The sequence below is a fragment of the Chrysemys picta genome, chromosome 3 (genome assembly GCF_011386835.1).
Source record: "Chrysemys picta bellii isolate R12L10 chromosome 3, ASM1138683v2, whole genome shotgun sequence".
NCBI classification, from domain to species: domain Eukaryota; kingdom Metazoa; phylum Chordata; order Testudines; family Emydidae; genus Chrysemys; species Chrysemys picta.
The window spans coordinates 89048141-89192319 of record NC_088793.1 but is presented as its reverse complement, the minus strand read 5'-3'; the positions used below and the strand labels follow the sequence as shown (position 1 = coordinate 89192319).

The 144179-nt window shown below is 41.6% G+C and overlaps 1 long non-coding RNA gene across 1 annotated transcript; it reads right to left on the bottom strand.

Moving 5' to 3' along the window:
* Nucleotides 1-34427: 34427 nt before the first annotated feature.
* On the bottom strand, nt 34428-97550 carry LOC112060205 (uncharacterized). Its single transcript, XR_002889516.3, has 3 exons — nt 97477-97550; nt 39019-39162; nt 34428-37240 (listed from the first exon to the last, which is right to left on the bottom strand). It is a non-coding gene; the product is annotated as an uncharacterized LOC112060205 (long non-coding RNA).
* Nucleotides 97551-144179: the final 46629 nt, after the last annotated feature.

Below are 144179 nucleotides of genomic sequence, written 5' to 3'. Positions count from 1 at the left end.
TCTCGCTTTTATAACTGGCATTCTTTTCAGTGATACAGCATATATCATACATACGAATGACTGGCTGCCATTAAAAAGGCAGCATTTACAACAGCTACCAGACATTCATATGAGATACCAAATTTCTTATTCAAAGTACATAAAAAAACGGTTACCTCCAATATTGGCATGGTAATTGTTGGCAATTTTTGATTTGCTTTTTTATAATGATACTGTATATATTTTTAATTGCAGATATTATGTGGCCACATATTTTTGGTTTATAGGGTCCTTGAATGAGTATAGTAGTGAGTTGACATGATATTATAAATGGGTTATAATAATGAGAAATATTATAATCCAAACTTTTTACAAGTAAAGTCAGCTGCAGAACTGCATAAATGGATTCTAAAACATTAATGAATTCCACAGGCAGTCTACAGTGCCTTTACAAAGACTGAGTGGGAAGTTAATGTAATTAGGTATGATGCAATATTATATATAAAAGGAGATTAATATTTAGATAAATCAAAAAACCTAAAGTGGAGGAACTAATTACGTAATTAGAACTGACTGTGACACACATGCTACAGACCAAAGCTGCAAAGAGTAGTTTAAGTAGAATCCGAATATAGGAAAAGAAAATTTAAAAAATCCTCATTGGAATTGTGTCTCTCAGGTTTACTGTAATAAAAATATCGGTGCTTCCTCTGTGTTAACCCCATTTACTGACAAAGTAGAATGCAGCTTTCTTCCAAATACTCAAAACTAAAATGTTTGTATTTATTTTTGTTAAACTTGTGAAAAAGAGCTGTCTCACAATTTACAAATCAGGTTTGTCAGCTGGTAGCAAACAAGTAACTATGATTAGCTGCTATAGAGACAACATATAAATGTCAGCTTTTCTGAAAGGTGATGTGAAACTTTTCAGTCTTCAGGTTCTCTCAGAAAATAGTGCTATATGAAGTGCCAACTGTCATATGAAATCATAATCTGGGGCCACTATATGTTCAAAATGAGAACACCACTGCTGTGATCAAAATACCTTCTGTGAATTAAAATTACATAATACTAAGGTCCAAATTCTCGGAGTCTACATGCAGCTACCATTGACTTCAATGGAAGCTGGACAAATATATCGGTGGGCAGATTTTGAGCCTATTGCTGGACACTGCCACTGATTTTAGCTGAACTCCTGATGTCACAGTGGGCATAAGAACAACCCAAAATATTTTCACTCTTCATTGACTTGATGTCAATGGATTTGCAAAAGTATAATTATTGGCAGAATTTTGCCCAGTAAGTCTAGCTCACTTGTAGCCAGTTATTCAGTCATTTCTCTTGAAGCACTGGTATATTATATTAATCTGTCAAATACATTAACCAAGACCCAGTCCTGCAATTTTTGAGTACTCCTAACTTCCACTGTAAGGTTTAAGTTTTTGCTTTTGTTTCTTAAAAAAAATAAACAGACTTGCTGATCATTTAATATTTGGTAAAAGGTGTAAGATCACCAAATAAAAGAAATTCAATTCTGCTCCTGATATAAAGAATTCAAAATAACTTCAGTGATACCATTAAATCTTTGAATAGTTTTTGTAAAAGTTAAAGTAGATGCACAATACATGATGGAAAGTCTGCTTGTCTCCTAGGGTGCTGTGGATAATGTTTTATAGAATTTACAGTGTTTGGACAGAAAATTTTGAATGCGAAATTATATTCTTCAGTGCTCGGATTTTACTTCTTTCCTGTGTTTATTCAGTGGTTATTTCAACATTGCACTTGAAAATAACTCTGAAGCAGTATATCATCTTAGCAAAATACAATACTTCACTGGTACAAGGATGGGTGGGAAATTATTCAATAATCTATTCACAACATTTAAGACAATCTTCTCTGTAGTTTCCTAGCAACTGTGCTAAGGTTTATGGGGCTTCACTAAGTCACTGCTCAAGATGGCTTGCTGAGAAGGGGAGCAAGGGAGTTCTTCCCACTCCTGCTGCATTGTTGCACAGGGAGATTCATTCACAACTTCCAGAACATCTTTCATGTTTGGGATAATGTGTATGGGATGTTATTTTTTCTCTCTCTGTTGTTTGGTGGTATAAGAGGAATTCTGTTTGCTATCCTTTGAAAATTATTGCAGATATTTTGATGGGAATTTGCAAAGCCATGTGCAGAAAAGCAGTTATGTATACATCAAATATTGTTCTTTTAGATGTGTTATACTCATAAAACATTCCACTGTGGGTGTATGTGCACCCAATTTACTCAAGTCAGACACTTTTGCCAGTCATATCGGTAGGCAGCACATGCATCTCTTGCTTTCCTCAGGCACCAAATCAAGGATATAAAGGGGCCTGGTCACCACCTCCCTCTCACTTCCTTCATACTCCCAATAAGCTAACCAAAGCAGCAGGGAAGGTGGGAGGCTCATGGAATATATATATGCACAACACATCTCGAAGAACAACAAAGTAAGTAACTATTTTTCTGCTTCAGGCGATTGGCCACCTATACATTCCACTGCAGGTGACTCACCAGCTATTTCTATACAGGTGGAGGGACTTTAGACCTCTTGAAGAGAGATTTCCAAAAGCTGGCATCATCCTGGGAAGCCTGAGTAATAGTATAGTGTCTGGAGAAGATATGTACCAAAGACCACGTTGCAATCTTACAAATGTCCACTATCAGAACGATGCTCAAGAAGGCTGACAAAGTGGAATGAACTGTAGTGGACTGGGTTGTTATCCTCAGTGGAGGAGAGACCTTTGCTAGATCATAACAGAGTTTGATGCAGTCCAAAACCCAATGTGAAATATGCTGGGCTATAACAGATTGCCCTTTAATACTCTCAGTGCAGTCAACAGTCTGGGAGAGAATCTGTGTGGTCCAGGTCAAAATACCAGAGCCCACTGAACATCCATGGATGGAAGTTTCTCTTCAGCCTTAGAAGAATGAGTCTTTGGGAAGAATATAGGAAGATGAATAGGCTGGTTGAGATGGAATGCGGAAACCAATTTTGGCATAAAATTAAGGGGGGTGGGTAGAATCCTGTGAAACGAGGGTCTACTAGAAATTCTTGGAACTCTGACAACATCCTCACAGAGGTAATTGCTACTAGAAATGCTGTTTTCATTTAAATTAGTAGGAGAGGTGTTGTTGCCAAAGATGCAAAGAGGGAACCTAGTAAACAAGAAAACACCAAATTCAGGTTCCATGAAGGTACTAGATAATGTGTTGGGGGGTTACATATGGGCATGACCTTTCAAACCATCTAGAAACCAAAGGCTGTGAAAATAATAAATAATAATAATATTATTAATAATAAAAACTACTGTGGGAGTACTGCAGAAATGGCTGCTAAATGGACTCTCACTGAACTGATAGAAAGACCAGAGGATTTCAGGTTTAATAGGTAGTATGGTAAGTGTATAATCTCTGTACAGTATGGTGATCACTGATAAAATTCTGTCCAGATGAGAACATCTTCCATTGGCTCCATATGTAGTTCTGGTGGAATCCTTTCTGCTGCTCACTAGAATGGTTTGGACCTCTTGGGAGCAGGCTCTTTCTTTGCTGCTCAGCCAGAGATCAACCATGGCTTGATGAGAAGAGATTGTAGGTTGTGTGCACTGTTTTGCCTTGGTTTTGAGGATAGAGATATAGGCAGTTGAATGAGAAGTCGATGTAGGTCCATGCACAAATACTGCCTTGCCCGGGCAGGTGCTATGAGGGTTATGGTTACCTTATCCCTCTTTAGTTTCCTTGGAACCAAAGAGACAAAAGGGAATGTAAACAGAAAATAGGTTGACCAAGGAGGAAGAAAGGCATCCATATGGAACCTGGGCTGCAACTTTCTCTGGAACAGAGCCCCTTGCATTTGTTGTTTAGGTTGGTTCAGAAGAATTCTATTATCGATTATCCCCGCTGATGAAAGATCTGCTACAGAATGTCCCTCTTTATTGACCACTCATGATGGTCTATGACAAGTCGGCAACCTTCAGCACACGGCCCATCAGGGTAATCTGCTGGCAGGCCACAAGATGTTTTGTTTACGTTGACTGTCTGCAGGCATAGCCCCCCTCAGCTCCCAGTGGCCACTGTTCGCTGTTCCCAGGAGCTGTGGAGGGCCGTGCCTGTGGACAGTCAACATAAACAAAACATCTTGTGGCCTGCCAGCGTATTACTGTATCAACAGGTTATATCTTAGAGAAATATTTATTGTTAGCAGTGGTGTAATTCTATTTACAAGATGAGTGTATCAATCAGTTAAATATTTTCTCTCTGACTGGAATTATTCCAAAGAATCATTATTAAGTGCAGAGCTACTGCTTGCAGTATATACCTATGCAAGTGAACCAAAACATTGCATGATTCCAAAATCTTATTTAGCCCTTTCTTTCTCTCTTCCTTGTTTACTCTTCACCTTCTGTTCTTACTTGTAACTTAATCTTCTCTTTTTAGTTTACCCATATCCCTTTCTACTTCATAAGAGTTCAATCCCCAATCTTTTTCAGTTCAACCACCTTGGCAAATATTTGTGAAGCCCCTTGCTACATGTATGTCCTCAATTTTACCCACTGCCATTCTCTCTTCCCCCCCCCATCATTTAATTTAATTCCATTTTGCTACTTTTCACTTATAAATTCTGCTCAGTTGCTTGTCTTCTGATTCCAGTTCAATGCAGTTAATTTCTCTTCTTTTTTAGGTCAACCCCAAATACCTGAGAGTAAACTGAAATTGGTGAGATCTCAAATGACAAAGAAATGCATTTTTCATTAGCAATAAACTAGGATGGGAAATGGAAATGAGAGTTTGGGGTTGAACTATTAACTAGGAATGAGTTGGATGGAATGATGAGTTGAATGGATAGCAAAGGGGGACAAATGCATGAACTGGGAGTGGGAGAAAGATTACACTAAATTACAAAAGGGAAATAAGATTAAGTAAGAAAAAAGGAAAAATACACTGGGCACAAAGAAATAAGGTAGTAAGGAAGAAACCTACAGGTAGCAGAAAGGAAGAGGGGACTAAACTAGGCTAGATGGCAAAGGAATGAACAATAAATAGAGTAAGAGGAAACTGAACAAGCTAAATTTAAAGAGAAATCCAAATGGAAAGTAAAACAAGTTTTAACAATTGTAACTGGGAAATGCACATGATGAAGACAGTTCTAGGACTATATTATTTACATGGTTATGATGAAAAAAGCTGAAAAGGACATTGCATTAAGGTATTGGTGTTACTCTGACTTATTTAAGTGTTGTTGCAGTGATGTAGGATTGGTGATGTAAGATTAGTTTTTAATTTGGAGGTCATGATGGATCCCCTGCTGTCACTGGATTCTCAGGAAGCAGCAGTTGTCATAGGGGCTTCTTATCACCTGCACTTAGCAAAGAGATTGTGCCTTTTACCTCTGAATACAGAACTCACTATGGGTCTCCATGTCTCTGTTGCCTCAAATGGAGATTATTGCAATATGCTCTATATGGGGCTGCACCTTCAAACTACTTAGAAACTGTAGACAGTGTAGAACATCCCAGCCCACTTGTTAAGTGGAGTTTCATACAGAGAGCTGTTTGTTTTGACCTTTTAAACCCTTTTTAAAATGATGTGGGACCCAGATAGTCAAGAAGCTGCCTCTTCCCCCCCTCCCGTGTTTCCTTGACAGCTGAAGTCACTGGAGGTGCTCGAGCTAAAATCCCCTTCATGGTACAAACAAACAGGAGGAGACTGGTGGCAGAGTGTTCCCTGTATGAGGTTGTAGTGAGTCGGTGTGGCTCCCCTCCTGCCCGGAAGAGGGAGCCCACGTGCAGGCACCAGAGTGGGTGGGACCACCACCGCCTGTCCCCGCCCCCCGGAAGTCAAGGGGCGGGACAGGAAGTATAAAGGCCGGCCGCCAGAGCTCAGTCGGCGGCCAGCCACCACGGGGAGCAGACGTGCGGCCGGGAGCTCCCGGCCAGGAGACCGTCGAAGACCGAGGCCTGGACCCTAGCTGGCCTGAGCTACCCCGGGCCCGCTACGAGGAGGAGCCGCCGGAGCCCGTTCACGCCCGCCACTGGGAGAATCCCTGGGAACCGCACCCCACTAACCCTGAGGGTGAGACTGGACCCGAACCCCTTCGCCCCTGCTGCTATCCAGAGGAGCCGCCTGAGGACCATTGGCCGGACTTCCTGGCAGAGCTACCGGACTTGCCGCCGAGCCCGGGCAGAGAGGAGCCCATGCAGATGGACTGGCCCGATCCCGACGCGACGAACGAGGTAGGCTTTGAGGGGGATCATGGAAGCAGCCCGGGGGTAGCCGACCCCGGTCCGGCTGTAACCGAGTGTGAGCCTATGTGAGTGTGTTGCGGTCTGGATACCCCACTGACCAGCAGCGGCAGCAACCGCTGCTAGGGCCCCGGGCTGGAACGCAGTGGAGTAGGTGGGCCTGCGTTCCCCCCTGCCACCCTCCGCACGGGTGGCAGGCTTCCCCCTCACCCAACGCTCGGCTACGGAAGCCTAGGCGTGCCTTACCTGAACTGTTTATCCGCTCAGCCCCTGCAAACAAGGGCCTGAGCCTAACTGTGTTTGCCCCGCCCTGATCCAGGGCCTGGGCTTTAAACTATTTGCTCGCTCAGCCCCTGCAAACAAGGGCCTGAGCCTCACTGTGTTTGCCCCGCCCTGATCCAGGGCCTGGGCTCTGAACTGTCTGCTCGCTCAGCCCCTGCAAACAAGGGCCTGAGCCTAACTGTGTTTGCCCCGCCCTGATCCAGGGCCTGGGCTTTGAACTATTTGCTCGCTCAGCCCCTGCAAACAAGGGCCTGAGCCTCACTGTGTTTGCCCCGCCCTGATCCAGGGCCTGGGCTCTGAACTGTCTGCTCGTTCAGCCCCTGCAAACAAGGGCCTAAGCCTAACTGTGTTTGCCCCGCCCTGATCCAGGGCCTGGGCTCCTGAACTGCTTGCTCGCTCAGCCCCCTGCAGTCAAGGGCCTGAGCTTTAACTGTGGTTGCGCCGACTCTGCACCAAAGAGCCGGAGTTCGGGACTAACTGACTGCTTGTTCCCACAGTAGTGAGTCGGTGTGGCTCCCCTCCTGCCCGGAAGGGTCGAGCCCCGGCTAGGACCTACTACAGAGGTCTTTGACTTTGGATCAAGCTTTCTGACTTGATCCATCAGAGACTAGATTTGATACCTCAGGAAATGCTATGAGATCGACCTGTCCTGGAACATTAGAGAGGTACTGGGGGTGGGGGGTGCTGTTGAGGGAAAAATTATGTTAGGATTTGAAATGTGTGTTTAGAGCTGGGCACTGGCCAGAGGTGTCTTGGTATGAATAGAAATGTCTGAGATTATGAAGGAAAGTGGTATGTTGTGAAGAATGAAGATATTCATCTGTGAAGTGTTTGACCTTGCAGCATTTTCAGCATTCAGCATCCAAAGCATTCAATGGGTGATCTGTATAAATCAAATATAAATAAAGACATAGTTTCTAGGATAGTTCTAATATGAAGTGGATGTGCTGGACAATATAAAAAACATATGCATGACTTGTCAGTTGCTTCCCAAGTAAATATACTTTTTGTTAAAACAATTTTCAGAGGGAGTAAGAATCTCACCATTGTTCAATTATACTTTTCAACACTTGACGTGGAAAGAAGTTTTTATTGTTTGGTTAACTGTTTAGACATCAAAAGAGCATGATTCCTCATGCATGATGATAATGTGTCCACCAGAGACTGTCAATGGAAGAAAGTAGTAAAAGCAGACCAAGCTTAGGTGATCACCTCTCTGACAAAAGAGCACACAGAGAGAAATGAGACAGCTTACTGATGTCCCTGTGGAATGAAAGAAGAGAAATGTTCTTGACAATGGAGGCCATGGGATTTTTCTTTGTCAATGAAAGTGACATCAACTGACAGTCAGCAGCCTTGAGTAAGTGGCATGAATGAAAATTGTATTGTAGGGTAAATAAGCCATGGGAAGGAATGCTTTGCACAGATTGGGAGGATAATTTTAAGAAGTTTAATTTCAAATTAATTGGATGGATTACTTGATGATTACCTATTCTAGTCATTCCCTCTGAAGCATCTGGCATTGGCCACTGTCAGAAGACAGGATACTGGGCTAGACAGACCTTTGGTCTGACCCAGTATTACTGTTCTTATGTTATTATGTAAATGGAATAGTAGCTTTTAATGTCCCTTCCTAAGGATTCATGGCCTTCCATTTTGCAGGCTAGATGAAGGGAGGTAGAGATGCGACACATCACGCAACTTTATTCCCCGAAAATGGGAATGAAATAAAATTTTTTTTATTGCCTTACATTTTGTCTGATTGTTTATATGGCTTTTTGTTACTTGAAAATATGCTCGGAGTCAATGGAAAAAACCAAAACCATACTTGTTTGTGAATTTATTTATGAATACTTAGTACTAGCCTCAGCTTCAGCGTTAATAATTTTCATACGATTAATATTAGCGGCACTTTGCTACGACCATCATGCTACTGACGGAACAGAACTCGGGTATTTCCCTGTGAACATATTTGCACTACAACATAAAAGGGAATTCTATTTCAAAAGGCAAAAAATCAATTTTATTTATTAGCAACAAGTACTATAAAGTTGTCAGGCAAAGAAATATTTATTCTGCAAGTTTGAATAACATACCATGTAGCTTCCTTGGAAAACCATGGCTTTATAAAGAGAACAAACTGATTCCAAAAATAGATGGAGATGCCCTATAATTTTTACTGCTAAGGAAGGAAGAGGTGGTTTTGAGATGAAATTACTGGACTGGGACTCAGGAGATCTCTGTTCTATCCCCAGTACTGTCTCAGGCACTTAGTTTAATTTCTCTGTGGCTCATTCCACACATCTACAAGTGCAAAACTTCTCTATCTCACAAGGTTGTTGTGAGAATACATTAATTAGTGATTGTAAGGTGCTGAGAATCTATAGTGATGTGGGTTATATAAGTGCTTACATAGTTATTATGGTCAAAAGCTATAATGACTGTATTAACTTTTCAACATTTTAATGGATTTTATGAGCTTTCATTAACAATTGAACATATTAATATACATATAAATTACACACACACACACACACACACACAAATAAACTTAAGGTTCAAAGTTGTGAACTGGCAAGAATTGTCTGGCCAATTATTCAATTTCACGTTGACCCCAAAATATTGTAAATTTAACACTAATAGTTTTGGTCAAAAGAAATTTGGCAGGGCTAGAGTCATAAGGGTTGTGATAGGGTGTTTGGAGGGACAGACAGCCTAGCAGTTAGCGCACCTGACTTCTAGCCCCTGGCTTTTCTGACTGGGCAGCAAAGGTGCCTGGTTTCTGACCTTAGTGTGGGAATCTTCTGGTCTTCCCTCACATAAGGGCCTCAGCCCTTAACGGGGTGTGGTAGGAAGACCCGGGCCCTCTCTCTACACCAAGTTCCAGTCCTGAGCCCTGTGGGAAGCAACATTGACAGGGTCCCCAAGCACAGAATCTATGTACGCTGCACTGGGTTACTTCCTACATCCCTTCAGTTTGAGGCATGGACCTTACAGTCCAAATAGTCTTTACTGGCTCACCTGGCGTAGCAGCCCCTTTTGGACTTTTGAGGCATCCTTCTGAGGTCTCAGGGCCTTCTGGGCAGGAGCAGATGTAAGGATGGAGACGGCTTAACCCCACAATGTTCTTAGTTAAATAGTAAAGTTCACTCACTGCTGGGTGCTCCTCAGTCTCCTCAACAGTGTCTAGGTAAGGGACACAGTGCTTCTCCCCTGGTGGCCGTCCTGACTGGCAGACTGTAGTTATGCTCCACTCCTGTAGAGAGACAGAGAAACCTCCTGCCTCTTCACCAGTCAGCCCTGCACTGAGCCAGGTTCTCTCCTTCTCTTCCCTCTCCAGGCCTGGCATTGGCAACCGGTATAGTTAAGCTCTGGAATAGGCTTCTAAAGGAGTTTGTGGAATCCCCTCATTGCAGGTTTTAAAAAACAAATTAGACAACCACCTGTCTAGGCTTGATCCAGAATCAGTGCAGGGGGCCGGACTAGATTACTTTTTGAGGTTCCTTTCAGCCATACATTTCTATGATCATATACTATTTTATCCACAGGACTCCAGCTTAATTCAATGCAGTGGACTCACTCAATAAGCAGCTATTCAATAATTTAATTTTTCTCATTGTTCATTGTGTGGGCTCACGTCTTTTTACTGCACATTATTCTGGTTTCTGAATTATTAATCTCCTCATAGGCTTTTCTATGGCACCCATCACTAAGGTATCTGAGTGCTTCAAAAACATGAAAGAGTATATTTTCACAATAGCCATGTGAGATGGGGAACAGATGCAACAAAATATCAAGGTTAAAATATCTACTAATTTGGGGTACCCAATTTGAGAAGCCCAGAACCTGATATTTCAGAGTACTGAGCATTATATAACACTTTATATGTTCAAAGAGCAACTTCCATTGACTTCATTGAGAGTGCTCATCACTTCTGCAAATCTGGCCTCAAGTTTGGGGATCCATAAAATAAGGAACTGACAATTAGTGGCCATCTATGAAAAGTTTGGTTTAAGCAACTTGCCCAACCTCATGGAGGAACTCTGTGGCAGAGGCAGGAATAGAATCCAATTCTCCAGGGCAATATTCAGCTGTTTTAAACATAAAACTGTTCTTTCTCTTCCTGTAATCCCCTGCCTCATTCATGACGCACCTTCCAATTTCACGTGTATAAACTTTACGAGCCTGTTGTGAAAAGTCTAAACTTAGGTCCCACATATCAAACTGTAGCCAACATACAGGAGAGCTCTAAGTTGAACATTTCAATTTTGTCTAGATTTTACTTTGGGCACATGAAATGGCTGTAAATCTTTAGCAAGTAGTGGACTTCAAAGCATCAGAGAGCAGTCACATAGCTATCATAATAGGTAATATATACAATAAGAACGATAAATCACAATGTCTATATGACCTCATGAAATCACTTTTACTTATATACAATAAATGTATGAGCAATAAATATGCACTTTTCCATATAACTCTTGCTTGGTATTGAATTATTTGCCAGCAAATTAAACCATATACTAACACATACATATAGTGAGATGTGGTTTAAACATGGGATGGGTAATGAATGAGTCAAACTCTGCAATTCACTACAGTAGCGCTGCATCAATTTAAATTAGCAGTAATTTTGGCTGTGCTTATTTTTTCATTCCACTGTTAATATTTCTCATACCACTGCTGGAATCCATCCAGCTCACATTTCCTGCTAGAACAGTTACACAACTTTTTAAAATCTTCCCTCAGCATTTGTCTAAACCCCAAATGTATTTGGTTATTCACTGTTTCTTTCATTAAGACAAACTTAAAACATCAGTTTCAAAGCTGAATTCTCCATTACTGATGGCATGAATTGGCCCACTGTTCCCATATTTGCCTGGAGGTGTGCATTACAGGCAGCATATTCATAAACAGAAGTCCTTACAGCAGGGCATAAGCACCACTGATGGCCTCTCTGGTTTCAGTTATGCAATATGAATTGGTTTGTAGAGTAATGTGACTAGAAAAATCTAATTTTCTGCCCATTTCCGGCTGAACTGAATTGTAAGCTTTTTTTTTTCCTGCTATGTGAAAGAGTGTAAAACCCTGCAGTCTGGCCCCTCCTCTTCAGCCTTCTCTCATCAGATGAACTGAGTTACCTGAACAAAGGTGAACTGAAGCCTGAAATTTACCAGCATGCTTACTTTAGACCACAAGAAATTGCATTAGATGCAATGTGGAAGGCTGAAGTATCAGGCTTCACTGCATAGCACTGCACAATACATCACACACAATGTATTAATGCACTGTGTAAAAAATAAGGATACAAGAAAAAAAAAGTGATCCAGTTTATATCAAGATTTATTCACTCTTAAATTGTCAAGTGCACACATCAACCCTGTCCTGCATTGCTGCAATACCATTTTAATACGTTTTAGTGCCGGGAAATGTCCCTCTGGCAGTGGAAAACTTCCAAACCAGTGCACAGTGACAAAGTGTTTCAGACAAATAAAAAACAATAAGTGGTTCCAGCAAATATACTGCCAAATGAATACATTTCCTACCACTGACCAGCATAGTCTCCTGACCCTCCAGTCAAAGAAATCCCAACTGAAATGCTGCGTTGCCTTTCTGTCTTCAAAAATCCATTGTCTCCTCAACAAAACATGAAATGCTTTGCAAAGCAGTTGCATCTGCCCTTGAAGATCCTAAACAAGAGGGTAGATCTGGAAAACTAAGTATTAAATTATGTATAAGAAGACAATGTTAGGCAAGTAGCTTATTTTTATTCACCATTTTATCTCTTTATTTCTATTAGGTGCCTTATGTTTGTAATATTCCAGGGACATAAAAATAAACACACTGATGAGGACAAGGCTTTGGAAGTTTTGCGTTACTCAACGAGATTATCTGGTTGACTTTGTATACAGAAGGATTCTCAGGAGGATGTTCCACTCTTTGCTCAAACTCCATTAACATAGTAAGAAAGAAATATTTGTTCATTTTGTAAAGTACAAAAATCTGATTTTTAAGACAAAGAGGTGAAGAATTGCCATTAACCTCTTTTTCCTCTGCAGATTACAGATAAATGCCCAGGGGTTAAGAACACACGGCACTTGTATAGCACTGTACAGGGCACAGCAGATGTATTTTTGCCAAGTGACTTAACATTCTGTTTAATGCATCGGTTACCCATGATTTCTTAATCTGAATTCAAAGAACCCTTCCTGAATAGCAGTGTGAATAATTCCCCCTCCTCCCCACACACACTTCCCCATGTGCACTAAACCAGAGTTTGTGGGCAGGGGCGAGAGGAAAAGAAAGTCACTGCTGCTGTGACAGCAAGTATAGGTTTCAGTCAAACAGGATAAGTGGATTTAGCAATTCTGAAGTAGTGTTTTGTAACTGCTCTTGGCTCTGGTACATCAGAAATGTGGACCTGCCCCTAACTTATGCACTCAGTAGCCTTGCTTTTAGGTATTGAAAATGCAGCTAGCATTTAAGCCATGTAGCTATTTGAACACATTGGGCCTGCTTCCCTTCTCACTTACAGCAGTGTAAATTGCACAGTAAAAGAGAGCCTCTGCTGTCAAGATTTCAGAATTTAACTAGAGAAAGCGAGGGGAAGGGAGAGAGAGGTATTATCCCCATTTTGCAGATGGGGAAGTAAGGCACAGATCAATTAAAAACAAGATTATATAAGAAGTCATTGGAAAAGCTGGGAATTCAACCCCAATTGCTAAAGTCCTAGTCCAATACCTTCACCAGAACATACTTCCACCAGTGCAGAGCTAGATCAAAACTTCCCCAGAATTCAACAGTGTTATTATCAGGGTTTGGGGTCTGGCCCACTTCTGAAATATCATATCTTTTCAAAGGTCACCTGCCTGAGCTATTTCAATACAGCTTTGAAAATATTTTTGGAAGTTTTGCTTTTACAACCTCCTAACCAACCAAACTATCTGCGTCTCTTGAATCTGTTGGGAGGGAGCAGCCTGTGACACTTATCAAGCTGGTGTTGGAGATGAGGACCAGTGATTAGAGCAGGGAGTTAGTAGCCAGGAATAGAGACCCAGAGTCAGAGGCCAGATGCCAGAGCCAAGGGTTAGCGCTGAAGTAAGGAATCCGAAAGGAGGGTCTGAGCCAAGTTACCTGGAGTGCAGCAAGGCAGGGGCAAGGCTGGAACTAGGCAGGAGCAGGACTGGAACTAGGCAGGAGCAAAGCTGGGAACAAGGAACACAGGAGCTATCACAGCCATGGGCAAATGCTTTGAGGAGCCACCAAACTGCTGCTGCTTCCGGGCTTAAGAGCTGGTCTGCTGACTCTTCCAACCAGTCAGGGGGTGAAGCCTGTCAGACAGCCCACTATAGGCCAGCTGTGTTCATTAGGTTGCCCACAGACTGGCTGTGCTCCAGGCCCTCTTCCTGATAGTTATTGTTTAGCACATGTCCCATCTGTTTCTTACCTGAGAGTCTGAAAACAAGAGTAGACTCAGCAAATGCTGCTGAATGTCAAACATGTATTGAAACTAAAATATTGAACACTCTGAGACCAGTTCAGGGAAGTGCTGAGTGACTTCTGCAAATAGCTGAGCATCCTCATTTCCCATCAAAATCAATGGGATTTGTGGATGCTCTGCACTATAGATGGACCAAAAAAAAAAAAAAAGGTGTGGGGGGATTCCAAAATTTGAAAAATTGTGACTAGCTCTATTTAGCACCTCATAGGCTCTAGAACTCTCATAGCAATTTAAAATTATTGGCTTTGATTCAACTCCAGTTTTATGTCAGTCTAGCTCCATGGACTTCAATGGAGTCACAGTAGAGTGAAACTTATGTAACACAGTAGTGAACCTGGCTCCTCCATTTCCCCACCCCCTTCTGTTTACTAAACTTCTCTACTAAGGTCAAGAGAAGTTTTGCCCTGGGGCCAGGATTTCACCCCCAGATTCCAATTAACTACTGCTTAAGAACAGCAGAATTGCACATTTACTTTTTGAAGTTAGAGTTGGGTCAGATTCTACCTAATTTTTTAAGAGGGAAAAAAAACCCAAAAAGCCAAACATACCTGAGGTTTTCTTTTAAAGAATATTATTTAAATCTTTATTTTTCTTTACAACAAAATCACCTTGGGCTGTGATCTCATTGGATCTCAGACTATGCAGACTTCAGCCAGGCTAGTACTTTGTCGAGAAACCTCTACGGAAAACCAAAGATGCTACAGGAATTTATTCTGGAAATAGCAACAGAGGGTCCTGTGGCACCTTTGAGACTAACAGAAGTATTGGGAGCATAAGCTTTCGTGGGTAAGAACCTCACTTCTTCAGATGCAAGATTCTTCTTGCATCTGAAGAAGTGAGGTTCTTACCCACGAAAGCTTATGCTCCCAATACTTCTGTTAGTCTCAAAGGTGCCACAGGACCCTCTGTTGCTTTTTACAGATTCAGACTAACACGGCTACCCCTCTGATACTTATTCTGGAAATGAACTTCCCTGCTGCATTTCAGTCACAACTGCAGGTGCCTCAAGAAGATATAAGCATTTTGGTTGAGATTTAAATGCCTAATTTTCACTGGGAATTGGGTGTCTGAATCCCCTAAGTGTCTTTGGAAAATATTAACATGACAAAACAACATTTAAAGAAGCAAAGCCTCAGGTGTATTGCCCTACATTTGATGCCAATTATTATACTATATTTCCATTTTTCCCACCATTTCCAGGGTTAAAACACCTCATTTGACACATAATTTCTGGAAATGAACGTGACAGGAGGCATTTTATTCCCTACTCAAAAATTTAGTAAAGTGTGTGTGTGTGTGTGTGTGTGTGAGAGAGAGAGAGAGAGACTATACTCAATTATGAGCTTGTGATTTTCTTGCAAAACGTTTATGAATGAATGCTTTTCTGCTTATCCCTTTTATACTTTCATAGAGAATGAACACAACACATTTTACAAAAAAAATTACATTCTGTCCTGATGCAAATACAGCAGATGGCATGATGGATACTGCACAGTGCTATCCCCATGGCATGCTTTGGACTTAACTATCTTGAGTAATTTTGCACTGACACTACTTTTGGCACATCTATTTCTGGAAAGGAAGGGGTATTTACCATAGAAAGCTAGAGAGGTCCAGGTAGAGTCATTGTTCATTTAATATGCTGATCTATAGCATTTGATGTGTTAATTGTGACTATTGCAAATGTTGAATGGAAGAAAATAGAAAGTAGTACAAACTCTGGCAAGTCAAGTGTAAAAGTATAATTAGGAAGGTCAAAAAAGAATTTGAAGTTTATCTAGTAGAAGACTCAAAAACTAACAGCATTTTTTTTAAGTACATAAGAATCAGGAAGCCTATCAAATAATCTGTGGATCCACTGGAAGGTTGTGGTACTAAAGGAGGATTCAAGGAAGATGAGGCCATTGCAGAAAAGCTACATGAATTCTCTGCATTGGTCTTCACTACAAAGGATGTAAAGGAGATTGCCACACCTGAGAAACTCTTTTTAGGTTTCTGAATCTGAGGAACTGTCCCTGATGGAGATGTCAATAGACAGATTAAACAGTAATAAGTCACCAGGGCCATACGGTATTCACCCAAGAGTTCTAAAGGAACTCAAATATGAAATTGCAGAACTACTAACTGTGATATTTAACATATCATTTAAATCCAGGTGACTGGAGGTTAGCAATATGACACTATTTTGGGGGCAATTACAGGACAGTAAGCCTAACTTCAATACCACACAAATTGGTTTAAATTATATTAAAGAACACCTATATGTCTGATAATTCTGAATACGATTTCTTGTAAAGAGAAATCACGCCTGACCAATCTCTTAGAATTCTTAGAGGACAAGAGTGATCCAGTGGATATAGTGTACTTGAACTTTCAGAAAGCCTTTGACAAAGTCCCTCACCATAGGCTCTTAAGGAAAGTAAGCAGTCATGGGATAAGAGGGAAGGTCCTCTCATGAATCAGCAACTGGCTAAAAAATAGGAAGCAAAGAGTAGGAATAAATGGTCAGTTTTCAGAATAGAGAGAGGTAAATAGTGGTGGCCCCCAGGAATCTGTAGTGGGACAGTGCAACATATTCATAAATGATCTGGAAAAAGGGGTAAACAGTGATGTGGTGAAATTTGTAGACAATACAAAATTACTCAAGATAGTTAAGTCCAAAGCAGACTGTGGAGAGTTACAAGGGATCTCACTAAACTGTGTGACTGAATAACAAAATGGCAGGTGAAATTCAGTGTTGATAAATACAAAGTAATGCACATTTGAAAATATACTCCCTACTATATATACAAAATGATGCAATCTAAATTAGCTGTTATCACTCAAGAAAAAGAGGTCATGGAGTCATTGTGGATAGTTTTCCGAAAACATCCACTCAATGTGCAGTGGCAGTCAAAAAAGCTAATAGAATGTTAGGAACCAATAGGAAAGGGGTAGATAACAAGACAGAAAATATCATAATGCCACTATATAAATGCATAGTATGCCTGCACCTTGAATAGTGCGTGCAATTCTGGTCACCCCATCTCAAAAAAGATATATTTGAATTGGAAAAGGCACAGAGAAGGGCAACAAAAATGATTAGGGGTATGGAACAGCTTCCACATGAGGAGAGATTAGAAAGACGGACTTTTCAGCTTGGAAAAGACTAAGGGCGCATATGATAGAGGTCTATCAAATCATAAATGGCATGGAGAAAGGGAATAAAGAAGTGTTATTTACTCCTTCACATAACACAAAAAACAAGGGTCATTCAATGACCTTAATAGGCAACAAGTTTAAAACAAATAAAAGGAAGTATTTCTTCACACAATGTACAGTCAACCTCTGGAACTCGTTGCCAGGAGATGATGTGAAGGCCAAAATTATAACTGGGTTCAAAAATGAATTAGAAAAATTTAAGGAGGATAGGTCCATCAATGGCTATTAGCCAAGACGGTTAGGGATGCAACCCCATGCTCTGGGTGTCTCTAGCCTCTGACTGCCAGACATTGGGATTGGATGACAGGAGCTGGATCACTCGATAATTGTCTGTTCTGTTCGTTCCCTGTGGGGCACCTGGCACTGGCCACTGCTGGAAGACAGGATACTGGGCAAGATGGGTCATTGGTCTGACCCAGCATAGCCATTATGTAGTTCTGCTAAAATTCCCCGATGTAACCGTAATATGCAATCCATAAAACCAAAATGTATTTTTAAACTGCACTGTCAACAGAGAATAATTATGTTTTCATCTGTGTAATTTTATGAATTTTATTAACATTTCTACATCCCATAGTAGGTAGGGCAGATAAATATCAAAGTTCAATCAAACGAAGCTAGTTTCATTATTCCATTTTAATAACTGCCTTGCCCATATGATTTTTCCTTTAAGTAACTGGTAGATACTTACCACTTTAACTCTCGTTTACCCAAGTTTGTTGCCTGGAAACATATTAGATTATCACCATATGTAAATGTTTGCCTATGTGTTTCATAGGCCCCAATTTTCAAAAGCATCCCTATTCCACAATGCACTTAAGCACATAAAGTCAATTGAGTTAATGGATGTGATTAAAGATACTCACGTGCTTAAGTGATTTCCTGAACAGAGTTGTATTTAAGCACATGCTAAAGTGCTCTCCTGAATCAGAGTCTTAGACAGTAAGTTTTCCAGGGTAGGAATTGAAGGAGGAAAGGGTAGTGGCCATATACATTAGTCCAGGAAAGGCATTCCATGAGTAGGGGCAGTCTGGAGGAGAGGACAAACATATCTATGGGACAACAGGAAGGTTGAACTAGTGTTGTTGATAGAGTTGATGGTTGGGACAGTGTGAAAGGACAAGAGTGCAACTTGTGAACTTTACCTTTGATATTATTGTAAACACAGTTGGCAGTGAATTCAGCACCTTACCTGCTATCCCAGCAAGAAAATGTCTTAGCTCTATGGCTGTAACATTTCCATTAGCAGTCATCTGCCCTCAGGAGGGAACCAGAAGGATATCCTAATGCCTGCATGGAACCACTCAAACTTTATAATGCAAACATTAGACACCAAGTCTATTTTTCTCCTACTTTCCCCAAAAACGTTTTAATAGAATTTTGTTGTTTTGTTTTCACATCAAATAGATTTCTATAGTCTCCTGTGCCACTTGCAATCCCCCAGGGAGACTCTCTCCTCCAGGTTTTGGTATGAGAGGAGGTGATCCCAGACTATTGTCTAGAAAACTCCATGCACAACGCTTAAAATCCTGGGGGAGGGGAGGATGATATGCTAATTTCAGCCATTCTGAATAAAAGGATACTAAAATAAATGAATGCTAAAAGCCCAGCCAAAGCTGTATAATGACCGTTCCTGTAAGTAGTGTGAGAACCAACAAAAATCCATGTATTCTATCTAAAATAATCCATCTCTATTGATCTTTTAACTTAATTTTCTCTGACTAAGAATCAATTTCGAAACCTAGTAAAGCACAACTTTGTTTGATGTTATTAGATCTTGTTAAGTTCTTCCCAGACTCAAGGTATTTAATTTACCCCTAATATATATTTTTTAAACTTCTTAGACTTTTCAGCACTGGCTGCAAACTAGAGAGAAGACAAATTGATTGTGATTTGTACTGCTCAGTATTGTATAGAGATCAGACTTGAAGATGACAGAGAGAATTAAATACAAGTCCTCCCTACAGTACAAAACCCTAGTGTCCTTTATAGACCTATTTGGTGTCGGTTAGTGTTGCTACAAGATTCTTGCAGAGTATGATAGTTGCTGCGTTAGACTTAGATGGATAGCATGTGGTTTAGAATTTAGTGCTCACTTTTTAGTGCTACAGATAACCCACCTAGAGTGCCAAATCCTTTAAACTTCCACTTCCTAGGTTTTTTTCCTGAGCAAGGATTGGTTCATTGGGTCATTTCAAAGATTCCAGAAATTCAGGTGAGCAATTGTCTGCAAAAGTGGAATTCCTACTCAGGAATAAGGATTTCTTTCTTTTTCTGAGACACTTTTTGTCGTTGTTAATAAATTAATTTAATCTTTTTTTCATTAATCTTTTTTTTTCAATATTGGAATATTTTTTTAATGGATCCCCTCTCCCCTCCCAAAAAAGAAGCAAGAAACCTAGCAAAACACACCCAAAGGACTGAGTGATTCTTGGGAATGTGCAAAGGAACAAAGAACATTTCCTCTGGAGGTTGTTAGTTTGGATCCAGGTCAGTTGTGGCCAAAAGTCATCATTATATGATGGATGTTTAACCTACGCAAAATGAGCCAGTAGTCTCAAAGCAGAGCCAAGTAATACTGAAAAACCTATGACAGTAATTGGCATCCCTGTAGACAGATTTAGAAGAGAAGCCAAAGATTGAATGAGCAAGGAAAGTGAACAACACTCACCAGTAGACGTGTCCCTCCAGTGCAAGTCTGAGAGCAGTATTGCAGGACTACTTGAGGAAGCTCACACTGCTGCTGTGTTTGTTCTGTGCATAAAGCAAGGAGTGTGAGTGCCAGTACTCTCAATTCAGCACTTTCTCAGACCCTAAATTTGTGAGAAAATTGTAAAAAAAATAAAAATAATCAGAAGAAATGGAACCTGGCTCTTTCTGGGAAAAGCAACACCAGAGCTCATCTCTTGTTCACAATGATTGGCTCAACCCTAGAGCTGGATAAAATAATCCCAGCCCTGGCATGAATTCAATAAATGTATACAACCTGATTAAAAGAAAAGCTCTCTCTCTCCTTAGATGCCCAGAAGCACTGAGTGGGTGTTAACACAGTTAATGCTTTTTCTGTGAAAACATTTAAACATAGTCACAGAAAGCTTCAGGTAAGCACCATATTTCGGACTAACTTCAGCCTTGTGCAGAGTGCCAGTAGGGGTATGTCTACACTGCAGCAAGGAGCAAGCCACCCAGCCTAGGTAGAGACACTCACACTAGGGTCCTTGAGCTAGCATGCTAAAAATAGCAGTGTGGACGTCACAGAGACATGGGCTAGAGCTCAGACTTTGAAGGTCAGGTTCGCTTAAGAGCCCAAGTTACCACCCAGGCTGCTAGGCACACTGCTATTTTAGCATGCAATCTTGAGCCCTGCTAGTGCGAGTCTGTCTGCGTTGTAATACTTCGGTCTCGTTTCCAGTGTTGGGTTTAGTGTGCGGGTGCGGGGGGGGGAGGGTATTGGTGGCCTGTGATGTACAGAAGATCAGACTTGATGATCTAGTGGTCCCTGCTGGTCTTAAACTCTTTGATTCTACCCAGGCTTGCTCCCAGCTGCATCGTAGACACATACTATAAGGCCTATGCTTTAGTGAGAAGTGACCAAACAAACATCTTACAACACTTTATCAACTGTTCACCTCATTCTTCAGAGCTTAGAACCAAACATCATATAGGACTCATAGAATCATAGAACTGCAAGGGACCTTGAGAGGTCATCTAGTCCAGTCCCCTGCACTCATGGCAGGACTAAGTGTTATCTAGACCATCCCTGACAGATGTTTGTTCAATCTGCTCTTAAAAATCCCCAATGATGGCAATTCCACCACCTCCCTAGGCAATTTATTCCAGTGCTTAACCACCCTGGCAGTTAGGAATTTTTTTCCTAATGTTCAAACTAAACCTCTCTTGCTGCAATGTAAGCCCATTTCTTCTTGTCCTATCGTCAGAAGTTAAGAAGAACAATTTTTCTCCCTTCTCCTTGTAACAACATTTTATGTACTTGAAAACTGTTATTTCCCATCTTAGTCTTCTCTTTTCCAGACTAAACAAACCCATTTTTTTCAATCTTCCCTCATAGATCATGCTTTCTAGACCTTTAATAATTTTTGTTGCTCTTCTCTGGACTTTCTCCAATTTGTCCACATCTTTCCTGAAATGTGGTGCCCTGAATTGGACACAAAACTTCAGCTGAGGCCTAATCAGCATGGAGTAGAGGGGAAGAATTACTTCTCATGTCTTGCTGACAACACTCAAGCTAATACATCCCAGAATGCTCTTTCTTTCTTTCTTTCTTTCTTTCTTTCTTTCTTTCTTTCTTTCTTTCTTTCTTTCTTTCTTTCTTTCTTTTTTTAAACAGTATTGCACTGTTCACTCATACTTAGATTGTGGTCCACTGTGATCTCTTTCCGCAGTACTCCTTCCTAGGCAGTCATTTCCCATTTTGTATGTGTGCAACTGATTGTTCCTTTCTAAGTGGAGTACTTTGCATTTGTCCTTATTGAATGTCATCCTATTTACTTCAGACCATTTCTCCAGATTGTCCAGATCGTTTTGAATTTTAATTCTATCCTTCAAAGCACTTGCAACCCCTCCCAGCTTGGTATTGTCCACAAACTTTATAAGTGTACTTTCTATGCCATTATCTAAATCATTGTTTTATAAAGTGGTAGTTCAGTTGCACTTGAATGTACTCCTTAAGCACCAAATCCCCAACGTACTGCATGTAAGTTTCCTCTTTTCACATGGACAAAAACAATGGCTAACAATGTACACAGAGTTCTTTTAAACCTAATTCTTTTTAGTTTCTTTAATCCCCCTTTAAACCTGCACAAAATCAACATATCACCACAAAGGGCTCATTACTCCTTATTCTTTTAAAACCATACTAACAGTGTCCAATAATTGTGCAATAAATCATAAAAGGCTTGATCCAAACCCCTCTGAAGTCAATAGGAGTCTTCCTATTGACTTCAATGGATTCTGGATCAGGCTCAAGTATTATCGTGTGTCTATAAGCCCAGAGGAGGTCATACTCGTCCTCCATTTACTAGTTTGCTTTCATTTTCTGGTACTTTTTGGCTCTAGAACTCTGATTATTTTCTTGAGACCTGTACACAATTATATTTGCCCTTTAACTACTGCTTTTGAGCTCAGATCTTGCCAGCACAGATGTTTTGTGATGGGATGTATGAAAATAATTATTATTTCAGGAATAAGATCTAAAAGCAGGTATTATCAGATGGTAATTGACTAAATCCAGTATTCTGACAGAAACCAGATACCACCTTACTAACTGATGAGAATTATCAAGTTAGGTCTTATCACTAGAGCTACTCATTTCAATAATTAACTTAGCAGAAGAGAAAGGTTAAGATAATGACAAAATACACTAAATGCAAGAAGCCTGGGAAACAAGCAGGGAGAACTGGAAGTCCTGGCACAGTCAAGGAACTATGATGTCATTGGAAAAACAGAGACTTGGTGGGATAACTCACATGGAGTACTGTCATGGATGGATATAAACTGTTCAGGAAGGACAGGCAGGGCAGAAAAGGTGGGGGAGTTGCGTTGTATGTAAGAGAGGAGTATGACTGCTCAGAACTCAGGTATGAAACTGCAGAAAAACCTGAGAGACTCTGGATTAAGTTTAGAAGTGTGAACAACAAGGGTGATGTCGTGGTGGGAGTCTGCTATAAACCACCAGACCAGGGGGATGAGGTGGACAAGGCTTTCTTCCGGCAACTAGCAGAAGTTACTAGATCGCAGGCCCTGGTTCTCATGGGAGACTTTAATCATCCTGATATCTGCTGGGAGAGCAATACAGCGGTACACAGACAATCCAGGAAGTTTTTGGAAAGTGTAGGACAATTTCCTGGTGCAAGTGCTGGAGGAACCAACTAGGGGCAGAACTCTTCTAGACCTGCTGCTCACAAACCGGGAAGAATTCGTAGGGGAAGCAAAAGTGGATGGGAACCTGGGAGGCAGTGACCATGAGATGGTTGAGTTCAGGATCCTGACACAAGGAAGAAAGGAGAGCAGCAGAATACGGACCCTGGACTTCAGAAAAGCAGACTTTGACTCCCTCAGGGAACTGATGGGCAGGATCCCCTGGGAGAATAACATGAGGGGGAAAGGAGTCCAGGAGAGCTGGCTGTATTTTAAAGAAGCCTTATTGAGGTTGCAGGAAAAAAACATCCCAATGTGTAGAAAGAACAGTAAATATGGCAGGCAACCAGCTTGGCTTAACAGTGAAATCCTTGCTGACCTTAAACGCAAAAAAGAAGCTTACAAGAAGTGGAAGATTGGACAAATGACCAGGGAGGAGTATAAAAATATTGCTCAGGCATGCAGGAGTGAAATCAGGAAGGCCAAATCATACTTGGAGTTGCAGCTAGCAAGAGATGTTAAAAGTAACAAGAAGGGTTTCTTCAGGTATGTTAGCAACAAGAACATAAGAACATAAGAACGGCCATACTGGGTCAGACCAAAGGTCCATCTAGCCCAGTATCCTGTCTACCGACAGTGGCCAATGCCAGGTGCCCCAGAGGGGGTGGACCAACAGGAAATGATCAAGTGATCTCTCTCCTGCCATCCATCTCCATCCTCTGACAAACAGAGACTAGAGACACCATTCCTTACCCATCCTGGCTAATAGCCATTAATGGACTTAACCACCATGAATTTATCCACTTCTCTTTTAAATGCTGTTATAGTCCTAGCCTTCACAACCTCCTCAGGTAAGGAGTTCCACAAGTTGACTGTGCGCTGCGTGAAGAAGAACTTCCTTGTATTTGTTTTAAACCTGCTGCCTATTAATTTCATTTGGTGACCCCTAGTTCTTGTATTATGGGAATAAGTAAATAACTTTTTCTTATTCACTTTCTCCACATCACTCATGATTTTATATACCTCTATCATATCCCCCCTTAGTCTCCTCTTTTCCAAGCTGAAGAGTCCTAGCCTCTTTAATTTCTCCTTATATGGGGCCCGTTCCAAACCCCTAATCATTTTAGTTGCCCTTTTCGGAACCTTTTCTAGTGCCAGTATATCTTTTTTTAGATGAGGAGACCACATCTGTATGCAGTATTCGAGATGTGGGCGTACCATCGAAGAAGAAAGTCAAGGAAAGTGTGGGCCTCTTACTGAATGAGGGAGGCAACCTAGTAACAGAGGATGTGGAAAAAGCTAATGTACTCAATGATTTTTTTGGCTCTGTCTTCACGAACAAGGTCAGCTGCACTGGGCAGCACAGTATGGGGCGAAGGTGACCAGCCCTCTGTGGAGAAAGAAGTGGTTCGGGATTATTTAGAAAAACTGGATGAGCACAAGTCCATGGGGTCAGATGCGCTGCATCCGAGGGTGCTAAAGGAGTTGGTGGATGTGATTGCAGAGCTATTGGCCATTATCTTTGAAAACTCATGGCGATCAGGGGAGATCCTGGATGACTGGAAAAAGGCTAATGTAGTGTCCATCTTTAAAAAAGGGAAGAAGGAGGATCCAGGGAACTACAGGCCAGTCAGCCTCACCTCAGTCCCTGGAAAAATCATGGAGCAGGTCCTCAAGGAATCAATTCTGAAGCTCTTAGAGGAGAGGAAAGTGATCAGGAACAGTCAGCATGGATTCACCAAGGGCAAGTCATGCCTGACTAACCTAACTGCCTTCTATGAGGAGATAACTGGGTCTGTGGATGAGAGGAAAGCAGTGGATGTGTTATTCCTTGACTTTAGTAAAGTTTTTGATACAGTCTCCCACAGTATTCTTGCCAGCAAGTTAAAGAAATATGGGCTGGATGAATGGACTATAAGGTGGATAGAAAGCTGGCTAGATCATCGGGCTCAACGGGTAGTGATCAACGGCTCCATGTCTAGTTGGCAGCCGGTTTCAAGTGGAGTGCCCCAGAGGTCGGTCCTGGGGCCGGTTTTGTTCAATATCTTCATTAATGATCTGGAGGAAGGCGTGGACTGCACTCTCAGCAAGTTTGCAGATGACACTAAACTGGAAGGAGTGGTAGATACGCTGGAGGGTAGGGACAGGATACAGAGGGACCTAGACAAATTAGAGGATTGGGCCAAAAGAAAGCTGATGAGGTTCAACAAGGACAAGTGCAGAGTCCTGCGCTTAGGATGGAAGAATCCCATGCATTGTTACAGACTAGGGACCAAATGGCTAGGAAGCATTTCTGCAGAAAAGGACCTAGGGGTTACAGTTGAGGAGAAGCTGTATATGAGTCAACACTGTGCCCTTGTTGCAAAGAAGGCTAATGGCATTTTGGGCTGTATAAGTAGGGGCATTGCCAGCAGATCAAGGGACATGATCATTCCCCTCTATTCGACATCGGTGAGGCCTCATCTGGAGTACTGTGTCCAGTTTTGGGCCCCACACTACAAGAAGGATGTGGAAAAATTGGAAAGAGTCCAGGGGAGGGCAACAAAAATTATTAGGGGGCTGGAGCACATGACTTATGAGGAGAGACTGAGGGAACTAGGATTATTTAGTCTGCAGAAGAGAAGAATGAGGGGGGATTTGATAGCTGCTTTCAACTACCTGAAAGGGGGTTCCAAAGACGATGGATCTAGACTTGTATCTGATGACAGAACAAGGAGCAATGGTCTCAAGTTGCAGTTGGGGAGGTTTAGGTTGGATATTAGGAAAAAAAAATTTACTAGGAGGGTGGTAAAGCACTGGAATGGGTTACCTAGGGAGGTGGTGGAATCTCCTTCCTTAGAGGTTTTTAAGGTCAGGCTTGACAAAGCCCTGGCTGGGATGATTTATTTGGGAATTGGTCCTGCTTTGAGCAGGGGGTTGGACTAGATGACCTCCTGAGGTCCCTTCCAAACCTGATATTCTATGATTCTAAGATAACTAACCCTATTGATGTCTCTGCGTGGGACATAGGGCCCTAACATAAAATGAAATAAACACGCTTGAGGCCCTGTTCTGTTCCTGTCTTGTCTAGTTAGATTGTAAGCTCTTCGGGGTAGAACCTCTCTGCTACTTTGTGTTTTTACAGTACCAAACACAATGGGTACCCATCCTTTGCAGGTTCTGAGGAATTGTTATAATAAATATAATCAATAAGAATCGTCCTGATCCCAATGAAATCAAAGTCAAAACTTCCATTGATTTCAACTGGAAAAGAATTGGGTTCTTAAAGAGTTCTCATTAAGGGAAACAGTGCATTCTTCATACCAAGTACAAACTTACACCTATCTGTCATGTGGGATGTGGGCCCCTCAACTGTAGTGTCTGAGCTTGCTAGAGAGGTGCTCGGAGCTCTCTCTTCCAAGCCACTCAACAGTATCAAAGCTGCTCAAAGGACACTATAGTGACAGCAGCTTTTGCATAGTACATTCACCCTGTACGTGGGATCGTCCAGTAGATTTGCAAAGTTGTGGATCCCTGGGCCCTACCCCCCCCCAACCCAGATACCCTATTTAGAACTAGGGAAGGAGCTCTTGTGAAGCAGAGCTCTGAAACATGCAAGAGATGCTGACCACATGTAAGGACTGCTGTCATTCTGCATTTCTTTCACACAAGGGAACCTCAGTGGTTCCTCTATCTTTAGGGCCGTCTATGTTTGCAAACAGGGGGAAGTATTTCCCACTCAATCTTATAGACATTACTGCTTGGAACAGTAGCAAAAGCATGGCATGGCAGGGGCCCTGTTTTAACATACAATTTCTTATGGGAAAAAATGGCATCTTTTACTAAATAGATGCCTAAAGTTTGGGAATTCACATTCTTCACCCACAGAGTCACAAATATGCCAGGCCTAGGGTTAACCAAAATATCTAAGGACAATGAAATGGTTAAAAAGGGGGAAGTAATAGCGCAGTAGAGAATTGATGAAGAAGAATGGAAACAAGTTTGATTATCTGACTTTAACAATGTTGTTGGAAAGGTAATGAAATCAAAATGTAACAAAAACACAACTTTAAATACATTTAATTTCCAGATTAAATATAGATAATGTAGCCTTCCTGAAAACTATTTCCTTGGGAAACTGAGAGAGTAGCACAATGCAGGGAAAACGTTTTATATATAAAAATATCCTTAGAGGTATGTATTATTAGGATAAAAATATATAGCTTAATCTTTCAGCTTACTAAAATGTAAACAATCTACTATTATTTCAGTTATTTTACCATTATTTTAGTTGCTATGCATTTTGAGAATAGTATTGAAAAATCTCTTTGTGATTAAAATAGCTCAGCAGATCATCTCTGTGTGATAACACGTATGTTGTACATCTTTGAAATACAAATCAATTATTTTCGACCTAACACTAGCCAGAGGCTGTACTACTAATTAACAAGTTGAACTAGAGGATCCCTCTGCTGCTGCTCATTAAAGAGTTCATTGCAACTGTTAAAAATCTCAAGATAACAGAACACTGCAAAATACAGAAGAAGGCAGATGTCCATATGACAATGATTATTCAGACTGTTGTATGAACATAGAATCATAGATTTTAAGGTCAGAAGGGACCATAATGATCGTCTAGTCTGACCTTCTGCACAACGCAGGCCACAGAATCTCACCCACCCACTCCTGTAACAAACCCCTAACCTATGTCTGAGCTATTGAAGTCCTCAAATCGTGCTTTAAAGACTTCAAGGTGCAGAGAATCCCCCAGCAAGTGACCTGTGCCCCACGCTGCAGAGGAAGGCAAAAAAAACCCCAGGGCCTCTGCCAATCTGCCCTGGAGGAAAATTCCTTCCCGACCCCAAATATAGTGATCAGCTAAACCCTGAGCATGTGGGCAAGACTCACCAGCCAGTCGCCCAGGAAAGAATTCTCTGTAGTAACTCAGATCCCATCCCATCTAACATCCCATCACAGACCATTGGGCATATTTACCGCTAATAGTCAAAGATCAATTTATTGCCAAAATTAGGCTATCCCATCATACAATATGAGATAGAAGTTTTACTGGCTCCAGACCACCTTACTGATTCATGGAAGCCTATTATTGTTTTTATAGGAGCTTAGTGTCTCACTGTATTAATTAAAAATTCAACGGTTCATTCATGAATTTCCTTCTCACAGATCTTCTGATACTCAGACATGGTACAAACAATTAATGGAAAAGGTACAAGGGTGGGAGCAGGCAGTATATCAGTCAATCAATAATGGAAGGCAAGAAAAAGGAAGCAGATATTAGGGACAGTTTTCCATGTGGAGATGGAGAAAGCATGATGGATGGTAGCCAGTAAGCTGTTCCAAACAGTGGTGGTCAGGAAATGTTTTCTTTTCCCCTAGGGAAATTTTTTGCTGAAAATGAAAAAAAAAAAAAATCAGCTTCAAAATCTGAAAACTATTTGGGTTTACAATTTGTGTTGAAATTTTTTTTCTAGAAAACAGACTTTCCATAAAAATATTGTTGTATGATTAAGGCTACGTTTTAGTCACGGATATTTTTAGTAGAAGTCATGGACAGGTCACAGGCAGTAAACAAAAATTCACAGCCTGTGACCTGTCCATGACTTGCTATATACCTCTAACTAAAACTTGGGCCAGAGGACCGTGGGTGCTCGGGGGGAGGAGGGGCAGGCCGGGGGACTGTGGGTGCTGGGGAGAGGGGTGGCCCGGGACCCCTGCTTGTGCTTGGGGGGCAGACCAGGACCCCTGCTGGTGCTGGGAAGGTGGCCAGGCAGCAGCAAGTGGCCCGGGACCTCTGCTGGTGCTGGGAGTAGGGCTGCATGGCGGCATGCATCACGGGAACCCCGCTGGTGCTGGGAGCAGGGCCGGCTCCAGCTTTTTTGCTGCCTCAAGGGACGAAGAGAGGAGAAAAAAAAAAGCCACGATCGGCGGCACTTCGGCGGCTGCTCTACCGCACCACTTCATTCTTTGGTGGCAATTCAGCGGCCGGTCCTTCCCTCCAAGAGGGACTGAGGGACCCGTCGCCAAATTGCCGCCAAAGACCCGGACGTGCCGCCCCTTTCCATTGGCCGCACCAAGCACCAGCTTGCTGCGCTGGTGCCTGGAGCCAGCCGTGGCTGGGAGGTGGGCTGGGCAGCAGCGTGCAGCCCAGGACCCCTGCTGGTGCTGAGACGGGGGCTGGGCAGCGGTGCACGGCAGGGGGGTGGCGGCGCACAGCCAGCACCTGCAGTCCCCCACCCTGTCCCCGAGCACTCGAGGTCCCCCGGCCCAACTTTGAGTTAGGGGTATATAGTAGAATTGAATACCTGTGACTAAAACATAGCCTTATTTTTAGTGTACTAGCTCAATGAGAACTAGCACAAGTATTTCTACCTGAGCTGGGAAGCACACCCATAGGTCCAAGTGTAAACATAGCCAAAGAGCTAGGTCTTCAGCTGATGTAAACTTACTTATGCCAGCTGGCAATCTGGCCTTTCCATGCCAGGAAATAAAAAGACATGATGACTACATTGAAAGCCTGTAGTTTTCTGCCTCCTTTATAAATTCCCACTCTTGAAGTAGAACTGTCAACAAAACTCAAAAATGAGATTGATGGAGGTAGATGGGACGCAGAGGATGATAATGTTTATGAGTGGGGACCACTATGTCAGGGGTTCTCAATCTGGGAGTTATAACCTCCCTTCCCTTCCCATATTTCTAACCAGAAGGTAGGAGTTTCAGCTAGACTGGGAAGGGATTCCAGGGGTTTCCTGGTATGGAAAAGGGGACTGTGGTATGGAAAAAGTTGAGAATCACTGCACTAAATAATGGAGGCACATGTGAAGGCAACAGTCCTAATTAATGCCAACCTTGCTGATGGCCCTTCCCCAGTCATCACCATCATAAAGAGCTTATATTTTAGAATGTGATGGGACATGCCCCCATCCCACTCACAGCCAACCTAAGGAGCATCCCTGCACTCAGGTAGTGCCAATTAGGTGCACCTGCAGAACATGTGCTGCCCGGAGAGGAGGAGTTTAAAATGGTGAAGCTGGCCATAGAGCAGGGGGAAAGTTTGCCCAAGGGTTGCTGGAGACTGCTAGGGAGCAAAGTAGCCAGGGGAGCCCAGCCCAAGGCTGTGACTAGCCTTCCCCCGGTCTCTTTTCTTAGGGCAGACAGAAACTGCAGCTGTGAGAAGGACTCTGGACATCTGCTCTCCATCAGTGACCTGAAGGAGGGTGTCTGAAGAGCAGCACCAGGGAGGTGCTGAGCCGGCAGACTCAGGCATTGTCTACACTGGCAAGTTTCTGTGCTGTAAAGCAGCTTTCTGTGTTGTAACTCCCAAGGTGTACACACTGCCAAGCCACGTAGTGCCCAGAAACTGTGCAGTTGCAGTGCTCTAAAAAAAACCAAACACCCCAACAAGAGGTGTACAGCTCTCTGCACCGGGGATCTGCCTCGGAGATCTCCATGAAACTCTCATGGAGATACTGGGCAATCCACTGCTGCAGGTTCTTTGGCAGAGCTGCTTTGTTTCTTGCCCCATTAAGGGTAACTTTCCTGCACCACTCTGCTGTCACTGGGGAAGAGGGGAACCATTGCTGCACACAAGTGAGCCGCATAAGGGCCAGGGCGGAAGCCGCAGTCTTGCAGAAAACCATCCCTTGATTCCCTGCTCACCCTCAGCAAGGAGATATCTTCCATAATGATCACATCCTGTGGAAAATGTGGGGACAGGAATGATTATAAGCCCCCGCCCCCCTACAGTGCTGGCTCTCCCCGAGAGCCACGTGCCCAGTGTACAGTACGGTCCTGGAACACTGATTTCCCCTGTTCCTGCGGTTACTCACCATTTTGGGGGTCTTCTGGCTCATGTGTGCTTGCCTGGGGTCAGCCAATTAGTGACAGGTGTGAGAGTACTGGCTGTGTTTTAAATCACTGAATCAGTGTTCTCTGTGTTGCAAACAATACTGCTTCTGTAAAATGTTGCATTTTGGCTTCACAGATATGATCTAGGGAGCCCAGCCTCCCTCTTTGTTATCGCCAGCCGAACAGCTGCACAGAATTAGAAAGTGGCCACGAAGAACTAAAGAGGACTTTATGTGTGATGTCATGATGCACTACGCAGCTGAAAAACAAGAATTGAAATAGTGGTGGGACAGCGAGAAGAGGGACCGAAAGGAGAATGCGGCATGCCAGAATGAAGCCACGTAGCAGCTCTGAAACGTTATGGAGCGCCAAGTGGACACGTTCCAGGTGATACTAGCACTGCAAACCAAGCAGCTCCATGCCCGCCCTCCCCTGCAGCCACCGTCACAAAACTCTTTCCCATACGCCCCCCAGACATGCCAACACACTCTTATCAACCTCTGGTTCCAGTCTGTACCCACAGCATTCCACGTCTCCCCATCGCAGTCCAGCCCTGCGGACTCCCATTACCCACTGCACTCAACACCCATCCCTCTGAGGTTTAGCCCTGCTGAAGTACAGTACCCGCTGCACTGTACTCCAAAGAAGATGGTTGGATATGATACCTGGACATACACAAATCTTTATCAGTCCTGGGACCGCACTTTCTCCTGGAACCCTCTCTTCCCCCATCCCCCACAGTGCTGATGCACTTTTTTTCATTTCACTCTCTCCTCCGGTTGTTGTTTTTTAATAAAAGGATTGTGTTGGTTTGAAAGCAATCTTTATTCCATTAATTGAAAGCAAACAAAGCCCTACAAAGCAACAGGCAATTTTCTTACACCTTCATAGTGCATTGTCTGCACTAATCACAATCACCTCCTAGCATTACAAGCACTGCACTCCCGAGCATAACAACAAATTTTAGTGGCTTTCAGCTTCAAATTGCTGCCTCAAGGCATCCCCTGATCCTTATGACCCCAAGCTGTGTAACTCTAATAGCCCTGGTCTCTGGCTGTTCAAACTCAGCTTCTAGTCGCTGAGCCTCAGCGGTCCAACTGTGAGTGAAGCTTTCACCCTTCCCTTTACAAATATTATGGAGCGTACAGCACGCGGCTATAAGCATAGGAATATTGTCATCGGCCAAGTCCAGCCTCCCATATAGGCAGTGCCAGCAGGCCTTTAAATGGCCAAAAGCACACTCAGTAGTCATTCTGCACTTACTCAGCCTATTGTTCAACTGCTCCTTGCAGCTCTCAAGGTGCCCCATGAATGGCTTCATAAGCCATGGCATTAAGGGGTAGGCGGGTCTCCCAGGATCACAATAGGCATTTTGACTTCCCTATGGTGATCTTCTGGTCCGGGAAGAAAGTCACTGCTTGGAGCTTCCTGAACAGGCCGGTGCCTGTGAGAAATACCCCTTCCAATTAATATACTCGGTGGCTAGGTGGTCTCGTGCCAGAATTGGAATATGTGTGCCATCTATCACCCCTCCACAGTTAGGGGAGCCCATTTGTGCAAAGCCATCCACAATGTCACACACGTTGCCCAGAGTCACGATCTTTCAGAGCAGGATGCGATTAATGGCCCTGCACACTTCCGTCAATACGAGTCCAACGGTCAACTTTCCCACTCCAAACTGGTCAGTGACTGATCAGTAGAGTCTGGAGTAGCCAGCTTCCACAGTGCAATCACCATGCGCTTCTCCAACGACAGGGCAGCTCTCATTCTCGTGTCCTTGTGCCGCAGGGCTGGGGTGAGCTCATCACACAGTCCCATGAACAGGGGCGGCTCCAGGCACCCGCGCACCAAGCGGGTGCCTGGGGTGGCAAGCTGCAGGGGGCGGCATGCCGGTAGCCATGAGGGCGGCAGTCAGGCTGCCTTCGGCGGCATGCATGTGGGAGGTCCACTGGTCCCGCAGTTTTGGCGGCAATTTGGCGGTGGGTACGCTGAAGGCGTGGGACCGGCAGACCTCCCACAGGCACGCCGCCAGACGCTGCCTGACTGCCGTGCTTGGGGCGGCAAAATACATAGAGCCGCCCCTGCCCATGAATGTGGCTTTCCTCATCTGAAAGTTCTGCAGCCACTGCTCGTCATCCCAGACGTGCATGACGATATGATCCCATATGAGTGCTTGTTTCCTGAGACCAAAAGCAGCATTCCATTGTGAATGCCACAAGCAATCTCATGTCGTAGCTACTACGTGTGGCAAGCTCAATGTCTCATTCCTCTTGCCTTTGTAGTTTAAGGACTAACTCCACTGCCACTCGTCACGTGTTAGTCAGAGCAAACAGCATATTGGTCAACAGTTCGGGATCCATTCCTGCAGCCCAAAGAGGCAGAGCGTGTTGTACACAAACCATTGAAAGATGGTGCCAAATGCAGATGGAAGCACAGGGATTGCTGGGATCATAGAATATCAGGGTTGGAAAGGACGTCAGGAGGTCATCTAGTCCAACCCCCTGCTCAAAGCAGGACCAATTCCCAACTAAATCATCCCACCCAGGGCTTTGTCAAGCCTGACCTTAAAAGTCTCTAAGGAAGGAGAGTCCACAACCTCCCTAGGTAACCCATTACAGTGCTTCAGCACCCTCCTAGTGAAAAAGTTATTCCTAATATCCAACCTAAACCTCCCCCACTGCAACTTGAGACCATTACTCCTTGTTCTGTCATCTGGTACCACTGAGAACTATGCGAAGCAATGCATCACAGGGCATTGGGACAGGACCCAGGATTCCCCGCGACCTCCTCCTCCTTCGCACAACTCTTAGTGGCAGAAGGGAAAGAGATGCTCTGTGAGATTAGAGCGCACCGCTCTGAATACTGCTGCAAGTGGCACAAGTGTGAACACGCTATTGCGCAGGCAGCTGACAGTGTGAACACACATCAGCAATTTCCCTTCAGCGCTTTCTGAGCAGCACTGTAACTGCCGGTGCTGTAACTCTGCCAGTGTAGACATACCCTCAGAAAGAACCCTGGGGTGAGCCCAACTTCTGCAGGGAACAATAAGCTTGCCTAGCAGTGGAGATTCACAAGGGGGCCCTGGGGCAAGGAACAGAGACCAGACTAGGAGCCTGCTAACTAGACACTACCCGTGTCAGAAGTAAATGTTCTCTGCTTACTCTAGCAGTTCAGACTCTACTATAGTCCCACTTGACTCCACACAAACAACAATCTTCTGCATCCTCAGAATCAATCTACCTAAAGCTTGTTGGGGTCATTTTTTCCAGTGTCTTGATGATCCATGAGGTCCTATTTGTGTTTACTGAAATATGAGAGTATCAGAGGGGTAGCCGTGTTAGTCTGAATCTGTAAAAAGCAACAGAGGGTCCTGTGGCACCGTTAAGACTAACAGAAGTATTGGGAGCATAAGCTTTCGTGGGTAAGAACCTAAGTGAGGTTCTTACCCACGAAAGCTTATGCTCCCAATACTTCTGTTAGTCTCAAAGGTGCCACAGGACCCTCTGTTGCTTTTTGAAATATGAGAGGTATTCTAGCCACCACAACAATGATGAGACATCTCCCATGCAAGCATCCAAATTAAATAATGGTCTCTGCTCCTTTAGATGATCTATCTCTTACTCCCATTGCTGACTGGCAACATTGTGGTAGTTATTACAATCATGTTAATTGATTTTCCAACAGAACAGCAGTGCAAATGCCATTGGTCATATGAAAGAGAAAATTACTTGGCAGCACAGTTTTTGGTGAAATACAGATACTAAATTCACACTCACTGTTGCTGTCCAGGAACTTCAACATTTACAAATAGGATTGAACTATGCCAGTTCCAATAAATCACTACTCCTGACAACTATGCTCCATTAATCAGTGAAATGTAAATTAATCTAATGGAGTTTGTTTTGATTTCTTCTAGTTTAAAATAAGAGTATGTACCACAGTGAATGATATACTCCATGCTATTTCAAGTGGAGAGACCTGAGATCATATGACTCTTGTTTCCAAATGATCATTGGGTGTATGCTACTCCCTAACCTGCATCAGCTCCACTCTTTGGTGCAGAAGGGGTACTAAGCCATAGTCTGCTATCATGTTATCATTCTCCACCCCCTTTGGAGAGACTAGACCTGCTGGTTCAGGTGATATCCTGAAATTTCTGTCATTTTGTATTGAAATCTGGCAAGATGGATTCACCAAGTTTAATCCCCATTTAACCTGACTCCTAGCCCTGATTTTGCTAGGAATCTGAGCAGGGGATTTGAATCTCACACACTCAAATGCCCATACTGAAATTCAGTGGGGTGAGGTTTTAATTTGAACTTCTGATTCTGAACCACCTCTAGTGATAATCAAATATATATGCAGTAAATATTTTACAGAAATAGAGATTACACCAACTTCCAGTAGCATGGCTAGTATCAGCAGCATTTGAAATGCTTATGTAAAAAAGAAAAAAAAATCAAAAACAAACGAAAAAGCAAGGCTGCTGTTTCAGCTTAGAATGTAAGGACTTGTTTCATCATACATTACTCCAGGTTTATATTGGTATAACTCCATTGATCTCAATGAGGTTACAATGGTGTAAAAGTGCAATAATACAGTGGTGATTCAGGTCCCTTTAGTGTATATTTTGTTGAGACAGGTTTCAAGAAGAACATTAGTTTAAAAAAGTCAAACCTTTGCAGCCAAAGAAAGACAGAGCCTTTGTTACCCTCTGCAAATTAAGAGATAAGATGCCACTTAGAGTACAGAATGAACTACAACTGCAAAGCCGGTATTATTATGCTGAATGTTTAGGAGTTCACTAGAATGTGTCAGGCATCAACACAAGTTCAATAAGCATCCAAACGAGAAAATATCTGTGTCACTGGTTATAAAATAAACAGAGATATAGCAAAAGCAGTCACTAGAGAAAACACTGAATGGAAAGTAAAAAGAATTTCACAAACACGTGTGGCAAGAAACCTATTGAACAAAACAAATGAACCTATTCCTTCAAAATACTGCTTTGAAACTACAGAACCATTCACAGTGAAAAATGGTGTGCAAAACAGTTGAAGTCTGATATAGAAAAACCGATACCTGAAATTATGTCTCTACACTTTCCATTGGCTTCAAACTCTAGAGAGAAAGTTCTAAAGAAATAAGACAGAGGCTTTGCTGTATCGAGCATCCACATACAAACAAAATCAGTTAAAACATCTAAATCTTTCTTGTTATACAATTTAGTCTTTGTATAAGAATTACATAAACACACTAGTATGCTATATTTGTTTAAACAATGTCATCCCTCTAGATTTAGATTAAAAAGTCATTCAGGCCCAGTTGCACTGGAGAACTCCAGTAAGTTTATTGGACCTACATCATGAGCCAGAAGAAGTTACATTGCACTGTTACAGTGGTTTTTCATTCATAGACCTCAAAGTAATTTTCAAGGGCAAACATGCATATTACTCCCACTTCACAGATGGGGTATTTGAGGCATAGACTTCAAAGATATTTAGGATCAATGGAAGTTAGGAGCCTAAATATCTTTGAGAATCTGGTTAGATGACTTGCCCATAGTTACAGAGTAAGTCAGTGGAGGCTTTACAGGACTGGGAGTCTGTTACTAATCAGTCTGCAGGTGCCACCTTGTAAATGCTAATTTGCTGTACTGTTCAGTGAAAGTACTTCTGTCATTGCATTCCATGGGAAAAGACTCCATGAGAAAAGTTATTAGATTTACATGTCTTAATAAAAAAGAAGCATTTCTTATGCTGGGAAGTAATTGGTCTTATTTCCTAAAAATGAATTCAACATTTATAATAAAGTGATTTTAATTATAGCAGCAATGACCCATTTTGATTAGAAGTTGGAGATCAGCTGTTTTTTATGATAAGTCTGAGCTCTGGAAGATGTATATTTTTCCACAATATTTAAGCAATTCCTCAAATAAGTTTGAGTCTTCAATTAGGAAAGAGGCACTTACACAGGCTAGGGGGAAAAGGCACTTACTCAGTGGTTTCAATTTTACTTTGCTAGACAATGATATAAACCGCAACACATTACAGAAGATAATGAGCTTCTAGCTTTCACCAAAACCTCATGAGCTTAAATCAGATCTTAGTGTCTCTACCCACATCTTAACTTTCCACTGGAAGTAAAGAAAATTGCTTAAAGACAAAGACAGATAGGCAGAGAGCTTTTAAAAATGGTCATAATACAGACACATATCATGCTGCAGGCTTTGATGTGCCTCTCAGAATACTAAAGTCTTGTCCAGCCCACTGTAGGTAGCAATCTGAAAAAAAAAAAAAAAAAGTTGCTATTATTAAGAACTAATGCATTGTGTCTGGGATTATATCATTATTCTGGGCTTTGAATGGATATTTACTATGTTTCTGTACCATTATCACAAATAAGGTATTGTGAAATGTTTTATATGAGAAACAAACAAAAAATCCTCAGATTTCATTTTATCTCCAGAAAAGGAAAACAATTTTCTATGTTTTCAGTTTCACTTGGTTTTTTTCCCCTTCAGTTTCCACCAGATGTTCTGCACTTTTTTGTGCACCGAGCAAAAACAAAGGCCCCAGTCCCGCAGTTTGTTCCATGTGAAGTCCAGTTAAAGTCAATGGGGCATCATACAGGCACAGGGATCTCTTCTGTCATTGCACTAAAATAAGATAGAGGTCAAAGATGTGTATCACCACCATGTGTCCATACGTCTGCATCCTCCCGAACAAATATTTTGAATTAGTATTTTAACAATATGGACCCAATTTGGCACTTTTTGGTCAAGCACAACCCCAAAAGGAAGGTGAAGGCGCTAGCTCAGAATACAGAAGATATGGGTTCCATTCCCTGCTCCACTACTAACTTCCTGTGTGACTTTCGGCATGGCGATTAGGGTAAAATTTTGAAAACCAGCTCAATCTAATTTTAAAAAGTGATTTAGACACTTAGGCACCAAAGTCCCACTGACTTTGAATGAGTCACTTTTGAAAATGGGACTTCAGCACTTTTGAAAATGATATCCTAAGTCTCACTGAAAGTAAATAAGAGTCAGGCTACTTGTGCCTATGTCATTTAGGGACATATCCTCAAACGTATTTTATGTGCCTTTTAGTATTTGGGCTTTAGGTGCTTTTGAAAATTTCACTTTTCATCTCATTGAGCTTCTGTTCCCCATCCATAAAATGGGGATAGCAGCACTTCCTACTTCCCAGGGGAGTTGTGAAGATAAATATATTAAAGATTGTGAGGTGCTCAGATACTACAGTACTGGGGACTCTACAGATACATTAGATACACTGACTTTAAGGGGATTTTGTTTAAGGAGTACAAGATAGAAATTCAGTTTTCGTGAGACATTTGTCAGTATAACAGATTTCTACAGACATGTTATGGTAAGCAAGCTGTCAATATTAACATGTAGTTACCTGATTCATTTGGTCCTATTGAAAATGGAATATTAGTTTGTGAGTGAGCTCATGCCACCCTAACACGTGGACAAAAATAGAGGCAGACAAGAGGCATATAGGAGCATCAAAAGTATTTTCCAATTCCTTTTCAGGAATATGCTGGTTAAAGGGGATATATTTTCAATTTAATCCAGACAGCTAAATTAACTGAAATGACCATGTACATTGAGTTTTAATGTGTAGTTTAATGTGAATCAACAGAAAAAGTAATGCACCTGATTTCTGTATTACCTGTCAAACACCACCACACACAGCACATTGTGCATTATACTCTAATTATACCTGAAACAAGGTATTTTTGTGTTATGCATCTCTGGGCGAGGGCTATGGAATGAATGCGATAGTGAGCTTCCAAGCACAGGCAGTTTAAATTTGGCCCTGTTCATTCCATTTACTCCACACACATCAATAAGATCAGAAAATTTGTGGACAAAGCTATAGAAAAAAAAAAGAGAATCAGAAGCAACCCAATGTGATGGCCCCAAGTCATTAAAAGCTGAGTACAGTGGTTTCTTCCTAATGTATCCTTCTTAAAGCGCAAACAATGTCTTTACATCACTTGCTGAGAGAATGCAGGTGTATGAAACAAACTTACCTGTCTTTGGAAAACACTTTAATGAGTGCCATTCAATGACATAGAAAAAGGAAAACATTCTCTCTGCCCCAAGGACCTTACAGACTAGATCAGACAAAATCATATGGAGTATGAAGAAGACCAAGCCTTCAATCCTGTGGGCCTCTGCAATCAAAAATAAAATGCATTAACACTATAATGGTGGTGTTAGCACAATCTTATTCAATCCACAGTGTAAGGGGGAAATTGTCACTAGATTCAAACACTGGTTTCTTTAACAAACATTTGTTAAAGCGCCACTTCTTTTTCCTTCATGAAAATACATTGCGTCTCCTAGAATATGAATGGCTTTCCAAATACATATGAGAGTAAAAAGGAAAGAATCAAGACTGATAATAGCAGCAACAGAAATAGCAGTAGTAACAGCATATTTAACTGTCTGTCTGCAAATAAAGCTAATGAAATCCCTCCTAATACACATTGGCAAAAGCGTAATAAATTAATGAAAACCTATAAAGAATCTCATCATACCATCACTGTATGTATAGGCAATGAAAGTAGGACAAGAAGCAATCAGATGAACTGTAGCAAGAGAGATTTAGGTTAAATGTTAGAAAAAAAAATTCTAACTCTAAGGATTGTTAACTACTAAAATAGTCTACAAAGGGAGACTGTGTAATCCCCATCATTGGAGGTTTCTAAGAACAGGTTAGACAAACGCCTTTCAGGGATGGTCTAGGTTTACTTGATCCTTCCTCAGTGTGGGGGATGGACTAGATGATCTTTCAAGGCACTTTCCAGCCCTACATTTCTGTGATTTTATATTGTACTGTACTTGGCTAAATTTTGTCCTCACACTTCATTAAATAGCTTGGCTTCCAGAGAGGATATTTCATTGTTTTCTGTAGTATAGGCTTACCACCTGTGATGGGGTGGACTAGGTCCTGAGGCCCCCTGCTGGAGGCCTTGTGGCTTTACCACATCCCTCCCCAGGAAAGGGCAGTAGCGGCTGTGAGGGAAGCAGCCAATCATGGCCCAGCAGTCTCATATAAGCGGTGAGGGGCCAGTTCCTTGCTTGAGCTGGAGGAGAGTGGATGGTACTCTGGGTTGGCTGTTGGGACTCCACCAAGATAAGACCCTGAGATAAGGGTGAAGAATGTGCTGGAGCCATGGGGAAGTGGCCCAGGGAATGCAGTTTATTTAAAGGGAGATGGCAGATGGCTGCTGTCTATAGGGTCCCTGGGCTGGAACCCAGAGTAGAGGGTGGGCCTGGCTCTCCCCTTCTCCAGCCACTGGGAAAATGGCCTTGACTTTGAGACACTCCAGAAGGGGAACTGAACTGTAGTGGCCCAGCTGAAAAGATGGGGCCAGAAAGGCCCTGAGAGGGTGAAGACCCTGCCTCCAGGGAAGGAGACCTGGGGCACTGCTCTATTCTAGATCAGGGACAAACAGAGAGACATCAGAGGGCACTGAGAGAGGCCTTGCTTGACTTGTACCCTGAAAGGGGTTTGCATTGCTTTTATCTCACAGGCAGACTGTGTATGACTTGGCCGGAGGGCTGAGTCACCGAAGACCCACCACAAACAGAGAGTGCAGGCACATGCACTTGACCAGGAGGTGCTTGTGAGAGGTGAGTGCGACCCCATTACACCATCCAACATTTCACTCTATTTGCACACAGGACTCAGAATGTAGACAAGGGCTTGTAATGGTCAAAATAAAGTGAACCCAAATTCCTAGCTTATGCAAAGAGCAACATTGGCATATCCAAATAACAGAAGAAGTAAATGTTGTTCTATTGCTTAAAGTAAAGATCTCCCATAATTTATTTTAATGCCAATTCCTTTTCATTAAGGTAGTTTTACATATTATTGGGTATGCAAGACAAAACAAAGAAAACATGTGTGATTGGTAGCCCTGAGTTGAACTCACTGATTGATGGCTAAAAAGGCAAAAGACTCACAATAACATCTGTTGCAAAAAGGCCCAAGGGTGGAAGCATAATGGGAATTTAATAGTTGCAAAGTCTCAGCCATGTGGTACTTTCCTCATGAGTTCACATGGATAGGTGTGGGCTGAATATTTTCACTGAAGAACTGAAATGTTTCAAGATAAATCAGATGAGGTGGCAAACCAACACAAACCAACAAATTGTTGTAGTTTGGTGGAAATTATCAGGTTACATAGATGGTAATAGAGTGGGAAAATATTAGTATTAAGCAGATCTGCTAACATCTGATGTTTTAAAAGAAAAAAAACCACACAGGTGCGTAGTGAAAGAGGATAAATGGACACAAGTCAGATATCAGGAATGGCAATATACAAAAACCTGTAGGAGAATACTTCAGCCTCCCTGGCCACACAATAGCAGATGTAAAGGTAGCCATCTTACAGCAAAAAAACTTCAGGACCAGACTCCAAAGAGAAACTGCTGAGCTCCAGTTCATTTGCAAATTTGACACCATCAGATCAGGATTAAACAAAGACTGTGAATGGCTTTCCAACTACAGAAGCAGTTTCACCTTCCTTGGTGTTCACACCTCAACTGCTAGCAGAGCACCTCACCTTCCCTGATTGAACTAACCTCATTATCTCCATACTGATTTATACATGCCTCTGGATATTTCCATTACTTGCATCTGAAGAAGTGAGGTTCTTACCCACGAAAGCTTATGCTCCCAATACTTCTGTTAGTCTTAACGGTGCCACAGGACCCTCTGTTGCTTTTTACAGATTCAGACTAACACGGCTACCCCTCTGATAATTGATAAGAATGGGTGACAGGCATATGGTGGAGGTGAGCAAGACCTGGCCAAATTATGCTCCAATTCAGACTGGTGTTGATCCAGTGGAACTCTATGAAGTATTGAGTTATTTGACAAATCAGCTCTCAACACAAGTGCTTTTGCCAATGTTCCAAACAATAATTTGGGTTGGTTTGTTTGTTTTTTAATGCAGTGCTACTAAAATAGCAAGCCTAGGACAATGTCATATGAGGGTAATTGCTTCCAAACACGAATAAATCAGCATTATTGGCAAACCCAGAAAATACTAATCCATAGTAATGGAGGAACTATGAATTCCTTCTCCAGGTGTCTCAGAGAAGCATATTAATGAACTGTCAAGTGGATAATATAAAAATATTGTACCTTATGTGCAGAATGTTATTGTTAAAGGATTTAGGCAGCAACAAGACCCCTTATAGAACAATGGAGACCAAAAAGAAGAGCTTGAAGAAAAGTTATTGTGATAGCCTGTATCACAGCTGATGACCAATTGGCAGACTCTCTCTAGAGAGACATAGAGCCAGAGGACAATGAATTGATTTTTCCAGGGTTAAAACCCAATTTCAACCACAGACAGCACATTTCGTATTTCTCCCTTACCACCACCCACTAGGCAGAAATCATTAACTTTCTCAGCCATGAACTTTCAGGTCTAACTGCAAACATTTTCCAGTATACGAGCTTTGCAACACTGCAGCCTCTCTTTCACTGGTTTAGTTACAGTCACAGTGAATGCACCACAGCACTGTAGAATAATGGGTTTTAGAAGAACAGAGCCTGAGGGTACATCTACACTACAGGGGGGAGTCGATTTAAGATACGCAAATTCAGCTACGTGAATAGCGTAGCTGAATTCGGCGTATCGCAGCCGACTTACCCTGTTGTGAGGACGGCGGCAAAATCGACTTCTGCGGCTTCCCGCCGGCGGCTCTTACTACCACCTCCCCTGGTGGAGTAAGAGCGCCGATTCGGGGATCGATTGTCGTGTCCCGATGGGACGCGATAAATCGATCCCCGAGAGGTCGATTTCTACCCGCCGATTCAGGCGGGTAGTATAGACCAGGCCTGAGAAGGCCACCTGGCAAGCAAATAACCTTGTCAGAGTACAAATGCAAAGGAAATTAAAGTCATGAGAGATTCTCTCCCTTCTTCTTCATGCTTAATACAAAAAGCCTTCTTGGTGCTTCCTGTAGGCCTACTCTTTTCCCATCCTGCATGGTGTTGATTGGCTTCCACCACCATTGAAGTCAGCTTTCAGGAAGTGGTCAGCATTTTCCAAGATCAAGCTCTGTCTTTTTAAATGAAAAGGCAGCCTGAGCTCATTTTCCAAGGCATGTGAAGATGTGCACCATCAGTTGCTCAGGGGTAGGTCAAACTATCAGTCTCTGAAATTCAAGCCTCAGTTCTCACTCCCTCACATAATCTCCAAGACCGATGAACCAATGTTACTGTAAAATGGCTTCTTTTTGAATATTACTCTTTTTTCATAAACTGCTTTTTGTTCCTGATCCTAGGAAAGTTTGACATTTTTCAGCTTCACAAAGGCCAAATTTTCCAAATGCAAGAGCTTAAGCTGCATCTGCAAAATCTGTGTATACATGTAGTGCATACAGACAACCTGCATCTGTAGTAAATTGTGTAATTACAAATGCAAATAGTACTTGCACATGCAATTACCAGATTGCCATGTGCATGTGAAGGCTCTGCAGGTGTAAATCATCTGTATTCTGAAGGTTTAGTATTATGGATTTGTTTTAAATGGACAAGAACAGTAAGACTGAAAAAAATCATGGAGGCAAGGAATTACAGCTGATGTTTGGCCTTTATTCAGAGCTGTGGGCAAACTACACATCATTCTAGAGGTACTAACAGCCAAACACCATGAGATGAGGTAAAATGAGATAAAGGTACAGTACCTGAGTCCTTCCCAGATTTTGTGTGATTAAGGCAGTCCCTCATTATTTGTAATAGCTTTTTGTATTGAGATTGTTGCTTACCACAGATGGACATTTTAATGAATAATTACATGATTAAAAGGTAACTTCAGTGCTGTATTTATTATTCATTAGCTAGCACTGTACTATTTGTTCATTAGTAGTCAGAAAGAACTATGCAGTAAATGGGTCCTAATCAATGGATGGAATTATAGCTAAATTAGTAACTTTATCAAAAGGATAACAGGCTTATGCTCTAACAACCATGCATTATGTGCAAGATACTGAATGTTCACCTGTGAGCTTTTAATTTCAGTAGAAGGTTTCTTGAACTATGTAATTAGCTCATTAATCACATACTCTCCTCTGAGAATCCCTCCTTGTACCTAGCCAGCTCCCCTTCTGTTTAGGGCAGAGTTGGGCAAACTACGGACCGGGGACTACATCCGGTCCACGGGACCCTCCTGCCTGGCCCCTGAGCTCCTGGCCCGGGAGGCTAGCCCCTGGCCCCTCCCCAACTGTTCCCCCTCCCCTGCAACCTCAGCTCACTGCACCGCCAGTGGCTCTCGCCGGGCAGCGCAGCCTGGGCCTGACCCAGTGCTCTGTGCTGCGCAGTGGCTTGGCTGGCTCCAGCTGAGCAGCACGGCTGCCTGTCCTAGTGCTCTGCGTGGCGTGGCTGTAGCGCCACCAGCCACTGATGCTCCAGGCAGTGTGGTAAGGGGGCAGGGAGCAGGGGAGGTTGGATAGAGGGCAGAGGAGTTCGGGATAGTGGTGGTCAGGGGGTGAGGGGTTTGGATGGGCTCAGGGCGGTCAGAGGGCAGGGAACAGGAGGGTTGAATGGGGGCAGGGGTCCCGGGGGGGCAGTCAGGAAGGAGAGGGGGGTTGGATAGGGCAGCAGGGTTTCAGGGGCAGCCAGGGAGAAGTGGGGGGTTGGATGGGGCAGGGGTCCCGGGGGGGCAGTCAAGAATGAGAGGAGGGCTTGGATGGGGCAGTGGGGGGCAGTCAGGGGCAGAGAATCCAGGGGCAGTCAGGGGACAGGGAGGGTCGATGGGGCAGGAGTCCCAGGGGGGATTGGATGGGTCAGGAGTCCCGGAGGAGCCTTCAGGGGGTGGGAAGCAGGAGGGGTTGGCCAGGGGGTGGGGGCTGGGCCGCGCCTGGTTGTTTGGGGAGGCACAGCCCTCCATACAATTTCAGAAACCCGATGTGGCCCTCAGGCCAAAAAGTTTGCCCGCCCTGGTGACTGCAGAGCTCCTCCCTACAGTCTCTCCTCCTCACCACTCCCAATTTCCTCTCTTTATAAACCTATCCCCAGCTGGTCTCCCAGCTGGGCTTCATCCACCATTAGGCCTTATCAGTCCCTGCCCTCCTACAGGTACAGCCCATAAGGTTAATTGGCCTGTTTTACTTCTTCACTCCATCACAGGCTCCTCAGGGCTAGACCCAAAAAGGAATTTAAACACCCTAACTGCCGCTTTAGGTACCTAAGTCCAAAATTTAGCTACTCAAAACTGCTGCTCAGCTGCCATCTAACCCTACAGAGATATAAATTTTGTAGGCACCCAAGTTTCTGCTGATAAAGTCCCCTAGGTTCCTAAAGATCTTCCAGCCACCTCAGTGCTAACACCTAACTTGCACCAAAAAGCCAATGTGGTCTTCAAACTAAGTCTCCTGCCTATCGCATCTGAGAGTCCCGATCCAGTAGGCATGCTCTGAGGTTGCCTAACTGATTGGGGTTCAACTCAAAACAGTGTTGCTGCTATTATAATATTTATCCCAGCTGTTAGAGCACACAGGCAGGATGTGGGAGACTCGGGCTCAAACCCCTTGCTGCCTGATGTGGATCAGGCATTTTAACCACCATTTCTCAGGAGAGTACCTAACCACTGGACTATGGTATATCCATAGTCCATATATACCCATATATGGGGAAGGAATCATTACTGTTGAAACTGTTCCACTTTGTACACTGCTATTGAATTGCAATGTAGACATTCATGCAATGGGACGCCACGAGGGGGGAAGATCCTTGAACCCAGGCTCCAGTCTGAGCCCCAAAGTCTACACTGCAATTAAGCAACCCCATAGCCCAAGCCCAGCAAGTACAAAACAGGCCAGCCCGGGATATTTAATTGCTATGTCGATGTCCAACTCATTTTTCAAAATGGGACTCATGTGCTTTTGTAAAATTTACCATAAGTGATTTGCCCAAGGTCAGAAGACTAAATTACTGGCAGAGCTAGAAATAGAACCCGGGGTCCTGAATCCCAGCCCTGCCTCTTCTCAACTTTCTGTTATCCTGAGGCCTATGGGTTTGGAGAATTCCTCACAGGCATGATCCTTCTCCTGCAAATATTTAAATATGTGTGTCACTTTACTCATAAGTAGAGCCAAATTATATATGTGTATAAGGTTCATCCATTTCAATTTTAAATGCATTTAGAGAATGGGCTTCTATCATTTTTCTAAAGAGAATGGCTACACCAAAAGGACTAATGGTAACTTTTTTCCACCATAAGTTTTTCCAATCACGATACTTGAAGCATGCTTATAATGGATCATGGAAATGAAAATCAAGAGAAAAAGGATCCCTTTTCCCCCCTCCTCTGCTTCCCCATAACCATCTTACTTCTCTCCTTTATCAGTAAGTTCCATCTGTCAGCATGAATGAATGCACTTGCGCATAGGAGAAACATATTACTTTATTTCTATTGTATTCATTATGAATATGCAGCAAGACTTCTCTGACATGATATGACATTTGGGAAACATGCAATAAATACAAATACAAATGAAGATGACTACTTAATCTGAAAAGACAAATACAGATACTGAATCCCACTTGTGTTTCTGCTTGACATTTAAGTGTGTTAGTGATGTGCAAATTTTTCACTATGCCAGAAAAATCTTCTGTTAAAGGTTTCTCAACATACAGAGAAAGCAGGGCAGTTTGTAAAGTCCACATTGCATAATCTATTTTAAGTGTGCAAGATCCCCATGAAACAATCAAACTGAAATAACCAAAGCAGCAGTTCACAAGCACTGTGACATATAATTCATGAATAATGATACAACATACTTTGGTCAGAGGCAGAAACTGGGTTTTAGGATGCATGATGAATTTGTTGACTCATTAAATGTGGGAAAATTAACAGGCTTAACAAACACAATATTATTTTAAATATTTTATACATATTTCCATATGTATCTACAAAATGCAGTAGGCTAATTCTCGCTTACACTAAGGCCACTTTACACTGCTCTGACTGTGCAGAGAACTTAAAGTGGATACAAATGTGAAATGTGTCAATGAGAATTAGTCCCAATGTCTCCCATGTCATGGATTCCCACTATCTAGTCAAGCAATATATGTAATGAGGTAAAAAAAAAAAAAAAGCTGAAGTATATGCAATTATGGCAGATGAGACCAGGGACTTCAGCAGGGGAACATAATGTATTGAATATAAACAACTTGGCTTCTATTAAATGGTTTTATGCTTCGTCTATGAAAAGTGATTAATTGTCCAGGCATCAGCATTTTAATTCAAACACACTCTGGTAAAGTCTTGACTCTCTTTGGGAAACCTTGCAGGTGTTGCCTTTAAGACACTAAGTTTTAAGACAGTGCATCTGATATAAGCAGCAGTTCTGGTGAAAGGATACAGAATATGCTTTTTTTTGCAGGGGACCCTTTTTTATTTTCACATATCTATCCTAATTTAATTCTTGTCTTGGCAGTAGACACCTCAAAGCCTACAGCAGTGGCAACAGGATTTTTCTTATCTATAGTCCCTGAAGGTTCTCTTGTCAACATGTGCGGGTAGTGCATTGTTCAGAAAAAAAATGCAGAAAGAGAAACATCTTTTAAAGGAAGCAGTAGAACTTAAAAGAATTGTTGCTGCATGATGTGTTTGCCAATGCAATGCTATTTACAGTTGGAATGTCAACATAGATTACATACTAGCCTTTCTTCAGAAACAGTTGTTTCCTCATAGACAAGACAAGAGTGTTTACTGTGGCTTTACATTCTCTAAAGATGTTTAAAATTTAAATGGATGAACCCAAGAAGCTTCAGAGTCTTTGGACCAGAGCCTCTATATCTCCTGCTCCCACCCATGAATGGTTAGGGGATGTCCCTGGGAGTACTGGAGCCATGGCAGCAAGGTTGCAGCAAGAGCATATAGGCCGAGCAAGTTCCTTGGGGATGCTCTAGTCAGTTGTAACCTAGAGCAGGCTTGAGTAGTCCCATTGATTTGAATGGGATTACTCATCTGTTTAAACTTAATCATGTGCTTAAGTGCTCTGGGTCTAAATTATATCAGGTAAATCCTGCTGATGAAAATACTACAACTACCTTTCTTGAAAAATTCAATCACTTTCCATTCCAGTCCCTGTAAAACCCAGAAATGCAAGAACTGAAAGATAATGGAAGAAAAAAATTAACTGGGTATTCCAGAGCCAGCCAAAAGATTCATTCACTTACTAGAAAAGGGCAAAAGTTTGAGGTTTTCCAGAACTATTTCTCCTATCCCTATTTAAAGTAGACTAGAGAATACATCATAAGGAACAGTTTTTCATATATAAGGAGATAAACCTGAAGACCTATACCTTGTGTTACAAGTAAATACCGTAACCTTTAATTTCCTGGCTTTTTCATACTTGTGTTTTGCAGGCTTTGCCTTCCCCCCTCCACCCTCTTAAGTAATAGTTATATAGATAATCTATGTTCCCTAGAATCCTTGCAAAGCTTCACAGATGCATTGCTGAAGCTGATTAGTCAATTTGCAAAGCCTAGGCAATAGACAATTTGCAAACTTCTCCAGGGTGGGAGACATTAGAAGTCAACAGCATACAAATGAGGTGTCAGACCCCTAAAGCAGCAGTGAATATCTTTAAAAAATATGTAGAACTGTCTCTGGGAGGCAATAGGTCAAGCTAATGTATACAACATTTGAAGGTTCTAGATTAAACAATTTCTGAGATGTGATGCCACAAAAAATAAGAATTTCTCTAATATGAAATACAACCATATCTCAGAAATGGTACAGCCAATTCACTGAAGGAAAGATGTGGTGGTATGGAGCTGGTTCTGTCTGTAATATGCCACTCTGGGATTCTCCAGCTTGCCCTTTTAGGGATGTTTTGCATTGTCCAAGCAGTGCAAAGCAGCCACAAGTGGGACAGCCTACACCTCTGCCTATATGCATTCTAACCAAGCTTCCATTAAAACATACTGTTTTCTATGCAAGTGCTGAATTAGTCTTAGGTGACTGCTTCAGTTGACTGACTCCTATTTCAAAGCCCTGCTCCTTCATTTCCCCCCTTCTTTCGATGCTGGTCACCTTCACTTGTCCCAAGTTCTTAAGATTTAAGTGATCACAGTGTCTGCAAACTCTGACAGTGCTCCAGAGTTCTCCTATCTCTTGAGCTCAGCAGGAATAAATCTCTGCTCCTGCTGAGCTGAATTATTACAACAGTGCGGGAATGAAGTACTTGTGAATTAGCATGGGGAGCATCAGAAGGAGATGGGGGATGATCATGAGAAAAGATGTGGCTCCTCAGGGAATAGAGAAACAGGACAGGAGATCCACTGAGGCAGCAAAGGATGCAGAGAATACAACTTACTACATAATATATATATATAGCTTTTCCTAATGAAAAATGACAATAGTCAAGCATCACTATACAGACATTCTTGTACCTGTTGATTACATACCGGTGCTACTGAAGCAACAACATCCATTGTGTAAAATGAGAGTTTGATGTTTGTCTTTTATTCTCAGTCTAGAAATGTTGTTGTTAATTTCTTTCCCCTGTGTTTTGGATTTCTATGAAAAATTTCAAACTGTCAAGTAATATTTCACTCAAATGCAAAACTTTGAATGTGAAGTAATGTTTACATCCCAGCATGAAAAAAAGCATATTTAACTTTTAGAGGTAAAACAACTACAGAAGAATTTATTGACCAAGTTACAAGGTATCTGAAAACTGGATTTATTTATTGGCTATAGACTGTAACCCCTTCTATGGGGCTATTATTATTATCCTATTATTGAAACACACAGAAAACCTAGTTGGGATTAGACCCACACTTTGTACAATGCCAGCAAACACAAGATGAAAGTTTCCCATCCTGATAACCATGCAATCTAAGTCAAGAACGTATGTAAGAACTGATGGAAGGGGAAGGGAGTAGGAAGGCAACAGTCATAGGAAAACTACCAACCAGCTCTATAATATTTGGATTAATTATCTTTCAGTGGTGGGTTTGTCTTTAGTAGCATACATTCCTGTGATTCTTTAATAATCATCTATTATCTGTAAAAGCCAGAGTCTCATTCTACCATGTGAAAACTCTTATGATTATTTTACCAGTTGTGGCATTTGAGAAACTGCCACATAAAAAGAAAAAAAATGGCATATGATTGCCAATCTGCATTAGATTTAAATAGTAGAAGGAATTTGACTGAGCAAACCATTTCATTTTTTATAGTTAGCAGTACGGAAACCAGGAACTCAGTTGGGCTGAAACTGCAGAAATGGCAAAGATACTTGATGGATCTGTTGTGGTTGCTGAAAATATGCTCCAGGAGGCAGCTGCTACAAAAAAATTTGTAGCTCTCAGAAAAGAAAGAAAAAGAAGAGGGGGGCAGGGAGACACTTACCCTATTGGCTTCAAGATGAGACTCTTTTGGTAATGACAGCTGTAGGAAATTGTAATATCAAGCTACACATCCCTTCCAATAACCCTGCCTACTGCTACATAAGTGCATTTCATAATTTTAGCCAACATGTTAGGGGAAATAGATCATTATTTTATAGTACTCACTGTGAATTGTCCAAGTCTATTCAACCATACAGATGGCAAAGCATGATCATCAGTGACAGCACTGCAACAAACAGTTTTTATTTTTCAAACCCATTTGAACAGCAGCAGACAATGGAGAGAGTAGATTGTTACACAGATGCTAAGTGAGGAACAAGATGTAAGTGTCTTAGTATTGCTGGGTCCATAGAATCTGCATATTCTCTCCCCTAGACAGTCTTCGTGGACCTTCGGTTTTTCCGTGAATTTGTTTCCCTTTTGCACCGAAGGGGAACATATGGATTTATACTAGTAAAAATCATTGTCATTTCCAGCCAAATATTAGAGTGGTTTGTATCATTATGACCACCAATATTTCATATTTAAATAAAGCTGCATTCTGTATACAGTTTAACTACATTGTTTTTTGGCAATGTGAGCTCTAAAGATATTGGGCCATTTCCAATCCCATTCTAAATCCAGAATAATTCCATTAAACTCTTTACTTCACTGGAGTTACTCTGGATTTTGACAGGTGTAACAAATATCAGAATTTTTCCCATTGGCTTAACCTTTTCAGTTAAGGAACTGTATCAGCAATAACAAAAGGGCAAAGGATCCAAATCCTACAGAATATATTTCAGATTAGTTATTACATGTTAGCAAGCACCGGATCTAGACCTGAAGGCTGAGTGCTCACTCAGTGCAGCAAGGAGCTGTCTGCCAGTCCCCAGCTGGTATTCTCTAAATATAGCAAGTGAAAGACTGTAGCCTTAAGAAAGCCCTATTCAACTAATATTCATTTCCATGACTACGGATGACACAAATATTTCATTTTGATTCAGTTGCTTGCATTAGATCATAAAAACATATGGACCTATATAGCTCTAAAGCCGCCGGAGAGGTCACTTGTGACAATCCTTTGAAATTAGCAAGTGTCTATATCTCCCTGCACCACAAAAGAAGAGAGAATATATTTAAGGAAAATCCTACAGTACATTTTAACCCTCCAGCTGTTGACAATGCCTATGACGTTCTTCCTTCCACATGTTTGTGACAAGCAAAGTCTGAAGGCTATAATAAGAACTGCTGTTTACTAGAAATATTATTTTATGAAAACTAATCTGTTGCCTATTTTAAATGGCATTCACTATAATCATACCCCTTTTCAGTCTACTGGCAATACCACTCCTATGTTTTGAAGAAAACATAATTATCATCAAATAAATAGGTATTAAGGAGATAAAACAAAAATGCTGTACATTAGCTTTGGCCAGTAATGTTTTCTCAGTCACAATTTATTCTTTTAATGAGCTTCATCCAATTCTCTGAGCATTGCTCTTCCTCACAACCAGGAGGGTCTATAGTTTAAGTACAATGTATTCTTTGTGTACCTTCATCCCTTCCATTCATTCCCAGCACAATAACCCATAGAGTGCACTCCAGAGACAGGTTATTATAACTCAGTAATTATCTTCTAAGCTTCATAATCATGCTATTTTGTTTATTTACAAGAATTCCTTAGGATAAGGGAAAAAAACACTGGTCATTGAGGAAGGGTAGCGAACAGTTAAAACATCGGTGTTACTCCTTAATGGGTTCCTGTAAGAAAATAAAATATCCATCCTAACGCTTTGTAGCTATAAGATTATTTGAATAATATTTTTTTCTGATGAGTGCTCTCTGTTTTACTGATGCTTCATGTAGTAGGCTAGCAGTGGTCCCTCCCACTCTGGCACAGTGGGAGGCCAGTCTACCTCACTATGTCAGTGGATGTCACCCATAAGGAATTAACAGAGCACTGATGAGTCTATGGTTCTGGCCTGCAGTCAGGGCTGAACCACAAAAAAGGCTCTGAGCCCAGGCCCTCAGGCAGGACAGGGCACCAAAGAGTCTGACTCTGGCCGGCAGTCAAGGCGGGGCAGCAAACAAGGGCTGTGGCCTGCAGTCAGGGCAGAGCAGCAAAAGGTCTATTGTCCTAGCTCTGGCAGATGGCCAATAAACGCAGGCCTCTTGGCCTAGAGAGCAGAGGCTGCCACCCCAGAGGTGGGGGGATAGGGGCACTCAGGACCCCCAAACTCCACCGTGACCCAGCCCAGGGCCCTAACAGTGGTGGAGTGCTCCACCACTGGTAGGGTTACCATACGTATTCTTTCTCCCGGACATGTCCGGCTTTTCGGCAGTCAACCCCCCGTCCGGGGAGAATTGCCAAAAAGCCGAACATTCTGGGAAAATGGCGGCTCTGCTCCTCCCCAACTCTTGGGCTCTGTTTAAGAGCCGGGCTGCCCGAGCGCTACCGGCTTCGGGCAGCCCCCGTGCCTCCAGACCCTGCGCCCCCAGCCGGGCACTTCCACTCCCGGGCTCCGGCGGCGCAGGGTCCGGAGGCACGGGGGCTGCCCGAAGCTGGTAGCGCTCGGGCAGCCCGGCTCTTAAACAGAGCCGAAGAGTTGGGGAGGAGCAGAGCCGCCGTGGCTGGAGGCTCTGCTCCTCTTTGGCTCTGTTTAAGAACCGGGCTGCCCGAGTGCTACCGGCTTCGGGCAGCCCCCGTGCCTCCGGACCCTGCGCTGCCGGAGCCCGGGAGGGGAAGTGCCCGGCTGGGGGTGCAGGGTCCGGAGGCATAGGGGCTGCCCAAAGCCCGAGCGCTACCGGCTTCACGGTTTGCCGGGCAGCCTCCAGACCCTGCGCCCCCGGCTGGGAGCTTCCCCTCCCAGGCTCCAGCTATGCTGGGGAAGCACCGGCCGGGGGCACAGGGTCTGGGGGCTGCCCGGCAAACCCTGAAGCCGGTAGCGCTGGGGCAGCCCTTTCCCCCTGGCTGGGAGTGGGAGGGAGGAGGGGGCGGGGTTAGGGCGGGGAAGGGGCGGGGCTAGGGGTGGGGGAATGGGCGCGGCCAGGGCCCGTGGAGGGTCCTCTTTTTTTATTTATGAGATATGGTAACCCTAACCACTGGGTCAGCGGGGAATCCAGCCGCAACATACTGACCACCTTTTAGACAGCAATGCAGCCAGACTGGGGTCAGCTACCCCTGGACCACTTCCTATCCCTCTCCTAAAGGTGTACCTTGATCTGGGGGTGTCCTCCAGCTCCTCAGGGTTGGTAGCTAGTGGAAGTCCCAGCAACTCCTTAGTGTCTTGGTTTACTGGTGACTCCAGACACTCTGGTCAGTCCTCAGCTTGGCGGAGCTCCCCTTCGGTCTCCAGGCTCAGGAGCGGGCAGAAGGCATCTGTCTCCTCTGATGGCTGCAGCCCAATTGAGCTCTAGCACCCACCCTTTATATTCCCTGTCCAGAATCTTGACTTCCAATGGGAGGGGTGAGCATGACCTGGCTCTGCCCACCTGGGTTTATTAGAGAGTGGTCCCTCCCCACTCTGGCTCAGTGGGAGGCCACTCCGCCTCACTACACTTCAATATAAAAGGTTTTCACAAAAATTCTGTCTGAGCTGTCCTTTTAAATAGTTATTTTTTTCTTCAACGTTTAAATACTGTAGCTGTTAATAGCTGAATAGGTGTGCAACTCTCATGTGGTGGCCCCTACGTAGAACTAGTGTATTGCCAACAATCAAGGACTACACAGATTGTAGTGGCAAATCAGAGTCACATAATCAATGGTACAAAAGTTTGTCAGGTTTCCACCTCAATAAATCTCAGTATTTCATCCAGATCAGATTTAAAACATACAATTGTCCACATACCAGTAAAGGTATTTTCCAAGTCCTTGAAGCAATTTTTCAATCCCACTCTATTGCTAAAATCTTGTTCAAGTCTAGTCCAGTCTAAAATAGTCTGTTCAATTTCTCATCATGTGCCCATCACCATAGTATCCATATCAGATCCTCCTCCCCAATCTAACCTCTTTCTCCTCTAGCATAACCAAATTGCTACTGCAAATCCTTTCACTGACTTCCTTTCTCCCTTATCCATCCCCTGCATCCAGTTCAAGCTTTAGCCTAACCTACAAGATCCTGCAATACTTTTCCTCCATTTTATCCTACACCGCCTCTCCTGCTCCTTACATTAGTTCATTTCTTGTCCTTTAGTTATTTCCTTTGTCTCCTCCTTCACTGTTTCACATCTGTTTGCAAGCCACTCCCTATAGCCCTGATTCTGCAGATGCTTTCACGAGTAAAGTTACCGATCAGACCCTGAGAGGAGAATTTGGCCCTCTGTATTGTATCCATATCAAGCCTTCAATATATCTTTTATCAATAGACCATTAGCATTTCACCTGTGTATTTTCAGGGAAGTGTACTAATGGGTAAATGTTAATATAATGGTGGTATAAGGTTTGTACATACATCCCTATCTACTTCTATAGTATTAATATTAATTGATAGGTACTACACACCTTTCTGACCAGGCAGTTTCTCCTCTCTAAACAGCTATAACTTCCCTTTATAGACTTATAGGAGTTTTATCCTTATACTGAGATTCAAATCTATCCCTTTTTTTTTAAATCGTAAAATGTAAGATAGTGAGTCTGAAAGTTGAGTAGAAATACTGCAAGCATCATAGCTTATTTTCTAATTTGTCATCATCAGGTAACAATAAATTCTAAGGAGAAAACACATTGCAAGACTAAACTCTGACTCAATACTGTATTGATAAGTGGGTGTCAGACTGGTTTTTCAGCTTGAGAAGCCTTCAATGAAATGTTTTAACAGCAAAAAGAGAGCAGCTGTCTTTGACTGAATGTGTCTGTACTTCCCAGCTACACTCAAAATGTTTCATTCTGGACATCTGAGAGACATCTAGCAGAAACAAATCTACAACGTATTTTCCATTGCTGTATTCTGAAGACTTTGTATCTTGCAATCCCTCTACATTTGCCATACCTGAATTGAAAGGATGGCTATATTCCAACATGTACTCAAAGCTATGACAAGTTTTTCATTTTGGATGTCAAGAATAACAAATGAAAAAAAAAAAACAGATGAAGAATGAAATAAGTGAACTGATGGATTAGGTGGGAGAGAGATAAACACAACCAGGCTGAATGTTGAATTAGATGTATAAAGATTTATTATTAAATTATTTGTGTGTTTTAACAAGCTATGAACAAATCTTAATGTGAACTAAGAACTAATAATTCCAGACCTGAAGCTCCTTAGTGACAAAAGATCTTCTCTCCCGCAGGGCAGCAATGTAGTTCCTATGAAACTGCTTACTCTACCACCACCCAAGAGAGTGAAGCCCAGGACCCTTCTGGTGTGATTGCCATATATGGCATCAGAGATGCTAGGGGATGACATGTGTAAGTGGGAGTAGGTGCTTTCTCAGAGAACGACAACTGGGAAGGTTGAATGGGTCAGCATGGCCCAAAGCCAGCGGTCCCAAGTGAGAGCTCCTGAACGCCATCTGTCAGCCAGAAGGGAAAGGATAATTTATTGCTTGCCAATACATTATAGAAAATCTAGTCCCAGTTGCTTCTCTCCTTCTCCATCTGCTCCAGGGTAACTAATGGGACTTTGTCTGAGAAAGGCCTGGGTTAAAAACTGAATGAGGAACTCCAGATTTTGCCCCATATTTGTGGCATGCTTGTATTTGATAGCCAAGAATTCAGGAGCAAATGGGTTAATGCTGTTCTAATGTTATGATAGAGGGTCTATGAAGCTTTCAGTTTTCCTTCTCAGTGCGTATCTTGATATTGATACATTTAGCTATAGGAGTCTACATGGGGAAAGTCCTTCACATTTATTGTAACCCTAATCTGAACATTGAGCCAGCTGTTCCCTCAGCTACACTGACCACAGGGCTTTGTTGTACTGAGTCCTCCTGAGCCAATTCAAACTTGACATTTTGCACCCTCTAATTAAAATGCAAATGAAAGGATAAATTATGTAAAAAGCAGATTATGCAGGTTAATTAAAATGAAAACATACCTAGACCCTGAGTTTACTGTTAAGTGGAATGTAAATATAACCTGCTGACATGGTTGAATATGGAGAACGAACTCAGTATGCTTCTGTAGGGGGAAGACCCTTTATCTGTAGCAAATGAAGTGAGCTTCCCAAAGACAACAAATGCATCATTATTCATCTGCTTTTAGAAAACAGAGAAGTTAGCAAAGGTACGGGTGTTTCTGTTCTGCATTAACAATCCTACCTTACCCTTCTGATTCTAGCATATACACTATGACAAACTTCCTGTATGCAAATCTGGTGTGCCATGGCAATGCCATAAATAATGCAGCCAAGAGCTTGGAGTCTTCAGGGAATCTTCTCTGTTAATAATTCCCAGTTTTAATAATTAGAGGTGAGCTTCTGGCTGCACAGAAGACATTTGGGGTGCTCCTCAGAGCTTTGTCCCTCCTCTGGAGGAAAAGAGGAACAAAGCCAAAAGGAAGCAGAGTAGAATGACCTTGCCTGTTTGTATATACTGGCAGTAGGAAGGAGGGACTATGAAGGATAGTGTTGAAAACTTGGAGAGGAATGAAAGGAAATTGAATGTATATGAAATGAAGAGCTTTGGCAGCCCTTTTTCAAGATAGCATTTTACAGGCTTTGAACTAATTCCTCTGTGAGCACCACACACGTCACATTTAATTTTTAAATATACATTTGTAATGATGCTGCTCTGGTTTGGATAAGCAAATGCAATTAAGATATTTTAAATTATTTATAACATTCAATTCTCTAGAAAACATTCAAATAAATACATAAAATAGAAACTAAGTACAAGAGTAGGAGAAGCTAAACAGGACTTAGAAATACAAAGGGAAGAGAGGAAAGATGTCTTGTTGTTAAAGCACTGGACTGGGATTTAAGATATTAATCCTTAACTCAAACAGAATTACTGTATAAACCTTTGGGAAAGTCACTTTAGGCCTTATTTTTAAAGTTATTTAGGCACCTAAAGATGCCGATAGGTACTTTTGAAAATTCCACTAGATACCTAGCTGTGTCTTTAGCTGCCTAAATGCCTTTACAAATCTGACCCTCTGTCTTTCTGTTCAGCCCCCCTCCATTCCCCCCCCCCCCAATCTGTAAAATGGGGAATAATCAGACTTCTTTTCTTCTACCTTTTTTCATTATCTATTTAGACCAGAAACTTTTTGGGCTAGAGACTCTCTTATGATGTGTACATACAGCATCTAACACAGCAGAGCCCGAGTTTGGGCTGGGGTCTCTAGGCTCTACAGTGATATAAAGCATTTTCTTCTCAGTGAAGATGAGCAACACTTTATTTGCAGCAAGATTTACTCATCGGGGAAGAATATGTATTTCCTTTCCACATACAAAAAAATATTGACGCATTGAACATTCTTGAGTGCTTTTATCCCAAGACTTCAACGCATTTACTAGCTGAATCTCACGTCATCCACCTGCAATAGGGTAAAAACTTACAAAAATAACAATGAATTTTAAAATCTCTAATTTTTGTTTGGTTTTTTTGACCATGACACATTGGGAGAACATAACTTGAGGTTACAGCAGAAAGTGGACATCACAATTTTATTAAATTAACTAGATAATATCACTTACAACACAAACTATGTAGAAGAAACGTGTTCAGTTCTGATTGAATAACCCTCCCTTATAAGGGCCAGGGGAAGGTTCTTAATTAGAGGGGGAAACTATTTTTAGCCTCCCTTTTACCAATCAAAAATTGGGTTTGTCCTGCTTCCAGCATCCCCTGTTATCCCTCCACTATGGAACAGGGAAGGAGCCCAGACAAAGATAATTCAATTTCTACAAGCACAAGTTAAAACCTGCTCCATGCTGTGCATATAATTACAACCCAGCTCTCAATTCTCCTGACCACTTTCAGGCTAGAGGTCTGCAAACTGGGCCTCATAACCCCAATCGGCACTGAACTCCTGCCAGAGTTTGACAAAGCAAAATTTGCAATTAACATGCAAACCCTTCTGGGTGCTGAGAGCAAGTCTAAAAATCCATGGGTCGTCTGTCAATTGTGACTGGTGGGAAAATGCCTTCCTAACCCCAAATGGCAATTCATCGAAAGATCACAGCAATTCATGAGATTCTTCAACAAACAACACATGTAAACTGCACAAAACAACAGTGATGAGAGTGGAGCAGGAGCAGCCACTGAGATGAAACAAGGGAAGAGCATTGTCTCCTAGCTCATTCAAGGGGAGACAGAATAGTCAATTAAATCCACCACACCCCTTAACACTGGCCAGTCAGTGGCTAGTGAGGGTGGGAAAGTCACAGGTGCAGCTGCATTTCCCACATTGAACATGTGGGGGACAGGAAGCCTCCACCACCTCCCTTATCTCCTTCTCTTCTGGTCAGTTGAAATGCCAGGAGATCAGTCGGACAAGCAAAGTGGGCATTTACAATAGAATTTAAAAAAAATCTGAATTTTCAATTTTTGAAAAAAATTGACCAGCTTTACTTGGGTGCCTATTGTTTAAACTAAGGTGATCAACCTAGAATCACAGAGTAAATCACTGACAAATTCAGAAGTAGAAACCACAAATTCAGACTTTTAGTTGCCTGTTGTACTCACTATACCACAATCCTCTGCAACCAAGTGTCGATTTTTGCTACAACAATCTGAAAGCGGTGAGGGAAAAGGTGGAGATTTGCAAATTCTTTCAAATAGTCTAGCAACATGGAATCCTGAGCATACACTCTGACACTTATCTGCAGTATGCTCATGATGCCAATAAGACAAATAATGACATTAATTCTGTCAATATAAAACAACAGTAACGCTGAAAAGCATTTAAGAATATTGATCCCTCACAGCCTCATATAATCTAAAACCGCTGTTGATTAGCCATTATCACACCTGGCAGGAAAAACATTTTGCACTCTCAGGTTTCAGAGCATTATCATCCGGCTACAGGGGTTGCTGCTACTGTTAATATGGTATTAAATACCTGAATTCTACTGTGGGAATGAGAAGTTTTTTTAGAAATTCCATTTAATTTTGTAAATGTAAGAAGTAGAATTTTCTGCAAGGAGGAAATAGCCCTATTGTGTATCTCTAACAGGATCATCTTACTAGTCCTGAAGTGCTTTAGTATGCGCAACATCTATCAAACGATTCCTAATATGACTGTGATGGACTGTCACCTCTTCCCCCCACTACTGTAGTGTATCTGTATGGTAAACAAGCAGTCTCCTCCCTTTCCTACCATATCACCAGCATTTCCTATGGTGGGGGGGAGGGGTGTGAGGCTTCTTTTCCAGAAGCTCTATTCCCAGATGCCCATGGCCTTTTAATCCATGTTGCTCAATTCCTTGACAAGTAGCATCCCTGGCAAGCATCTGCTTCTAGTCAGTTACTGTACAAGAATCATAGATTATTAGGGTTGGAAGTGACCTCAGGAGATCATCTAATCCAACCCCCTTCTCAAAGGACCAATCCCCAACTAAATCCCCAAATGGCCCCCTCAAGGATTGAACTCATATCCCTGGATTTAGCAGGCCAATGCTCAAACCACTGAGCTACCCCTCCCCCTGTACTGACATACCCACACAAGAGCAGTGGCTTTAATCAAGGACTGAAATGAGCACAGACTGCCTTACATACTGCTGTAGCATACATGAGAATAAACTCAGAATGGCCATCTTAAATAGTACTGAAACCTCATTAGAATCATATTCTGTCTACCTCATGGGAGCGGCGAACAGCAGAGGCTAACAGCAGGAGTTTGCCTGGGAGCTGTCCAAGAGGAGGTACGCTAAGTGCTGCATTAGGGGGGCTGTGTTGGTGGGCCTTGAGTGGGCCTGACTGGTATATAAGGGCAGTCAGCAGCGAACCAGCTGAGCGGCGAACAGCAGAGGCTAACAGCAGGAGTTTGCCTGGGAGCTGTCCAAGAGGAGGTACGCTAAGTGCTGCATTAGGGGGGCTGTGTTGGTGAGTATCTGAGTGCCTGCTGCTGGGACAGTTGGTCAGTTTGACCGTGTGCTTGATTGCTTGCTTGTTTGTTTGAAAAGTGTGAATTGGGAGTGCTTTGTTCCAGGTGGGCCTTGAGTGGGCCTGACTGGTATATAAGGGCAGTCAGCAGCGAACCAGCTGAGCGGCGAACAGCAGAGGCTAACAGCAGGAGTTTGCCTGGGAGCTGTCCAAGAGGAGGTACGCTAAGTGCTGCATTAGGGGGGCTGTGTTGGTGAGTATCTGAGTGCCTGCTGCTGGGACAGTTGGTCAGTTTGACCGTGTGCTTGATTGCTTGCTTGTTTGTTTGAAAAGTGTGAATTGGGAGTGCTTTGTTCCAGGTGGGCCTTGAGTGGGCCTGACTGGTATATAAGGGCAGTCAGCAGCGACCCAGCTGAGCGGCGAACAGCAGAGGCTAACAGCAGGAGTTTGCCTGGGAGTTCGCGTGGGGAGAGCGCACTGAGGCTTTCATCTGCAGGTTTCTCCGAGTAGTTCCTGCAACAGTTGAGGAAGCTCCTAAGAGGACGGTGATATGGAAGGTGAGCGATCAGCTGTTGTAACCTGCACAGGTTGTGCCATGTTTGTCTTTCTTCCACAGGACAGAAGTGACTTTGTCTGTACAAAGTGCAAGCTGGTCTCCATATTGGAGGAGAAGGTTCAAGGGCTGGAGAAACAAGTATCGACTCTGCGTTGCATAAGGGAAAATGAAGATTTCCTGGACAGACGTCAGGAGATGCTTCTACGGCCACAATGTTCTGAAGATTCAGAGCAGGCGCAGCAGGGACAGAAGGATTGTGAGGAGGTTTGGCAGCATGTGACGTCCAGAAGAAGAAAGAGGAGCGTCCATGCTCCAGCAATGGAGATACAGGTGAGCAATCGTTTCCATGTTCTCTCTACAGGTGCTAATGCGGAGAGTGGACTAGATGACCCATCTGAGGGAAGGGAGCAGAAGGAGACTCCACCGATTGGAAGGCAAAAGATGCACTGTCCTAGGGATGCGGGTTCCACGACCACCACTCCCAAGAGGAGGAGGAGGGTGGTGGTGGTCGGGGACTCCCTCCTCAGGGGGACTGAGTCATCTATCTGCCGCCCTGACCGGGAAAACCGAGAGGTCTGCTGCTTGCCGGGAGCTAGGATACACGATGTGACGGAGAGACTGCCGAGACTCATCAAGCCCTCGGATCGCTACCCCTTCCTGCTTCTCCACGTGGGCACCAATGATACTGCCAAGAATGACCTTGAGCGGATCACTGCAGACTACGTGGCTCTGGGAAGAAGGATAAAGGAGTTTGAGGCGCAAGTGGTGTTCTCGTCCATCCTCCCTGTGCAAGGAAAAGGCCGGGGTAGAGACCGTCGAATCGTGGAAGTCAACGAATGGCTACGCAGGTGGTGTCGGAGAGAAGGCTTTGGATTCTTCGACCATGGGATGGTGTTCCAAGAAGAAGGAGTGCTAGGCAGAGACGGGCTCCACCTAACGAAGAGAGGGAAGAGCATCTTCGCCAGCAGGCTGGCTAACCTAGTGAGGAGGGCTTTAAACTAGGTTCACCGGGGGAAGGAGACCAAAGCCCTGAGGTAAGTGGGGAAATGGGATCCTGGGAGGAAGGGCAAGCAGGAGAGCGCAAGAGGGGAGGACTCCTGTCTCATGCTGAGAAAGAGGGACGATCATTGAGTTATCTTAAGTGCCTATACACAAATGCAAGAAGCCTGGGAAACAAGCAGGGAGAACTGGAAGTCCTGGCGCAGTCAGGGAACTATGATGTGATTGGAATAACAGAGACTTGGTGGGATAACTCACATGACTGGAGTACTGTCATGGATGGATATAAACTGTTCAGGAAGGACAGGCAGGGCAGAAAAGGTGGGGGAGTTGCGTTGTATGTAAGAGAGGAGTATGACTGCTCAGAGCTCCGGTATGATACTGCAGAAAAACCTGAGAGTCTCTGGATAAAGTTGAGAAGTGGGAGCAACAAGGGTGATGTCGTGGTTGGAGTCTACTATAGACCACCAGACCAGGGGGATGAGGTGGACGAGGCTTTCTTCTGGCAACTAGCAGAAGTTGCTAGATCGCAGGCCCTGGTTCTCATGGGAGACTTTAATCACCCTGATATCTGCTGGGAGAGCAATACAGCGGTGCACAGGCAATCCAGGAAATTTTTGGAAAGCGTAGGGGACAATTTCCTGGTGCAAGTGCTGGAGGAACCAACTAGGGGCAAAGCTTTTCTTGACCTGCTGCTCACAAACAGGGAAGAACTAGTAGGGGAAGCAAAAGTGGATGGGAACCTGGGAGGCAGTGACCATGAGATGGTCGAGTTCAGGATCCTGACACAAGGAAGAAAGGAGAGCAGCAGAATATGGACCCTGGACTTCAGAAAAGCAGACTTTGACTCCCTCAGGGAACAGATGGGCAGGATCCCCTGGGAGAATAACATGAAGGGCAAAGGGGTCCAGGAGAGCTGGCTGTATTTTAAAGAATCCTTATTGAGGTTGCAGGAACAAACCATCCCGATGTGTAGAAAGAATAGTAAATATGGCAGGCGACCAGCTTGGCTAAACAGTGAAATCCTTGCTGATCTTAAACGCAAAAAAGAGGATTATAAGAAGTGGAAGATTGGACAAATGACCAGGGAGGAGTATAAAAATATTGCTCAGGCGTGCAGGAGTGAAATCAGGAAGGCCAAATCACACTTGGAGTTGCAGTTAGCAAGAGATGTTAAGAGTAACAAGAAGGGTTTCTTCAGGTATGTTAGCAACAAGAAGAAAATCAAGGAAAGTGTGGGCCCCTTACTGAATGAGGGAGGCAACCTAGTGACCGAGGATGTGGAAAAAGCTAATGTACTCAATGATTTTTTTGCCTCTGTTTTGGGCCCCACACTACAAGAAGGATGTGGAAAAATTGGAAAGAGTCCAGCGGAGGGCAACAAAAATGATTAGGGGTCTGGAGCAAATGACTTATGAGGAGAGGCTGAGAGAACTGGGATTGTTTAGTCTCCAGAAGAGAAGAATGAGGGGGGATTTGATAGCAGCCTTCAACTACCTGAAGGGGGGTTCCAAAGAGGATGGAGCTCGGCTGTTCTCAGTGGTGGCAGATGACAGAACAAGGAGCAATGGTCTCAAGTTGCGGTGGGGGAAGTCCAGGTTGGATATCAGGAAAAACTATTTCACTAGGAGGGTGGTGAAACACTGGAATGCGTTACCTAGGGAGGTGGTGGAGTCTCCTTCCTTGGAGGTTTTTAAGGCCCGGCTTGACAAAGCCCTGGCTGGGATGATTTAGCTGGGAATTGGTCCTGCTTTGAGCAGGGGGTTGGACTAGATGACCTCTTGAGGTCCCTTCCAACTCTGATATTCTATGATTCTATGATTCATCTCATCTGATGAACTTCTCATTTGACATCAGTGGGGGTTCTGTGCTAAAATGAGAGCCAAATGAGGCTCAGAAGTGTTCAATAGCTGGAAAAAAGAGTTATTGCTGAAAATCAGTTCTGTTACACATAGGGGAAGACCACAAGAGAGAGATTTGGCTTCCAGTGTATTTATCGGAGACATTAAGTGAGAAAAGAATTACTGTTGCCTTTAAATGGGCAGTTCCTTCTTGCTTGCAGTACTCTGGTTTCCAGTAATAAAGTTCCTTCTCAGAACAGCTAAACAGTTCACTTTTGTAGAGAAGAATATTTGGCATGCCCTGAGTGCTTATTGTTCTAACACATTAGTCTTATCATTACTAATGACAACTTAGACATACTGGGAATCCAGCATTTTCATACAAAAAAAGGAATGTGACTTTATTAATACCCTGGGTCACCCAGAATCACTGTGGCTTATGACTCAGAGAACCACAAGAAAATGACTGTGTGTAAGTGGATCCATTCTGTGGCTAACTGAGTCCTGAAGCCATACTATAGTACTGTGCAGTAATTAAAGAATATAAATGAACTCAGTGTTCAGCAGTTTCTCTTCTATCGCTCAAAGTCTTCTTTAAACATAACCAAATATCTCACTCATTTCATCAAGGATATCAGAAAGATGATCTGACAGAGAAAGAGAAGAGTCCACATTATATTAACTAGGGTACAAGAGAAGGAAAAATGCTTTGATTCTCATAGCAGGACTCTTTGTAATAGCAATCACAGAGAGATTTAAGGAAGCCTTTGGTGAACAAAAATATAATCTTTTGGGCTGAGATTTTAAAAAATGCTTGGGGAAATTAGGCTTTGAAATCCCAATGAAACACATCGGGAGCTGGGTGTCTAATGCCCATAGGCATTTTTGAAAATCTCAGCCATAATTTATTTAAAAAAATAGAAGCCAGTAGGATTGCAAGGTTCAGAAGTCTACTTGTTTCACTTACCCACTAGCTATACAATTCTTAACTTCCTGCACTCTCGCAGCAGCTAGAGCATTCTAGAGACAATGAGCAAGATAACCCTGGAATGTAAAGATCAGGTTAGATATGGACAGCACATGGAGAGAGGATGTTGTACAGGGATTGGTTCCTGAAAAGTAACCAAGCCAATCATGAAGCATATGATGCAAGGTATAGTTAAGAATGCATATGTTATTAGTGTTAGTAAAAATGGATATAAGGTAAAGTTTTGATGTGTAACTCTGGGTATGGATATGCCCCATATCCACCCCTACATTTCAATCTGATCAACTCAACGTAGCTTTGCTGTATGCCAGATAAAGGAACCTGAGTGATGAGACTGGAGTTGAATTGAGTTCTTGGGGAACCAAGTAGAAGAAGTGTCAGCAGAATCCCAATATGTGTATATGTTATGATCCAGCAATTGATTACTTGATCACATGATATTTTTTCTATGGGGCCTCTGCTTCATTCTGTGCACAGAATGGACAGTGTTCACTTAATGAGCAGGGAGATGATATTTTTTCCTCATAGTTCAATGTGTGGTTCCATGCCATATTTACTTCACGCTAGTCAAACCCTTTTTAGAAGACAGAATTATTGATTTCTTCTTGGGTTTTTCAATGGTACTTATCACTAAGTTATGTGAGTTCTCCACAAATATTAATGAATTTATTTTCAAAATACCGTTGTGAGATGAGGGGGTGATACTATTCCCATTTAACAGATAAGGAACTGAGGCACACAGAGATTAAAGTCAAAAGTATCCATTAATTTTAGGTACCCAATTTAATAAACCTAACACTTCATTTTTCAGAGAGCTTAGCAATATTATACTTTATATGCTCAGTTGAAGCTGTGAGTGTTTCTGCAAATCAGACCCTGCGCCTCAAGTCAGGAACCCCAATTAGTGATCACCTTGAAAAAGTAAGATTTAAGTAACTTGACTAGTATCACATAGGAATTCTGGGGCAGAGGCAAGGATAGAATCCCTTTCTCCGGGGCAGCAGTCAAACTGCCTCAGTCATGAAATCACCTTTCGCTCTTGCAATCCCCTGTCTCCTTCACTACACACTTTCCTATCTGTGGAGAGAAAGAGACCCTGGTTCACGTCTACGTAGGGTTTGTCAGATTGCAGCCCTTCTTCCGGCTCCTCCGAAACCTCTTACTGAGGTTCTTGCTGCACTTTTCCCCACTCCTGCTAATTCATGCACTTCCCATTTGCAGCACCACAAAGTCATGGCCACCTCCTCATCAACCTCCTCCTTGTGCTGGCCAAGATAGTCATCCACCATACCAGAAAACTGGAAGGGGGTGGGGTGCTCTGCAAGTATAGGGCTACTTTATTCCCCATACTTACCTAATTCTGGTCTCCAGGCAGAGTTCCTCTCAGTGGTGTCAAGTGAGTCCTTAGACATCTTTGTGAAGAAGTAAGCACTATCTGGGGTTCTCTGCTGAATCCCTGATTTTTAACCTAAACTCCCATCTCTGTTTTTGTTGTCCCCAGTGCTTACTTGTGGCCTGGGTCCAATAGCTCCCCTCCCTGGGTCAAGGGAGCAGGCCTCTATCTTTGGGCAAGCCTAGGCCCACCTGTCCAAGTACCCACCAATAGTACACACCTTCCAACTTCTCCACCAGGTGAGGCAGGGCTCCTGGAGAAAACAGACTCCTTCACTACACAGCCCTCATCCCCAGGTGTTTAATTTAATACTGTATCATAACTCATACCCAGGAAGGGGCCAAATTAAGTTTGCACAAGTAACCTTAATTCTGTCATTTCCTAACTTTTGACTGCTTGACTCTGCAATCTTAATCATGCTTTTGAAATTAGCAGGGGGCACGAGTGTGTGTAATTGTATCTATAGCTAGCATAGGTTTTTAATCAAGCAAACTGAAAAAAAATGAAATTTCACCATGTGGCATCATATTGACACCCACATGGGTCATTAATGGGATTGGAACCTTCAGATGCACTGCACAGGCCTCTACCACCTGCGCTAACAAAGTAATTGATAGCAATAGTACATTCCTCTATGTGGATCAGCACTAGAGGAGGATGGGACCCAATTTTCCAATGGGTTTCACAGATATTTGCTAACAGCAGAGGAATGATGAGACTCAGAAATCTTGGGTTCCATTCCAGGCTCTGGAGCTGGGGGTGGAGGGGAGGGAAGTGTGCTTTCATGGGCAAAGACTCTTTTGCCCATTCCCCACCAGCTTGACCGTTTCTGCTCCTGCCTATTTCTGTATCAGTCCTGTCTCTTTCCCTTCCCCAGCTTCTTGTCCCAGTCCCATTTCCCTTGCCTACCTAGTGGCAGTCCCCACTCCTGAGGCTTTTCATCGCAGTTCCAATCACTTTGCCCAGCTAGTCCTAATCTCCTTGTCCCAGCTCATTGTCTGAGGCCCAGTGTCCAGTCTTCTTGCCCAGCCAGTCCCAGTCTCAGTCACACCCACCTCCAGTCCTGTTCTCCCCATATTCTGTCATAATCCCCTCCTTCCCATCTTCCCTGATCTGGCTTTTGGACCCTCTGCATTCAAAATAGACAACTTGCTCCTCCACACAGCCTGGGTGCCAACAGAGGGGGTCATTGAGAGTATAGGTGAGACAGGTTCCTTACTCTCAGTTCCAGTGCCCAGCCCCACATCAGCTGGATGCATGCTTAGTCACTTTGTGGGGATGGTGCCTGTGCAGTCTGGTTAGCTGTGAGAGGCTATGGCATGCTCAGTGGGAATGGAATTTTCAGAGATTTTAGCTGCTAATATCAAAGAAGATTCTACTGAGCATGTGAGAACAGCAGTTTTTGAAAGGCTTTTAACTTGGCCAAATTTGGGTCAGTCTTCACAGGGATGGCAAAAGCAAGAGGGACATCCCTGACACAAAAGCCATCAACCTGCCAAATTGCAAGTCCCTGCTCTAAAGCACAAGGGCAGTAGAGCTGCTCAAAGAAAAGGTCACCATAACTTTTAAGATGGAAAAAACAATATATATTTTCCCTACCCTTGTTCTTAGAAATATCTGAACTGTTCTGGCTGGAATTTTAAAAAAAATGAGCCTGAGACAGACACGAGGTGTGTAAAAATTTAGTCCAAAGAGGTAAACTTTTGCAAAGTTATAAGCAACTGAAAACAGGCAAGTCTTGGGCAACCTTTATGATAGGCAGTGCTACCTGCTCACCTATGATATAGATATATCCCAATCCCTATGCTTACCTGGCTTCAGCCTTCTGTTTATAGTCAAATCATTGGGACACTGTGCTCTCTAGTTTCAGACTATTCTGACGTGGAAGGAACTTGCACTACAGCCAAAAGTTGGGCCTGCTCTCTGTCTTCTGTTTTATACATCAAACCAACCTTCATCCAGTGACTTTCAACTTATTTCAAACAGGACATAGGAACTGCCATACTGGCTCACCCAAGGTCCATCTACTTCAGTATCCTGTCTCAAACAATGGCCAGTACCAGAGGCTTCAGAGTAAAGTTGAAGAACCCAGTAGCAGGCAGACATTATCTGTCCTCCCATATTAGGTCTCATTCTGGTTTTTGATATTTATAAGTTTGCCTTAAGCCTTGAAGCATGAGGTTTGATATCCTCTTCTTTTTTTTAGCATTAATTATAACAACTCTGAATAGTCTTTTTATCCATATAAATGTCCAATCATTTTCTGAATCTTGCTAAATCCTTAGTGGCAACAATTTCCTTTGGCAATGCATTCCAAGGACTAACTACAGGCTGTACATGAAAATATTTCCTTTTATGGGTTTTTAATTTGACAACATTTCATATAATTGAATGTCTTCTTGTTCTTGTGTCATGAGACAGGGAGAACAAAAGTTCCCAGTCTACCTTCAGTAGATATTTCTTGTTGAAGTAGAACAGCCCCTCATTCAAGATACAAGTAAAAAGCAATTAAGCTGCCTTATGGAATAGATAGCTGAAACAATAGGAGTCACCACCCCAAATGCTGGCCACCTGAAAGGCTGGAAAAAGAGTTGAGCCACGCAGCCTGAGTGGTTTTCATTGGAGCCGGAATGCAAACACAGGGGCCTGGGTATTGTTTGATGGAGCTTCATATGACACAGTGTGTGCTTGTGTGACTGAGAGAGAGAGAAGGGGCAGAAAACACCATAGAAGTACACGGAGAAGGCAGCAAGGAAGTCCTAGAGACAATCAGACAAGCACTTTTAGCATAACTCTGAGAAATACTTCTCACTTATCTTTACTGAACTTCATCTTGCTGATTTCAGATCAATTCTCCAATTTGTCAAGGTTATTTTGAATTCTAATCCTGTCCTCCAAAATGCTGGAAAACCTTCCCAGCTTGGTGTCATCTGCAAATTTTGTAAGCACTCTCTCCAATTCATGACCCAAGTCATTAAGGAAAGTTTTGAGTAGTACCAGGCCCAGGACAGACCCCTGAGGGCCCCACTAGATACACTCCTGCAATTTGACAGCAAACCATTCATAACTATTCTTTTAGTATAGTCTTTCAAGCGTCCGTGCACCCATCTTATAATAATTTCAGTTAGACCACATTTTCCAAGTTTGCTTATGAAAATGTCATGTGGGACTGCTAAAAGTCTTACTGAAAATCAAGATATATCACATCTACAGCTTCTTGACAAATGCATGCTGGATAGTCGTTATAACTCTGTTATCCTCCAGGTGCTCACAAATGGATTGTGCAATAATTTGTTCCAATATCTTTCCAGGTATCCAAGTTAGGCTGACTGGCCTATAATTTCCTATATTTTTTTTTCTCCCTTTTAAAGATAGGTACCATGTTTGCCCTACTCCAGTGCTGTGATACCTCCCCAGCACTTCCTTGAGTAGTACCAGGTCCAGGAGTTCTCAAAAATAATCGTTAACAGTTCTGAGATTGCTTCTGCTTGTTCTTTAAGTACCCTAGGCTGAATTTCATCAGGCCCTGATGACATAAATACATCTAAATCATCTAAATATTTTAAAACTTTTTCTTTCCCTATTTTGGCTTACATTCCTTCTCCCTTGTTTTTAATATAAATTGAATTGTGTATCGGGTCACCATTAACCTTTTAGTGAAGACTGAAGCAAAATAAGCATTGAACACCTCAACCCTCTTGGTGTCATTCATTATTAGCTCTCGTTTTCCACCAAGAACAGGACTTACACTTTACTTAATCTTTCTCTTGTTCCTACTGTATGTAAAGAATCTCTATTTATTACCTTTTATGTCCCTTGCTAGATAATACATTTTGTGCCTTGGCATTAATGATTTTGTGTCGGCCTGCCTGTGTTGTTCCTTTGTTCTCCTCCTTAGTAATTTTTCCATGTTTCCCCTTTTTATAGGATTCCTTTTTGATTTTCAAGTCATTAACAAGCTCCTGAATGAGCCCTATTCACTTCTTCCTATTTTTCCTTCACATCAGAATAGTTGGCAGTTGTGCCTTTAATATTGTCTCCTGGAGAAATTGCCAGGTCTCTTGAACTTCCATTTCCCTTAGATTTTCTTCCCATGGAACATTATCTACCAGATCTCTGAGTTTGTTACCGTTGTTTCTCCTTGTTCTGCTGCTCTCACTCCTTCCTTTCCTTAAAATCAGGAAATCTATCATTTCATCAGCACTTTCACCCAAATTGCCTTCCACCTTCATATTTGCTACCAATTCCTCCCTGTTGGTCAGAATCAAGTCTAAAATGGCTGTTACCTGGTTCCTTCCTTCACTTCCTGAAACAAAAAGTTGTGCCCAACAAAGTTCAAGAACTTATTAAAAAAACACAAAATGTGAAATATTACTTTTCTAACAATGTCTGGTAGTTAAAATTCCCCATTACTACCAGCCCTACCATTACTACCAGGTCTTGTGTTTTGGATATTTCTGTCATTTGTTCTAGAAATGCCTCATTCACCTCTTCCTCCTGATTTGGTGGTCTCTAGTAGACCCCTACTATGACATTGGTCCAGCTTTTTTCTCTTTTATCTTCAGAGATTTCACCTCCCTTTCATTTCTTTCTGGACTGCAAAACAAGTGTTATATTCTTGATGAACAAAGCAGCTCCTCCTCCCTTCCCCCCCCCCCCAGCCTGTACTTCCTGAACAAGCTATAGCCCTCTATACCAATATTCTAGTCATTAGATTTATCCCACTAAGAATCTGTGATGCCAAGTCATAATTATGACCATGGATTAATACGTCCAGTTCTTTATTCTCCATAGTCCTTGCATTTGTGCATTGTCATCTTAGATATTAAGCAAGTTCACCCACTGTTTTCCCTCTTGCAGCTCCTATGACCCTTCTGTAATTTTCCAGCTCCCCCAAATGTTTAGCCCTGTTTGTCAGACATGGATGTGTACAGTCTTGCCTAGTGGTTAGAGCAGGAGTCAGTAGCCAGGAATAGAAGCCCAGGGTCCGAGCTGGAGTCAGAGGACAGATACCAGAGCCAAAGATCAGACTCAAAGTCAGAAGACAGGAATCAGAGCTGACGGTCAATGGAGTGAGGCAAGGTAGGAGTGGGGCTGGGTCCAGGGCAGAAGCAGAACTAAGAACAAGCAAATGCAGGAACTAGCACAGCCACGGGCAAATTCTTTGAGCAGCCAGTGCCCTGCTACTGGTGGTCTTAAGAGCAGGTCTGCTGATCTCCTCAGCCAATCAGGAGATCTGGCCAATCAGGTGATTCAGCTGTGAGTCCTCTGTTCCTCCCTAAGGAGGTGGAGCTACCTGGTCCCAAGCTCAGCTGCAAGCTCTAATTCCTGACACTGTGGTGGTCACATGGTGAGTCCACCTAGTCTGGTGAGTCCACCTGTGAAGATGCTCTTCCCCTTCTTAGTCAGGGTCATACTTGGCAATATCAGTAGTGCCCAGGTGGATAATCTTCAGGGAGTAGTGGTCAGGAGAGGGGCAAATGAGCCTCAGCAACCTTTCTGTAATGTCTCAAATGAGGGCTCCAGTGGGCCGTGCACATCCTAGGACATCAGGTCAAGTTTCCAGATGGATGCCTCTGTCCCCACACAATGTAGTCCCCAATCATCACCACCCTATACCCCTCCTCTTGGGTGTAGTGGCATCCCAGCCTTGGGGGAAAGGTGGCTTCTCTTCCTCAGCCATTGAAGTCTGTTCCTCTTTTCTGGTAGAGCATACTGGCTTATCTTCCATGTACATTCTTTGTAAATAAACAGTGTTGCATCAAAGAAATACCTGACTCCATCACTGGTTTCTCATCCAGTTAAAACAACTCACAAGACCAAAATATTGGGGTCAAAAGGGGTAACAATATACATTTATCATCTTCCCTCTTATTTGTCTACTTTCTAAGGTAAACAAACCCAATCTTTTCAATCTCTCTTCATGTGATGGTTTTTCCTTGACCTTCTCTGAACTCTCTCTAGTTCTGCTATAACTGTTGTGAGAGGAGGTGACCAGTAATTTACAGAGTGTTTCAGATGAACATAAACCTAACACGTAACTGGAAGGGGTATATATTGATGATTGAACCTCAACATGATCCTAATCTTGCAGCTCTTATTCATAAGACTAGCCCCACTGAAGTGAGAGACCCCAAACTGGGCCCCAGATTCTGGATTTATAACATGTTTCAGTGACCAGATGTAAAAAGGGAACAGAAATTGTATGTGAGTGAGTGGAGAGAGGGAATATTTTAAGTATAATGGGGGAGGCAAAGGAAAAGAACATTCTGGAAGATGAAATTTTAACTAAAGACAGACAGTTTAAAAACTAACAAAAAACAAAACAGTCTTTGTGTTGGACTCTATGCTGTTGAAGGATTCCTTTAGGCAGAATAAATAACCTGACATTGTACAGCTAACTTGTCTGAAGTCATCATTAACTCTGCTTAGTTTTTATCATTATTTTAAGCAGAGATGTTATATGCTACAAGTTCAGGTTCAGTTTAGATTAGACTCCAAAAGTTCAAAGGCTTTCCCAATGCTTCTCCAAACTCTCTACCCCTCCTCAGTCTGCAAAACTGATCCTGAAACCTCCATAAGAAAAACTCATGAAATTCCTACTGCTCCCTGGTTCTAGCAAAGCCAGAAATGACACAAAAAAGCTTCCCACAGCATTTCAGCACTTCATTCTATGAGATTTTTTCAGCCAAAATGTGCCACTGTGAAACCTTCTCAATTTTGCCCTACTCCAGCTCCAAATGAACTCAATAGCAAAACTCCCTTTGATGTCAGTGGGAGTTGAAACAAGTTCATAAAAGTAAATTCTGCCCCGACACCCTGCAAGTTCCCTGACAATGGAACCAGTGTGGTGAAGAATTTGGGTGGCTATACAGCTGATGCGCACTACCAGCACTGCATGGAACCCACACTACAAGGATTCTCTACCAGCAGCACAGGGAACCAAACATTGCATAGATCCTCTAGTCCTCCACTCCAGGTGTGAGTGTGTGTGTGTTTGGGAGGGTGTCCATAAGTTACCCCTATGCATCTGTTTTTCTCATCTTAGGAACTTATATAGTCCCATTATTGAGGTATCTGAGCACCTCATGATCTTTAATACTATCCTTATAACACTCCTGTGAAGAATGGCAGTGCTGTTAATATTATCCCCATTTTACAGATGGTGAACTGAGGCAGGTAGGTGCTGGGTGGGATTTTGAAAAGCATCTCAATGGGAGTTAGGCACATAGGTGCTTTTGAAAACCCACCTCATAAGTGTCTAGCTATCTAGCCTTGCCAAAGATTACATAGGAAGTCATTAGCAGCACAGGGAATGGAACCTACGTCCCAAGCTAATGCCTTAATCTCTGGACCAGCCACCTTTCCAGTTCTCTGGTATCTCTCACACACATTTTTCCCAGCACTCAGCCTAGCTTTTTCCAAAACTGAGCTTGTGCAAACCATTATACAAATAGATTTTATCCATACATAAAATAGACTTATCCAACGTCTCTATATGCATATGCATGAATACAGCACATTAATTAAATTAAAAAACAACAATTAACTTACACGATGTCAGCAAAGGGACTCTCACCAAAACTTAATTAGAAAACTTAGCTCCCCATTCTATGCAAACTGTCCCTGTTCCTCCACAGTGAGATTTATACAGAGAGAAAACCCAACCTGATCTATGAGATACAGTTGAAGAACCAGCTCTACACTAGCACATCTGTTCATTAAGTACCTTGGGAAAAACATCAGCTATAATATTCCCAAGTGCGAAAAATACAACACACACACTGAGGTCACGTTTTCTGAAATATTTCATTACATTGAACACATCTTCCTGATTTATTAAGTCCTTTAATACAATGTGAGTGTTTCCACATGTCTGTGTAGGTATCAACATAAACATTTGCTTGTAAACCCTCACCGACTCCTCAACCTTTTTTTCCATTTGCCATACACTCTTAAAGCCTGCCTTGCCTAATCGAAATGTAAGATTTCATAAACGCTGCAGCTGAACAGAACAAAATTACAGCACTCCCTAATATCGCAAACATAATTAACTTTGAATTATGTGAATTAACCGTGCCTGACAAATTATCATTCAGCTCTGAAATTAAATTCTTTCGTACCATTAGATTTGTTTGTTAAGCTCAAGTAGGCAAAAGTAGTATTTAATAAAGTAATAATGATGTTTTGCTGAGAGTGCCTTTGAGAGAGATATGGATTTATCCAAAATAAATCATGGAAGTGCTATTATTAGCTCATTTGCAAATACTATATACTATTGGATCTGCATAATAAAATTATGAAAAAATGTCTGAGGCAGCTATGGGCTACTCTATGGCTATTAAAGTAAACTTTTTCTAATCACTTCTTTAACTTTTTCTTTTTATGTGCCTATTTAGCAATGCACCCTACGCATAATATAAATATATTTAACACTTGGTATAGCTATCATGCCAATTATAGCTAATGTGTCAGCATTTCTTAAAAAAAAGAAAAAAACACCCTAATTTCAGAGATGTCAAACTCAGCTGAATGTTTCTACCAAGCCTTTCTTAGGAAAAGAATGTTTGGACTTTTCTCAGATAGAGCACAAATATATAGAAACTCGAACAGAAAAAAATTAATGGACATTAGAGAGAGATAAGATCTGTTAGGCTACTTCATCCAACTCATTCAGAATTATTTCTTGCAGTACATTCTCCCATGCTTTATGCAATTTAGTTTTAGATAACACAAGCCAAGGGGCTTCTACCACTTCACTAGGAGATATTCTGCCCTGAATTGGTGAGGCTCTTAAGCACATGTATAATTTTAAGCATATGAGTAACCCCATTTAAATCAGTGGAGCTACTCACATGCTCAAAGTTAGGCACAGGCTAAATTACTATGCTGAACTGAGATGGTTGGGCCACACTCAAACATTTCTATCCCTCCCTTTATCCTTCAAATACTATCAATGGGTACCATGTCTCTCCCAAATTGTTGCTTAGCTAAGATCTATATATTTAATCCTTCAGATTGTATCATAAATCAGTACAGACACTTAATCATTCACCTTTTCAGTCAGAGAAAAGTTTGTCTCCTTTGTTTGTGACACGATCTGGGAACTACTGACATTAGATATGAAAAAGATTTATTTGGTCACCTAATGTATCTCCTTGCCAATTGGACTGTAATTTTCCAAACAATGGCTATCTGATACTCTGGTTAGCCAGGGATGAATGGTCTGAAGCTACATTCCAGCAGAATTTAGGGGTTCTGCAGGTCTTTCCAGGGCTGATACTAAGATTTTAAAGAGCTCCTAAAATTGGCCAGAGTGGAACTTCTTTGCAGCTCCTCAGAATCTTAGCTTCAGCCCTATACAACAGAAGACGTTGAGAAACTAAAAGCTCCCAAATATCTGATGTCTTGGTTTTATGAACATTTGCAAACAACCAAATATCTGAATTTTACACACACACCAACATGTATCAACTAACATTAGAAAACAAGAAACATGTTTTAAATATTAAAAGCAGATATTTATGAATTAACTGAACTAATCTATAAAGTCCTAAACATTGAAAAAACAGAATAGTGAGAGATGAGAAGAATAAGCTTAGTAATGGAAATATATAAAAATTACACACAAAGACTGTGTTTTTACCATGTCAGAGTCAGAACCCACAACCACATGTACTCCAGGGCATGATCTGATTGTCAATGTCTAGCAGTAATCACTACACCAGATAACAAAATATTTTCAGAACTGGGCTGTAAAGAACATTGGTTGGGGTTTTCAGAAGTATTCAGTTTTGGCCTAACTCTGCTCTCTGTGAAGTCAGTGGTAAAACCCCATTAGGTCAACTCAATGAAACTACTAGTGTTAATACAAAGGGTATGTCTATACCCAGCCGCTAGTTTGGCGGCTGGCAATCAAACTTCTGGGTTCGACTTATCGCGTCTTGTCTGGACGCGATAAGTCGAACCCGGAAGTGCTCGCCGTCGACTGCGGTACTCCAGCTCGGCGAGAGGAGTACCGCAGAGTCGACGGGGGAGCCTGCCTGCCGCGTATGGACCGAGGTAAGTTCGAACTAAGGTACTTCGAACTTCAGCTACGTTATTCACGTAGCTGAAGTTGCGTACCTTAGTTCGATTTGGGGGTTTAGTGTAGACCAAGCCAAAGAAACCCTTTTCTTTCACCCTTGACCAGCAGTAGGGCACAACCCTCCCATACAAGCCAATGTTGACAGCATTTGAAAATCCCATCTAATCCCACCTTTGTTTTAACAGATAAGAAGAGAAAAAGGAGAATAGAGGGAAACAAGAGATACATATTAATTCTATGATCACAATCCTGAAAAGGCTATGGGACACAGGTCAATGGGACTTCTCATAGGGCATAAACATGAGCACATGCAAAAGTCTTTGCAGATTGGGGCCTATTAGAGCGGTCAAAAATGATTATTGTTTTACAACCCCCCCCCCACTAATTTTCATTCCCCTCCCCCCCCAAAAAATTGCAAATTTTTGCTAAACAAGTTTGGGTGTTTGATTACAAAAATTGACCCCTCCTTTTTTTTCTTGTTCATCCTTTTTTTTCCTTACCTCTTTTCCCTCCCCAACTTTTTTTTCAAGTGTCAAAAATGGACAGAAAAAATGAGAGGTAAAAGGAAAAAAGCGGGGAGGTAGAAAGGGAGAGAAACAGGGGGAGGGAAATAAATGAATCAGTTTTCCATCAAAACAGTAAATTTCAAATGAAACATTTTCATGAAGAAAAAAAGCCAATTTTTCTTGAAAAATGTTTGTGAATGATGATTTTTGACTAGCTCTAATTTCTATAGTTCCAGGATAACCGAGTTCTATGGGAGATCCTCTTTTACATCTGTCATAGTTACCCCTTATTCATCATTTTTTTTAATTTAATTTCTTTTGGGCTCAATTGTGCCTTTAATGGAGAGTCCCAGAAAGGAGACAATGTGGAGACACATCACCCCAGGGGGAGCTCTCTAAGGAATTTTGACTCAGGGAGGGCTAAGCTCCTTCTGGACCTCTCCTAGCATGCAAGGGGCACACTCTCACTGTGATACTCCACCAGGGACTGTGAGATATTTACTCCTGAGCAATTGGTCAGTGCAGTTGGTACTTAAGGGGAGGAGCAAAGGTCATCTCTACTCTCTTGTGAATCAGGAGTGTACGGAGTGACTGCAGTCATGCCCCACTATGGCTCAGGGCTGCAGATGTTTGTGTGGGTGAACTCCTTACACCTTCATAACATTATTAATGCGGCTGCAGCAAAAGTACTCAAAGTGTATGGCTGTCATGCAGGGCAAGATACAGGGAGAGTGCTCTTCATTACAGTGTATTGCGCAGGACTGAAAATCTGCTGTAGTTTTGACACTATTTGATCTTTCCAGGTGTTATGAAGAAGGACCTTTTTTGAAGAAGCAATAATAAAGGCCTGGCTGTGCCTTTCATTTGAGAGTTTGGACCCTATCATTTTTTACTTGGTGCAGTAATGAGAAGGGAAAGCTACTGTGCAATTTAACAGTGAAATCACTGTCGTTTTCATTACACATTTTTTCTCTATCAGATAACCCCTGAATAGTGTTCCAGATTTTCCTTTTGTTCTGAGCCTGTAGATAATGACTCAAATCATACTGAGGAAACTGCCTTAATCACAAAGACAGACATAAAACTGGTGAAAACCTTGCAGCAGATTATCAAAAAATTTCCGACAAAACAATTGTATTTTTTAAGACTGCCACTGACACAGACCTTTAAGAGGATTATGTTTTTTAAAAGCCATTATACAAACCACTCATGTTATGCATGTATTTCACTAAGAGAACCTATTGGTATAGAAAACAATCTGCTCTGTTTCATGTTTCTTTGTAATCACAAACTGGAAATAGTGTCAGTGCAGTCTATTATCATTTCCATTGCATGAGAATAAGTATTTGCACCTTCTCAGATTTTCATTTGCAGAATTTAGTAGGTGGGTGGAGGCTATGGAATGCACAACGGCAACTAATATTTTTTGTCCTGTAAGGATAGCAATTATATTAGAGTATAAAGAGCAAGAGCTACTATAAGCCACATACACGAGATGGGTACAGATATATAGCAGAATTTCAAACAAACAAACAAAAGTTTATACATACAGGATATGTTCTTGTCCATTTTAAAGTTTAACACTGATTGCTTTTTCGCTGAATCTAGGGACAGTTTGTGGTCATGAGCAAAATTTAAGCAAACCACTGCAAGTGAATGATCACTATCGTTGCTGGATTTATAGCTAATGTAAAATCCACTCACACTAACCAATTTTTTTTTTTTTTTTAGAAAAAAACAAATAAGCAAATCTAAAATTTGTCTGTTTCCAGCAGGGATGGAAGAAAGAGATATAGAGATATTACTGTTGCTATTTTGGAAGTTGTTCAGATACTGCAGTGATGGGTAGCAATATAGAAAGATTAAGTTAGATAAATAGGCATGTTGTTTAAACTTGAACCAAACCAGATTCTAAGTTCTTTTGTGATTTGATTTACATACTCCTAATGAGATCTATTAGCCACCAGATACTATTCAGCACAAGTCTCAAACACACTCAGATGATGGCTACACATCCTGAAACAGATTAAACAGATAAGAATTTTTATCCTTCTAATATTGTGTCTTAGGTGAGAAAAAGTAAAAAGGCTAGGAGCACTTGCAGGAACACTCCTCAGTACTAATGCTGAAACAAAACCCAACCCACAGAGTGCTACAGAGCACATGCCAGACAGAAACAGAACTTTAATATCCTAAATCTAAGTATAACTAGAATAGCCTAACAATGATCCAAAGGGTGACTTTTTGAAGATATTTATTAAAATTTCTCAAATTATACTACATATTTACTTAATGTATATTCCAAAGATGGCTGCCAGACACTGACTTACTGCAACACTGATAGTGCCAGGTATGTTCTTAGTACAAGTATTGCAGTAGCATGGGAATTTTTTTTATCATCAAATGGTACAGGACTATTGATTTATTTTTTTGGTTCTCTGGTGTTTCATTTCCTTGTTTAATAAAAATCCACTGTAGCTGGCTAGAATCCAAAGCTGCTGGGAGTTCAATTTTTTCATAAAAGAATGGAAAATCTGAGCTTTCCTATATAGTAGGAGAGCTTTTTAAATCCTTGCTTAACTTGCTTCTCTAAAGCAACTTGTTGCCCTTACAGTACCAAGGCATAATGAAATGAGTAAAGTACAGTGGTGTGCTTTAATTTTCTTTGCTTGTATTGGTTTATGTCACGATTGTAATGTTATTAGAAGTGGAGGGAGGAGGGGGGAAGAGCACAGTGTTATTTCGCAATTTCAGTTCAAAATGGGTTTGTGAATTTGTCAGGAAGGTAGCCAAACTAGTTTGTGTAGGTGTGCAGGCCAGAAATTAAAAGGGGTTTTGTATTTCCCATGAGTCAAAACCAAGTGGACAGATTATCTGACTTCCTTTGCTCTCCTTGTGCCATTCAGCTGGTGCAAAGGCTAGGCTTAACTCCCCACCTTGTCATAATAACCTCGGCGTGGTGGAGTTCCCAGCAGTGTAGGGCCACAGTAGCTAGATCCTACATCTCCTTTTGGCACAACGGCTTGGCTGTGAGTGCCGAGCGTTTTGGTTACCTCGGGTGGTGGAGGCTATTCAAACATGAGTCCCGGCTGAGACAGTGAATCAGGAAGCCATAACCAGCTCCCTGACAGACCCCACTAGCGCAGTCCAGCAGAAACCGACAGTGGCAGAGAATTTGGGTCAAGGTGTGGATTCAACAGAATCTTATATGTCTACACAGGTTTGTGTAGGTTAGCATGAGTCTACTGCTTTGCAAGAAACTGAAGCAGTCCTGGTGGTCACAACTGAAAATAGTAGAAATGTTAGGAAAACAGAATTTCCATCCCAATGGAAATTCTTATATTTTGAAATCTGTTTCCATCACAAATTGAGACAAAATTCAAAATGTTAATTTTTTTTATGGACTGGAAATTTAAAAAAAATCATTTTGAAGACTTCAAAATGACGTAATCATTACATTTAATTTAAATTATGTCAACACATAATATAAAAAAACTGTACTGCATGTAATAATTATTGGACATAACATTAAAATAATATGCTTTAATACAGAAGTCAAAATGAGAAAGAATGAAATGGGAAATTTGGAACAAAGTGCAATGATAACAAAACCAAATACTCCATTTCAACTGTGCATCATTAAAAAAAAACCATTGATAATTTCATGGAAATGACACATTCCTGTGAAAATTTCAATGTTGCCAAAACAGCATTTGCTGACAGAAAACTGTTTCATCAGAAAGTTTTCAGCCAGCTGTTGAAGATACCATGTAATTTGCCCCTTGTGATTATTCCCAAGAGCACACAGTTAAACCCCCAAATTAAACTGGAGAACAAGGGCTTTGGAATACATACAGTGCAAACGCCTTCATTGACACAAATGAAGCTGCAATGAATTATAACTGGTTCATGGACAGCAGCCAAGCTCCAGCCAGGGTTAATTTTGAGTACTTTTTTGGTTTGAATAGAGCATTTCACACATTTCCAGTTTTTGTCCAATGGTAGTTTATTTTTAAATGACCCCTCAAATGGTAGTAAGTAGTGTATATGTCAGTCCACAAAATAGAACAAAACACCGTGTGCATACGGGTGTTAATGAACTATAATTACATAATTATTAGTATTATGAAAAACAGAAAGGCAGATGTCTCCATCCCTCCTCTGCCCCTCCCATAAGCAAGTGGTTGGAAAGGCAACGTAATCTAATCTGATATGACACACAGCCCAATACATTTCACACGCAGCTCAAAACAAGCCACAGCAACAGTTGCAGTATTTTTCCTCTTAAGGTAATGAAAAAAGATGTGGATGGTTAAAGGAGATTTATCTAAACTTTTACCTCCAGAGGGCCAGACTCCAGAGGACAAAATGATTGGAAGACCATGATTCAGGCTGTACGTTTGTCACAGACATAATTTTCATGATAAAATAATATGATGTTTAATGGACGTTCATAAAACCCAGGGGAGCATTTTGACCAGTATGTTGCAGGTGTGTTCTGCCACTAACCAGAAGCCAATGAAATGGTGAAAGGAGAATCTGGCTCACTGTCATCTGTTCACTACTGAGCAAAATTAATCCATAATTTAGAATAGGTTTGGCTCAGCGTGTGTCCAATCTATGCTTTTTTATTTCATATTTTTAACTACTAGGGCCACATTCACTGGGACTACTTGAGGGGTAAGATACTATTCAACTGAAGTAAGCGTGGCAGAATCTGGCTCTAAATATTATTAAATGTTTTTAAACAACTTATTGTAAAAGAAAAGATATTTGAATTTGCCCAAAAGCTCCCCGTGATAAATGTATTTAATTTTAATATTGTGTATCACTTCTTTTCCTTTTTTAAATGTCTGCAATGAATAATACAAGTTTTTGCAATGATATAATCATGATTTTCCCAATTTTGCTATGACAGTCTGCTTTATCTGTAATTTCCTAATTTAATTTATATTCTGACGAAAGGGTATACAATATCTCCATGTTCCCCTACCAAGAAGTTGAAAATGTACACACAACACTTAAGCAATTTGAAAGTACCCCTGACCCACCTGTGGGAGTGGAAGTTGGGTTGTGGGAGCCTAGGACTGGCAGGAGAAGGAGACTGGGACTGAAAAACAGTACAGAGTAAAGGGAAAGGAAACAGATCTGATGAGGAGCCTTAATGCAGGGGAGAACTGGGACTAGCTGGGCAAAAAGACTGTAACAAGGAATGGGGGGTAGGGGACACTGAGATTGGATGCAAAGCCCTGTGAGGGAAATTAGTATTGGAAGCCAGTGAGGAGGGGGAACTTGGGTGGGGGAAGCAACAGGAGGCCAGAAAGAGGGGGTGGGGAAGACAGAGAGATCACTTGAGTAGCTGACAGGGATTGGGATTGGCTGGGGAAGGGGAATGGGACTGAATGTGGGTGCGAGACTGTGACTGGGGTAAGAAGCCTGAAGAATGGAGTCTGGGACTGGCTAGGTGAAGAGAATGGGACTGGGACAAGGAGCCAGGTGCAAAGAAGAGACAGGACGCTGACAGTGGCATGTTGGAGGGGATGGAATAGGAGCCATCACATTGGGAAGGAATGGACAGAAGAATCTGTGCCCACTGAAGCACACTCCCCTCCTGATTCCAAAATGGAAACCCAAGATCCCTGAGTCTCACCATTCCTCTGCTGTCAGCAAATATCTGTGAAAACCCACTGACAAACTATTTTGCATCCTCTTACAGTGCTAATCCACATAAAGGATGACAACCTACTACTGCTATCAATTATTTTGTTAGCTCAAGTAGCAGAGCTATGTTAAAAAAATTCACATTGCAAAGTCAAGCAGGCAAAAGCTAGGAAGAGATAGTATGAAGGTTGTCTTTGACTATATGAGTTGAGGATTATGCTTTTAATTTCCTAATTGTTCTATAGACCTACACACTTAAATCTTAAACCTATACATTCTTAAACTGCTATTTCAGAACTCTATTTACTTCTGACACTGAAATTTCCTAGTGGGTTTATTTGCAGAGTATTTTAACTGTAAATAAGTAGAGGTTTCCCAGAGGGTTTACTTCCACAGTATTTCAAATGTGAAATGTGTTAATTGACCTATCAATAATGTATTCTCACTCATCTAATGAAGAAGAAATCCCAGTGTTAAACAATTGGCTCATTTTGTAATAACCCACTCCCTTTAAAATGCCTAACAGATTATGCATATTCATTTTGCTTAAAAACTGCATTTTCAATGTGTTTGAGAGACCAACATATCTTTTCTACGTCCTTTCACAAAAAGCAGAGGAAATACCAGCAAAAGGAGGAATCTCCCGAAACTGAAATAACCCTGCTAAATATTACCAAAATACAAATTTCAAAGATTTCAAAGATTTAATAAATGTTCTATTTAAATCCAGCTCATCTTTTTAGAAGATAAACATCAAGGGCGGGCTCATTGATTTCAACTGGAGTTTTGTCATTGACTTCAGTGGGTTCAGAATTTCACCCCAAATAGATAATGATCTAAAAGCATTTGCCCAGTAGCAAAATTTCAGATCAGGACAAGAAAGACTACTTTTTGCTTTTGGATTTGAAACAGTAAACCTGGGGGTCTCTTTCCCTGCCAGATAAAATCTTTGACCATTTAACTGATTTTATTTTTAAAAACATTATGAATTCAAATCATTCAGAGCAGTGAAAAAGTAACAGCACACTCAGGGGAATACTGTCATATTTCACATTTATTCTCCCTAATCAATTTATTAAAAGGTGCTTCCAATTAAGGCCATCTGAGATTCGATTCAGTAATAGGATATAATTAGCTTCATATAAAGATTCAACAGTGGGAATCAATGTGATCCCTAAATACTTTATTCTGTTATTTGAAACTAGAAAAAGACATTCTTTAATCAAGCATTCCTTTATTATATTATATTTTGTCACTATGGTGCAGAGGATTATTTCCATTAATCTTGAACCAGAGATCAGTCCATACTCTTCAAGAACACTTACGATTAGAGGGATCGGATTTATTTAAACCAAAAAAAAAAAAAAGGAACATCCTCTGTCATCTAGTGATACAGAGTGATCATTCTTTTCAGTTCTAACCAGTTTCATTTTTGCAATTATTGCTACTATACATGTGTATGGCTCAAGTGAGAAGTCAAATAGAAATGGAGAATGTGGGCAATCCTGCTTTGTTTCTGGTGTGAAAAAGAAAGTCTTAGACTATTCATTAGCATAATATTTTAATGTACATTTACCAGTTGGGAATGTTGAGATCTTAATTTATTTCTATGACTATGATATGAAGCTCAGACTAGATTAACATAATGGCCTATTCTGGGTTTAAAATATAAAAATGATTTTTTTAACTTATTTTTCCTTCCATTAGGAAGATGGATTTGTTCCTTATTAATGCTTTAGATGGATTTCAAAGATGAAATAGATTAGTTGGTAAATCATTTGTTGCTAAAAAAAAAAAAATCAGGAGAAACTCCTAATTTATATATTATTACAACCTGTTTATTTCAACATAGTAATTTGTTGGCTTTTCATTTAAATTGCTTCTTACAAATGAGGCCCAGTTTTATTTTCAACTTGGAGCATGATCTGACAATGTGAATTCCATATTGCAGTTCGAGATTTGTTCTGCATCCTTTCAATTTTTTATATATATTCTTTTTATATATATATATATATATACACACTCTTAGATGCATTATGAGGCATAGAGAAAAAAGCATAAATACCTTGGTTGAGAATTTTTATGCTCCCAGGAATCTATTAATCTCATCCTAAAAGTGTTTCAATAATGCCCTTGAACTCAGGAGTAAATATGCTAGAGGCCCAGATTTGCCTTCTGAACACAGCACACTGTTAAGACGACACACAGTTTTCATACTATTTGAATAGGAAGGTAATTCCAAGAAAGTATTTCTAAAAAAAAAGGGAGGGACGGAGGGGGTGTGTGTGTATGGGTGTGAGTGAGAGAGCGAGAGCCCCCCCCCATACCTCCACCCACCCATCAGGAGAGATATGGTTATCAGGGATCAATCACTGTCTCACAGTAGTTACAAATATTTGACTTAAATATGATATAATATGTAATGACTCCATATAACTTTAACAGATACAAAAGCAAATATATTGGGGTGTGATGTTTAGGGGAAAATGAGGAATTTCATTTATATTTGTGCTTCCTGGTTATTTAGTAATATTGTACGTTATAAAGTTGATCTTTCTTTTTGGATTTACTGTATTTTTTAAAGTATTTGTTAGAGGCACTTCAAGTGTTCAGACTGAAAAAAATAAACATATGGTGGGTTTTAGTTGTAAGAATATGTGTGCCCAATATTCTTACAAATAAAACCCACCATATGTTTAATTTTGCTGCTTTTCAATTTCATTGACTGTCTCCTTGTTCTTATATTATGGCAAAGGCTGTATAGACATTCCTTCTCTATTTTGTACACATTTAACATGTTCCCCTTCACTCACCCCTCTGTAAGGGTACATCTACACTGCAGCTATACCTCTATAGAGTAGACGGTTCCCACATCGAGGAAAGGATTTTTCTCCTGTCACAGTCAATCCAACTTTCCAAGAGGTGGTAAGGTTGATGGAAGAATTTTTCTGTCAAGCTAACTGCATCTTCAGTGAGGCTAGGTTGACCTAACTACATTGCACAGGGCACAATTTTTTTCACAGCCCCAGCTATATAATTTAGTTTATCTAATTTTGAAGGTGTAGACCAGCCCTAACCTGAACAAGCTGAGTCTTTTCAGTCTTTCTTCATACAAAAATCTTTCCATATCTCTAAATCCCTTTTTTCTCTGAACATCTATTTCTGCTACTTTTTTTTTTTTTTTGAGACATGCTGACCAAAACGTAACACATTATTCCAGTGGAGAGGCATACTATTGATTTATACAACATACAATTTCCATATTTTATTTAAAAGCACATTTTCTTTACTTCCTTTTTAACTGCGGCTGCATAATGATACGTTTTTACTTGGCTGTCTACAGTGAAACCCAAGTTTTCCTGGGTGATTAGTTAGTTTAGAGCATTGTAAGGTTTAAGATTAGTTCAAAGTGATTTCTTTCAGTGCCCCCTGCAGCCTCAGAGGCAAGTGGGCTTTTGACTGGACTGGCAGGGGGAAAAAGAGTTGTAGCTCCTTTAAGGGATGTCTTCCCTTATCCCCCACTGACCATTGCTTCCTGTTCTCTGTTTTCTATTTTAGCCAGTTACTCGGTATCTCACTCCATAACTATTTAGTTTCTTTAGTAACTTCTGTAATGGCAAAATTCTGATCTCCTTATTCAACTGAATAATATCTTAGTCCCACTGGCTTAAATGGGATTAGTTGCAGAAGAAAGTATTACTAAGAATGAGTAAGGATAGCAGAATCAGGCTCTAAACATTCACCAGTTTTCACATGAGAATTGCTCTCATGTATTTTAGTATTGGCACAACAGATTAATTGAACAATTGTCAATTTGTGGCTCCACCCTCTCTTTCGCCTCTCTGCCCTCTTGTACATGAGGAGGTAAGGGTTTTATTGAGCATCCATCCTCTGCTCCCCTATATTATGACAGTGCTCTAGAAAAGACATGTCTGTATATATGCAAATAGTTACTAAAAAGAATGCCATCTGCTGGCATAAATTAGGAGGCTGAATAAAGTAATTGTTGTTAAACACTTTAAATGGCTTCCTGTGAGCAGCTTTTAACATTCAGCTAACAAAACTAAAATGGCTGCAGAGTAACATAAGAGGGGCTTTATTTCCCCACAGGACCATGTAGCTGGAGTACACAACTGAGCCTAGAATTCTGTCCTTCATGAATTTGGTAAGTGAAGAAAATGCTTTCCAAACAAAGTGCCATAGCAATCGCTGACCACTGCTAACATTTGAGTAATTGATTAGAACAAGGCAGCCTAAGCTTAGTTCAAAACTCTTTTATTTCCTGCCGCTCCCATACCTTCCAAATACTGATAAGAGGTGACTTTTTTTTTTGGCCTGGCATGCAGAAATTGGAAAGGGAAAGTATATAGAAGTGCAATGTCTGATCTCTATGCCAGTGCTAGAAATCAAACACAAAACCATGCCCAGAGCTAAGCCACCATGCTGGCAGCTAATTGAAGAGGTGGGTGGCTGCTATAACACACAGAGTACATGAACAAAGTTGACTAAATGCTACACATTTTAAATGTCATCTTACTGACAATATTAATGTAATTCCTCTTGTCTTTTCTTCCTCCTGTCTTTCCTCTGATATGGGACACATTTTCATGTGGCTTAAGTAACGTGAGGCGTTCACAAATAATACGCTGCTAACTGATTTTTTTGTGATTTTTTTTTCTACTATTACTGCAGCAATTGTGATTTTCTTCTATCTTCAGTGTAAGTGGCTTGTGAATATAAGTGACCAATTCTGGTTGTATGCTACTCTAAACAAATGCTGCTTTATATTTGGCTGCAAAGAGTTAATGACTGAAGACATTAAGTCATTACATAAACAGATCTCTGCTTATGGTACTATGGTAAAGGTGCATGCAAGATATGCAATGTGAGGTAGATACAAAAGTGACTATATAATGATCCCTACTTGCAACTTCCCTATGATGAAATAGCAAAAACTGTAAATTAAATAGTAATAAAATATGATTAGCCATTTCATTGTGTACGGGACCCCCAGCCACAACTTCAAGTTGCCCTCCCTTACAGCAAACTGCTCTGTGATTCAGCGACCCGCTGGTACCAACTGGCAAATGACACAGGGGCTGCATATAGTTTTTGCAGGCTCCCCGGGTCAGATCTATGCATAATAGTTAACCAAGGGGTGGCATATGAGGTCTCTACTGAGAGCCAGTAGCTCACTGGTTGTCAGAATCATTGTGAAATGTATGTATGGGTATTATTTGAGGAGTTTGGTACCTATACTGAAAATTATGTTAAGGCCTTTAGAGTTAAGGCAAGTCACCAGGAGGAATGTTCCTTTTATACAGGAAGTAGCAGACAAACATCTCCCTGTCTGGTCATTTGCATATTGTATGCCTCACAATGTATGTCTTTTTGCTTACTGAGCCAGGACCTGACTGAGCAATTCATAAATCTGTAAGAGAAAATCTACAGTAAGAAAAAAACAGGGTGGGAGTGGGGGTGGGGGTGGGGGTGGGAGTGGGACTGTCCTATTTATAATAATGGCAAAGGATTGATTGGTATATCTTGAAATGCAAGGAGACACACTGAATCCTTCACTGAGGAGGCAAACTGATAGCATGCTTGACTCTTGAACAGACATCCTAGTTTTTTGTGATTAAAAAAAAACCAAAATTCTCTGACAGAAAAACATAAAAATCCCCCCCCCCCCCCAAAAAAAAAACAATTTGCGGAAATCTACATGAATTTGCAAAACGTTTCAGTCAACCGGAATCAGCATACACAAATCTATTTTTATGACAAACAAGGTTGCTTGGTGAAAATTTTTACCCAGCTCTACATAGGAGTGAATCTGACTTTAAAAGCAAGTTGTTGCTCCTAATTAGCATATGCTGAAAATGCACTGCACTCTTCAATCCTTAACCTCACCTTCCAAGCTTGCTCACTTACCTTTCTCCTTTGCTTGGGTGTTAGGGTAGAACACACCTAATGGTCTAAGTACTGCTGCCTGAAAATGTAATTAAATGTATAATGGCTATCTGTCTGCACAATTATCCATTTTACATGAACAACTACCTCGTAGGCTTATTGTGTTACAAAGTATGAACTTAACAGAAAAACCACAAAGACAAACTATTTAATTGCCATACTGCTAGGTAAGGAATAAAATTGTGGCATTTTTAATTATTATCTGTCTAGAAATTCAGCAGTTGGCATATAAATAACAAAGAACATGAATCTTTGATTTACCTTAATGTAATATGTATTTTTAAATACAGCAATAAGGGCATTCAATACAGATTCATAGGTTTAAGGCCAGAAGCAATCATTGTGATCATCTAAGCTGGCCTCCAACATAACAGAGACCAAAGAACCTCACCCAGTCATATCTGAATTAAGTCCACAATGTTTGTTTGAGCTATTCAAGTCTTGATTCAAATACATCAAGTGATGCAGAACCCACCACATCCCTAGGTAACATAATGGAGCATAGCCCTGCAAAATGAACAACAAAACAAAAACATGCATTCGGGTTTTTGTTTTTTATAGGCTGCCCTCCTGTTTCCTCCTGATCTGATTTTCGCTGACACAAACATATCAAAGTGCTTAATTCTGCCACTATAAATCATGTATGTAGCTTTCTGCTCTTCAAATAGTGCCATTGAAATTAATGGAATTATTCATGTAATAAGTGGCATAACTGGTCCATTAATGTATATCTAAACCCAAGGCAGTGAATCTGAAAGATACCAGCCTGCATCTAGGAGAAATCACTGCCCTTTTATTGTTTTATCTTTAACAAAAACTCATATGTGACCTTAAGTTTTTTCTAATATGATTCCTCCAAGAAGACTATTCATGCTTCCTCGTACATGTAGTAGACAAGCTCACATGAAAGCACCATCTTGATTTGTCAGAGTAGCAGTTTAACACTAAAAAAGTGAAAGGATCGCTCTTTAGCCTTCAAAGTTGAAAGCATTTCCTCTGCAACATTCCCAGGCTTTGTCAGATCACACAGGAAGAGAATTTTCAGGTATCATTGTAGACTGTTAAACTGATCCATGTTCTTCTTCCTTTTGAAGAAATGTTGTATTGCAATGACTGCAGTACTTTTCCTTGTCAACTACCACAATGACATCCATGACTCCAGGTTTACTGGAGGTCTGTGCCAGAGAGCATATTTTGGTACTACAATACAGCTAATCATTATGCAAAAATTCTTGATTTTTGTCATGGTGGCAGGGAGGAGGAGGTCATATTTTTAGTTTTCAATCATGGCACAATACTGTATTTAAATAAGTTGTTTGTAATGAAAATTATAAGACAGTCAAATATCCTCTATTTTTCAGTTAAACTGTTCTAACCCGTTTGAGTTTATTTACCTAATAATTTAAAATAATCAAAAACCTCCTATGCCACTACATTAGGGGTATGTGTGTGTATAGATAGATAAATTGTGGGAATTCTTGGAGGATATTTGCTTAGGAGAAAGTGGCTATTTTTACAAAGTTATGAAAAATAATAATCCCTGAATATCACTGGTTTGATGATGGAAGTCAGCTCTAGGACAAACTTATGGTCTTATTGATAAAGCAACCTTCAATAAAGGCTAAAAGGGGACCTGTAATATACTGCTTATACAGATATTCTCAAAAAAAATTACAGATGGTTACATTTCCACTAGGATACTTCAAAAGTTGAAGAGATCAAATTACTTACTCAATATTTCTGTGTCAACATCTTGCATCCCAAGGAATCATTGCAAGGATTTTACTTGACACATTTGACATTTTCAGGTCTTCTGCATGAAAACGTTTGAGAAATTGCACCAAGTTTCAAGTTTGATTCAAGAATGACAGGTTTTGACAAATTCTTATCTAATCTGTTGGTTCATCATTTTTTCTTGAAACAGAAAACATTTTTAAAGATAGTTATACAAGGCAGTTCTTCCTATAGGTAGAGAAGAAAATGGCTTTGCCTATAAAAATTAGCCACCATTGAGTCTCACTCTATTTCTTGTTTATTCTTATAAATAAAAAAAAATATTTCAGGTAACTAATACACAGTAGCTATTTTTATCCATCATTACATCTACCTCACTTAACTGATCAGTAAACAGACTGCATACACTGGGCTTTTCATTTTAATTTCAATATTGTGTAATAATTTCTTAAAAGAACTTTGTTCCATTTTTAACTTGGCATCAGGACAGATTAATATTCGCATGGCTGAATTTGATTGACAAGTTTGATTAGATTTAGGGTTTTGTTTTTGTTAATTCAGAGCTATGCTAACTGTTAAATACTGAATCCAGAATTAACGACAACATTAAATGCATCTGACTATATTTTCACATCTAACATCTTTGTAATAAAACTGCTCTTTCAATAAATAAAAACGGGGAGATTCATTGCTGTGTTGTGTTTTCAGAACTGCGGCCTCTCCCTGAACTCTGAAGCACAAACCCTCTACAGGGGGAGGAATGCTGTCATTTTAGCTATAGCATTATTTTCATATTGTGCCTCCAAAATGTGTAAAAATAAAATTGACTGTCACTCTCATTTATATTTAACATCTTTTTTTAAACTTGTCACAATATGTCCTTATCCTCTGGCTGGCATATAATGCTCTAATTAAAATGAATATATCATCCTGAAATACAAGCGATTCTATACCTCACAAGAATAAAACTTGAATTTTAAATATAGTTAGTATGAAAGTCAATGCAATGTGGCAAAAACTGGAATCAGCTGCAGTACTTTAATTTGGTGTTTGGTAGCAGGGGTGAACCTGAGCAGTAAATTTGCCTGTGATAGAAAATGAGGGATAAAAATTTCCTAAAAAAGGTGCATGGGGAAACAATGAAATATAGTACACACCACTGAATGAGAATGCACTTAACAGGGAAATCTGTTTAAGTGAAATTGGTTCCCTGGGAAACATCTAAGCCTAATGGTACATCATGGCCATACTGCTGTTTAATGGGGATGATAATTCTGTTTAATAGGGATACCATCAAGTGATTAAGTGGTGCTTAAGTCTTTCTGTGTATCTCATTTTCATCCCAGTACTATCTGTTTCCTCCTCTCACAACACATTACACTACCTCCCTTAGCTGGATACATACAGAAAGTGTGCAAAGTAGGTATGAACTCAAGCAACAAAGTTTAGATCCAGACCCAAAGTATTCCAAAATTTGAGGGCATACAAATGTAGTGTTCCAATTTAGGGCCAATTTATAATATGAAGTGATTTATTCATGGTCCTAGACTCCAGTTTGCTTGCTCAGTCTGTGTGTATATATACATACTGAGGTGCTAAGCCAGTGGTGGGCAACCTGTGGCCCACATGTGGCCCATCAGGGTAATCAGCTGGCGGGCCGCCAATTTGTTTACATTTGCATGGCCGCCCGCAGCTCCCAGTGGCCGCGGTTCACCGGTCCCGGCCAATCGGCACTGTGGGAAGTGGCGCGGGCCGCAGAGACGTGCTGGCCACCACTTCCCGCAGCTCCCATTGGCTGGGAATGGCAAACCGTGGCCACTGGGAGCTGCGAGCAGCTGTGCAAATATAAATAAACTGGTGGCCCGCCAGCGGATTACCCTGACAGGCCGCATGCAGCCCATGTGCCGCAGGTTACCCACTACTGCCGAAGATCATCTGAAACTCCTGGAGATATTTCTCATAACTACAATATTCACAGCAATGGGCATAATCTATGTCTGAGAGGGAGAGAAAAAGTGAAAGGTGCAACTTTGAGTCCAAAGGAATTTAGAATGTTCACAAGCTATAATTCTTCAGGGAAGAGTGTGATGACATAATTCATTGATTCAGGCAACAAGACACTATAAGAAACAAAGGGGATCTACTACACAGCATTCAACTTATGAAGATCAAGAATGAAAAATTTCTAGGCTAGCTTTTATAGCAGTCAGGACAGAAAATAAATTCACCAATATTTTAAACACCCAGATATCTACTGAGTAACCAATACAGCCAAACACAAAATAAGGAGGCTTCTAAATAGAGCTAGGTAAACAATTGAATGAAAACAATTTATTCAACAAATTTAGCTCTTTTTATTCTGCTTGAGCTATCCACAAAGAGACTTTATTGTTTATGCAAATCATTTCAGGAACAGTTCCGAGGAACATATTCCATCTTATGGATTGCTTGCAAACTGTTCATAACAAATATTTCACCTCTGATATTGATCACCTGAGTTATATAGTACAGTATTGTATCTGGTCCTTGACTGAACGATTCCCAGTAATTTGGGTCTCCTTCAGTGGGGCTTAATTATGGGTTGTGCTAGGCTCCTTGGGCTTGTCGCCTTCCGGACTGGTGGAGGGAAAAAGTGGCAGTATCTCTCAAATAACACCTACTTGTTCCACCAAAATGAGAAGTTACTCACAGTAAATTGGTAGATCTGTGACCATCCCTCTCCTTCCTTACATCAGGAATGACAGGTAATAATGCTGACATTGACATTAGCTCAGATGCCCAATGATTATAACACAACATTGTGATGAATGGGAGAGTTCACACCTCTCAGAGCTACTGTTACTAAGTTTTTTTGCAGACTCACATAGGTATTTTTGCATCAGTTACACTCGGTTCCCACTCTTGCAACCATAACAGCTGGAAACTTAGTTTTATAATGAAAACTGGGATTCTGGAGATTAAGATGGCAGCTTGAGATAGGCATGAGTATGGCATACCACTGCATAGTGGCTGTGATGTGTCATCACAGTACATTTATTGCTTTCCTGCACAGGAAGGAGAACACAACCCTTGTACCCCAAATACTGGGATCTGCCAGATGCATAACCCCCTCCCCCCTGCCTCCCATCGGGGGACTTTGTGCCCCCTTATCCTTCTGAATGGGCTAAGAGGGCAAGGGAAAATCCTGTCCTAGGTTATGACTAGCAAGAGAAATAAACAGTTTTCAGAAGTATCAGGGTAAACAAGAAATTAGGTTCAATGATTACATCCCCTTCCTCATTTATGTGACAATACATCAAATGGAGAATAATCAGAGGAAGGAAACAAAAATGAACAGCAGGCTGGAAGACATGACTTACCATGCTATACATATTTAGCTCTTCTAATCTTTACTTATAAGAGACAACTCAGAACGGGGCCACAGATAGCTGAGCAAAAATGAGGAGGCTTTGGTGAACTATGGAAAGGCAACAGAAAAAGTTAAGTGAGGGATTCAGAAATGTTATCCTTAAAAGTCTCTGAATATCTATATGCAACTTTTTAATAGATTTTTGTTTTGATATGCCTTAAAATGCAGCATATACAAGGAGCAATTCTACCAGGTATTTATCTAGAATAATGTATAAGAATAGTTTGCCAACAGCAATTTATGTTTTGTTAAACTACTGGCAAATGCTTCATCCCAAAACCAAACAGCCCCAAATACCCCTTGTCTATTTCCCAACAGATGTACACATTACCAGATATAAGCATATTGTAAAAATATAAGCAGATAATCATAGAAATGTAGGGCTGGAAGGCACCTGTTGTTTTTTTTAAAAACCTCCAATGTTGGGGATTCCACAGCCTCCCTTGGAAGCCTATTCCAGAGCTTAACTACACTTCTAGTTAGAAAGATTTTTTCCTAATATCTAACCTAAATCCATTATTGGTTGTTCTACCTTCAGTGAACATGGAGAACAATTGATCACCATCCTCTTATAACAACCCTTAACATGTTGAGAACTGATACAAGGTCCCTCCTCAGTCTTCTTTTCTCAAGAATAAGCATGCCCAATTTTGGTGTGTGTTTTTTTTTTTTTAAACTTATAGGTCAGGTTTTCTAAATGTTATTATTTTGTTGCTCTCCTCTGAAATTTCTTCAATTTGTCCATATCTTTCCTAAACTGTGTCACCCAGAATTGAAGACTGTATTCCTGGTGATGCCTCACCAGTGCCAAGCAGAGGGACAGAGTTACCTCTCGTGTCTTATGTACAACACTTCTGTTAATATATCCCAGAATAATATTAGCCTTTTTTTTCACAACTGTATCACTCTGTTGACTCACATTCAATTTGTGATCCACTATAACTCCAAGACCCCTTCAGCAGTACTACCATCTAGCCACTTATTCCCTATTTTGTAGTTCTGCATTTGATTTTTCCTTTCTAAGTGAAGTACTTAGCATGTGTCTTTATTTAATTTCATCTTGTTGAATACAGACCAGTTTGTCAAGATTGTGTTGAATTTTAACCCTGTCCTGCAACATGCTTGCAACCCCTGTTCGGTGTCATCTGCAAATTTTATTATAATTATCTCCATTCCATTCTTAAATCATTAATGAAAATATAGATTAGTAGTGAACCCAGGACTGACTTCTGTGGGAACCCCCTAGACACATCCTCCCACTTTGATAGCAAATCATAGATAACTACTCTGAGTGTGATCTTTCAACTGGTTATAAGCCTACCTTTATAGCAATTTCATCTAGGCTACATTTGCTTATGAGAATATCATGGGGGACTGTGTCAAAAGCCTTACTAAAAATCAGAATATATCCTATCTACTGCTTCTCCCCTATACACTAGGCAAGTAACCCTGTCAAAGGAGCAAATTAGGTTAGCTTGCAATGATTTAGTCTTGACAAATCCATGTTGGATATTCGTTATAACCCTGTTGTCCTCCAGGTGCTTATAAATGGATTGTTAAATTATTTGTTCCAGTATCTTTCCAGGTATCCAAGTTAGGCTGACTGGTCTATCATTTCCCGGATCTTTTCTGTTCTCCTTTGTACATACAGTATAGGTACATGTTGCCCTTCTCCAGTGCTCTGGAACCTCACCTGTCCTCCAGGAACTTTCAAAGATAATTGCTAACAGTTCTGAGATTGCTTCTGCTAATTCTTTAAGTACTCTAGGGTGAATTTTGTCAGACCCTAATGACTTGAATACATCTAACTTACTTCATATTTTAAACCATTTCTTTCTCTATTTCGGCTTACATGTCTTCCACCTTATTCTTAATATTAATAGTATTGAGTATCTGGTCACCATTAACTTTTTAGTGAAGACTGAAGCAAAATAGGCATTGAACACCTCAGCCCTCTTGATGTCATCCATTATTAACTCTACTTCCCCGCTAAGTAGAGGACCTACAGTTTCCTTTGTCTTTCTCTTGCTCCTAATGTATATAAAGAATATCAGGTCTTATGTACCTTGTGTTATGTAACTCGTTTTGTGTCTTAACATTTCTGATTTTGTGCCTACATGCTTGTGCTATTTTTTTGTACTCCTCCTTAGTAATTTGTCCATGGTTTCCAGTTTTTGTAGTATTCCTTTTTGATTTTCAGGTCATTAAAGAGCTGATGGAGCCATATTGGCCTTTTCCTATATTTCCTTCACATCAGGATAGTTGGCAGTTGTGCTTTTAATATTGTCTCTTTGAGAAACTGTCACCTCTCCTGAACTCCCATGCCCCTTAGATTTTCTTCCCATGGAACCTTAGCTACTTTTCCTCTCAGTCTGTTGAAGTCTGTTTTCTTTTAAGATCTATTTTTAAACAGGTCTGTTGTCCTTATTCTGCTGTTCTTAGAATCAGGAAAGTGAACATGAAAGGATCACTTTCACCCACATTGCCTTGTATCTGACCTTCAGTTTTGCAACCAAGTCCTCCCTGTTGATCATAATCAAGTCTAAAATGGCTACCCCCCTGGTTACTTCTTCTAGTTTCTGGAACAAAACCATTGACCCCAATACATTCCAAGAACTTATTGGTAATTTTCTGTTTTGCTGTATTACTTTTTCAACACATGTCTGGTTAGTTAATCGCTAATTCTTATATTGAACATATTACATTTCTAAGGGCCTCTGTAGCGGGGTGGTCACCCACTCCCGGCCGGAAAGGGTTAAAAGCCAGCCCTTGGAGAGGGCTGGGGCTGGGAGCCTTAGGCTGGGCTGATTGGGGAGGCAGCCTCAGCTGTGGCCATGCCCCAGACAGATCCAGCTGGCCCTATAAAAGCCAGGGAAGCCAGGAGCAGACACACAGTCTTTCTCTGGCTGTACAGGGAGATGGGGCTGGCTGCCGGGGAGGTAGAGAAAGTATCTAGAGTGGAGCAGGGCTGGGGGAAGGCCAAGGGAGCTGGGGAGCAAACAGCCTGGAAACCCCGCCCCCCTCCAAGCTACAAAAGTATGTATTGGATGAATGGACTATAAGGTGGACAGAAATCTGGCTAGATCATCAAGCTCAATGGGTAATGATCAGCGGCTTGATGTCTAGTTGGCAGCCGGTATCAAGCGGAATGCCCCGGGGGTCAGTCCTGGGGCCAATTTTGTTCAACATCTTCGTTAATGAAATGGATGATGGGATGGATTATACCCTCAGCAAGTTCGCGAATGACACTAAGCTTGGGGGAGAGGTAGATAGGCTGGAGGGTAGGGATAGGGTCCAGAGTGATCTAGACAAATTGGAGGATTGGGCCAAAAGAAATCTGAGGTTCAACAAGGACAAGTGCACTTAGGACAGAAGAATCCCATGCACTGTTACAGACCGACTGGCTAAGCAGCAGTTCTGCGGAAAAGGACCTGGGGATTACAGTTGACGAGAATCTGGATATGAGTCGACAGTGTGTTGTCATAGGTTTCACCCCCACTCTGAACTTTAGGGTACAGATGTAGGGATCTGCATGAGAACCCCTAAGCTTAATTACCAGTTTAGATCAGTAGGCTGCCACCACCAAATCGATTAAACAACCGTTTGAGTCATTTGGGAACTCTGTCTTCCCCCCAAAATATCTCCCTCCCAAGTACTATAACCCTTCCCTGGGTAACCTTGAGAGACTTCTCCACCAATTTCCTAGTGAACACCAATCCAAACCCCTTGGATCTTAAAACAAGGAAAAATCAACCAGGTTCTTAAAATGAAGACTTTTAATTAAAGAAAAGGGGTGAAAGGAATACCTCTTTGAGATTAGCATGCAAGCTACTCTCACAGACAACAGATTCAAAACACAAAGGATGTTCCCCTGGGCAAAACCTTAGTTACACAAAAGAAAACCCAATTTGATTATTCCTCTATGCAAAAAGAAAAAGTCACAAAAGGAAATAAACATAAGCAAATTCATTCCTTCTCTAATACTCACTACCCTGGTTGATTCCTGGATCTTTTCACTCCAGCACAGAACTTAATGAATGAACAAAAGAACTTCCCTCCTTCCTCTTGAAACATCTTGTCCCCCGATTGGTTCATCTGGTCATGTGTCAGCTAGGCTATGTGAACTTCTTAACCCTTTACAGGTAAAAGAGGAATTAACCCTTAACTGTCTGTTTATGACATGTGCCCTTGTTGCCAAGAAGGCTAACAGCATATTGGGCTGCATTAGTAGGAGCATTGCCAGCAGATTGAAGGAAGTGATTATTCCCCTCTATTCAGCACTGGTGAGGCCATATCTGGAGTACTGCGTCCAGTTTTGGGCCCCCCACTACAGAAAAGTTGTGGACACGTTGGAGAGAGTCCAGCGGAGGGCAATGAAAATTATTGATTAGGGGTCTGGGGCACATGACTTATGAGGAGAGGCTGAGGGAACTAGTCTTATTTAGTCTGTAGAAGAGACAAGTGAGGGGGGATTTGATAGCAGCCTTCAACTACCTGAAGGGTGGTTCCAAAGAGGATGGAGCTCAGCTGTTCTCAGTGGTGGCAGATGACAGAACAAGAAGCAATGGTCTCAAATTGCAGTGCGGGAGGTCTAGGTTGGATATTAGGAAAAACTATTTCACTAAGAGGGTGACAAAGCACTGGAATGGGTTACCTAGGGATGTGGTGGAATCTCCTTCCTTAGAGGATTTTAAGGCCCAGCTTGACAAAGCCCTGGCTGAGATGATTTAGTTGGTGTTGGTCCTGCTTTGAGCAGGGGGTTGGACTAGATGACCTCTTGAGGTCTCTTCCAACCCTAATCTTCTATGATTCTATGAAGGTACCTGGAAGCTCGGGCAGGCAATTGCAGAGGGAGGGCTTTCAGAGTGTGAGAAAAGCACTTCAGCAAATCACATAGCAGCTTTAGTGCTCAGTAGGCATTGGCATTGGCTCAAGCAACCGACTGAAGGGACATGGAGCCAGTCTCTCCCACCTTGTGCTGATGGACCTGACTAACAGGGCCATGATAACAGTCTAAAAATACTTGAGACGTGTAAACAACAAGGAGGGAGAGAGGTTTTTTGTTTTTTTTAGTCTGGTACAAGGAGCTAGAACCTGGAGTAATGAAACACAATTAAGAAAGGCAAAATATAGGATAGATATTGGAAAGCTTTGACTTCCTGAGAGTGTGGGCAGAGGTGAAAGGAAGCTGGTACGCTCTCGTACGGCGTACCGGCAAGAGCCAGTTTGCCGTACCGGAGCGACCCAGCTTCCCCAGGGGCAATTTAAAGGGCCACTAGAGCCCCACTGCTGGAGCCCTGGGGTAAGGCTGCGGGGCTCTGGGGGCTATTTTAAAAGTCCGAGGCTCCCGCTGCTTCTACCGCCCCGGCCCATGAAATAGCCGCCGGAGCCCCACCGCCACTACTCCAGGGCTCTGGTGGCAATTTAAAGGTCCGGGGCGGTAGAAGCAGGGGAGCCCCGGGCCCTTTAAATAGCCCCTGGTGCCCAGGAGTAGCGGGGGGGGCCTCCAGGGGCTATTTAAAGGGTCCGGGGATCCAGCTGCTTCTGCCGCCCCAGTCCTTTAAATAGCCGTGGGAGCCCCACTGCTTCTCCAGGGCTCCCGCAGCTATTTAAAGGGCTGGGGCAGTAGAAGCAGGGGAGCTGCGGGCCCTTTAAATAGGCCCCGGAGCCCAAGGGTAGCGGGGGGCTCCCACGGCTATTTAAAGGACCGGGGTTCCAGCTGCCTCTGCCGCCCCGTCCTTTAAATATCCTCCGGAGACCCGCCGCTTCCCCAGGGCTCCCGTGGCTATTTACAGGGCCGGGGCGGTAGAAGCAGGGGAGCCCTGGGCCCTTTAAATAGCCCCTGGAGCCCCAGGCTGCTGCTGCTGCTACCCGGGACGGGGGGGGGGGGAGGGGGCACTTACCTTACAGGATGGGCTGGGGCTGGCTCTGACTCCCTCAGCCACACCCCTTCCACCCAAGGCCCCGCCCCTTCCGGGGGCCAAAGCTGGCCCCCGTGTACTGGTAAGTCACTGGACTTACTTTCACCCCTGAGTATGGGTGATTAAGCTGTTGAATAGCCTCCAAGGAGAAGTGGTGGAAACATGATTATTCCGGGTGTTTAACATTACATTGGACAAAAAACTATTGGTCAGATTTTGTCATAGTGGGAAAGTGTACTTAACACAGAGACATAGCCAATGGTGAATTCCCCATACACAGGGAAACTGCTGGTGGAAACAGATCTGCCACCTCTTGCACCAACCACCCTACTCACACTCAGCATGTGGGATTGGGTGGGCATTCCACCAATGAGGTGGGGTGGAACAAAGCAGAATTTTGCTACACCTGATCCTTCCACTGATGTAAAGTCACTGATAGTCCTTACATCTGAAATATAAATTAGAGCTGCTCCTTGCAGCTCTAACTTGTACGGGAGCCAGGCAGCTTGGGAAGAGAGGCATAATGGGTTTCCTGATGGCTGTCCCTATAAAGTGTAATAAAGGGTGTATTCCTACTTTGGATAATGAACGTTGGATTGGATGAACTCAGATGTCTTTTCCATCTCTCTGGGATCTCTGTAATTGAATCTGAGACATTTGCAAACCACTCAGACTATCTTGTACCTACAAAACTAGCAGAACTCTAAAACTGTCATTATGTTCTTTGCCCTAACTTTAAATTGCAACACACATCTATGATGCTGACAAATTATTCATATATAACTTAAGAATAAAAAAAACTGGTGTGACACTTGATATGGTTTTTAAATCCAGGAAAACTGAATAAAAGATTCTTAACTATTTTACAGTGGTGGATTTAGCAACTGGACCATTAAAAAAGAAAATGATTCCTTGGAGACTAAAAAGAACCAATCAACATAAATTTGTCTTATCAGAATTAAGTTTCAGAAAATCTAAGGACATCACTTTATACATCATATCACCTACAGGAAGATTACAGCAGTAGGTATAATGTTGCTTCAGTGCATACCAATATATTATTAAGTGTAATTTGCAAAATGCAAAAAATCCCAGCAGTCATCAATTCTCATCTGTGTGTAATTACCTGTAAAAGATCCAGATAAGTTTGAATCATTCAAGCCACTGGTGTTCTCCATGACCAGCAGCTTCTAATAAACATACATGATCAGTATGAGTTCTGCTTTCTTAAAACTGAGCTTTTAGAAATATCTGCAGAGACAAAAGCTGTAACAGAGAGAAAATAAAGTATACCCTGTGGAGTATTACAAGGCAGTACATTCATTAAGCAGTTCTTATGACACCATAAATGCTTTAGTCATAAGAACTCAACATACAATTACTGCCTAATACTCCAATAGGGACTACTTTGCTTTTTATAATATATGGACTTTCCTTGCACAAAAAATAAAAAGTACCAGTAGTTTATTTCTTTACAATTTGAGAGTGACTTCCCCTTTTGAAAGATACTCAAAATGTTTTGAAGTGGAACTATGTAATATGTAAAGTGTCATTCATCACTAATGTCCTATTTAAAGATCTAGCCTATGAGGACAATAGTGAATGATATATAGAAACACTTTTAACTATAACCAGTGACTAATATTACAATTGCTTATATGATGTTTGTATGAAAACACAATGTAGCAATAGTTCGCAGTTAGCAATGGCGTAGTTTGACAGGAACACCCAGCTGGTTAGCCAGTGTTGGTGCTAGCATGAAAGTGTTACATGGGTTCTGAGGCAGGTGGCTTGTTACCCCAACTTGAGGTGGTGAGTGGTTCCGGAGATAGGGGCTCTAGAGTGTGAGCTCAGTAATGTATAAGGAGGAGCCAAACAGGGAAAGAAGGGTTGAGCTGATTTTGTCTTTTCTTTTCTTTGTTAATTAAGCTATACCACAGGAAGGGGAATGCATTTGGACTTTACCTAGTGGGTATACGTACACTAGACTTTTACATATCTAATTAATTCATTGTCAATTAACTCAAAGTATGTAATGCTTTTATAGAGACCAGTGTGGACATTCACCACTTTGTTCTGTGCAGGGGGTGTAGGCGTGTAACTACTGCCAAGGAAAGTTCCTGCACTCAGGATCCACTTACTGCTGTGTGCCCATGGAGGCCTGAGTTCTCTGGCTGAGCTCTGTGCTTTCAAAGTGGTAGGATTTGGGCCACTGATTCACTGAGCATTTTGCCTCAGTAAGGTCTGAGGAATCAGACCCAAAAGTTATTTCTTTACCTGCATTCAAACTTCTGTGCTGCAGCTGTGGACATGTATGTTTTCTGTTCAGATACAGTTAAGGAGAGGCGAATGCTTGTTGTGATTTCTATTGTAAATACTTGGGAGGTGCTCAGTTCCTACAGATGAAAGCCCTATAAATATCTGGATAGATTAAACAGAAAAGCATCTGGACTTAGTAACTGTCTAGCAAAATGCAGGAAGTCTATAATGCCGTCGTTTAACCTTGAAGTTTAATCCAATCAGGAATCCAAACTCAGATTGAACTCAGAGAATAGTTTATTCTGTGAGAATGCTTTGGGGTATTTTGTGGAGGGTATTCAAACAAAAAATACCTCAGCAATGTGAGAAAGTGGAGATGCTGCTAGAAAACAGAGCACGTATTTGTTTTGTGCTTGATTTTACCAGAATATGAAATAAGCAGCAATATAGAAGTAAATAAATACAGAGGCAGTATGTTAGTGAAGCCTAAATAGTCAGTCAAGACTATTAAAAAGTTGTCAGTCCACAGATTTGGACATTTAAAAAAAATAACAGAAGTGACTATAGTGATGGATTTTGTTGTAGCATTTGGCAATTTACAAGTGCACCTAAATGGCTCAGGATGAAGTAAGACTGACTGAGGAAACATTATAGCAGTCACAGTACATGGCCGTCTTTTTGATGGATAAGAAGTTGTAAGGACAAGATGATAGTGCAGAATGAATTAAATTGATTAACAAGGACATGGGAGGGAATGAAAGAATTTACCACCCTATCAGGAAAATGATCAAAAGGAAAAAAAATGCAGAGGTCACAAGATCAAAATAAACAAACAACTTAGAATGAAATCAGAATATCGAGGAAAAGGATGGGGGGAGTAACATTTCCTGAGTTTGGTTAAAATTTGGGAAGGCATTTGTCCAACACTAACAGACGAGAAAAGTGAGATGGAGGAAAACTAAAAACACGGTGTTATCCTTAAAGCAAAATCGAACAATGGAGTTTATTATGGGCAGAGCTATGTATACTTAGTTGCCTGATACATTCCATTGTAAGAATCTGTTTTCAGTGCTTTTAACTTTTCTAAATGTTAACTGTTCAGGCTGAAATTTCCCATGCCAGCAGTCAGTGTCAGGCTGAATTTTTTTTAGAAAGTTTCTGGGGGGGAAATGGTTAGCTGTTTGAGAATGAGGTTTGACAAAACAGTTTTCTGTATGTTAAAAATCTCTTGCAACCATTTCACTAAGAACTTCTAATCCATCTGTGCTTTGGAACAGGAACTTGAAATTTGACATAGGAAATTTGGCCTTTGTGTTAGGGATGTGCCTTTTGCTAGTCTCATGAAAAAATGCCTAAATTTGGCCAAATTATAGAAAAAAATCAGTTTTCACCTGCCAAGTAGAGATTTCTCAGTTTGTCAGCCAACAACACATATGTAAAGATGGGTTCTAAATTAAGTGTTAGCACCCAAGAAAGAAATCTTGGCATCATTGTGGCAAGTTCTCTGAAAACTTCATCTTAATGCACAGCAGTGATTTAAAAAAAAAGCTAATAGAATGTTAGGAATTATTAAGAAAGAGATAATAATGCCACTGTATAAACCTATGGTGTGGCCACACCTTGAATCCTGTGTCCAGTTCTAGTCACTGTGGCCGGGTGCTGCTAGAGAGGCCTTAATCAGCTCCTGCCACTCCAGCCCCAATCAGGGATATAGCCTGATGCTTGCCTGTCTGTAACTAACCACATATGCCAGCCTCATTAGCAGGAGCTACTAAGGCTATGAGGAAGTGAGAGGAGGAAGAGGGAGGGGCAGGAAGGTCAGGCTCAGAGGGAGGTGAGAGTCTTCTAGTCTGTTGCTGGCCAGGCGGGTGATAGGCAAAGCTGTTGTAAAAAGCCTGTCTATAGTTGGAAGCTGGTGGTGGGGACTTGATCACAAATAAAGAGCACAGTGTTGCACCAGCCTGAAGTGTCCCTGAGTAGAGAGGGAGAAGGGCTGAACCGGAGGGGCATGGCTTGTGCCCCCTTACAGTCACCTCAAAAAAGATATAGTGAAACTGGAAAAGATTCAGAGTGGGCAACAAATATGATCAGCTTCCATACAAGAAAAGCCTAAAAAGATTAGGGCTGTCCAAGAGACAATTAATGGGTGGATACGATAGAGGTCTATAAAATCAAGAATGGTGTGGTGAAAAAGTATTATTTTCTCTAGGGCTGTTGATTAATTGCAGTTAACTCAGGTGATTCATCACGATTAATTTTTTTAATCACATTTTTGAGTTAATTGCAGTTTTAATTGCACTGTTAAACAATATAATACCAATTAAAATTTATTAAATATCTTTGGATATTTTTCTTTTTCAAATATTGATTTCAATTACAACACAGAATACAAAGTTACAGTGCTCAGTTTATATTTTTATTACAAATATTTGCACTGTAAAAATAAGGAAAATATTATTTTTCAATTCACCTCATCCAAGTACTGTAGTGTACTTTTACAATCAAGAGATCACAACTTACAAATGTAGATTTTTTTTATGTTACATAACAGCACTCAAAAACAAAACAATGTAAAACTTGAGAGCCTACAAGTCCACTCAGTTCTACTTCTTTTTCAGTCAGTTACTAAGACAAACAAGTTGTTTACATTTAGGGGAGATAATTTACAATGTCACCTGAAAGTGAGAACAGGCGTTCACATGGCACTTTTGTAGCCAGCGTTGCAAGGTATTTAAATGCCAAATATGCTAAACATTCATATGTCCCTTCATGCTTCGGCCACCATTCCATAGGACATGCTTCCATGCTGATGACGCTTGTTAAAAAAATGTGTTAATTAAGTTTGTGACTGATCTCCTTGGGAGAGAATTTTATGTTTCTTGTTCTGTTTTACCTGCATTCTGCCATATATATAATGTTATATCAGTCTTAGATGATGACCCTGCATATCTTCATTTTAAGAACACTTTCACTGCAGATTTGACAAAACTCAAAGAAGGTACCTATGTGAGATTTCTAAAGATAGCCACAGCACTCAGCCCAAGGTTTAAAAATCTGAAGTGCCTTCCAAAATCTGAGTGGGACAAGGTGTGGAGCACGCTTTCAGAAGTCTTAAAAGAGCAACACTCTGATGCAGAAACTACAGAATCCAACCCACCAAAAAAGAAAAAACAACCTTCTGCTGGTGGCATCTGTCTCAGATGATGAAAATGAACATGCATTGGTCCGCCCTGCTTTAGATAGTTATCGAGCAGAACCCATCTTCTTGTTTGTCTGAGTGATTGTTTGAACAAGAAGTAGGACTGACTGGACTTGTAGGCTGTACCTTTTTACATTGTTCTTTTTAATGCAGTTATTTTTTGTACATAATTCTACATTTGTAAGTTCAACTTTTATGATAAAGAGATTGCACTACAGAACTTGTATTCAGTAAATTGAAAAAATATTATTTTTTCAGTGTAAATATTTGTAATAAAAATAAATATAAAGTGAGCACTGTGCATATTGTATTCTGTGTTGTAATTGAAATCAATATGTTTGAAAATGTAGAAAACATCCAAAAATATTTAAATAAATGGTATTCTATTATTAACAGTGTGATTAATTGCAATAATTTTTTTAATCACACCATTAATCAAGATTGTTTTAATCTCCTGACAGCCTTAATTTTCTCTTTTCCACAATACAGAAACCAGGAGTCACCCAATGAAATTAATAGGCAGCAGGTTTAATACAAACAAGAGGACGCACTTTTTTCCTCACACAACACACAATGAGCCTATGGAACTCATTGCCATAGGATGTTGTGATGGCTAAAAAAGAATTAGAGAAATTCATGGAGAATAGGTCTATCAATGGCTATTAGTCAAGATGGTCAGGGATGTAACACACACACACACACACACACACACACACACACACACACTGCTCTGTTTTCTGTTTTTTTCAGTTTGCTTTTTTAAAAAATAGGAAATTACATTAACAAAAAATCATAAAAGAATGCTAAGGTTGCAAAGTGAAGTAGACAAAAGTAAGGAAATGATGGAATTTAGGATTGCCTGTGTATTTAGTGTATATGTAAGGGGACTATTATCCCCTTACTAACATTCAGTGAGGGTGTTTTGGTTGCTAGCTCCCAGTATCAAAAGGGGAAGGGTCGATGGGAAATCAGGACCCTGAGACTGACAGTCCCCAGGAACAATGGGGAGAGGCCAACACTCCAGGTCAGCCTGATGGGCAGGCAGGCTAATCAAGGAGTCAGGAGGCCAGGGGGGTCCCGTCCTCCGTGTGAGCTGGAATTGCCTGGGTCGGACAGAATGGGGCCGAGCTAAAGCTCAAGCTAAGCTGCTGGGAGCAGAGCTGAAGCCCCAGAGCCAGAGGGGCCAGAAAAGCAGCCCAGGGAGCAGGTCAGAGCTGGGAGCAGAGTCACAGAAGCAGCCTGCAGAGCAGACCTGTCCTGGGGGCAGAGCTGTAGCAACCAGAGCCAGAGGGGGCAGAGAAGCAGCCCAGGGAACTGGAGGCAGAGCAGCAGCAGCTGTGCTGAAGCAGAGTGGAGCAGTTCGGAACCGGGTATGGTGAACAGCTGGGGAGAGCGAGGGGGACCCTGGGCAGTGGGCCCAGCACAGGGAAACGCTTCAGCCAAGAGGCTCTGCAGGCCAGACTTGGAGGGGGATCGTAACTCTAACAGGGCGGGAGCGACTCTGGGAAGAAGGGTTCTGCCACCTAGAGCCTCAGGCTAGGTCTACACTACCCGGCTGAATCGGCGGGTAGAAATCGACCTCTCGGGGATCGATTTATCGCGTCCCATCGGGACGCGACAATCGATCCCCGAATCGACGCTCTTACTCCACCAGCGGAGGTTGGAGTAAGCGCCGTTGACAGGAAGCCGCAGAGGTCGATTTTGCCGCCGTCCTCACAGCGGGGTAAGTCGGCTGCGATACGTCGAATTCAGCTACGCTATTCACGTAGCTGAACTTGCGTATCTTAAATCGACTCCCCCCTGTAGTGTAGATGTAGCCTGAGAGAGTGTGGCCACCGCCAGAGCAAGTGTCCAACCCACAGCGTCCCTGCAGCACAGCCAGGGTCTGAGAAGGAGACCTGGGACCTACAAGAAACAGACTGAACTGCCCTGACATTCCAGAGACACGGTTTGTGATGTTCCCTGTCACAGAGTGGGGTGATGTGTTTCCTTTAACCTTTCCCATTTTTCCTTATTCCTTTTTAAACTAATTGTTAATTAAATAAACTGTATTGCTTTAAATCATATATAATGATCAGTGGGTCAGGAAAGCATCCAGTGTAGAGAGAGTACCCCAGAGTGGGGACACCCTAGCCCCTGACCTAGGTGACCACAGCAAGGTTGAGGGTCGAGCCCCCCAGGAATCCTGGGCCCAGTCTTGTCGGGGTTATGAGGACTCTGCCAGACAGGAGAGTGCAAAGGGAGTCCTCGAGGGCAGGGAGGCCTCTGGGTAAAAGAAGTGGGAGCGAGGACTCGGATCCTTCCGCTAGTCCATTTCACCGGGGTAGTGCAGAAGCCAGGAAAGGTCCCCACAATAGCAGGACCATTCCCCCGCTTACATATAGACTGGAACATGCTGTGGGGAGGAATCAGACTGGTTGGTGAAAGAGTCTGTTATCTCTAGGATTCCTGTGTCATTTGTTGCAGAAGTTGAAAGGTGTGTAGGGAAGGAGGCAAGAGGCTGCAGAAAGAGAAAGGATGGTCTCGGTGCTTCAATTCGCCATCTGTAAAATAGGAATAAAAACACCACCTATTCTCACAGGGGTGTTGGGAAAATAAATTAATTAATGTTTGTGAAGCACTCGGATACTATAGTGATGAGCACCACAGAAAAATCCCATGATGAGGAAATTAGTAATTCTGTCTTAATAGCAGGGTTTGAAAAGTGTGCAGTAAATAAAGCCTGGGGCCACACACTGAACAACATGGAGAAAACAAAGTATGGAACAGCTGCTCATTAAGTGAGCACTGTTCATTCTGTGCACTGAATGAGGCATGGGTCCTGGAAAAAATATTATGTGATCATGTAATTAAAGAATGTATCATAATACATATGCACAATGGGAGCAAATTAAAATTGCATGCGCATATTAATTCTGACATTTCCTAACTTTTAAGTGCTTGACTTTGCCAACAATGTTCTTTTAATGTAGTTTTTATGCAGTTATTTATACATTATACCTAAAGTTAAGCTTGTCACAGTTATTTTTAGTAAAAGTGAGGGACAGATCATGGGCAATAAATAAAAATTCATAGACGCCTATGACCTGGCTGTGACTTTTATTAAAAATAATGTGGCAGGGAAGGCTGATAGTGGACGACTGCTGGAAGGTATAGGAGGGTCCAGTACCTGCCATGGTGGTGGCTGACAGCACCTTGGGATTCAAGGCCCTCTGACTGCCTGCAGTGGCTGGGAGCTGCAGGGTCAGGAATTAGTGACCTCCGTGACATAATCTTATCCTTAATTAAACCATTAATGTAAACAGTGCTTTACAGAAATCAATGAAACCAACCCAAAAATCAAGTCAGATAGATTATGGCCCCAGAAAAAATAAATTCTAAATTCCAATCCTGCTGCCAGCACCCTTATTATGCTTCAGTCATCTCTCACCTCCAGTATAGCAGCCTCTGGTCTCTTTGTTCCCAACCTTTTGACAGAGTCTGCATTAATTCCACACATTTGTTATGGGGATGATATGACAAATAGCAGCTCTCTGTCTCAGACATGCCTCCACCCAGCCCAGACCACCACTCTCCAGCCCACAACCTCTGGAACCTGGGCTGGTGCTGTGATTGGCACCATGCACAAGCAATCCCAAGCAGAAGTGAGAATGTAGTGCCTAAAATTTTAGGGGGAGTGAGTTTGGCATCTTAAGTTTCACTTTCTGTAGCGAATACAGTGTGTTAATACCTGCTAGTGATAATCTTTGATTAAATAATTCTAATTGAGACTGTTATTCAACCATCTTGAGTCATCCTTAACTCAGACATGGAACAACTGACAATAGACCTCTGTGGGTTTTATCTTCAGCTGCTGGCATTGCAGCATTCAGGGTCTCTCCCTCCACCATCATGGAACACCTGAACCAGATAAGGAGGAGAAAAAAAAAAGAGGACTCAGGATGACATAGAATATCAGAGTTGGAAGGGACCTCGGGAGGTCATCCAGTCCAACCCCCTGCTCAAAGCAGGACCAATTCCCAACTAAATCATCCCAGCCAGAGCTTTCTCAAGCCAGGCCTTAGAAACCTCTAAGGATGGAGATTCCACCACCTCCCTACCTAACCATTCCAGTGCTTCGCCACACTCCTAGTGAAATAGTTTTTCCTAATATCCTACCTAGACCTCCCCCACTGCAACTTGAGACCATTGCTCCTTGTTCTGTCATCTGCCAGTACTGAGAACAGCCGAGCTCCATCCTTTTTGGAACCCCCCTTCAGGTAGTTAAAGGCTGCTATCAAATCCCCCCTCACTCTTCTCTTCTGCAGACTAAATAAGCCAGGTTCCCTCAGCCTCTCCTCATAAGTCATGTGCCCCAGCCCCCTAATCAGTCATTTTCATTGCCCTCCGCTGGACTCTCCAATGTGTCCACATCTTTTCTGTAGTGGGGGGGCCCAAAACTGGATGCAGTACTCCAGATGTGGCCTCACCAGTGCTGAATAGAGGGGAATAATCACTTCCCTCAAGATCCTGGAAATGCTTCTACTAATGCAGCCCAATATGCCGTTAGCCTTCTTGGCAACAAGGGTACACTGTTGGCTCATATCCAGCTTCCCGTCCAGTGTAACCCCCAGGTCCTTTTCTGCAGAACTGCTGCTTAGCCATGCGGTTCCCAGCCTGTAGCAGTGCATGGGATTCTTCCATCCTAAGTGCAGGACTCTGCACTTGTCCTTGTTGAATCTCATCAAATTTCTTTTGGCCCAATCCTCCAATTTGTCTAGGTCACTCTGGACCCTATCCCTACCCTCTAGCGTATCACTCTCTCCCCCAAGTTTAGTGTCATCTGTGAACTTGCTGAGGATGCAATCCATCTCCTCGTCCATGTTCAATGAGATCCTGCAAGCCAGTGCTGCATCGAACTGTGAGCACAGGGCCTGGAGGATGAACACTGCAGACAGCTAGGAGAAGGAAAGAGTGGAGAGGAGAGAGGCCAGGAGATCCAGCAGGAAAAGGAGAGGGAGATGCACCAGGACATAATAGGGCTTCTCAGGTTGCAAACAGATGCTTCAGACTTTGGTGGTCCTGCAGGTTCAACAATCTCAGGATTGCCTACCTCTACAGACCATTGAGAACTCAGTATCAGGACCTCCCTATACCCCCTTCAAGTATTCCCATGGCATCAGGGGTTGCTGCCCTACCCCTACCACTTCACCAAAGGGGACATTAAAAACCACCAAAGCTTCACTGGCACTTACCGGCGAAAATCACTGGTGGTGTATATGTAGCTAGAAGGGACATGAATGGTCTTTCCCCTCCATAAATTCTATTTGATTTATTAAGGTTTTTTTACGTATTTGTTTTAAAATTGCCTCCTTTTTTGCACTGATTTGTTACAGAACAAAATTCTATTATAAATTCATCTTTATTAGTTCAGAACATATGGTGCTGAGTGCCTAGCAGTTCTGAAAACAACCAATTACTTGTTACTGCACGTCACACATATCATAGGATCATTCACAAACAAAATTAATAGGTCTATTGACAATGTTATATTCCTACATGCACAGCAATCACCACACTTTTCCTACCTGGCCACAAAAGAGTGAGGCCAGGAAGAGCACACCATAACACCACACACACGTCTGGCTCACTGTTAAAATGAGCAAGGGATAGACTGGGTCACCCAGGATCACTATTGGCATTTCAACATTCACAGTAGTAATCCACCAATCGGAAAAGAAAGTCCCTGCTTGGGCAGTCCTGTGTTCTTAAAGATGTGAGTATCATGCATCTTCCCTGACCAGCTCACATGGATGTCAGTGAAGAACCCCCATTGATCCACCAAGACTTGCATAATCATAGATAAGTAGCCCTTTCAGTTGATGTACTCTGTGACAAGGTGGTCTGGTGCCAAAATAGAGATATGCATGCTGTCTATCACTCCACCATAGTTCAGGAACCCCTTAGTTGCCCTGCACATTGCTGAGAGTCACAGTCCTGTATAGCACTTGCATGGCAATGGCTCCCATGGTCAGTTTCCTGACTCCAAATTGATTCCTGACTGATAGCAATCTGGCATGTCAAGGTTCCACAGTGTGAATGCCACTCACTTCTCCACTGTCAGTGCAGCTGTCATTCTGGTATTCCTGCACTGGAGGCCTGGGGTGAGCTCAGCACACGATCCAAGAATGTGGCTTTGTGCATCTGAAAGTTCTGCAGCCACTGCTCTTCATCTCAAACCTGCATTTTGATGTGATCCCACCAGTCAGTGCTTGTTTCTTGGGCCCAGAAGCAGCATTTCACCTTCTGCAGCTGCTCTGTGAATGCCACCAAGAACCTTGAATTGGTTCTTGCTATGTCCCACAGCAACCTGCTCTTCCAAGGAATCACCATGTTCCCAATTCATTCCATTCTTCTTGCAGCTCTGAAAAAACTGCAGGATCATGTGCCCTGTACTTGTAATTCTCATAACAAAAGTGCAGAGCTATGCGGGCTTAGACAGAAAGGACGGCCACGTGTGTTTGTGGGATTTTGAACAAAGGCACAAAAATTATGGGATACAGATACCATTATGGGATGGAGACTGTTACAAATTGGGAAGTTGATCCCATGCTGCCAGTCACTCCTGCACAAATTGTTTCTGCCCAACATGCTTTGCCAAAACTTCCCAACAGTGCACTGGACCATTGGCAAGTTGCACGTTGGGAAGTCTACATGTGGTGCATCGCATTTTGCAGCAACACAAGCACTTCTGGTAAGTATGCACACTGCCAACACAAGGAGCCAAGTATGCATGCACACAAGCAATGTACTAACTGTGGTGGCTAAATGCCAACATAAATTGAGTTGACATAAGGCAAAGTCTACACTACAAACTTCAGTGAAAAACTGAGAGGCTGTCTGGCCCCTCTCTGCCCCCCCCCCCCCAACTAGTCCTTTGGGGCCCTATGGGAATGCAAGACTGACCCTGGGGTCCCATCTGCATGTAATTGCTACTCAGACAGAGGTAGGGTAACCAGATAAAAAGTGTTAAAATTCAGGAGGTGGGGGGTAATAGGCACCTATATAAGAAAAAGCCCTGAATATCGGGACTGTCCCTATAAAATCGGGACATCTGGTCACCCTAGACAGAGGCAAAGGCAATGATTAAAAAAAAAAGAAGCAGCATCTACACTCTGAAGGCAACTCCTTTCCACATGTCTTGTGTCTATCTGATGTCCAGGACACTGGGAAGGAGTGTGGGCATGGCAGCAGAAGAAATTAATAAATGTGGGTGGAAGGAGAAGCGAGATAGAAATCGCCATGTTCCCAACCTACTGCCAAAGTGCTACCTACATAGGGTTGAAGCGAGGGAGCAGAAAGAGATTGGGGGCTCCTTTTAAGCAGCCTTCCCATTTTCTCTGTATATTGTATTTACAGATATGTGTACAAACAGAATCCATTTTCTCTACTGCCACAGGGGCATACAGTAGTAGTACAGAAGCACTAGGAGATTCTTCCCTATCCACATAGAACAGATCCTATCAGAGGTGCTGGAACTAGGGGTGTTGCCTCACCTCCTGGCTTAAAGTGGTTTCCATCATATGCAACTTTTACATTTTGGTTCAATGGTTCTCAGCTTCCCCACTATACAAATTGTTCCAGCACCCCTGGATCCTATAGGTAAGTGGGACAAGGGAAAAAGAAAGGAAGTCAACATGTGAGAAAATGAAGAGAAAGAGAGAGAGAGAGAGAGAGAGAGAATGAAGAAAACCGTGGGGATAAGGAACTGAAAGAGCAAGGAGTGAGAGAAAGGAAGAGAACAGTGAAAGAAGAAATGGAAGAGAGAGAATGAGGCAGGTGTGTGAGAAATGAGGGAAGAGAGAAATGCTTATTCATAATTGACTTTTTTAGCATTATTTTCATATTAACGTGTCAGGGAGAAGAAACAATAGGTTAGCAACACCTCATCAAGAATAGCAAATAGTAAAACTGAAGAGTTTGCTAACAACTCAGAGGCTGAAAATTTGCCCCAACTTCAGCAAATATGAATAATGGCTACATCCACAGAAATCAAGAAAGGTCTGTGAATGATTCCTAAGCCAAATAGAAGACTCAGGCTTAAGTTCATCTAATTTTTTTGTTTGATGAATCCTATTTAACCAGCTCTAAGGAGGAAAGAACCCAATTTGACTTTGTGAGTTCAGTCTGTTTGTAGAGTACAGGATTGGCAAATACTGGAGGGAATTTTTTTTATTACTACTTGCAGAGTGAGCAAATTTGAACTGGAAATCACTGAGACAATAAATGTGAAACCCCCACAATGCCATTTCTTACAAAATCACTTTTAAGATTAGAACCACACTTCAAGGAAACCTGCAATCCTCACTGAAAACTCACAGAAATCATGCTTCAATAGTAGCATAAAAACGAATGGTGTTATAATGAATCACAACATTGAAAGTTCACATATACAGCATAGTGCCAGAAGGAGGAGACAAGAAGGACATTTAGGTATGTCTGCTCAAAGGTAGTAAGCAACCACTTTTAAAAAAAAAAACACACACACACACAAAAAGGAGGCCTGGATTTCCCAGAAGGGAAGTCTGATTCACCTACTGTGGACAGCTTCTCCAATTTATGTTGCAACAGGCCAGATGCACTCTGAAATTCGCCCCCCCCCCACGCTCCTCTGTTGTTTATTGACAGTGATGCTCATGTTGAAAGGGCCCAATTTCCATTCATAGACAAGGCCATGCAAAATTAAATAGCTCACCACTGGCCATGACCTGCCATCAGAGTTTTGATTTCCAAAGCGCACACCCGAATACACCCGACTTATTTATTTATTTTAATAATATTAGAAGCTAATATTTCTTGAGGGACAAGTGACAGCAGGCACTAAAGCTGAAAGTAATGTGACAAACATTGCAGCACACAATGGTGAAAACAACTCAACCTTGTAATTAATTTCTATCTTTAAATTCCCATCAATAAAGTTTAGCTGGATGAATCTAGCAGGGTGAGGCTTTCTAGCAGCACATTTCCTGTTGTAAAGGTTACAATACTGTTTGCATATTTACTGTGGAGGACATGAGAAAATGATGCAGAACAATGAGCAAGGAAAACTTTAATAGATCTGAGTTTTAAAGAATCTTGACAACATTAGTATGCATTATAAAAGGTATAGTATATTACTAAGGTAGAAATACCCTTTGCATTTCAATTCAAAGGAAAGCAGAAATTTCATCCTGTAGTAGCCTACTCATGGGAATAGCCAGAATCCATTAACAGGGGAGCATTAAAGTCCTTTTGGTGACTTCTGTTGAGATTCTTGTTTGTGAATAAATTAGATTAATGAAGTCTAACAATGCCCAACCTTCATGTAATCCATTAAGAATGTTCTTTGGCTAACATTTCTCACCTGTTTTAGTCAGCGAAAGATACCAAACTGAAGTTAGTTTCGACTCCATGCAATTCCTCCTTTCTCAAAAAAAGTTTTAGGTTACTTCCAAGTATCTAGTCATCTCTTGTTTTAAGAGACATTTCATTTAGCTGACCCATTATAGTTTGAACTGCATGTCAACTAATGGAGTTTCTAATTAGAGCTGGATAAATTATCAGAAGTCTTTCTATAAATATCCATTAAAAAAAAATTGAGGGTCAAATCCTCAGCTATGGCTGAGGAGTTCTTGGCAGAAATGGGAAAGAGGGATAGAAAGGCAATACTAAACAATCTTTGAGCTTCTGTGGTCCTGGGGCCACTCTGCTCTGGCTGGTTTCCCCAAAACAAATTAGAGAACTCCCTGTCTACACTAGGGGTGTGGGGGTGGGATCGATCTAAGTTGAATGAATAACGTAGCTGAAGTCAACGTACTTAGATCGACTTACCGTGGTGTCTTCACCATGGTGAGTCGACTGCTGCCGCTCCCGCGTCGACTCTGCCTGCTCCTCTCGCGGCACTGGAGTACAGGAGTCGCGGGAGAGGGCTCGGGGGTCGATAAATCGATCCCCACTGATTGATCGCTGCCCGCCGATCCAACAGGTATTGTGGACATACTGCAAGAGGATTGCTCTAAATAGCACTGGCTGTCTATGGACCAAAAGAGCTGTTACAGAAGCCAGAAATTAGCAAGGTGCAGGGATGGCACAGCCACACCCCTGTGCTGGTCACAGGGAGGAGGACTGCCTTGGAGCCATTATTGTGACTGTACACCACTGTACTGAGGGCTTCCTAGTAAGAACTGATGAAAACACTGGCACAAAGGAAGCCATCTGTAGCGCACAACAAATTTTTTTGATCCAAGAAAACTCAGAAGTTATACTTCATATTCCTGAGCACCATCTATTGGCATCATATCTGTAAAATGAGGATAATGGTACTGACCTCCTCGAGATCTACTGGTAGAAAGAACTAAATAATATAGCAGTACCTACCTCTTTACATATACACAGCTGTAAAACATCCTTGTGATATCTCATACTGTGTCTGACTAATTTGACTCTAGGGTACCTTTATGCTAAGGGACCAGTGGAAAGCTGTTCTAATAGAGTTGAGAATCTGGCCCAAAATGTTAAGGGAATGGCTATGTTAGCAAGGATGTGTACAATCATCTTTAATCCATAACTATCAAGAGAGAAGCAGAAAATTAGTTTCTCTATATCCTGTTCTGCTAGCATGTAGCAGAATTGATCATTCATTTTATACTACCTGTGAAGCTGGCAGTGTAATCAAGTAGTTAATTTTATCATTTAATTGTGTTATCCATTGTTGTGGCTAACTCACATGTAATTTCATATGTAATCAATGTGTGATTAATAGACTTAAGTTGGAGGTATAGATGTAAGTAGGATAGGGTTACAGGAGTATAAGATTGACAAGTATTTATGAATGATGAGTGTAGTAAAGTAAAGCTTTAATGCAAGGCCTACAGGTTAAGGGCTGCAAGATTTCAGCTTAGCCACAGCAGGCCTCTGGCTTAAGGACAGTTGACATAAGCAGGTGACCTAGGAATAACCCTGCACCAGTAAAGTTAAGTGAATGTAAAGAATGTGCCTGTAGGTGATGTTCGGGAAAATATGCCACAATGTACCCATCTAGACTACAAGACCCCTGATTGTGACATGGAAAGTTTCGCTCTCAATACAGGTTACCGTGGGAACATGTTTACATAGATGTTAACGAGATGCTAATGAGAATAAGGGGAACTAGGGGCTTGTCTCCACTTACTGGGGGATCGATGCACGGCAATCGATCCACCAGGGGTCGTTTTAGCGGATCTAGTGAAGACACCGTAAGTCAACCTAAGATACGTCGACTCCAGCTACTTTATTCATGTAGCTGGAGCACTGTAACTTAGGTCAACTTAGCCCCATAGTGTAGACCTGCCCTAAAAGAACAACCTATGAGAAGTGGAGCAACCCCAAAGTCTATGGGGGGGGGGTGGAAGTACAGATAAGAAAAAGGGTGTTGGAACCATATGCATAAGATAGTAGACATGGTCATAATAGGAAAAGAAGTGTTCCTGATATGGATAGGGAGAGAAGACCCCACCAGGACAACTCCGAGGGAAGACCCATCAGAAAAGACCCATTAGGGGAGGAACCAAGTCAGGAAGACCCCATGGGAAGAACCCCTCTATTGGTGACAATTGTTGAGAGATCCACCTAACTCTATGATATCTGGGTATGTGATATGAATACACTGCAATACAGTATGGGTTCTCTTTCAGGTTGCATATACCTGTTTGTGGTTGTAACCTTAATTATCTGCTTAGTTAAACTTATAATACAAACAAGATGCTTTATTTGTAACAGTGTTTGTGGGCACTGTATTTGTTCTTCGTATACTCCTAGAGTCTCCCAACCTAAGAGAATCACTATGGGTGACCTTCACTCTGTTAATCTTAAAACTGTAGCAACAGGAGCCAGACTCATTCACTAGGGATACTGTGGTTTAACACAGAACTATCAATTCAATTTTAGACAAGGCTACAGAAGCTTCAATTTAAAGGGCACATTAGTAAGAACACCTTGCCCCTTTGAAAAGGTTTCTGTTCAAAGAGGTATAGCTTATTTCAGAGAAACAAATATTAAATACTTTACCAACTGTGAATGAAATTATTATTCCAGCTTTATATCAAGAAGAGCTACATGCATGCCAAAATTGCTAATCTCAAACTGTTGACAAGGCTAGTTACAATTTGATCTTAAATAGTACTGTAATAATAGTTGGCACTGCCCTAAAAGAACAGACAAGAATCGTATATTTTTAAAATCTCCCCATCAAAATTCCTAATACCACCTTGATTTATTAAAATTGAAGTAAACATAAGTACTTAATTTGCTCCTCATTATTTTTTGCTGTTTCTTTCTTTCATTTCACGCTGCTGTGACAATGAATCTAGACTGGCCAATTTTTAGTCAGTTTTACATCTCGGTTCTTATGCACTAGACCGTGAAACTGCACAGTGTGAGCTGCAAAACCATTTTGATGATTTTTTAAAAATAATCATTACCTCTCTGTTAATATTTGGTTTTGTAAAACCATCTCATTACTAGAGAGAGACTCACAGTAAGCCTTCAGGGCAGGGATTGTCTCTTTTCTGTGATTGTGTAGCACTCAGCACAATGGGGCCCCAATCCTGACTGGAAACTGAGTGTTATCATAGTATACCTATTTACTACTACTACGTATGTCAAATCCAGGACACTTCCTGCAGCTCAGTTACAAAGCCCCAAGCATATGTATCCGAGTTCCAAGGGTGAAGAAATACTTGTTCATCATTCCTCCATTTTTGTTCACCCACATTCACCATGAACTTTTATCTGTATTTTAGCTACACTGGAACTGATTTCCTGTGAACTCCGGTCTGTATTTTAGCAACGTTGTCATCCTCCTATGTGTATTTATCTGGGTAATACTGCAAGTGGGGGTGTATATACATATGTTTATTTCTCTCACCGTTCTATTATATAGCTATTATTTTAGCTCTCGTCTCTCAAACTAAAGCAAAGAAAACTAGAACTGTGTATTCTATTCTTTCTTTCCATAGGGTGCAAATTCAAAGCCAAAAAATCAAGCGTAGTTTTTATTTGACCTTTGTTTATTTGAGGTCACAAAAATTGAGTTAGAGCTGGGGATGAATTCTGCCCAAGACTTTGCCTTTATGTAAGTTAACTTAAAACACATAGGTCAGAGGAACGAACTCAGTTATACATAGGAAGACTGTTTTAAATTGAGAAATCAAGATGTATATGTCTCTCCTTCACTCCCCTCACTTCAAGTAATGCATTCTATAAATGTACACTATGCTACTCAGTAGTCCCAGCCATTGATTTAAGCCTAATTTATCCTTAAGCAGGCATCTTGCTGCTTCTGAGGCCGTTGATGACTGTGAGCCACACACCGCACAGAGAGATATGTAGATGGTTTGATTAATTTAGTGCTGCTGAGTATTTTTTTGAACTTGTAATTGTATTTTTTGTATGTTTAACTAATTTGTAATTCTGATTTATAGCCATGCTGGCAGGATCACCTTAACATGAAATGATGTATCGTAGTGGAATTTTAACCTATACATAAAACCAAAGGCAATTAATGAACTAGATTTGTGTTCTGTCCTAAGAGAATGACTAAGGTATATTACATCGCATGCAAATACCCTATTTGAATGCAAATGCAGCATAGATTAATTTATTTAACCCCAACATGATTTCTTTTTGCCTATATTTTATTAATTTTTTTAATACAAACACCATAAATAAAAAGGGAAGAGAAGAGGTAAAAAGATGTACAATGGCTTAAGTGCACTGTCGTAGGATTTGCCTGTCCTGTAGCATCTCCTGCTGAGTTAGCCTGGTGCTGCATGTACTCCCTGCCTTACTTTCCCTTCTGAGGAAGCCAATAATTCCACTTCTGGCACTCTTGATTCAATACTGAAAGGTTGCCGACCGCTGCTCTAGGTTCTGTTCCTGCTACCCTCGGGGTTACCTCTCAGTCTCTGTCGTCTCCTTGTGATAGGAGCCCCAGCTCTCCTCCTGGAGCTGAGTAATTCAAGCAATGATTACCCCTCTCCTTACCAGGAGTCCCCAGCTCTCCTCTTAGAACAGGACTGCCGTTCAGCTCTTTCGGCTGGTCTCACTTAATCCTCAGGCTCAGAGAATTTGGTAGCCTTCTCCTGCTGCTATCTGCTCCCTACTAACTCAGGGCCCTGAGGGAATCTTCTTACTGCCTTCACTGTCTGCAGGCATCTGCCTTCCTATGAGGGAGGAGGCAGCATTTATGCTGGTCCCCTTCCCTCAGCTCATTCCCAATTGGTTGGGAGAGAGCAGAGACTTGCCCTGTCCTCTCTGCAAGCTTCTTGGCCCCAGACCCTTCAAGAAACATTACCGGGTTTTCTCTTCCAATCTCTGCCAGGTCCTTGTATCTGTAATCGGACCTTACAACCTTACAACCATTAAAGAGCCATGCCAGGTGGCAGAGTGGACTGACCAGTAGGCAGTATTGCCCTTGAGGGGCAGACCACCCCATTAATGCATCTATACTTGCATGTCAAACCCAGGACACTTCCTGCAGCTCAGATGTAGACGTTTGGGTTCATGCTAGAGCTTGGGATCCGAAGCTTGCCTGCCTGCCTGCCAAGGCTTTAGAGTCCGAGCTTCAGCTTGTGTTGCCATGTCTACATTGCCCTTTTAAGTGCCATAGTAGAAGCTGGTGTCTAGAGACCACAAGTTTTAAAATGCAGTGTAGATATACGTTAAGTTTCTCCATTTCCCTGCTGGTGATATGAAGAAAAATTACCAAGCTACATTCAGCTGAGGGCACCTTAAATCCTGTTTGTTTTTATTTCATTTAAGGTAAATTTTACGCAATGAAAGATTATTTGAGCTGTAATATACTGCTATAATTTTAACAAGAGGTTGCCTCAGAAATATTCAGCTGTTGATATACATAACTGTTCTTAGATAAAATAATTCTTTCATCTTTTTCTTTCCCCCACACCCCAAAGAATCCATCCATTCCAAACTGTCCATAGCAAAATAAATACATACATAAATGAATGCATGTCTCAGCCCCATACTCTACCACAGGGGTCGGCAACTTTTCAGAAGTGGTGTGCCATGTCTTCATTTATTCACTCTAATTTAAGGTTTCGCGTGCCAGTAATACATTTTAACGTTTTTAGAAGGTTTTTTTCTCTAAGTCTATAATATATAACTAAACTATTGTTGTATGTATAGTAAATAAGGTTTTTAAAGTGTTTAAGAAGCTTCATTGAAAATTAAATTAAAATGCAGAGCCCCCCAGACAGGTGACCAGGACCCGAGCAGTGTGAGTGCCACTGAAAATTAGCTCGCGTGATGCCTGTGGCACGCATACCATAGGTTGCCTACCCCTGCTCTACCACAAAAATCCATCAGTCCTCTCCTGCTTCTTCTCCTCAGCACCTTACAGTATTTTATAGGTAGCTTCCCTACCTGGCAGCTATTTCTCACACTAGTAGTGAGGGTGGCAGGCAGGTGGGCCGGGGTCTTGGGTTTTTGCATGGTAGGTCATTTGCAAAGGCTCCCGTTTTGCTCCTGAGATGGCAAGGTCTCCATTGATAGCAGATTTTTGCCACTAACTGGTGTGAAGGATCTGGTAGTAGAGCAGCACTCACTGGGTTGAAGTATGGGGGGACAGGGATGAGGGGTGGTTGAGAGGGTTTATGGAAGGTTATGAGGAGATGCTCTATCCTAGTACTACTTTTCAAACTCTGAGTGGGGGAAGCAGACACAGTCAGAGAGAGAAAAGTGCTACAGAAGCTGCAAGACTCTTACTCAGGAAAACAGCTTGACTATGCCTACTCTTCCTTATACAATGCTTCAGCAGCCAATGGGGGGTGATGGAATGATCTAGTGCCTCCCACATACTCTTCTTGTAGCACTGGTGGGAGATTCAGGAGAGGTTTCTCCTTGTGACAATTGCTAAGCCAAAGCAGGTGCACCTGCGGAGAAGCACCTTCCTGAATAAGTAGCAGCTGGCTCAGTCCCAGCCTCAGAGAAGGCTGGAAACGTTAACAAGCAGAGCTGTAGTCAGCATTTTGGAGCAAACCTTAAAATAACTTTTGCCAATTTGCCAACTTTTGTAACCAATTCCCATTCATCATTTTAACCACACTGCACACAAGATCAACCTGAGGCCTAGTAAAATGACTCTTTAGAGTACATCCCAAACTTAACTGACTCATTTTATATTAAGAAATGTATGTGGCAGAGGGGTGAATTAAGGCTGGCAGGGAATCTTTAAGTCCCTCTTAGCTTCCTGCTGCAGAAATGGACCCTTGCTTCTTTCAATTTTAGCAATTGCCTCACAAAGGATAATAACTTTAAAAAAAAAAGGATGATATCTTTGTTTCAAACACTTTCTCCATTAGGAAAGGGCTCACGTGAGCCCCTACCTCTTCATCAGTGGTCTGGCAGGGACTCCCCTCTCTCCTAGGTTGTTCCAAACTCTTATAACATTTGGGGAGGCAAGAATTCATGCTGGAATTGCTCCAACACAGAGATTATATCCCACTGCCTTTACTAATATGGACAGAACAATATCATTGAAGACAACAGTCAGTATGAGTAAGACATTATCCTAAGATGCCTAAAAGGCACTTTGTCTCCCTTAGTCACAGTCCCACCAGCCCCTCAAGCCTCAACTCCTTAGATCCAGATTAAAGCACCTCCTTCTGTCTGGGCAGGACTGATTTTTATGGATGATGCAGGCTCATAGAGACAAAACACTCATGCTGCTCCCTGGGCTGACCTCTCAGTCTTGCACTCAGACCTCAGTATACTGTGTCCCTGCAATGGCAGCACATGCCCCCTCCTGCCACCTGTGCCGTTCCTTCCATAATAGAATCCAAATCCTGCAATCAGAGAAGAGCTAGCAGTGGGAAGTAGGGGAAATGTTTCCTGCTAGAACTCCAGCCAACCAGGCCTTGGTGGTAATGGGGAGCAGTGGAGATGCCAGCTTCTTCTGTCTTCGCATTCCCAGCCAATCAGGGACATGCAGGCAGGGCCAGTCTTCAAAGGGCTGCTGCTGAGCTGTGGAGTGGGGGGGGTCTACAGGTGATATTGCTCATTGAAGAAGAAAATGTTTGAAGGAACCACTTGTTAAAATTGGAGCTGCCACTGTACTTCCCTGTATATACCCCGACTGCTTTTTCTCTTTTGTTCAAGCATAATTAAATAACTTATCAAAAGAAAGCTATGAAGAGGTTTTTGGGTAGGGGAGAGGAGGTTAGAAGGATGAATTACAAGTCCCCTGGCAGATGGGAGCCGAGCTTCCTTCTCCAGTAAGTGCTGAGGATATTGTAGTACAGTGTTTAGTAACAAAGGAAGAAGTCCTATTGTTTGTTTCTTCTTTCCTTGTTTAAAGGGGTAATAATTTATATCACCTGCAATCCAGAGAGAACTTGTAAGAGCAGACCCTGAGGTCTTGAGGAGGAGAGAGGGCACAAGGGTGGCTTTATACCAGTTTGATCTTCTAGAGGCTGTTACAGCAGGTAGAAATCATCAGGAACAGAGAAGCCCCAGTCATGCTCCTTTACCCCAGGCATGCCTCAAGTACCAGTCATAGAGAGGTGTAGAGCTGTCATGTCAGCCATTCTAGTCCCTCTCCCCACAATAATCGCAATACACAGGGTGATCCTCCTGTGGCCATTTAAGCTATAGTTAGGGCAGTTGTGTGCCAGTGATGCAGGACAACATACAAGGCAATACGGTCCATGCTGTCAAATTGGACCTGTAGAAAAGGGAACCAGACTACCTAATTCTTCCTGGCGCAAAAGGAGAAAACATTTGGCTCCCAAACTGTGTAATGCACACTTTTGTAAGGGTCTCCAAAACAGCAGCAAAAGACTGAATTGAAAAGCCTGTAAGACACTATCCAGTACTGAAGGGCACTTTGTAAAGTGACCTTAATGAGCTCATGTAACAATAAGGTAACAGGGCCCCATGTAAAATACTGACCTAGAGCCGACCATGGAAGTTGATCAACTATTAATATTGGTTTTCAGAATTATCATCCCCCTGTAATAGTCACTCTTAAATACTGGATAAAATGCAACATCGTATCATTTATTCTTCTCTCCACTACTTGGCTTCCAATGTGGTCAAATATTTAAAGTATACATATGAATACCATAATTAGGTGTCCAGTATGTTCCTACTTTTAATTTATTATTTATTGCTATTTTATTTTGATTGTGTATGCAACATGCCAGGAGTCTTGGCAGAGGGGTGCTTTGTATATAAAGCCATTGGTAAAGTTAACATGGTTTGAAACTAACAGGACTTTTTTCATTTCGTCCTTCATTCATCCATCAGTATCACTGGTGCCAGCACATGTCTGAGAATAGTGTTTCCTGCTGCTCAGCAAATAGAGAATGCACAAACCACTGCTTTTTAATCATCCCTCATGTTTTAATTACTGTTAAAAATTGTGGATTTTTAAAATAATCTCTAAAGAATTCCTCAACAGATTTTAATAATTTTAGTAATTTGTTTGGTCCAAAATAAAATATTGTTTCTATTATTTATATATTTTAAATTAATGATCAATTATTTATATTGCACCAAAAATCATGATAGGTGCTATGAATTTATCAAGTCTCTGTGAAATTACAGAACTTTGAGAACTGCTAGCTTTTTGACTTTGGAATACCTCTATGGTAGATAATGCAGAGTAGTTGTCTGAAAAAATTATGGCAATTAGACTAAACTTTGTCTCAATGAGATCCATGCAACTGACATATCATTGGAGGTTTCTGTTAAAAAAGAAGTATTTCTTATTTCTTCTCCATCAGACTATGAAAGAAACATGCAAGCTATTCAATGTCTGACATTAGTAATGTTAACATTATTTGTACTTATTTTATATATTGAGAGACTAGTACATCGAGCATATTTATTTGGAAAAGAAATTGTAAGAGCTAGTCTGCCAATTGCAATCACTTTGCAGCATATGATAGAAGTAAGGGTCTCAGGAATTCAGGACATGGACATCAGTCTTCTACTCCAGGAAAAAGGAAACTTATTTTCATTTTGTTTTGTGTTTCGCCAAGGAGAATAAACTGACAACCCTGAAAACTGAACACTCAAATTGACATGATCACAAGTCTTGCAATATGTGTTATTTTTTCTTACAGCCCCAGCTACTAGAGTCTAGGGATTACATAAGAATCTTGCCTTTAATTCAAAAATTAAGTTTTTAGTCTACATGGTTACGGCGAAATCTTGAAACCTGATCTGAGTACCCCCAAAAGGCTCAAAAGTCAGAAGGCAAATAAAAATAGCCGAATGTATTCTTTTTTTTTTTTTTTAATAAAAAGAATACTCATGATTTTCAAGCCAATCTCATGATTTTCAGGAGCCTGACTCATAATTCTGGAACCACTGGGATTGGCAATACTAGGTTTTGGAATGCTTAATTATGTTGATAAATTAAAGGAATTGGTGAGTCAGTGCTCACCAACATGTGAAAGGACAGTATTGCACTAAGTACTAGGCTCTGCTCAGCTGTGATGGCCCTGTCCCTGTACTCTGGACCCTCCTCCACAGAGTTGCAGCTAGCTTCAGAGACCAGGTGAATAAAGTAGAGCTGATCAAAATGATTTCATTTAAATATTTTTTGTCAAAAGATGGCTTTTCAATAAAACACACTTTCAAAGGAAAATATCCATTTTAGTATACTTTTTGTTTGTTTGTTTGGTTGGTTTTGGTGGAAAAAATCCCACTCGCTTTTTTACTTCCCCCTCTCCCATTTTTCTAGTGGGGAAAAAAGTGAGATTATGGCCGGGGGGGAAAGTGGGAGGGACGTCCTCTGAAACCAAACGACGTTCTAAAAAAATTTCAAAACTATTTTGAAAACAGTTTGAAAAATGAAAAATGTAATGCAATATTTCTTTCTATTGTTTCAGGCTGTCTGCAGACTAAAGTATTATCTATACAGAAAGATACACCAGTTTAACTAAATGTGTATTTAAAATGGTTTAGTTAAGTCAGTGAAACCTGTGTGGAGATTAAAATTGGTCAATGTTTGCATTCCGGAGAGGGAGGATTGCATTGATTTAACTAGCATGGTTTCTAAACCAATGTACTTAAATCAGTGCACAAATTGTGTAGACAAGCCCTCAGACAGGCATCAGAGACACTGGGTCACACGTTCAAGCTTTACTTTGCAACCATGAAGGCTAGAAACACTAAAATAACTGAGATTCTGACCTCATCCTGTAACCCCAGGAACTGGAGCTCTAGGCATGAGTCTATAGTCCAGCCCTCAGTAAGTGCTCAAAAACCTGACCCAGAGAACTGAAGTTGAAAAATACTCTTTCCATTGTACTTCTCTATAGTACATAAGAGTTTGTTCAAATACCACCTGCTTAAAAAATACTGAATGTGACATCTTATTCAGTACCCACTAGCCTTTAAAATCAGAAATGCATTTCAACTTTAAGATTAATTTGTGTTTGAAAACCTCAAAATGGCAGAACATTATTTTAAGCCATGTGTATGTATATAAACAGAATTCTTGAGATACTGCCACTGTGCAAGGTCTCTTTTCTCTCTATTAGATTTACTGTCCAACGCTCTTCCTCACTTTATGCCATGTTGTGTTTGACAAAATATCTGAGCAGCCTATCCTGTTTTCTGTATCTGAAATATGTGCTGATATTAGGGGGGGAAATCAAGTTGATTAAAATTCTAATAAATGCAGAAGTGATTGTTTTCATATCTGCTTTCCCCCAAATGTATTATTCGTTCCCCGAAGAAAGAGCCTTGCAAGAACACGCTTGGGGAGTCGTATTTTTATTCCAGCTCTTTAAGCCACTTGGCAATTTCTACACTCTGGTGTTTGAATGACTCAATATTATCTCTTAGGCTATGTGATCTTGTTCTGCAATCAGAGCCTTTATGTAACAAGCTAGTGAAATTAGAAATAGGATTAGAAAATGTGACTATATTATCTAAAACTTACACATACTTTTGTATTGCTTCAGCTTTTCAAGTCTCAAGGGAGCTGACAATGATTAGGATCTATTTCTAGTGAAGTTACAATTGGGAATAAGGGTCTTTTGAATAAGTGAATCAACGTTATTATGACAGAGGCTCCAATAAAGATGTGCATTAGAGTATATCGGGTCCTGCTTTTGAAACCACATGAAATCTTTGCATAAGAATTCACACTGCAGCATACATTAACCAAAAGTAATATTAAAAGACAAACTCCACGCCCCCTCCCCCCACCAAAAAACCCTACTATATAAAAGTAATGCCAAGCCCACAGGAATAGGGGAATTAAAAGCTGAGTTTGATACATAGCAGTACATTTGCAGAAGGGGGGGTTTTCTGTTTGCACGTATAAATCAGACTGACATAGTGTGGTCTCCCACTGATGTAAACATCCAAATACGCAAAAGTTAACAAGCAAACTAACTCTAAGGCTTGGTCTACACTACCCCCCCTAATTCGAACTAAGGTACGCAACTTCAGCTACGTGAATAACGTAGCTGAAGTTCGAAGTACCTTATTTCGAATTAGTTCAAACTTACCTTGGTCCACACTCGGCAGGCAGGCTCCCCCGTCGACTCCGCGGTACTCCTCTCGGCGAGCTGGAGTACCGCAGTCGACGGCGAGCACTTCCGGGTTCGACTTATCGCGTCCAGACTAGACGCGATAAGTCGAACCCAGAAGTTCGATTTCCAGCCGTCGAACTTGCCGGTAAGTGTAGCCAAGGCCTAAGACTTGCCTTGTGTGGGGCATAATAAGCTGTTCAAGAACTGTAATAATTTCCCAGGCTGCAAGAAGAAGTCAAATAAAGGTTGTCCTTTTTTCAGGGTTTATCCAAAGTCTTCTAAAATAAAATGAACCGCGTGAGTGAAGGAATCAGGAGATGAACATGCACACACACTTTCTCTACCAGTTAAAACTTGCCTGCCTTTGGACCTGGTTCAAGCAAGTCTTGGTTCTGATTCCATCTGTATCTGGCTGGAATGGAAAAGTGTTCTGCCCAAAAGTGACAGAATTTCATGTTTTGTTACTTTTGTTTTGCCCCACCCTCCTTTTCTGTTACATATCATAGAATCATAGAATATCAGAGTTGGAAGGGACCTCAAGAGGTCATCTAGTCCAACCCCCTGCTCAAAGCAGGACCAATTCCCAGCTAAATCATCCCAGCCAGGGCTTTGTCAAGCCGGGCCTTAAAAACCTCCAAGGAAGGAGACTCCACCACCTCCCTAGGTAACGCATTCCAGTGTTTCACCACCCTCCTAGTGAAATAGGACTCAGCCAAGGTGACATGCATACGGAACTGTTTTCACATGTTTACATAACAAGGTGGAGGAAAAAGTGATGTAGGTGAGGGAGGCATTCCAGTTCTGCAGTTTCACGTTGGAGTCTGTTTTTCAAGTTTTTTTGTTGAAGAATTGCCACTTTTAGGTCTGTTATTGAGTGACCAGAGAGGTTGAACTGTTGTCCTACTGGTTTTTGAATGTTATGATTCCTGATGTCAGATTTGTGTCCATTTGTTCTTTTGCATAGAGACTGTCCGGTTTGGCCAATGTACACATCATTGGAGCATTGCTGGCACATGATGGGCATATATCACATTGGTAGATGTGCAGGTGAACGAGCCCTGGATGGTGTGGCTGATTTGGTTAGATCCTATGATGGTGTCCCTTGAATAGATATGTGGACAGAGTTAGCACCGGGGTTTGTAGCAGGGTTCAGCCTGCTCCAGTATTTTGCACTTCATGCATCTGATGAAGTGGGCTCTAGCCCACAAAAGCTTATGCCCAAATAAATTTGTTAGTCTCTAAGGTGCCACAAGGACTTCTTGTTCTTAAATCATAGTGTTCTTTCTGTCTCTAGGTGGCCCTGCTCTGGTGATGCTTTACTGCTTGGCTGACAGTGCTGAGGATTCCTGTGCACTCTGTTAGAAGGGTATGCTAATTCCACAGAGTACCTATCACAGCTGCTCCGTACAGTAATTCTACTAGGAAGGGTAGTCTCGTGCTGAAACACCTTGTGTGCTATGTACCCCATGGACAATTGCATCCTAGGCTTGTAGGTGGTCATGGCGGGAAGATTTCTGTCACAGCTATGTTAATTGGCACCTACCAAAGCTGACAGTGTATAGTTCAGATCTGGTTTGGCCATCTGACTATATGTGATAAGGTGTAGGGTGGGTCTTGTTAATTTTGAGCAGGTCACACACTTCTTGGGGCAACAGTAACTCAAAGTTTCACCCTTGGTACAAGGAGTGAGGTGTTCTGTACCAGCATACAAAGTGCTCAACAAATACCTTAGCGACTGTCTGTGCCTTTTGGCCAGGCAGCAGATGAGCCTCTGCCCACTTGGAAAAGTAGTCTGCTATCACAAGGATACATTGACTGCCTTTCTTGGTGACTGATAGGGGGTCCCAGAATATACATAGCTACCCTCTCAAAAGATCAGCTCATCCAGGTGGTAACCATAGGTGCTCTGGGTGAAGTATGCACTGTCTTATGGGCTTTACCCAGTCTTTAACAGACCTGTGCCAGGTCAGAAGTAACAGCTTTGAACCCTTTAGGTAAGCTTCTCTATCCCCAAATATCCCCCAGTCTTGCTGCTATGTAACACCTTCAAAATCTCAGGGACTGATCCCCTTGGAAGCACTAGTTGAGTATAATGGTCCATGTTCTTGACTGCCTTTGAAGGCCTAACTTGCTCTAAGTGTAAATAAGGCCAGGTTCTCTGTATTGGCATATACCTTGGTCTACCTGTGCCTCTTTCTTTCTTCCTGCACATTAGCTGGGAAACTATTGGGTCAGTGGCTTGTGCTTCCTTCAACGTTGTGACTTCTTCATATGGCATCGCAGGCCCTGTCCCATTGTCATTGATCCTTTCTTTTGGGATCAGAGCTCCTGCTAGGCTGGCATGTTTTTGTTCCCACAGTCCTGGCTTCCTTGCTGGCACTGCCCAGACTCAGTCTCCTAGACAGGGCATCAGCATTAGTGTGCTAGTTCCCTGGGCGGTGTCTTATCTGTTACTGAAACTGAGCCAGCTGTGCAAGCCACTAGGGCTTCCATGTCCCTTGGGGCTCATGGAAATTATGAAGCCATATGAGTGAATGGTGATCTGTCCTTAACAGGAATTTTTTTCCCCAGGAGGAAGTGCCGAACATGTTTGGTGAAGAACACCACTGCCAGCAGCTCTGTCCTTACTGTGGAGTAGTTCAACTCTACTTTGTTCAGGGCCCTGCTGGCACACATGGCTACTCTTTCCTTGTTTCCTTACACCTGAGACTGGACATCACCAATGCCAACTTCACTGGCATCTGTAGCTAGGCTGAACAGTAGCTGGGGATATGGGTAGGTCAATATTGATGAAAACATGAGCTTCCACTTTAGTTCTAGAAAGTCTTCTTGGAATGGGGTTCACTCAGATGCCCAACTCTTCTCTGTCAGCTTGTGCTATGGCTGTGCAATTGTGGCAAAATCAGGAATGTATTTCCAGTAGAATGAAGCCAAGCCAATGAAACTCTGTACCTCAGTGATAGAATGTAACACCAGCCAGGATCAGGTGGCTTCCACATTTTCAGGGTCTGATTCTAGATCATCACTTGAGATCACATGCCCCAGGTAATTTACTTTGTCACAGATGGTTTCACCTTTAAGTTGGCTTCACATAGCCTCTCTAGCATAACTTGCAGATTCTGCAGGTGCTCCTCAAGTTCCCTCCCAGCAGCGATGATGTCATCAAGATATACCAGGCAGGATGTATCCTGAAGGTCTGCCCTCATGACATCCATCAATTTTTGCAACATTCCAGAATCCAAAAGGCATGACCTTAACTTTGTAGAGGCCCTGTTTACTGGTGAATACCATCTTCCGTCAATCTTTGGGGTGCATCTCCACTTGCCAGTAGCCACTGGCCAGGTCAAAGGTGGAGAACCAACGGGCCTTTGCCAGCAAAACTAGAGTGTCATCAGTCCTAGGGGAGGATAGGCATCTCTCATAGTAATGTAACTCAGTTGTCAATAGTCCACACATGTCTGTCTCTCCCCCCCCCCCCCCGAGCCATCTTACTTTATTACCAAGACTATAATGCAGCCCCTGGGTTCACAGAGGGCTGGATGATCCCTCTCTATACCATCTGTTGAAGCTGTTCATTGAACTCTGTCTGATGGTGGATTGGGTCCTTTGTGGTCCCAGTCTCTCAGGTCTGGCATCTCCAGTCTCAATCTAGTGTTGTGTCAACCCTGTGCACCCCAGATCATCATTCCCAGTGGAGAGCACATCAAAGAAATTTCCCCATCAGGTTCTGGGCTGCTTATTCAAAGTGGTTGATCCAGATGCCCCAGCCCTGACCATCTCCAGTATAAGCTCCAGGCATGAAGATGAGCCTCAGTCTCTCTTCACCAGCACTGCCCTGCCTATTTGTACTCTCAGAGCTCAGGGAAACACTTTGATCCTCAAGGCTGATCATTTCCGCCTACCATGTAGATATGGGGTACCTACACCATAAACCTTGCCAGCCAGATTTGCCAGTTGGAATCCCAGTGTAATTATTGGAGTTACTCTGTACCCCAATCCCCTACGGTGTCAGTAACATGCCCAGTGCACCATGTCTTGGAGGCAAGCACTATAGGTGCTTCAGCAGCTAGGCCTTGTAGGCACTCGCCCTTGTAGGCACTCGCCCTAGTGGATCCCAATAACCATACAGATATATGGCTAAGGGAAATATTTTTACAAGGGCTGGTGGGAAAGGTTGGTAGAAAATTATGGGATTCTGTTTCCCTCTGACTGTAGAGCAACATCACATAGTTTAAGAGATAATACTGAGACATTGACACTAATTGGCATAGCATGATTCAGACTGAAAGACCCTGTAGCACTTCTAGAAGAGGGATGAGGTAGTTGGTGGGATTACGCAGCAAAGATTTTGCTATCACTGCACTGTCCTATGGAGAGAAGATTCCATTCTTTAGTGCTGTCAGTTGGCATCTTTCATATGTACTAAATTCAATTAAAAAATATACTAGTCCAATATAGCTACTATTTCAACATTTTCTTTTAAATACAACTATTTTTTTTGCAGCAGAAGAAGCCTCAGATGATATTGGTAATGTTTTTGCACACACTGAGCCTGATCAATTATTTTTATGAAGTAATAAACTGAAAAATAGACCCTTAAGTACTGTAGTGCTTTATTTCATACTTCTCATCCCTCTGAGAATATCTGATGTACAGAATCCCTGAGAATCTGAGTAAGATATGACCCAAGCATATTGTAGTTATGAGAAATAGATGCCATTTTAAACATAGGCTACATGTTCAAACTTAGGCAACTAAATCCGAATTTATGCTCCTTAGTAAAATGACCCAACATTCAGAAGTCCTGTGAATTCACAGCTTCCACTGATTTCATTAGGATCACTGGATACTCAGCAGCTATGAATATTGGGTCATTTTAATTTAGGTGCCTAATATATTTTAAAAATTGGGTCATTAATAGTACTTTGGGTGGCTTATCTGTAATATATGGTATGACAAACAATATTATAGCGTATTTATTTAGATGCATTTTTCCTACACATTAAAGGGAGAAAAGGCTTGTATATTTCAGTATTAACGTGCAGTTTATTTTACACATTCTTTTAACACTTTTCCTTTTTTTTAATTCTAAAACAGTCATAAATATGGAGTATTCCCTTGAATATTCCAGGCAGTACTCATTCATGATGTAGTTTCCTTATCGTCTTTCCCAGCAACATCGTTGGCCCCGTTCTTCACATAAGATGTTTCTTGTCAGTTCCCCCAAATGTTGTAAGGCTGTTCTAAAAGTTACAGAACTGCAGGAAGTGGAAATGATACATTTCTACCTGCAGTATGCCACTCAAAACCCTGAATACAGCCGATATTTTTCTGTTCAGTTTGTCTATAAATCCCACTTTCCTGTGGCTTCCATTGTGACATGGAGCCTCTGCACAGATAAGGGAAAGAGTGTATGAAACTAGATGACAATGATCTCCAAATGCACAGGTTTCTCAGGCAGCCTATGGTAATTGGATTACTTGAGAACTTTAATGTTATCTTCATTCCTTACAACCAGTCTACACTTTCCATCTCCTAGATTGTTTATTACCTTATTTTTATTTCCACCTTCAATTTTTATTTTATCTTCAGTATTCCCCCCTCAATTCCCCCCACCCTTTTAGAATAACTGCTGCTCCCCAGGATGGATGGTTTTCTCCTTACCATTCCTAACACCAACCTCAAAATGTATATTCCATTAAAAATTAAAAGAAATACTGTAATACCTCAAGAAAATTTGAACATAATATAAAAATCAGGGGTTTTACAATGTCTTATAAATGCAACCCTATTAGCAAAAAGAAAAAAAATCCAGCAAAAGTATTTCAATCATGAGGAGAAAGTGGACCAAATTAAAAAGGCAATTAGAAATGTTGAACTTCCATCTTGTCAAGGAGCTTCCTGGTAGATAATATGATAATAAAAACAGGTTCATTTGCACTGTTTTAGAACAGTGTTATATGCCCTTCTTCTAATGCTGTTCTTCTTTAATGCATCTTGTACTATTCCTATTAATCTGCATAATCTCAGCAAATGCAGGTACCAGAGCAAGGTAGTTTTGGCAGAAGAACAAAGGACACTTTGCCTCAACTAGTAACAAATCGCTTTCATTAAACGCATTTTTCTGCTTTATAGTCTTCACAAGATGTCAAGCCCACATGGTAACCCACTTAGTTCTCCACGAACAATAAGATAAAGTCTAGATCCAGGCAAGTATAGTTACTTGGAATGGATTTGTTGGTGGCTCACTGATAAAGTTAGCCTTTTTATGGAGAATCACACATTCTCCAGTCTATAAATAACCAGGTGGATAACACTACAACCTTTACCATCACTGCATTGGAGTTATAAAAGGTAACAGAAGGAAAACTGATTTGCTAAAGTACAGTCATATTTAGCATAATCCAAATTCTTTTTCTTGAGGTGCTTTAAATAATGCCTTTTGAGATATTTAAAGATACTGTACAGCAGCCAGTGACTATGCTATGGTAAAAGGTTTGTCAGCATTCCCAGTACAATCTAAAGTTTTCAGGAATTTAAAATATAGCTCAAAATTTTAAGACCCTCCCAAAGAGTCTATAAATGGTGCTCAGCTGATATGCAAACTCTATTTCTGGTATATAAAATGGGGTAAATGTCATTGTACAATTATGAAACAATTTTTAGTCGTTTCTAATTCCCTTATCTCTGTTTTTAAGATTTAGATAAAGCTGAGTAAGTTTAAAAATGAGAAGATACTGTCATATTTTAATATATGTGGCTTTGTGATATTTTGATTTAGAAATACTCAGATACAGTGTGCAATATTTGAAAAATAGCTCCTGAACATGTCCACTGGCTACTGTTTATAACATTATTTTATTACTTTTATTACCACCTTACATCGTCACTATGCATTTATAAATATCAATTTTGAGAGTTCAATATCTTAGCTGCATAAAATAGCTTCAGGTGTCTATCCTGGATGCAAATGGTGTCTGACAAATAAGGTGAAAATTGGTTAAGCTAGGGCATTTTAAACTCTTATTACCTCTACCCTATACATCTGTATACAAGTACTGTAGAAAGAGGGGGTCATCAACAACACTGAGGGGGCTTTAGGGAGGGAGAACTCAGACTGGCAGATTCAGCAACATCAAAGGCTATAAATTCGCATTCTGCCAACACTAGATCTCTAGAAAAAATTAGAAAAGAGATAGTATGGCATACAGCAATGTACTCAGTTCAGGCTTCCAATCCTGGCTTAGCTGATTTACATCACATAACCTAGGATTAAATCTGTGTATTTTAAATGAGTTTCACTCTTATACTTATTGTTTCCCATATTCATGCATAATACTATATTTCATATACCTTATTAATGAACTAGGCAAAAACAAAAACAATCAGTCATGTTGTCAGGATAGAGGGAAACAAAGTACTTACTTCATGAGAGGAAAAGGAAAAAATAACGCAGTCACCAAGTTCTCGGTGTTAAATCTTGAGTCTGCAGATTAGAGGTAGGGTAGGTATTTTTTTTTTCTACAAGTGACATTTAACCCTCTATTGAAAAGGCAAATGTTAAAAATGGCATAGAAGTTTACCAGAAAATACAGTGGTATAAACCCTATGGTCAGAAACTCCAGAGGGGAAAGAGCTTTCTACTCATCTATTGAGAAAAAGGCAAAAGTGTTGCCATAGAGTTTCATTTGCTTAGGCTACCTACCCACAATTCCTGTAGTGACACTTGGTGAATCATCGTAACTATATATGAACTTGGAGTTTCAGGAGTAGTGGACTCCTAGGGAGGCTTAAAGAGGGCAAAATGCGTGTGGCAAAATGCTAATTTCCAAACAGCCAGGATTCTGCTTAATAATCCTAAGAGCTCTTGGGTCTCCTCTCCTGGGGCCTTCACACCAAGAGACAACACAGACTAAAGACTTCACGGAAAGAGATGGCACAGAGATTTCCAATGAGACAATACACAGAGCAGCCGCAGAGCTGAATGGAATCTGGTGAGGCCCTGCCTGCCCATCACCTTAAAAAAAATGCTGAATCACTAAGCTGGGGTTAGGTGGCAACACCTCCAGGGAGGACGAGGCAAGCAGCTTCCTTGACAGGAGATAGACATTCAAAGAGACTCCTGGACTACTGCTACTTGCTGATCCAAGCTATCAGTGGGGATGGGTGAGCTAGTGAGGACAATGAACTGTTACCTTTGGGAGATTGTCACCAGTAGAAAGAGACTCAGTGGACTACTCCCAGCATTACTGGAAGAAGGGTATTTTATTCTTTATTTGCATATATATTCTATTGCTGTGTTTTCTCAAGTTTATGACTGTGTTCCCTTTCCCCTAATAAAGATTCCCTTGTTTGCACACAGACTGGGGGCTTGAGAGAGGGGGAAGTTTTGCCTGTTATGAGTTCCCAGAGATGTAAGTGGAACTTAAAGACTGTATAGGTTTTCTGCTAGTTTTCTGAAACCAATAAAGGTAGGAAGAATTAAATCTAAATATATACTTGTAATTTTGTGGGTATTTTTGTTATGTTTATTGCCACCTGGTGGCCAATGTGGGAATAGCTATTTATTGTTAAAAGCCCTAAGGCTGTACTGGGCATGCTCCACAGGGTTGTGGGAGTGAGGAAGTTTTTCAAGATGGACTTATAGGCCTGGCTTGTCATGAGTGATTAAAATAATGTAAATAAAACAGGCTATTAACATTCTATAAAGGTGCCAAAAAGCTGTGTGCTTTAAAAACAAAGACCAATCCGGTACCAAAAAGAATTTAAAAATATGAAAAATAAAGCTTAACCATTAAAAATTTTATCCAAAAGTTATGTTTAACTGTTGTATAAAGTAAATATTATTAAAAATAAAAACCTATAAAATAATGTTTTATAAATAAAAGGTTATATTAAAACTAAGCAATTATATAAAATTAAAATGCCTTAAATTAAAAAGAAATCCAACCAATAACTTAAAATTAAATCTCTTAAAATATTGTTTAATATTTATACGCTAAATGTTATTAAATTTTACCAATTTGCATTTGCCTAAAATTTAATAAAATATAATTTAAAAAGTTTAATTTTAAATGCATAAGCCTGCCAAAGTAACACAGTGACAAAACAAAAAAAAGCTTAATAAAACTGGCATAAAAGCTAGGCTATTTAAAACTAGTATGTCGCTATAAAACGAAGCTAACAAAAATGCTATAAGAACATAACCAAACATTTCAATAAAAAATAGCAGCAAACGTATTGCATCCTTTAAATAAGCAAAACCAAAAAATATTAATAAATCTTTGTTAGCTATATATATTACAATCATTTTAAGTATAAAATTAAGTCAGTATGTTCTAATATGTTTAGAATATAAAAATACTTGTTATACAAACTAAAAGCAGCCTTAATTAATATAAAGCAAAAAGCTTGCCGTCTTTTATCACCACAAAAAATAAATATTTAGTACAAAAAGTAATACCAGTTAATACAAAGTAAAAAAAAAAATTAACGAGAGTCCAATACCATAACATTTATTAAAAAACCTAAAACCTTTGCAAGATGTTACCAGTAAAAGTACTAAAAAGCATTACAGCTCAGACAATGTTAAAAAAAATGTTTTTCCTTCTTAAATACCATTGTAAAACAATGTAAAACAATGCTGTTTGCACCTGGGAAAGACTTACATGGGCAAGTGTAAAGTGTTCCTAACAAAGTTGCCAGCATGTGAGTTTGCTTTAAAAAAACAGTCTCCAAGTTGCACAGTACAGTTAAAGCACTAAAATGTTAATAAAGTAAAAACTGCCTATACAACAAGTATTGTGTGGTAGCTAAAAAAAATACACTTGTAGCATAAACCCCAAAAATGTTATATCGGTTAGCTTATATTTCCTACTATAGGAAGTTAAAATGTATTGTACCAATTTTTATAATGTAATTAAAATAAAAACAAAGTTAAAATTACAAAAAAGCTTTAAAAACAAAACAAGCTTAGGATATAAAATTACACCCTAGTAAATTATACCAAAAAGTAAGCTTGAACTCTGAAGTTCATACTTTAAGCCTAGTATTAATAATAACTCAAATAATTACAACTGCTGTAGCTTTAAAATATGTTGCCAAGTAATAAATTAAAAAAAAAACAAAATATAATACAAATAAAACAAATGTTAATGTTAAGAAAAAATATAGCAGTGTAATGTAGGCATGGCTTGACATGATTTATGAGGCCTCATTTTTTGGGAGATAAATGGGAAGGTAAATGGATCAGCAGGCTAGAAATAGAATATATGTGCTAACTAGGGTAAGTAAATGGGTCACTAAGCTAAGAGACAAAATGTCTGTCCTAGCTAAGATAATGGGGAATACCCAGGGGATGATTTACAATGGGCAAAATAAGCCTAGAATGTATGAGGTACAGAATAAGTTGTAAATGGACAGAGCATGCTGTAGATTATTTGGGTCCTACAAAGTAACCAAGCCAATCCCAAAACTTTTTATGCAATATATAGTAAAGGCAATGTAATATGATGTATATATCGGAATGCTGGACATGCACATGATGCTTACAACTCTTTAGCTTATTTTCTGTGTCACTTTACAGGTGTGGTACACCCAACACCCACCCCCTGCACTTGAGTCTAATCAACTCAGCATAGCTTTGCTGTGTGCCTAATAAAGATACCTGAGGCCTGGTCTACACTGGGAGGGAGGGGGCGAGCTAAGTCAGTCTAAGTTACTCAACTTCTGCTACGAAAATAGCGTAGCTGAAGTCGACATACTTAGAGCTACTCCCTGCGGTGTCTTCACTGCGGCAGGTTGACTGCTGATGCTCCCCCGTCGACTCCACCTATGCTTCTCGTTCTGGTAGAGTACTGGAGTCGACGGAAGAGCGCTCGGTGGTTGATTTATCGCATCTTCACTAGACGCGATAAATCAACCCCCGCTGGATTGATTGCTCTGGAGGTAAGTGTAGACATGCCCTCCGTGACAAAATTTGGAGTCGAACTGAGTTCTTGGAAGCTGAGTGGAAAGAGATCTTGGAGGGGATCCCAACAGGAAGCTGCTCAGTTGTCTGTGTGAACCTGTGCCCAGATAAAAGATCTCCTTTTTTCAATTTTAATCTCTGTTGGATCTCCATATACTACACTGGTGAGGAGGGTAAGCTGAAAACAATCACTTGTAAATTCTACACAGTGTGTGAGTAAGTGAACACCTTTTTCTTAATTGCAAAGAAAAATGACTGCAAATGGAAAAATGAAAGAATATGATGCAGAGCAGGAGGACTGGATTTAGTACTCAGACTTCTCAGTACTTTCATTGCAAATGACATAGCAGATGATAACAAGAAACATGTTATTTTACTGAGCATGTGCAGAGCAAATTAGAAGTTTGGTTGCACCAGAAAAGCCAATGCCAAGTTCTTTGATGAGCTTGTTAAAATTGTCACACACCTTTATACCCCCATCCCATCAGAGACTGTGCTGTGTTTTAAATTTAACAGTTTCTCCCGCCAACCTGGAATGTCCATAGCAGTTTTTATACAGAACTGCATTGTTTATCAGAGCACTGTGGTTTTAAATGTCATGCTGCGGGACAGGCTTGTCTGTGGTATCAAAGATGAAAGAATTCAGAGACATCTGTTGGCAGATCTAAAACCTTTGGCTTTTAAAAGAAGCTCTGGAAATAGCACAAGACATGGAAGTAGCCACACAGCATGCTTTGGATTTATGGGGAAGCTTAAAGCAGTACATAGATAGACATCGTTGCGGGCACCAGGTACATGTCCAGCATCCCACACAAAAAACATCTTTAATTAAATAGAGATATATCCTTAAGAACACACAAAATTGCTTTTGATATGGGGAGAAACCATGACCATATCTCCTGCCCATAAAAGGATAGGAAATGCCTGGTTTTCTGGAAGTGAAGTCATCTTGCAAAAATGTGCTATAAAAAACTAGACACCTGAAAGGGAAAATGTGGATCACAAGAAAGAGATTCATCATATTGCAGAAGAGGGAGACGATCCAGAAGCCAAGGACTTGTTATATATGATATTTAATATTACCAGCAAAACCAAAGGGAGAGACCTATGCCATGGATGTTACAATTAATGGACAAAGACTAACCATGGAGATTGATACAGGAGCTTCTCTGTCTACAATCAGTGAGGTTATTTATCCTGAGTTGTGGCTAAGGAACAATACACCAGAGCTGGGAGCGGCAAAGGTGGTGTTATGTACAGATGCAGGATAACAAGTTCCAGTGAGAAGTAGTCAGTGTGGAGGTATGATACCAGATATGATACCAGGACCGGAAGCTATGCTTACCTTTAATAATAGTGAAGGGGGAAGGCCCCAGCCTTATGGGGCAAGATGAGTGTGATGGGGTGGACAAAGCCCAGAGGCCTCTTGCTGGAGGCCCCAAGATCCTGCCACACCCATCCCAGGAAAGGTGCAGTAGAGGAGTCTTCCAAGCAACCTAGAGTGGCTGCAGGGGAAGAAGTCAATCGGAGAGGCTGCAGGGAGCAGCCAATCAGGATGCAGGAGGGCCATATAAAAGGAGCTGCAGAGGATGGCACATGTGGTCAGTTCCTTGCTAGAGCTAGAGGAGGTCAGATGGTGCTCCTGGTTGGTCAAAGGGAACTGCAGCATCACGGACAGCTCAGTACTGGCAGGGACTGGGAGAGCAAGGAAGAGCTCCTTGCTGGCTGTTCGGCTTGACCATAAAAGAGCCCTGAGCATCAGTGAAGGCTGGGGCCATGGGGAAGTGGCCCAGGGAACTAAAAGCAGTTTTGTTAAAGGGACTCATTGGCGTGTGGCTGCTATTCTTGGGGTCACTGAGCTGGAATCCAGAGTAGTAGGCAGGCCTGGGTCCACCCCATAGGCCACTGTGGGGAAGTGGCCTACAATCAGACAGCGGTAAACCTCCCAGAAAGGAATCTGAACTGTTAAGAGGCCCAGCTGGAGAGCTGGGACCAGAACAGACCAAGAGGGAGAAACCATTGCCTCCAGGGAGGAAGCCCTGGGGATACGGCCTGATACCAGGACTGGGACTGTTTAAAGACTGCAGACACACCCAACCAGAAGGGGCTCTCATGAGAGGTGGGTGCCACACCATTACAAATGGTTAAACTATTAAAACTTAACTGGGCAGACATCAACCATATTCATACTTTAAGCATAGAAGCATGTCTTGAAAAATAGTCAGACCTGTTCAGTGAGGCTCTTGGCTCTCTGAATGGGGTCACTAGCAGAATCTAGGTAGATCCATATACTAAACCATGTTTCTTTAAGCCAACACCAATACCCCATGCAATGAACCATAAGGTAGACCAAGAACTAAACTGAAAGCAAGCAGCTGGTATTATTGAGCACTTCTCAGAGTGAGCTGCTCCTATTGTTTCAGTGTTGAAATCAGATGGTGGATATGGATATGCAGGGGCTACAAGATGATGTTCTACTGTGTGGCCAAGTTAGATATGTATCTGCTCCCCAGGATCAGCGACCAGCTTGCTACCTTATCTGGGAGAAAATGTTTCACAAACATTGATTTAAGTAATGTGTACCTCCAAATACTTCTGCACAATAGCTCTAAACCCTAGGTAACAATCAATAATCCCAAATAGTTGTTTCATTACAACTGCCACCCATTCGGAGTGTCAGCAGCTCTGGGTATTTTTCAAAAGGCAATGGACAATTTATTGCAAGGCATGCCACGTGACTGTGTATACCCTGATGATATCCTGATTACTGGGTAATCTGTCAGAACATTTACCAGGTACGAGGGGGGGGGGGGGGGGAGGGGGAGATGGCTGACACAGACCTTAAGAGGGAGAAGTGTATTTTTCAGGCTTCTGAAGTAATTTACCTAGGACACAAAATTAATGTAACTGGCTTACATTCCGTAGAAGAGAAGATAGGGACCATTACTGAGGCACCACCACCAAAGTCAGGTTGCGAATAGAAATCTTTTCTAGACCTGCTAGATTATTATGGTACAATTTTATCCAAGCTGGCATCAGTATTGGCTCCATTACACAACACTGTTTCAAAAAGGGATAAAATTCCAATAGGATCAAAACCAGAAAGCCTGTTGTGCAACAGTGTGTCCTTTGCCAATCTAATCCACCTAAAGTTCCCATTGGTGTGGCCTCAGCAACTCTGGGCGAGGCATCACATAGACTATGCTGGCCGTTTTATAGGGAAAATGTTTTTAATAATAATTGATGATCATTCCAAATGAATTGAAGCATACATAATGCCCCCTCTACAGCTAAGGCTACAATTGATAAACTTTGACTTACCTTTTCAATTTTTGGATTGCCTAAGACAGAGGTGAGTGACAATGGTATCCCATTCACTGGTGCTGTATTTCAGGAATTTATTTTGTTTTAAAACAGCCTCAAGCACATTAATACTCTGTCCTACTATCCTGCTTGAAGTGGCCTAGCAGAGTGGGCTGTGAAAACAATAAAAGAGGGAATGAAGAAGATGCTATATGGTAGCATAGAAGCCAAGCTGCCAGGGTTCTTCTCCAGCATTGCATGACACCACAAGCCACAATAGGAAAGTCACCTACAGAAATCTTAATTGGAAGGAAACTAAAAACTCAGTTGTGCTCTTTATACACTGATGAAGCTGCTAAAGTTGGGGAAAAGCAGTCAGCACAAAAATTATATTATGATGTGTGAGCATCACCAAGAACATTAGGTATATGTACTTCAATATATACTCAGGTTTGTCTGCAGTACCATGAGGATCTATAGATAAAGAATTTTCTTTCAGATGTTGTGGTACCAAGGGTTATGGAGTCATTAATCCGGTTGCTACATGCAGAAGTAGTGAGAATGCTGGGGACCTCATAACAACCACCACAGTGGATTTGGAAGTTAAACCTAAAGAGATGATTGTATTATCAGAAAGCTCTTCTGCACCTGCTACTGGTCAGGGACCACAGGCTTTTCCACTGCACTGCTCCAGGAAATCTCCCAAAGCTACAGACAGACTGGACTTGTAATAGTATGGCAATTATGCTAGAGAGGACAGAATAATCCCTTGTAATTGCCTGAGGATTTAGGGTAGTCTACCCCAACCTTTTAGTTAGGATGTTTTGTTTTGCGGTTATAATGTTAAATGTTTTAAGTTTATCATTACTAATAATTTAATGGGGGAGGAGTGTAGTGTTGTAGGCATTTTTATTACAATTATTACCACCTGGTGGCCAATGTGAGAATAGCTATTTACTATTAGAAGTTTTAAGATTGTACTGAGGAAGCTCCAGTGATTGGGAGGGATGGGGGGATAAGTTTTTCAAGATGGAGGCTACTTAGTTGTCTGTGAGATGCTTTACCAGAATAAAAGATCTCTGTTCTCAGTTCTACTCTGTTTTGGGTCTCCATGCACTACACTACTTTATTTCCCCAGAAAAAGGGAAAATGCATGGCATATTCTCCCTCTCTTCAGTGAGAGGTCTGCCTGCCTGGAAATGAGGAATTACCAACCAGAAGACCCATTTACAAAGAGAATACAAAGTGTATATCAACACACACTGAACAGAAAACACAGACCAGACACATGTCTTTCTGCATGGCACATGTGGCAGGGCTCACACACTAAGGTATTGCCAGGAGGAGCAAATTCCATGGGTGAAATCCTGCCACCATTGAAATCAGTGTTAAACTTCTGTTGACTTCATTGGTGCCTATATTCCTCCCCATAGCTAGATCCTGCTACTGAAAACCCACCAGGCCCTGCAAGCTGAAGCCTGAGGAAAGGAAAGTGTATCAGGTCCATATGTCCCACCCGCTGTGATGGGACGTAGCGTGAGAGGTGATCTCTAAGATAAGTGGGTCCTAGTCCACTTAGTAATTTACAGGTAATCAGCACCTTAATTGTGAATTAACAACTAGCTTAAAGTCTGGAGCACAAGTATAATATTCTCTCATTTGTCTGGCCTCTGGAGAATGTGCCTAGCCACATTCAACATTAGTTGAGATGGGTGGCCTTCAAGGCCACCCATCAAGTATTAGAGCAGACGCTCCTGGACATATCAAAAAGTATGAATAATTATAATATAAATATAATTATTCTGCATGCTAACTTTGAGAGGAAAGGACATATTTCCTTGTGTGACAACAAAAAAAAAATCTTTCTACTACTTTTACGTGGTCTCCAAGGGGGAGACGTGAATCCAGTAAGAGCCGAAGATTGCATAACAATTGACATCAGTTGACATGCTTTTTCGCTGAGGGTGCAGTCACTTTCCTTGCCAATTCCTCAAACCGTTTTCCCCTGCCAACAAGTGTAATCTCCATTTTATCAGGATTGAGTTTAATCCAGCTACCTTTTACCCAAGCCCTTAATTCTGTTATACACTGGAAAAGAAGGGACATGACGCAACTTTGCTGGGGTCCACCAGTGAGAGCTCTCAGGGTGAACGCTCAATTATTAATCATAACCCTGCCAAAAAGGAAAAAGAATAGAACTGTCCCAGCCAGGTTTCTGCCGGTGAGATGATTATTTCATGATCTGCCATACTGAAGACTACTGATAGATGTGCCATCAGTTCATTGCCTTCAGGTGACCATATACCAGTGAGTACAACTATTTCTTCATGTCAGCCCAAGTCTGAAACCTGACTGACAGGAATTCAGGAGCTAAAGAGATCAGATGCTTCTGGAGCTAACCTGTTGACACTTTCTTGATAAACTCAAAACAGGAAGGATAGAGACAGAAGTAATTGAATAGATGTGTTCTATCGAGTTTTTTTCCTTTTGCTTTCAGCAACAAATGGACCACTATGTTTAAAGGTCACCAGAATATTGTCTATCTGTGGGACACATTTATACTAGGGATGTTTTTATTTCATTGTACTTATTTGCCTATCTGGAAAAGGTAATTAATACCAATGGGGTGTTATGAAGATAACTCTTCTATTTACCATTATTCCCTCAGGTCAACAATTCTAACCCTTGACAGGGGTCAGCTTGGGAATAAAAATTATTGGTACTCTTCCAAGCTCTGCCCATATGACACATTCACTCACAGCATCTTCTGCAAATGTTGAAAATAGGATCACATATGCTGCCTGGGCTACTTGGGTTTGGCCCCCATCAGGTCCAAATACACCCATTTGATGGGCCTGTCTTTTTTCACACTTTGGCAACACATAGCTTGGCATGCCAATGATGTCTCATTGAATTTGAACCACTTAGTACTTGTACATCACTTTGCAGATAAAGCTTTTAGATTTCTTCTGCTGTAATTGACTTCAGTAGGGCTACACTAGGGATGAATATGGTCTACTGAGCACTAAGTAAGTGCCATGTATTATTATTATTTATTAAATGGTATTCTGTCAGACTTGGTCAGTGGTGAGAAGCCCAGTGCGAGCTTCTAATGAGCCTATTTTTTACATAAATCTTGCCATCCTGAATTTCAGGTTTTAACAAATGGCACTGTGACAGGGTATACCAAGCTCACACTGGGCTGGAAGGGGTTAACCCCATGCTATGGGCTGAGGAAGCCAATCTCCTCTCACCTCTGCTGTGCATGCTTTAACTGGAACCACAATGTAAGAGGGAGCAACTCAATTCAGTCTGGGTTGACGGAGGAGGATAGCAGACTTGTGCTGCAGGTTCCTGCCATGAAGCTGCTGGAGCCCCGGGTTGCAGAGGCTGATTGTACTGAGGCCCCTGTGGACACCCAGTTGACCACTGAGGGTGACAGAGTTTGCTGATGCTGGGAGACTACTAATG